This window comes from Alligator mississippiensis, chromosome 2 (assembly GCF_030867095.1).
Source record: "Alligator mississippiensis isolate rAllMis1 chromosome 2, rAllMis1, whole genome shotgun sequence".
Lineage (NCBI taxonomy): Eukaryota > Metazoa > Chordata > Crocodylia > Alligatoridae > Alligator > Alligator mississippiensis.
This window is the reverse complement of record NC_081825.1, coordinates 206,704,733-206,848,911: the sequence shown is the minus strand read 5'-3', so window position 1 is coordinate 206,848,911 and position 144,179 is coordinate 206,704,733. Positions and strand designations below refer to the sequence as shown.

The 144,179-nt window shown below is 43.5% G+C and overlaps 1 protein-coding gene across 1 annotated transcript; it reads right to left on the bottom strand.

Annotated features, from left to right (window-relative positions):
* Positions 1-28,794: 28,794 nt before the first annotated feature.
* LOC102561513 (doublecortin domain-containing protein 1) lies at positions 28,795-125,523 on the bottom strand. The gene is made up of 19 exons (XM_019476789.2): positions 125,404-125,523; positions 119,668-119,849; positions 108,851-108,961; positions 108,511-108,610; positions 105,122-105,257; positions 100,840-100,996; positions 91,642-91,800; positions 88,862-89,062; positions 85,560-85,674; positions 70,488-70,658; positions 69,737-69,916; positions 68,818-69,021; positions 65,501-65,669; positions 58,773-58,925; positions 53,094-53,195; positions 50,973-51,109; positions 49,557-49,736; positions 47,193-47,343; positions 28,795-39,435 (listed from the first exon to the last, which is right to left on the bottom strand). The coding sequence occupies exons 1-19, from the start codon at positions 125,437-125,439 to the stop codon at positions 39,260-39,262; spliced, it is 2,820 nt and encodes a 939-aa protein (XP_019332334.2). The 5' UTR covers positions 125,440-125,523; the 3' UTR covers positions 28,795-39,259.
* Between the last annotated feature and the right edge of the window lie 18,656 nt (positions 125,524-144,179).

Genomic DNA, 144,179 nt, shown 5'->3' with positions numbered 1-144,179 from the left:
TTAATTGGTCAGGGAGCCGGTGAGTGAAGCAACCCATCCACAGTAGGCTTAATGAGATATGGGATCACGATGGACTCACCTATTGATGAAATATAAATAAGGGTGGATGAATGAAGGGTAAATCAATTAATGAAATATAAAAGAATGGATTAATTGAATGCCAATAAACTAGTTAATTGATAGAATGTAAGTAAGGATTAATTAAGTGACGATGTGTAATGTGCACGAATTGATGAAATATAAATAAGGACCAATTAAATGAAAATAAACTCATTAATTGATAAGGAAAAAATGAAGATCAATTGAATGATGATAAACACCTCCAGTGGCACAGTATAAATAAGGGCCAAGTCATGATTCTAGTGGCAACGAACTTACTAACAAAGGAATTAAAAGATAACTAATGAGTGGCATGAACTGGCAAGTATTGGATTGCTAACCACTGGTTCCAATGGGCAAGAAACCAGAAAGACTGGTCAGGAGCCAGGCACCACACTGTATGTAATATGAGGACAAGACACCAAAGATGATGATGGGTCTGTGCCTGTATTGGTGTAGTAAGGGCAGGGTGTAGGCGAGGGGGTGGAGGGAGGGAGAAGACCTCATTTTAATTCCTACCACTATTGGTAACAAACACCTCATCTCCATTCTTCTTTTTCTTTCCTTTTGCTGAACATCAAGGTGTGGCAGAAGAGCAACAAGGAAGACCCCAAAGTGTGGGAGTAAGTGAACAAGCAGAGATATTTCCAGGTTACAAATGCCCACAATCAGCCATTCCTCAAATATGTAGGGAAACAAATGCCACTCACACAAATACTGGACCAGGTCTTTATCATCAATGTCTAATGGTCACCTAGTGCTCCAAGATGAAGACCATGCTTAACAGTTCATAGAACTTTCTACCTAAGGCAAAACTTCTCTGTGCCAGAAAGAGAGCTTTCTCAGGGGCTGTTTGTCTCAGAACAAAATCCCATAAGAACTAGGGAACATTGCACTTGGACTGGAAAGTGGAGAGACTGAAAGGCAAAATACTTTGACCTTGTCTCTCTACCAAACACATATCACTGGGTACACTTAAAAACTGACTGCTAAAATACCCTCTGCCAAACAAGCACGTATAACTGTTGGTTCTCTGTTGCAAGCACAGTTCTCCCCATGGGGCCAATTGAATGAGACAATGAACTTCATGTATGTTAGCCACAACATGTTAGTTGTATGACTTAATGTTAATCACATGACTGCAAAAAACTCTGATGCCAGTTATGATGTGGTATTAGAAAGAACTTGCCTAGGGAACAGATCATATCAGGGGCCTGTGAGCCAGATGTGGCCCACCAACTGATTGGATCTGGCCCACGGGTGGGTGCCCACTAACTGACGGTATCTGGCCCATGGCACTCAGCATGGGGCTGAGCCCCACCTGCTCCTGTCTAGGACAGCACAAACCAGTCTCTCACCCACACCCACCAATGGTTCCAGTCCCAACCAGTGCACACAGCTTCCTGGTGGGGCTGGTCCCGGTGCAGCTGCAATTGCCTCATCTCCAGCAGCTCTGCCTCCTTCTCCTGCCCCTGCTGTGCCACTTGGCATCAGGTAGTACAGGAAGCGATAGCAGCTATGGAGATGCATGCTGAGCACCTGTGGCAGGGCACTCTGTGTGCCTGCCACTTTAAGGGCCTGGAGCTGGCAGCCACCAGGTGCCTGATGAGGGCAGCCATTTTGGGAGTTAAGGGCTGCCTATATAAACAGGGCAGTTTGGCTGCTGGAGGCCAGACAGCAACATCGCCTGGTCGGAGGCTGCTGAGAACAATCTGGAGATAAGGGAGGAGTTGTAGGGGATGGTAAGGAGGCTCCTGGTCCTGGGCATGACCTAAAACTGCACCCTGCTGGGAGTGGGTGGTCTGGTGGGGCTCTCAGTGGCACGGGAGCCCCCAGGAAATGCCAGGCCAGTTACCACCCCGGTGGAAGGCGGGTTGGGGTGCCTTAACCCCTTGCCCCCACCACCGGGTGGGTAACCCTGTGTTTGTTTGAGGGGCCCAGAGGGCAGACCCTGGGAGAAAGTCAGGGGCTTGAGACCCGACCTGGATGAGAGAGTACCCTTGACTGGCCCATGCTGGGGCCAGGGCCAGGAGGGTCAAAAGGGCCAGGGGCCCACCGCGAGGGACACGCAAGAGCCAGGGACCTGGGTTCCCGACTGGCCTGGAGGTGGGCCAAGGCTAGTAGCCGAAGGTCCCGGGGGGACCACACCCGAGAGGGGAAAATGGTTTTGGGGGGCTAGGTAGCCTGGATGAAGGCGGAGAGGCCGCCTGATCAGAGGGATCATGGAGGGGTCCTGTTTGGATGATTCTGGGGCCCAGCGCGGGGGCCGGTGAGGATATGAACATCTAGATGCCATCTGCGAGGCTTGGGCTGCGGTATTGGGGAGGATAGGAGCCGCAGAGAGCGCCCCCTGGCATCAGGGCACTAAAATGGGCAGCCTCCCACTTAATTGACATCAATCAGTGAATCAATTAACATCAAGGCGTAGCGGGCGAGAAGGCGGGCGGTTGGCCCAAGAACAGGTGGGCGGGCCATGGAGATCGGCCCCGAGGAGGCCCCCTGTTACAGCATCGCACAACCAGCCAGGTTGCACACCCAAAATATAAGAGTAAGACTTTATTTTAAACTATTATGCAATCACCTCTATATACACTACTCAAAAAAAAACTGTAAATCGGGACAAAAATTATTTTTTGAAATAAAATTAATATGTTATAGGAGATGTTTGATTTTTAGTATATGATTTGTTTTTATCTATAATTTATTTAAATATCTTCTGAAAGATTTTATGCGTGCAGCCCTCGACAGCTCACCAAAACTCATTACGTAGCCTGCCAACTGAACAAATTTCCAATCCCTGGATTATGTTGAATATATACATTATATTAATAGAATTCACCTAGTACTTGCACAAGTGTACATTTTGGTGAGTAAGGTACTTTCCAGTCCTTTACTTCAAAGCCTGTAGGCAGAATACCATATTTACTCAAATCCAGGATGAGATTTTTTTTCCCCCCGATCAACATGGGATGGTGCCTTGTCTCAGGTTGAGTAACTGGCCCAATGTCGGCATTACTCATGACCCAGTGCTGGGACCAGGGCTGAAGCCAGAGCTGGACTGCTGCCTGTCTCTGGCTTAGGTGGTTTGTATGGTGAGGGACAGAGCAGGTGGTGGGGAAAGTGCAGGATTAAATGCAGAGGGTGAGGGTATATAGAGGATGACCATGTGGTAGGGGGAGTGCATGAAGGAAACCTGTGGTGTGCGGCTTGGGGGAAGCACAGGCAAGACTGTGCAGCCTGTCCCCCCTAACCCCTGTCCCCTCACCCTCCACCCCACTACCTACCTTTAGCTCTGGCTCTGGTTCCAGCTCTGGCTTTACACTTGGAGCTGCTGCTTCTGCCTGACCAAGCTGGACTGGGGCTGAGACCACTGCCACTCACTACCCTAAGCTGGAGCCAGAGATGCTGCAGAAGGTAAGTGGCAGAGCAGCACAACTGGCTGAGGGTGGAGTGGGGCCTGGTGGGTGGGGTCAGTCATAGGCACAGGAGGAGCAAGGGGCAGAAGGGCAGGTAGTGGAGCAGCAGGCACTAGAGACAGACAGGGCAAGAGGCCGGGGGCATGTGGAGGGGAGACAAGTGGCATAGAGGATGGGGAACAAGTGGTAGCGGGGCAGACATGGGGGGGAGGCAAATGGTAGGGGGACAGGCACAAGGAGAACAAAGGGTGAGGGGTAAAGGGCCAGTCTGGCTGGCTGTCCCCCTGACTCTGCTTTCCTCACCACAGTGGTGGGGGAGGGGGAGTAATTAAGGATGACCCTCCAATAGTTAGATTAAATAGATGGAAAATTATAACAAATTTATAATTTTCTGTGCATAGAATCTAATTACTGGGGGTTCATCTTAAATTTTAAGTCATCTTGGATTTGGGTAAATACAGCCCAAAGTAGAGACTGCTTGCCTGTAATTTCACCAAATACATTTTTTCTCAAAGAAGGAAAGTGCATCAGTAACATTCCTCCAAGTCTCTTGTTTCTTGTTGGTAATAATTACTTATTCTGCATCAGTGTTTCATATCTGTAAATAAGCATGTAGAACTACAGCAAAGCTTCAGACTAGCAAAGGATTTGAGCATCATGATCTTTCAAGCATAAAAGCAGTATTCCATGGACTTCTTCATAAGCTGGAAGTTAAGCATGCACCTCTCTGCTTTCTCGATTGGGGAATAGCTGGAAATATTTTTTGTGAACACGTACTTTTGTTCGGTGTGACTGTGACTGATGGAGCAAATTGATTCTGTGGTAGAGTGACAGCTCTTGAAAGGTGCTCGAGCATCCTTAACTCCTACTGAAGCCCAGAGGAAAATCCCCAAACCCTCCAAGAAGGTGGAAAGGGATAGTTACTTCATCCACTACTGAAATACAGTAACTTAGTTGGAATGCAGTAGATGTTTCACAGCACATAATGACACAATACAATGTACAGTACAACAATTTAGCTATTAAAGATGTCTTAAACTCTGTAAAACAATTGCACAAAAGTATAAAAACAACGTAGGAGCTGGGATAACAGATCAGGCAACTTCAGTACCTTCTCAATAGTGATGGCCAATACTAGAAGTTTTAGATGAGTTTGTAACGGGCAGTTACAAAATAACCTAGCTACAGATTTCATCCTGACCCCATCGTTTTGCAGTTGACTTATTCCAGGTTTTAAATGTTATTTTTATTAAAGTAAGGCTAACTCTTTTGTGTCTGCAGAAGCAAAAGGTGCCCCACATTAGTTATGGTAAAGAAACCTCATCAACAGATACAGAGAAAACAATTGTCCTGTGTGTGTGCTGGGGGGAGGCTTTCTGAGAACATTCTTTCAGCATATCTTCCCCAAAGAGAAACAAACATGGTTCTTGCTGCTGCTTACTTATTATCTTGATAACTGGTATTCTCAGTCTGAGATCAAGGATACTTGTTACATGTTCTGTCAACACAGTTAACCATGATTGATTTGACCTGGTGACAGATAATTTATTATGCACTTATACTCCAACCTTACTAAATCAAAGATGGTTTGTCTAGCAGAATGATGTGACACAAAATAGAGGAATTCACCAAGACAAAGTGATGGCTTTGCTTTACTCCAGACTCATCCAAATACAAAGTGAAAGCAAATACACTTTTGGAGAAAACTCTGAAATTCAAGCAAACCTGAGTTCCTTTGGAGAGTTGGGGGGAAGGCAGACTAGAGGAAGCAATTTAAGCAAAGAGTGAAAAAGTTTGAGAGACAGAAAGAGTCTTAAGAGAGTGTCAGAGAGAGAGTTGGGTGAGAGGCTAGGAATAATAAGGACAGGAACAAACGGTGGTAGCAGACATCACCTTTTTTCACCCTTGCACAACCATAATAATTTTTGCGGTGGCACAAAATAAAAGGAAAATAGACAAACATACTAGGCCTGTGCGCAGCTTCGGGTGCTGATTCAATTCAGAGGAGAATATGAATCCAAAGTATATACTAGCCACTTCGCACAGGCCTAATCCATACCTTTGGCACACCACAAATGCCCAAATTTGTGGTCGCAACAAAAATAGTAATAATGTGTGCCACTTAATTACAGTGGATCTCTATTTACTTTATGGTAGGAGAGCATGGGCAGCTGTGCTGGGACACATTCTGGCACAGCTCATCCTCTTCACTTGGTGATGTCTGTTTCTAGCCAAAAGTATCCAGCAGTATTGTAAAAGCTTGAAAATCAGAGCCAAGCAGATTGGTATGTCTACGTACAACCTTGAAACAGAACAGGGAAGCTAAGTACAGACAGTCAAAAAGCCTGAGGATAATCAATTCAATCTTTGCAGGTTAGTCTAAACTGCGTAGATTGAAATGATAAGCAAGTGAACAGATGTTCACTTTTGATTCCAAAAATGCAGCCACATGCCTGCAGTGGCCTAGGCCAGAAGCTCAGGGTGGGGAGGTGGGGCACAAGAGCATACCTCCTGCCTTGGCTGAAGCCAAGGATAGTCTGCGCACCCTGTGAGGGGGAGTTTGTAGGGGAGGTGCAAAGCATCATAGGAAGCTGGGGGACTGTGAATTACCTTGAATCGGGAGGGGATCTGGGACAGAATTTTAGTAAACTGATTTAAGCTAAATCAGTTAAGTCTGATGCTACATCCATCCAGATTTATCTTAAACCAGTTTTAGCCATTTTGAAAGCAGTTTATGTGCACTGAACTTCTGTTGTGTTACAGAATTGAACCAGTTTCTGATTACTTATACTGGTTCATGTGTAATTTCTGTCTATAGCCAGGGTCTCTATCTCTCTCTTGTTTTTCAGTCTTTGCCTCATGTAAAAATGGGCCACTTGCTGTCTTGGAGGACCATTTACCTTCTGCTCAGGGTAGAAAAACAAAATTTATCATGCTTTGTTTTTTGCTTGATGTTGATGCTCCCATTGGAAAGCCCGCGGACAAAAGTTTGAAGGCAGTACCTTCTTGTTACATGTATGTACCATTGGCACATGGTGCAGTATGCTTTATGCCTTTATCTTCCACTGGTTTAAATTAGAATTGAGGATTGCTTTCTAAATATTCATACATTTTCCAGGTACAGTCTGTGTTAATGACAGCAAATGTTCCTGTGAGCCACACGATCCCCCTTTCACCACTGTTCAGGCATCCTTTGTTGACTACAGTCACTAAAAAAACCCTCCTGGTCACATATATAAGAAGGAGCAAGTGGAAACAGGGGAGAGATCTCCAGGATTAAAGAAGTCTCATATAACATGATGTATATTGCTAAACTTAACACATCATTGATATCCACACTGTGACAAGAGTGTTACCAAAAGGATTTTGGGACAGAACCAGCTGCCCAGCGATTGGCAAAAGAAGCTGAGAGACAAAAGACTGTAAACAGATCAGTAGCAAGTGTCGATGGCACGGTTCCAGATATGGAGTGTTGAATAGGCTCTCCATCTTGCTCTCCCTCCCCTAGAACTAAAGGGATGTGCCATTGCTAATCCACCTCTGAGCTGGATTATCTTTTGCAAATCAAACAATACCTTTCACAGCTGCACAAATCCATTTTTGGCTGAACTGAAATAGTTGATTGCTATGCAGGAGTGGAGAGGGTTATTAAATAAAATCTCCCTGGAGGCTCTTGTTTGAAAGGCCTGCATGGCATGGGCCAAAACTAATTTCCCCCACCCAGCCAGGTCTAGCAAGAATAGGTCAGCCAAATGCAGAAGCTGTGGAACATTTGACAAGGACAGAATCCTTGGAGAGCAGTGAAATCTTCGCCTAGAGACTGTTTATCCCCTTCTCCATTTAGTATTAACTCTCTCCACAGGAATGTGGGACAGAAATAAGTGGGTCACCAGCATCAGAGAAAAAATAAATGTCATTTTACATGTTGTGACATGGTCAAACTACAGCACATTTGAATTCAACTCAAAGCTATTTTACTAAATCTGAGCAACCTACAGACATATTTGGGGTTTGGGGTTTTATTTTTACCTTTATTGAAGAATGTGTTTAAAAATACAAAACAGGACTGTGTATAATTTTTATACAGGTTTTGCAAAGTGTCATCAAAAGCAAAAAAAAAACAAACCCCAACCAACCAACCAAACACAAAAAACCCAGAAAGGCAGAGCCTGGTGACCTATTTCACTTATGTGCAGCCAAGAGAATTAAATCTACTTCAGCTTTAAATATATTGGCCATTTGAAAAATTTAACACTGGCTTCTTTTCTGTCTATTAATAGAGGCCATTAATAAGTAACATTTACATGTTCTTTTCAGGCTTTACAGTCCCTGCAAAGTGCAAACTCCAATGTTCCTGTGTAGGATGAACTATAGAAGACCTCACAAAAATATACAAGCTGGATCCTCAGCTTGTGTAAACTGGCATAACTCCACTGACTTTTTGGGAAATAGAGCAATTTATACCACTAGAGGATCAATCTGGCTTGCAGTTTTAAAATGGACTTATTTAAGAGGAATAATAGTGAGCATATAGTAATTCCAATATAAAGATATAGTTGATCGTCCCCATTACTGAATTCACTCCCACAATATCCATGTGAGGTAGGGAAATATTATCCTCATTTTACCAATGGGTTATAAAATAAGTTCTGTCTTACTGCGAGTCACAGAAAAGTGAGTGCCAGAGGAGGGAATAAAAGCATCCTGACTGACTATTCTTTGTCTTCTTAAGGATACATCATAAATGGTTTTCAAACATGCAAAGTCATATCCTCAGCTGGTACAAATCTGCATAGCTACTTTAACATCCATACACGTATGCCCATTTTCACCAGCTGAGAACCCAGTGCAGAGATTTTATTTATGTGAAGAACTATCACACATGAAAAAATATGCAAACTGTACAAATGAGGAAGCTTCCTGTCTCACCAACTAAACTGTGATCTGGAAAAGCTCCTGCCATAGCCACCTTCCTCTAATGATAGAGAATGGGAAAGCCATAACCACGTTTATTACTAATGAATTTATAGTTTTTAAACAGAGCATATCCTACTCAATGGAGGATGTAATAGGATATGAAAAAACCCTAGGGTGAGAGTGAAGAGGGAAGAAAAAGGTGACAGCTCAACTGAAGAAAGGCAGGACAAAACATTTATCCTGGCTATTATACTTCCTGGATAGTGTCTCAACCCATGGGCCCACAGGATATCTTTACGCATGCTCCAGGGGTGGGAGGGAGCACTTTAATTTGAACAGCTCTTCGGAGTTGCTTTAATTAAAGTGCCTGCAGCATCTCATGTATTCAGTCTCCCATGCTTCAAAATGGCAGTGAGGGCGCTTTAACTAAAGCTCGTTCAGTGAGCTCTAGGTAAAGCACCCCTTGCCACTATTCTGAAGCATGGGGATGCTAAATACACAAGACGCTGAGGCTGCCAAAGCATGCTAATTAGCACACATCAGCAGACTCGATTAATTGAGTAATTACACTGCACTGGAGGAGGCATCCTGCATGTTGAGAGGCACCCATAGCGGGTGTCATTTTGTTTTGTTGTTTTGTCCTCAGGTTTCTATTTTTAGTAGCTTGAGGAAAATCTTATATTGCCCCCAAATAGTTTCACAGATACCAAAAGACTTCAAAGTGCACAAGTCACTTGGAAGCTAGCCACTTATTTTGAAATAATAAACATTGGATGTATTAATATGATCAGTTCACAATCTATGCCCCAATCTTTTAGGCTAAAAGCAGACATTGCACTTGAGTCAGTTCTGATTGATCTGAGTCAAAACCTGGGAGCGTACACAGCTTGCCCCTAAAATGAATATCAGTTAACTGGAATGAGTTCTCAGATAACAGGTAAAGCAGGACTATGGGCTTGTGCATGTCAGATACCAGATTAAAAGACTTTTTTTCCTGGGACAAATCTGCTATCTGTTTTTACCCTGAAGCAATTATGTGATATGAGCGCTCTGAGATACAATATGACTGCTGAATGTAAGCAAAAGAATTAATGTAAGCAAGGGAATTAAAAAAGTCATATAGAAAACAAATCCAAGTCATAGAGATTTCATGGTAATGCGAGTAAGTATATTGCCCTCTTTTTGTTACAATGAAAGGACAACAGCAGAAGTGTTAAACCATAAAATCTTTACTTTATTAGCTGTCCAGTGGAGTAACTGCTTACCTGCTCACCTATACTGCAACACTTTGCCCTCTGCACTTTCACAGCCCATTGGCAGTGCTAGTTAAACTCTCAAGTGAATTATATAGTTCACTGGACTGGACTCAGGCTAAAGAACATATTTTAGCTGTGTGGCCAGATGAACTACTAAAAGAGCTGCATTCATGCATCTGAGAACAATTAAGATATATCTGACAGGGACTTCCAAACTTAACTACTAAGTCAGGAAAAGGCTACAGACAAAGCAACTGGAAACTCATATACTTTAAAGGCTGAGTGGTCAGCCTAACAACACAGAGATTTCAGCAAGCTGCTGTGGGCAGCACTCTTTTTAGAGCAACCCAGTACATCTTTGTCATAATAACCTGCATTCCCGTTCAGCTACACCACTCTGCGTAAGGGACACAATATTGGTAGGGGCTTGCACAGAAGTGAGCAAGCAGCTTGGGCACATGACTTAGGGTGCCTGGGAACTCTCCAATCAGGGAAACCTGGAAATCTTCCCCCAGCAACACTCATGGGGTCGTGGCAGTGGTGGGTGAGAAGTTACTGCTTTGCAGATCCTAGCAGGGCAAGCTTCTGTCCAAGTGAGATGACCAATGTAAGAGACTGGGGCACAGAATCAGCCTTAGGGGTGGGTAGCCTGGGTGATAACCCAGGATGCTATGGTTGGGGGTGCCCCGCATACACATGGGAAGTACTTGGGTGGCAATTAATCCTGGTGACTGGGCCCACCGTCCTCAACTGCGCCTGGTGATGATTGGAATGGCTGGCTGGAGAAGCAGGATAAAAAGCCCCCAAGCAGCAGTGGTGAGGAGGGGCTGCTGCTGGCACTCATCCTGCTCAGCCTGCTGGGACTGTACCTGAACCAAGACCCCCATCTCCTGCTGCTGCCAGCCCACTTGCACATGGGGCAGCTCCTACTGGGCTCTGCCCAGAGGTGGATTACGGTGTACTAGGGCCCTGGGCAAACACAAAATTGGAGGCCCCCTCTCCCCATGAGAGCTGGGCTGCAGGGAGGGAGGGGCCCCTTCCCTTCCTGGTGCTGGCAGAGGAGGCTGGGTGGACCCTGCCAGGCTGGGGGTGGAGGGGTATATGCCCCACTCTTCTCCCTGCTCCCCACACATGCAAGGGGCCAGGCCGGATGAAGCCAGGAGTGTCGTGCCGTGCCGTGCTTCTGCAGGTGGATTGCAGAACTGGGAGGGATGGCTACAGGAGACTAAGGTGAATTTTGAGGGGCTATAGCCTCCCCCCCATGGCCAAATACACACACACACACACACGTGTGTACACAGACAGGTGTGCACTCTACTTTCACTCACTCTCTGCACATAGATACACAGACACAACCACACTCTTCCTGCAATAAACAGATACGCGTGTGTGCCCAAGGACCCCCTGTGCTGCCACCGACCTGCAAAGGCGTGGCACGGCATGGTGCAACACAGTACTCCCAGCCTGGCCCCTCTTCCCCAGGCGCAGAGCTGCGCAGCACTCCTGGTCAGCCCGGCCCCAGCTTGCCTCCCCAGCCTCATTAAGGGAGGGGCTCCACTCTTGGCTGTGCGAAATAAATGTGAAAGCCAGGGTTTTAAAATCCCTCTTTCACTTCCCTGATGATGGGGATCCTGAGGCCCTGAATTGGTAGGGGCCCCTGGGCTTGTGCCCAGCTGGCCCGTGCATTAATCCACCTATGGCTCTGCCTAGGCTTCAGAGCACCCCAAGTGCCTGGGGCCGCTGGCCTGGGACTTGCTGGCCCCACCCATGTCTGAGCATGGACTGGGATGCTGTGGAGCCTGTGCCCTTCTTGGTCACTGGTGGCAACAGCAAGGTTGGCAGTGGCAGCAGTCACAGCCAGGAAGTGCCCAGCCACCCTCGCTCACAGCAGAAGCCCAAGCCCAGCAGAGCTTTGGTGGCGGTGGTGGCTGCCAGTCATCGTGATGGCCCAGGAACACAGTGTCAAAGGTTGGGCCAAGGGCAAGGCAGCAGTGCCCAGTGAGAAGGCAGTGTGGCTGGGAAGCCCTGGCTTGTGCACCAAAGGCTTCACCATCACCAACTTGCTGGGACTAGAGGCTGAGCTATAGGCCCCCTGGCCACCACAACCACTGCTAAGAGCAAGGGTATGGGCAGCCCTGAATGCTGCCGTCCCACCTGCCCTTCTTTCTAACCTGCATTGAGTCCTTGTGGCCCTGCAACCCCACTGCCCAGCACCAGGCCACCATCTCAGTGAGTGGACATGTGCTGTCTTGAAACAGTTCAGGGGGTCTCCTGCCATGCTCAGCTGCTAGGGCACGTGTACCCCCTCATGCCTACGTATCCCCCCCCATGCATACTCCTCCCCCCAAGACACCCTTCCACTCACAGACAGGACCTGTGGGGCCACTTTGGTGGCAATTAATCCTGGGGATGGGGCAGCGGGGCCTGCCTCCACTCCCCAGCTGCACCTGGAGCTAATTGGAGCCAGCTGGCTGGGGCAGTAGGCTAAAGAGCCCCTGGGCAGTGATGACAAGGAAGGGCTGCTCCTGGCATTCATTCTACTCAGCTGCACCCAGACACCCACCATAGTTCCTGTAGGTTCAAGTCAAATACTTCCATAATTTATCAGTGAGCTTATGGAAGGGAAAATAATGATCATCAGAGAAAGGAGAGGTTACCTTTCTAAACAAAAAGTTTAAAATTAGTTATATGCTGGTGGTTTTTCTGTAGTTTTGCTATTTTAAAATGGGGGGGGGTGGGTCTGGACCCAGCCCCCACCTCCACACCCCTCCACCCTGCACACAGCATCAGTGACTTGCAGTGGGGGGGGAGATGCCAGGGAGGAGAGGCACCGGGGCCAAGAGGTGAGGCACCGTGGGGGCGGGGAAGGGGGCAGAAACCAAAATACAAGTTTATCCAGGGCACCATTTTCCCTAAGGCTGGCTCTGCTGGGGTGTGAGTCAGACACTAGCCTGAACTTGGTTTCTAGTTTCCCAAGCATCTGGTTTGATTCCAGGAGCCTGGCAGTAAACCAGAAACAAGCTACTGTCTCCCATGGGCTGCCCATCCCCATCCAGTGGGAGCAAAGGAGCTCCCTCTGAAATGGGGAAGGGAGAAGCAGGCAGGCTTTTCCCAGGGCAGAACATTTGTTCCCATGAATGCACTGTGTTTAGTGATCCTTCCGGCCTGCAAGGCCCATTATGTCATCACCAGGGATCCAGGTTTTCCATTTTCCACAGAAAAACAGAGTAAAAGGTAGATTTCCTCCTTTATCAGAGGAAAATGTGGATTTCTCATTTTAGCAGAGAAACCCATGGATTTTGCTGTTTTGCAAAGAGCTCTCTTCAGTTGGGCAGAGTTCCAGCCTGCAAGGGACTGGAGGGAGCAGGAGGTGGGCTGTCAGGCAGGGGGCACCATGTGCATGTATATGTACATGGCCACCAGGCTGCCTGGACAGCAGCTCCCACAGGTAAGGGTGGGGGAGGAATTGATACCTCCCATAGGGAGGGAGGGATGGAGTTGGACAGGGTTGAGGCTGGGGGGCTGCTGCCCAGCCAGGCGGTACGTGGGGCTTGGGGACTGAGGCTGTAATGTGCAGCTTCAGGTCCCTAGCAAGGATCGGGGTGGACCCATTGGGCAGCTCATGCAGGGGAGGGGCTGGAGGGGCTGACTCCCCACTGCTGCACACACTCCCAGGGGGACAGAGGGGACCCATGTCCCCTAGATCTATGCGCAGAGTAGGGGTGGGTGCAGGCTTCCCCATGTGGACTCAGGCTCTCACTCTGCTGCCCTCCCCCAGAGCCTCTACAGCTTGGCGGGTGTGACCTGGCACTGCAGGGCAGGATGGGGCTGCGCAGGAAAGTTGCTTGCTCCTGTGAGCTCTGCACTGCCCTGGCAAGGCATCCCCTGTGCATGCAGGGCCAGTGGCACAGGGTTGTGCCCCTCATTGCTGCCATGTGCACAAAAGATGCCTCACCAGGGTTGCGCGGAGCTGGCAGCTTTCCTACGTGGCCCCACTCTGCCCTGCAACACCTGATCACACCCGCAGGGCTGTGGAGGCCCCAGGGAGGGCAGTAGGGTGGGGAGCCTGAGTGAATAGCCCACTGCTGCCCCACACACAGATCTGAGGAGCACATGCCCCCTGGGAGTGTGCCATGGTGGTGACCCAGCCCCACCCTGCCCGAGCCTGCAGTAGGCAGGCAGCTGGGGGGAGGAGAGCTGGGCTCCACTCTGCTGCAGCAGCTGCCACCTCCTGCCAGGGGACAGGCAACTGCAAACCTGGGTCCCTGGCCTTATAGCCCTGGCACCTGGGGGGGCAGAGGCTGTGAGTGGGGGGGCAAGGGGCATCATCAGGGTTGGGAGGGGGCTGTGGGAGGGGAGTGAGGGGCAGCAGCAGGACTGGGTTGGGGACCATTGGAGAGCTTTCATTTTAATCATGGATTTTGCGGGTTTTATCAGAGAATTTGAGATTTTTTATCAGAGAAAGCCAGGATCCCTAATCATCACAGGCAGGCCAGACACATGGGCTATGCCAGTTTTTCCAAGGGCCAGAAGAGCAAGCTCCTGTCCAGCTGAACTCAGGCAGGTGGATCCTCTGCCAATGAAGCCATGGGGAGGAGATCTTCAACGTGCAAGGCACCATTCCCCACAAAAGCGTAAAGCCCCCCAGCCCAATGCACCTCGCCAGCCTGTAGCTCCCCAGCACCCCTTCCTCACAGTCCCTCCTCCCACTAGCTCTGGTCTCTTCACACACCTGAACCTCCTGTGGGAGCAGCTTCTCCATTTCTGGAGCACACCAGCCTGAGCCCTCCAGCTCTGCATTCAGGACCTGGGGCTGCGACTCTAGAGAGCAGTGCCCTACAGGTTCAGTGGGCAACAGGGTGCCCCAAGTAGTGCAGGATTGGTACTGCAGCATTCTCACCACAGCTGAGCTGATCAGCAACATATAAGCAGGGGGAGAGGCAGGGAGATCTTAACTGCTCTATAGCAGTGGTAGTCTGCTGTCCTCTGCCAGCTTGTCCCCATTTTTCCTTGTCTTCCAATAGGAAGTTGAATGTTTGGGGAAGAGATGTTGTCCCTCTGGATTGCAATGTGGAGAGGAGCTGTCCTCTTCTTCCCAGTATGTCTGTGGATGTTTTCAAGTTGCATAGTTCTGATGAGGCTCCAAACCCCCATAACCTTATCCTTGGCCCAAAGTTTGGAGTGGGATGGCTCTGTTTTGAATTGTGAAGTGAGACCAGTCTGAACATTGGGGAATTTCAGATCCAAAGATGTAATTATAGTCTGACTCTTGACTCAGAAGGACCTACTTATTCCTCCTACACTTTTGTAGAGCTGAATTCAAACAACGTTTAGGAGGTTAGCCAATGATTCTTTCAAGTAACAGAAGTGAGTAAGATGTTGAGCATGGCATTTACGTGAGCTAAGGCTCCACCTAGCGGTACAAATGACATTTTAAATAAATCAATCCCAATTTAAGATATGATGGAATCCTTTTGGCAAGTGAGAGAGACAAAGGTTTGAAATGATACTTCTTCTTTAACTCAAACCATTAGATGGAGGAAAATAGAACAGTTCACTTGTTTCAACTAAGATTAGTGCGTCAGTTATAACCTCACCTCAGTTATAACTTTGATTTTTCTGGGGTGTACTCTTTCAGCAGTTTAACATTATTATATTTTTATGCATTTTTTTAATTGTAACACAAGATCTTCCTGGAAAGCTATGAAGTTTGCAGATTTACTTTGCAGACTGAAACAGTTTCAAAGCTACCTTGCAGACGTACTGAGTTGTATCCTTTCTTTGACGTAGGCGATTCCCTGAACTTTCCCCACTGGCATTCTAGTTCTGCAAAACTAGGTTAAGTTCATGAACCTCTTCCCTCATAGTTTAACCTTCCAATTTTTAAAGGGATTCTGTTTGAGAAAATAAAATATATTTTCTTATCTAAAGGAAAATCTGTGATATGTACTGAAGGATATTGATGCCTTCCAGAGTACAGTACCTTTTATTCATTTTGTGCATTTAAACACACTGGGGCCCTGATATCTACAGATTGGGAACTATAGATGTTAAAACAATAACAATAAACAGATAATTAAGTCTGAAGGGTCACTGAAGTGCCACTTCAGCTTTGTGAAGGGTGGAGGTAAAGCAAGGCACAGACTCAGTATTTACTGAATACCAATAATAATATTCAGAATGGCTCCTCATTTTTTTCTTGAAGCAGAAGTCTGATTTCTTAGTGCCACCCATTATAGGCTAGCCTGGCATGTTTTCCATGGTGACTCTTAGATCTCTGCATAAAGCAAAAATCCATAATGACCATGTATCTAAAAGACTCTGAAGGAAAGACTGGTGTCACATCACTGAACTCTGGGCTCTATGTGCTATCCATGTACTGATATAAAAAAAGCATTACAAAAGCACATGCTATTCACTAACACTAGTGAACAACACTACATAGCTATTTCCATAGCTAGAGAACTACAGATGGGTCAGCCTCATCTCAGTCCCTGGAAAAATCATGGAGTTGGTCCTCAAGGAATCCATTTCTAAACCCTTATAGGAGAAGAAGGTGATTAGGAACAGTCAGCATGGATTCACCAAGGCAGGTCATGCCTGACCAACCTGATCATCTTCTATGGTGAGATGAGTGTGCAGATGTGGAGAAAGTAGTGGATGTGTTATAACTTGACTTCAGCAAGGTTTTTGATGTGGTCTCCCACACTATCCTTACAAGCAAGATAAGGAAGTCCAGGTTGGATGGATAGACTGTAAGGTAGATAAAAAAGAGCTGGCTTGTCAGGCTCAGAGGGTAGTCATCAGTGGTCCAATGTTGGGCTCAAAGGGTAGTCATCAATGGCAGCAGTATCAAGTGGAGTGCCCTAGGGTTTGGTCTTGGGCCTGGTTTTGTTCAATACCTTTATCAAAAACCTGGGGGATGGGATGGAGTGCACCCTCAGCAAGTTTTCAGATGACTGAAAGGGTGGGGGGGATAGTAGATAATGCTGGAGGGTAGGGTTAGGATTCAGAGAGACCTAGATAAATTGGAAGATTGGAACAAAATAAATCTCATGAGGTTCAGTAAAGACAAGTGTAAAGTCCTGCACTTAGGTTGGAAAAAAACCATTCACTTCTACAGGCTGGGAACTGATTGACTAAGCAGCAGCTCTGCAGGAAAGGACTTGGGGGTTACAGTGGACAATAACCTGAATATGAGCCAGCAGTGTGCCCTTGTTGCAAAGGCGGCTAGCAGAATACTGGGCTGCATCTGTGGGAGCACTGCCAGCAAATTGAGGGAAATGATTATTCCCCTCTGTTTGACACTGCTGAAATCACATCTGGAGTATCGTGTCTGATTTTGGGACCCCCACTATGAAAAGGATGAAGACAAATTGGAGAGAATCCAGTGGAGGGCAACAGAAATGGTTAGGGGGCTGGGGCACATGACTTATTAGGACAGGCTGAGAGAACTGGGCTTAGTTAGTCTGGAGAAGAGAAGTTTGAGAAATGATTTAATAGCAGCCTTCAACTACCTGAAGATAATTCTAAGGAGGATGGAGTTAAATTATTCTCAGTGGTAGCAGATGACAGAACAAGGAGCAATGGTCTCAGGTTGCAGCAAGGGAAGTTTAGGTTAGATATTAGGAACTGTCTCACTAGGAGGGTAGTAAAGCACTATAATAGGTTATCCAGAGAGGTTGTGAAGTCTCCATCCTTGAAGGTTTTTAAGACCTGGCTAGACAAAGGCTTGGCTGGGATGATATAGGTGAGGATGGTCCTGTTGCAAGCTGGGGGTGGACTAGATGAGTCCCTTCCAACCCTAATTTTCTACGATACCACATTTTAAAATATTTACACATAGCATATGTATGTTTTATTCTTCCTTGATTTCTTAGATGCCTTTCAGTATTGCACCCAGTACATTTTCCATTTTTCCTAATTACAGTAGTTATTCTCAATCCAGTGTAAAGGGGGAATCTTACCTAACGTGCACTGTGATAAAAGTGAAAGAAGCTTGAGTTCCATCAGGTTTCCCCCATATGTGTCTAACATAGGCTTAATCTTGAAAGATGCAAAGTACATTTTAGGACTGGGTCTAAAATGAGTTAAATAAGGTATCTATCTCTAATAATGCAACACCATTACTCATGTCTCCATCTAAAGAAACAAAAGATTAAGGAAGTGGAGCAGGCTACCAGGGTTTAGGACTCAGGACTAGAAACCAAGATATTGTTTCTCTTTTCTTTTCTGAAAAAGACCCACTTCTGATTGAAAGTAAGATTTCAACTACAGCACAAAATTAAATGTCACTCTACAGGCAGAATAGAACGAGAAATGTGTAGCATAACTTGTAGTTATAGATGTATTAAACAATATGGGCCATAATGTTAAGAATTTCACACATACCATAGAAGAGAGCACTTCACAATGAGACACTAAATCCGAGTAGAATGGATTATGAAGAAAGGTTCAATCTCTAGTTGAAACTCATGACTGAGTCTTTTATGTGTAAAGCAGGAGAAAAGGCACAGGAAGTCAAGACCTATTTTGAGAGTGCTGGACCTTTTCTTGCATTTAATATTTTAAGTGATTTTTCATGATTTCAAATGGACATGCTTAGGCCAAATTCAGTGCGAGCAAGAGTAGTTCAAGATCCTCCACATATTTCTGTCTAATCTGTTTCTCCTAACTCCCCAATCATTCTGTTTGAGCAGTGCTGGTCCTCCAGCAGGAGTTGCTAATTATGCAAAGTAACTTGAAAACATCTACAGACATACTGGGAGGAAGAGTACTTAAAATATCCTTACTAAGCTTCACTTCAAGCAAGCACTTAAGCCTCATAGATTCAATAGGATTTAATTTTTTTTACAGTAATACTTCCTTTTATCAGGGTGTATGGCATGGAAGATCACAGTAGTAGACCAAATAATTGAGACTCAGACGACCAGGGGTGCCCCCAGCATCATGTCCTCCAGCCCAGGGGACTCCCCAGAGGTAAAAAAAATTGTCAGTAGGGATGTAGTGCCTTGCCGCCAGATTTCTGGACCCATGAAGAGCCCTATGCCCCCTCCATGCTAGATCACACATGGAGATTGGCCCTGTGCCTGGAGTCAAACAGGGGTGGCACAGGTACCAGGGTCCAATAACAACACATGGGACCCTATCCTAGCATGCGGGACCCAGTGGAGGTGGCAAGAGACCCCAGTGCCCAATCTTAGTGTGTAAGGCCAGTGCAGGGCCTGATCCCAGACAATGGGGGCCAACTGAGGCCATGTAGGGACTGATTCAGCTGTGTGAGCCAGAAAGAGGCAGTGTGGGATCTACTCTTTGTGCATGCAGCCTGATTTGACCCGCAGACTGGCCCTGTGCCACTCATCTGGTCCATGGAGCCAAAGGATTGAGCACCACTGATTTAGAACTGACACTACCCAACTGATTTCACTCTTTCTTGGGTCTTCAGGGTCTAGATATTGCTCACTCTGCCATTTCCCTTTATTTTTATTTTATAAATATGATACCCTTTGCATTTAGGACCTGTAGTGAATGGAAATGTTTCCGTTTGCATTAAGAGAAGTTAGATTGGGACCTGCTGTTAAAATGAACCTTTCTTATTTAGAGATCTCAAAGTACTTAAAATTAACCAGAAACAACTCTGTCTTAAAAAGAAAATTGGATGTTTAAATAATAAAGGCTACCTCTATTGACAACAATAACAATAAAATAATTATTCCATTTTAATCATCACCAGAGAGAAGAATCAATATATTCCAAAAACAAAATTCAATTTTGCAGCAAAATTACTACATTTTAAAATTTCATTTAAATGGTCCATCTTAGACAATGTTTGCAACAATAGAGACAGTAATCAATTTTTAGTGTTTGTAATAAAGAAAGGTGGCATCTAACAGTCATGTGTAAACAATTCATCCCAAGGTATAAAAATATTTCCTCACTATAAAAATGATCATTTGTTCATTGATAATACTGAAATCTCTGCTGAGGGGAAAAGGGTCTATTCATGTGACCATTTCTACTGATTTCAGTGTAGCTGAAGACAGTAATAAAGACTATTTGTGTGATAAAGAATCGAAGGATATGATTCATAATCATAGAATCATAAACAAGAAGTGCTGGAGGGGACCTCTAGAGGTCATCTAGTCCAACTCTGTACCTGAGGCCGGATCATTCCTATCCCAACCATCCCAAGCAAATCCTTGTCTAACCTATTAATAAAACTACACAGACAATCTTGCCACACAACCACAAAGCATCGTGTTCCGACCTGTCACAGGTAAAGCAGGGGGACAACGGTGGCCAATGTCCTGCTTTTGCAAATTTGTTAAAATATAATCATGAGATCCAAGGAAAAGGGCCATGTTCCCTGCTATGGTTGAAGGCAAAAGCCCCCAAAATCCATACCAATTTGACCATGGGGTAAAATTCCTCCCTTGCCCCAAATGCAGCAACCTCTCTGAACCTGAGCAGAAAACCCTCTAGCCAGAGCATTGACATACTTAAGTCAAAATCCTCAGTGAACACCCAATGCTTCTAAGGAAGGAGGAATCCCCATTGTAGAACACAGGCATAACTATTCTTGATCATCCCTGATCAATGCATATCCAACCTCTTCTTGAATACCTCCAAAGGAGGAGATTCCACAATTTCCCTAGGTAGTCTATTCCATTGCCTCCCTGTTCTAACACTGAAGATTTTTTTCCTGATATCTAAACTTTCTTTTCTGCAATTTCAAGTCATTAGTGAGCATCCTGCTCCCTGCAGCTAGAAAAAAAGGCATTCTCCCTCATCTTTATGCAAGCCCTTCTAATATTTTAACTGTTATTATGTGCCTTCCTAAGCTGAACATGTGTATTTCCTTTAACCTCTCCTCATATTGCGCACCTTCTCCTTTATCATCTTTGAGGCCCACCTCGGGACCCTAACTTATCCATATCCTTTTTAAAATGCGGAGCCCAAAACAGTACACAATATTCTTGATGAGGCCTAAATAATATCTTCAATATCTTTATCAATGACCTGGAAGATGGGATGGAGTGCACCCTCAGCAAGTTTGCCAAGCTGGGGGGGACTAGTAGATATGCTGGAGGGTAGGGATAGGATTCAGAAAGACCTAGACAAACTGGAGGACTGGACCAAAAGAAATCTCATGAGGTTCGATAAGGATAAGTGCAAAGTCCTGCACTTAGGACGGAACAATCCCATGCACTGGTAGAAGATAGGATGCAACCAGATAAGTAGAAGCCCTGCAGAAACGGACCTGGGGGTTACAGTGGACAATAAGTTGAATATAAGCCAACAGTATGCCCTTGTTGTGAAGGTGGCTAACAACATACTGGGATGCATTAGCAGAAGCATTGTCAGCATATCGAGGGAAGTGACTATTCCCCTGTATTTGGCATTAGTGAAGCCACGTCTGGAATACTTTGTCCGATTTTAGGACCTCACTACATAGAGGATGTGGACAATTGGAGATTAGTAAAGTATTGTAATAGGTTACCAAGAGAGGTTGTGGAATCTCCATTCTTGGAGGTTTTTAAGACCCAGCTAGACAAAGCTTTGGCTGGGTGGAGGTAGCTGAGGATGGTTCTACTTCGAGTAGGGGGTTGGATGAGATGAGCTCCTGAGGTCTCTTCCAACCTGAATTTTCTGATTCTATGAAACAATGTTGAGGCACTAGCACCTGTCATGTCTTGTATCTAATGCTCATATTGATGCAGTCCAAAGCTGCATTTACCTTTTAGGTGGTTGCATCACACTGCAGGCTCATATTGAGTCTATGATCCACAAAGACTCCTAGATCCTTTTCCATAGTGTTGCTATCCAGCCACATTATCACTCATCTTGTATTTGTGTTTTTGATCGTTCCCTAAATCTTGCATTTGTCAGCCTTGAACTTCATCCTGTTGACTCCAGCCCAAATCAGGATCTTTCTGAATTACACTCCTGTCCTTCAGTGTGTTTGCAATAATTTCCAATTTTTTGTTGTCTGCAAATTTGCTCAGGAAGAAGTGTTTTTTTTTTCCCAGCATCCAAATCATTAATAAACATGTTGAACAGCACTGAGTCCAGGACAGACTCCACTGAAAACTCCAGTCATTCCAACATGAATCAATTTATAATTACTTTTTGCTCATGGCTATTGAGCCAGTTTTGTATCCCATCTTATTTTGTCTAGCCCACATTTCTCCCATTTGTTTATGAGAAGTCATATGGGATTTTGGCAAAAGCCTGGCTGAAACCCAGATACATTATATCCACAGCATTTTCTTCATCTTCCCAACCTAATAATCTCTGTGGAAGAAAGAGATCCAATTTGTTTGGCACAATTTGTTTGTGATAAATCCATGCTGGCTATTCATAATCAGCCTTTCATTCACCAGATGCCTGTAAATGAACTTCTTTATGATATGCTCCAGTAAATTCCTGGGTATCAAGGGTAGGCCAAACGGTCTTCCTAGATCCTCCTTTTTATAGAGAGGCGTTATGTCCATTGTTTCCCAGTCCTCGGATACTTTGTCCCTCTCCCATGTCTTTGCAAATATTATTCCCAAGGGCTGCGTCTATACAAGACACTGACTGCGCAGTTGTTACCGTGCAGTCATTTAGTACTTGCATACACAAGTACTAAAAGACTGTGCAGTAACTGGCATTACTGTGCAGTAGCATCCCAGAATAGCTTTTTGGTGATGCTGACTGTGCAATTGCTTGTAACTATTGCTCAGTACCATTGCATCACTGTGTCATGCAATGCTACTGTGTAGTAGTAATGAGCTACTGCTTAGTCAGTGTCTTGGCTCCAAAATCTCCTCTTCCACTTCCTTCAATACCCTGGGATGAAATTCATTATACCTTGTTGATTTGAATTCATTCAGACTTATCCAAAGCTCTCTGGCTGTTTCTTGTGTTATCTAATGCCTCATCTTATTCACTTCCTTATCCAAATAATCCTTGTTAACTGTGGCCTAATTTGGTTTTTTTTGTGTCTGAAAGATAAGTAGTTCTGCCTCTGCATCTTCTGTTAAGAGTTCACCTTGGCTATTTAATAGTAGACCCACAGCTTCTTTGGTCTTTCTTTTTCAACATATTTATTGAACTTCTTCTTGTCTTTAACTTCTCTCACTGGGTAAAGTTCATTTTTTACTATTACCTTCCTGATATTGTCCCTGAAAGTTCTTGCTATTTCCTAGTATTCTTCCTTGGTGATCTATCTTTCCATTGCCTGAATACTTTCCTTTTGCATTTGAGACATCCTAGAAGCATCTTGTGCAGCCACTTTGGTCTCACCATTTTTTTTTACACTCCCATTCAAACAGATGGAGCAGATTCTTGTTGGGCTTCCAATATATACCCTTTACAAGTTTCCAGCCCTCCTATGTGCCTTTTCATCAGTTTGTCCTCCCATGACACCGTACCTACTATCTCCTTAAGTCAGCTAAAATCCTCCTTTTGGAAATCCAGTATAGGAGTTCTGCTGACCTCATGATCACTCCCCCCCCACCCTATCATCTTCACATCCTCACCCAGTTCTTGTCTATTGGTCAGCACAAGATCCAAGAAAGATGTAGTTTCTAGTTGTATCCTCAACTTCCTAGAACAGAGAGTTGACCTACACACGTTAGGAACTATTTTATGTTTGGCTGTATGATTCTTCCAGCAGTTATCTAGAAAACTGAAGTCTCCCATCAGCACCATCTCATCATTTTTGGATAATACTGTCACCTCATTGAAGAGTTTATCATCCACCTCTTCTTCCTAACTTGGTGGTCTATAATAAATCTCCACTCCCCTCCATTATAGCAGGCCTGTATCTTTCACTTTTTATCTTCAAACCAAATACCTTCTGATCTGCTACCTTCTTCCTCGTGAACCAGGGAACAAAATATATGTATTGACATGCAAGACAACAGCATCAGTTTTTCTCTGTGCCCTTCTAAAAAATGAGGGCAGCCCTCAATGTCCCACCAAGTCTCTGTGATGCTAATCAGATCAGTTCCTCTCACAGGTTGTGACTTCCAGATCATCTTGTTCATCCCCCATACTTCTTGCACTTGTGTGTGTGTGTGTGTGTGTGTGTGTGTGTGTGTACAAATCAGTAATATTTTGTATCCTGACCTATTTGTTTCTCTTTTGCATTATTTGTTGCTGTTTTATGGTTCTCTGGCCCTTTTCCACAGTTGAGCTGCTTCTTCTGATCTTTATTCCTCTGGATTGTTTGCTCTGTTGCTGGAGGATTTTGTTCACCATCCCCTGTGGTATCTAATTTAAAGTCTCCCTTACTAGGTTGGCCAGACCACTCAAAGATGCTCTTTCCTATTTTGGTATAATGGATCCTGTCTCTTGATAGCAATCCTCCACCCCAGAGCATCTGCCCATTGTCAAAGAATCCAAAGCATTCATGTCGACACCAAAGTGCAGACATACATTTGCTGCCATGATACAGCTTATTAGGATCCTTACCTTCCATGGTTAGGATTGATAAGAACACCACATGTGCTCCAAGCTCCTTAATCAGACTGCCCAGAGCCTTGTAATCTCCTCTGATCTGTTTAGTGTCATTTTCTGGCAGTATTGTTGGTGCCTACTTGGACAAGCAGGAAAGGGTAGTGGTCTGAGGAATGGATGAGCTCTGGCAGTCTTTCTGTGATATCCTGAATATGGGCTCCAGGAGACAGTACACCTCCCAGGACTCTAATTCTGGACAGCAAATTGGTGGTTCTGTCCTCCACAAGAAAGTCACCAACCACCACCACTCTCTTCTTCCTTCTTGGTGCAGTAAACTTAGAGCCCCATCCATGGGGCCCTTTGCTTCCTACTCTCTAGACTGCCAGGTCTTCTAAGTCTTGCCTGCTGATGTCCTTATAATCCTTCCTTCATTCACCAAGAAGCTAGTTATGTATGGTTAATAAAAAAAGATCAGTATAAAACTGAATCTTGAAATCAAGAATGGTGAAAATGGCATGAGGAGTGCATAACAAATATAGAACATATACCTTTCCCAACGCAAAAGCTATATCCCTTCCCATCCTCCACATACAGTACAGTACTCAATTTTAAGCTTAGGTGTTTTGTAAAAGACAAATGTCTCAGGTAATAATTTTCCTATCAAATTGACTATTCCTTTGGATAATTAATGTTATATATAATTGCATAAAGTCATCTTATCAAAACCATCTGCTTTCATTGAATTTTTTTTAGCAGTTTAAAATATTAGATCAGATCCTGATCTTAGTTACATTAGAATGATTCCATCAGGTTCAATTAGTTCAATTATATTACAGGGGTGTATGGGAGACCAGAATCTCACTCAGTGTCCACTTGCTGCTGTTTTCTCCACAGAACATTGTGGGCATTTACCATTTTTCTGCAGAAAATCATTTATCTGTTAACACCTCAATAATAAACACTACAAATAAGAAGTGTTATTTGTTCCCCTTTGCTTGATTCTGCTAGTACATCCTCCAAATTTTAACCAAAATCTAAACTAATAAGAAAGATCAAAATTATTTTAATGAAAACATGACATTTTAGTCTGTTGATTTACATCTGTTTAAACCATACTAAATAATAGACCCACACAAGAACTGTTAGTTGCCAGCCACATCTTTTGTGAATTCAGAAAAGGTATATCAAATCTATCCTAAAATGCATTTTTTTTTAGCATGTAAATACAGTTAAATTATTCTCTATTATAAATTCACTATTATTACTCATTATTATAGTGTGTAATGTTGAAGGTAGTGAAACACATCAAAATAAGTAGGTCCTAATTCTGTAACTCACAAGAAGGGAGAATTAAGTCCTTATTGCTTTTATATGGGAAATGTACAGAGGAAGATTTTTTAAAATAACTTTAATGCTCTGTGAAATTAGGAGACTATTGATAATAACCAGAATTTAGTGGGGGCTGGTGATCAGTATATGATATTTGACAAGATGCCGTATTTATCTTGCTAATATACTCTCTAAATTTTAACTATAATCTAAGCTAATTAGATCAAAATATTTTAATGAAAATATGACATGTTTAGTCAAACTTGAGGGAATTTTTCCTAGCATTTTCTAAAGCAAAGACTGTTATTCATGCAGTTTCACCAAACCACATATTGGTTCTGTGATAGGTAAGAACGTCTCACTGACTGAGATGAAATCAACAGGTTCATTTGTGTTTGCAGTCTTTGCTGATGTTTTAACTCAGTTCTCCTGGGTTAAAAATCTCATGCTCTATCCTCCCCACCAACACTATTGTGTCTCTCAGTTTAATCATATTCTAAATTACAGAGGTGTGTTGAAGGTGTATGGGTTAGAACCTAAACTAGATAAATATCTGGGGTAAAGCCTGGGCTCCTTTGCAGAGGTGGATCCAGAGTGGGGTACAGTGGCACAATTACATCCTCCTTTCACACCACACCTTGGGAGCAGCAGCTGGAGACTTTTATTATGTCCTCAAATCAGGCAACAATTTTCCCCCTTCATTCCCCTCTGCTCTCAGCAGAACCTCCCCTCCTTTTCCCCTCCATTCACCCCCTCACCTGCCCTCCATCGTCACTGTCCCCAGCTGACCCAGAAACAGGGGAGTGGTAGCATTAGCAGTACTTGGGTCCCCTTCATTGCCCGATGCCCCCACATGTTCCTCACCACCCCAGGCTTGGTGAACCTGCTCACCATCACCATTGCCAACATCTACAGCTCAGCTCCACTCTCCGTGCAGCCCAGTTGGAATGTGGCAGGAGCAGATCTGGAGCTCCACCTGCCCCCGAGTACCTGGGGGCAGTGGCAGAGATGGGTGGAGGAGATGGGGATAGTAGGAGAGGACAAGTGCCTCTGAAAATGGAGAGGAAAGGTGGGGAGAGAGGGGATGCCAAGAATTGAGAGGCGGGGAAGAAAATTTTTACTTGATTTGAGGACTTAAAGTCCATGGCTGCTACTCTTGTGGTGTGGTTTACCCACTGTGGTGGTGATGGGAGAAGCTGGGAGCAGGGGTACAACCAATACTGCAGCACTGGTTACTGATCCCACACCCCACTTCACAAAATCCTGGATCAGCCCAGGATTCTTTAAAATCAACACCAAAACTCCCACAGATTTCAGTGAAGAGAGATTTCACTCTTAATGCAGTTCAAGGTTTTGATTCAAGCCTGGGGGCTAGGTACGGGGGCATAAACACTCTAAAACCTCTTCTCTCATAACTACTGTGAAATTGAAATTTCCACAAGAGGATGACATTTCATCACGCCCATTTCTGCGAAGTTGCAGTTAGTTCAGAACTGGAACAGAAAAATAAATTGTTACCTGGAACTTAAGACAAATGGGATTCACCTGAATGCCCAGAATTTGGCTTCTGGCTTCACCTTGTTTTGGAAACATAACTTTGGCATGGAAATGCGACCAAGAGAAATTTGGAAGAGATGAAAGGGGCTGGGAAAAATCAAACAATATGAGAATGAATTTGATAGAGATGTTTGAAGGGCAGAGATGATCCAGAGATAGTCAAGTATTAAGTGGAATTTGAGAAATCGATCCTTGAATTAAAAAATGGAAAGAGAAAGCCTGATTCTGGAAATCCAGCTAGTCACAGAGTTTTTATAACAAGGTTTATAGTAATATATTCAAGTATATATTTCACTTCAATTAAATATAGTAGTTCTTGACATCACTGGAGCTTTTACAATTTATATCAGCTGAAGATCTGTAATTAGAAACACATTTTTTTATACGATGCTAGACATTTTCCCATAAGACTAATGAATTTTATTTTGTAGCTTTCCAAGCAAGAATACTCTTAAATCTTTACCACAGAACCCTCATTAATTTTAACCTTGGATAAATTAACCGGGAAAGACAATAATGTATTTAAATAATAACATGAGCAAACACTCTACTGCCCATTCTTACCATATTTTCACATATGATAACTATTGGACAATATCTTGACACTTACAGCACATACTTCACCTAGGTTTAATTTCTACCTTGCTAATCTTATAATAACCAATACATCTGTCTTTGTCTTCTCCAATTCTATAGTCAAACAAAAAGGACCAAAGCAAACTGTTGTTACTTTTGACTGAAAAAGACTGTGTGAAGCTACATCAATGGATTTTAGTAATCTCTGCATTAATTTAGGGTATTAGCCACTGTCCACCAAAATCAATAGAAAAGCTACCGTGGAGTTCATCAAGTGCTAGATCAAATTCTTAATTAGCCTCTTTCTTTGGTTTAGAACAATTTTCCACTAGTTCTCTTTAGTATATTGTATCAGGTTATGGTGAAGGCTGTTTTTCTGTATATGTTCAAAATTAGCTCATTTATCACCTAAAAAGATTTCTTTTCCTATGACAATAAGAGTCTTTTACAGATTAAAATAGGTGACCAGCTGCAGATGTGTACAAGAAAAAATGATTATATGGATCATGTGGTAGCAGCTTGAAGAACTTGGGGCACCTGTAATGACTTGTGGTCTGAAACACTTTGCTCTCTAAAATCCCAGAATTTATTTCTGTTTTTGTTCCTGTCTAGGGAGTCACTGCAGAAGCCTAAAAAGCTAATGGTTTCTTTGTACAACTTTCCTGCTGAAAAGTTGGCGAACATCAAAACCATGGGTATCTTGAAAAAAAAGTTTAAATGAAAGAGTTTTAATCATTACCATGTCAACTACTTTAATTATGTTTCTATTGATTGCTTGTTCTCCAAAATGTCCATATATATTTTAGAATAGACCATTAAAACCATTCTCTTCAAACACAGAAACACTGCAGAGAATATTTGCAAGAATGGATTCTGAAAATTAAATTAATTTTGATATTCCATTCTCAATACTATGGATTCATTTTTAAAAACTACAGAATTCATATAAAAGACAACCCCAATTTAGAATGCATTTAATTCTCAATTATTTCCTTAAATAAATAGCACACATTGCCATGTATTGCTACTGCACATGTATGTTCAAGTACAGAAACTGATCTCCAGAGCCTTAAGTAGTGTATACAGGAGTTAAGAATGTAGTTATAGGAATGTAGTGTTTCTAACTTAATTTCTGTATCATCCAGATTAAGAGTCCAGTAGAATATCCCAGTAAATACCAGTCAATTTGAAGCATCGAGTAATTATAATCTACGAATGACTTCTTCCACTGTTCTTTTGCAGACATTTGTTTATTGATGGATAAAGAAATCCCTACCTATTCAGGTAAAGGAAAAACATTTCAGTAAAAGATACAATCAACTTTTCAAAATATTGACCTCCCCAATTTATCAGAATAAATGCGTGAAGTTATATAATGTTTTAAACATTTATAGCAGCAGTTCTCTCAAAGTCTGATGTGAGTTATGAAATCTAATTTTGTTTTCATAACTCTGTGATAAAATTTTATCAATGTTATAAAAAGGGTCTTTACTAAGAATGACCGGAAATCTGAACTATCTGGTCAGGCAATAAAAACACATTCCATTGCTATGAAGTGTCAGACAAGCAAGGTTTAGCTGAAAATTGATCGATAAGTCTTCCTTTTACACTTGAGTGCATTCACTTTTTCTTCATAGGATAATAGGGTTTTTTTAATGGTTTTTCCATTAACATCAAACTTTACTGCTAGCAAGAAAAAAAGCAGACAGAAAAAACAGACAGAAAAAGTCAAGAAAAAGTTTAGTGGTCTTTAATGATATGAACTTACAACTTAGATATATGTTTTTTTGTTCTTGTTAAAAATAATACATAAGTGACAACTTAAAAATCCTGGGCTAGCTCCAGCAAAGGGACTGTAAAATGAGTTTCACTTGTCTTACGCTGAGGAAATTCCAGGGTAGCATAAAGTCTGTGTTAGGTGACATGAGCTGTGTCTGTGTATTATGTGGTGCATAAAAAATGAAAGGACTCTGTGTCTCTTAAAATAAATAGGCCTTTTACAAAGAGAATTTATTTGCAGAGAGATTGCAACTATACCTAGCATGTTAGCTATGTGTACACAGACTGATTTCCTGATGCCTCTTCTAAACTCTTATGTCCTGAAGTCTTGGCTATAAATTCCAAGTTCCACAGGTTTTTAATAATGAGGTTCGTTTGTTTTTTAAATTGTGATCTGTATACAGAAAGGTCAAAATATTTGTTAAGTGTTTCTCAACATTTTGCTGACCAAACTTCCTGATTTTGAGATCTCCTCACTAATTTTCAGTAATAATTCTAATATTATAAAAGCCTTAGTCTATCTCTGTCTGTCTGTCCATAACGCTTCATTCACGCTCTGATTGGCTGTCTTGGCAGAGTGCTCTAAATGGACAGGACAGACGGTGGAGAGCCACCATGACAGTGGTGACTGAGGGGCAGCTCCTTGGAGGCAGAGGGGGATGGATGGGATGGAACTCCACCATAACAGTGGGGACGGAGCTGGCCTCACCCCCCCCATCTGCTCCTTGGAGTCAGGGGCGAGAGCACTCCCCCTCATCCCCCAACAAGAGCCAGCAGGGAGGAGCACAGCGGCAGCTGCAGCTGCAGGGGGAAGCAGGCTGGGACCCAAAGCTACTGGGGCTGGCGGGGGGGGAAGAAAACAAGCCCGGGCCCAAAGCAGTGGGCAGGGGGGACAGACACAGGCCCAGTCCTGGAGTGGGGGGAAGAGACCGGTGGGGGAACAGCCGAAGCAGTGGGTGCAAGGGTTGGAAGAGTGGACCTGGCCCCAAAGCGGGGGCAGGGCCACCATGGCAAGTGGGGGGCAATGGGGTTGGGCCCATGGCAGAGTGGGGGGAAGGAGGGGGTGCAGCCCTGACCCTGAACCCAAACTTCCGGGGGGGGACAGGGGGGCCTGAAGGGGGCGGGGCTAGATTAACATGGAAGGGGAACGGGGGCACAGAGCCAAACACTGGGCTCCATCCCTGCCTCCCACCCCTCTCTGTAATTTTTGATGGGCAATTTGCTAGTACAGCAAAAGCTTTGTTATCCGGCACCCATGGGAAATTGGGGGTGCTGGACAACTAAATATGCTTGTTACCTGAGAGGCCCAAACAGGCATCTTTGCCTGTTTGGGCCACTGTCCCTCTCACTGCGTCAGTGTGCCGCAGGACAGGGACAGGGCCCCCAGGCACACTGGGGAAAGGCTGCTATGCCACGGGCCATGGGGGCTTGGCAGCACAGGCTGCTTTACCCAGGCCGCGGAGGCTTGTTGAAACCACAAATGCCACGGTGGGCACTTCCAGTTTCGCTTTGCTACATCGACTGGCATGCCAGTTAGTAGAGCATGCCAGTTTGTAAGCTGCCAGATAATGTGGCTTTTACTGTATTATTATAATTTTCTAACATCTCAGAAATTTCTTTTTATGTATCCTAAATTCTGCTTCTTCTTATGATTAATATCCAAAACTATGCAAAATGTGCAAAACTACAAATTACTTCACTCTCATGGAAAAACAATGACGAACTGACAGATGTGATGGGTTTGATCTACATACATAGCTCTGTCTGTGTGGAAAACTTCTCTCTATTTCACCGTTACACTGGGTACTACTGTTGTGGGGTATAAGAAGGGGTTAAAAAGGTCTTTTGAAGATAAGAGCTTTATTGGTTTCCTAGCTTAAATATATGAAACTTCAACCAAGACAGCAAAAGACCAGTGCTACATGAATTGTAACTGTGGCGCAGTTTACTTTAATCCCAATTTAGGAAGCAGGAAAGTATATTAGGGACAGATTTGTGATTTTGAAATATTCAAACCATCATCCTGGGCAGCGCCTACACTTTTTTCTTATATTTGGGATAAGCAAAAGTGACTTTTTTTCCCCTGTCAAAAATAATTCTTCCCTCAGCCACTCCAAAGTGGCTTATAAAAAGCATCTCTTTTTGCTATATCCTTCTACAGTAGGCCTACCTTTCCTTTGAATTGGTCATGATTCAGCTAGTTATATTTGGACTTTAGGGAAGTACTTGAATACAAAAAATAAAAGTCTCACTGGAGTCAAAAAAAGACTGCAGACATGCTTAAAGAGAAGCATGCACTTAGGTGTTTTGCTGGATTGACCTAGACCGAGTTCCAACTGCCACCAGTATAAAAAGAATGTATTGGTATCCAGGAGTTTGTAAAGCTGAATAACCACTGAAAAATTTGTGCTGGATTTGGCCTATATATTTAAGATTATGACACTATTCATATTGGTCAGATGAAATTATATTAATTTTGGAAGAACTTCTGAAACAATGTAAAATTACCATTCTATTAAAACGTCAATAAAAATAGTGTATTAACATTCTTAATATTTTGTTCACATTGATGAGCTATAATAAAAAGTGCACCATCTTTTTGCCTAAACAGTATCTTCCATATCAATTTAAGAACACTTAGGGTGCATCCAAATATGTGTGGACATTTGGTTCCCCAGGGAATGCCCATGCCATGTACGCTTTGGCGCACAGCAAGTTACCCCAGGGGCACATTTCATTGAAAAAAATTAGTCTCCGCCCCATATCATTATATTGAATGCAAATTCAAGTTGAATTCAACATGCTACAGAAGCTATGCAGTTTACATGACCTCTTGAAAAAGGCAGATCTTATCACCAGCTGAAGGCAGTTCAATTAAAATTGGAAGCTTAACTAGTCAAAACCTGCTGGCACTGTACTGATGTGCTTTAATCCTAATTGCAAATTCTGTGCAGTTAACACAAAACAAAGACATATAACTACTTCTTCGCTGCTGCTCATGTTATCTGCAGAAGGTAATCGGACAGCACATTCATATGGGGATTATATGCATTTGAAGTGCTCCACATTTGAGAAATAGATTAAGGCTAAATGAGGCCTGGATCTACCAAAACTATAGAGATGCTTCGTCCTCCCTTCCTCAGTCTCCTTGATCATCTTTCTTCAGCAGCCCTCAAGGGGCTTTTTCTTTCTCCTCAGTATTGTTCCTTCCTATGTTTCCTTTTCCAACAATATGCAGAAAATTGCCCTTGGTTTAATCCAAGATGATAAATTACATAGATTAGGGTTACTATACAAATGCCAAGGAAAAGTTGTTTATATCTGGTGTTTATAGAATAGTCCATGGCATTCTAATATTAATAAGTACCCAAAAGAAACCCCACTGATAGTGAACACATGCGAAAGTTGTTATACTGAGGTTCTGACACTAAATCTTGTTTCACTAGGTTATCAAAATTTATCTTAGATAGAATAGAAATATTCTTCTTAATAAGAACATAAACAAAATTTCACTGAAAATTCAATACAAGTGTGAATTTTTCTGAGATTCTAAAAATTCTGTTAAAATAGTCCCAATCTTGTGTCTCTCCATTCCATTGCATGGTCAAGGTTAAAATTTATTTTGTACATCTAAAAAAAGGCCCAGTGAGATTGGCAAGAGGACCAATATTTACCAGTAGGTGATTGATTCAAAAGAGATTGAAGTCAAAGTCATAGCTTTTATGATACAAAAATTAAATAATAACCACCATCAGATGGCTATTTTATAGCCAAAGTTAAATGAGTTCTTTGTCTCAGTTCAGTTACTGGATAATAGTAATAGTCTGTCTATAAAATAATTATCACTAAATACCACTCCTGTTTGTCTTACCAAAGGTTTGATGAATTGAACTGTTATGTAGGCCCAACTCCTCTTTCTTTCTCTTTTCTGGCCCTCTCTTCCATATCTATTAACTAAAAAGCCCCTTAAAGACAATGGCAAAGACCCATGAGCCCTTAAGATCTTCAGACCAGTAACTGTTCTCTTATTGTAAGCAGACAGTGCCTAGCACAATGGAGTGTTCATTTCACCAGCATCCTTATTGTAATCAGTTCACTAATAATGATATTTTAAGATTGAGTATGGGAACACACGGCATTTTTATTTCACTCTATATTATTTTTGAGAGTTTGTATTGAACTGTATGGTATTCTTTGCAATACTATTTTGTGACAAAAAGCTGTAATGCAATATCAAACTTAACAGAGCTGCTAAAATATTCTAAACTTAAAATTGTAATGAAGCAAACCTAAGGCAGGATCCAGGAGGGTACAGTGGTATGGACACATCCCCCTTTCAGTGGACCAAGCCACAGGAGAAGTAGCCAAGGATTTTTTTTTCCAGGCCTCTGAAGAAAATAAGAATTCCTCCATTCCTTTCCTGTGCCTTCAGCAGCACACTCCCTCCCTCATGAAGCCAAGTGCAGCTGGGAACAGCAGCAACAGTGGGCAGATCCCTCCTTCATACTTGGTCCCCTGGTGTCCCCTGTCAACCTGCGAGCAGATGCAGAGGAAGGGAACCCACCCACTGCCACCACCGTCTCTAGCCAAGCCTGGGGATAGTGGCAGTGGTAGGTTGGAGAGAGGATAAATGAGAGGGGAAGGGAGGGAACATGCAGCTGAGCACAGAAAGGAAAGGAGGAAGGAGGGAAGATCCTTACCTGCTTGAGGAACTTATAAAAAAGCCCCCTGTTGTTGCTCCTGTAGTGCTCTGCCTACCCTGGGAGGGAGGGAGGGAGAGGATGGAAGCTGGGGTGCAGCCACCCCTGCAGCACAGGTTGCTACTACTATACCCCCCTTTCTGAAATCCTGGATCTGCCCATGAACAACCCTACAATTTTTCTAAATATTTTTATTATATGTATGCTTTTTGATACATTTCAATATCTAATTTTCACATTAGCATTGACTGACACCCTTTTTTCTTTGTTAGCATTTTCTTCTAGTCTTCCACTAGTGTTGCCATCATTTCCAAGTCTAGTAATCCCCTGCTCAGTTGATTTAGCATTTCTGCAAGCTGCACCTCCTCATCCTTACTGTTCAAAACTGTTGACTCGGCCCAGAAGGAAAGAAGTGGGACCATTAGCATTTTAAATAAGATGTTGGAAAGGACCAAGGGCAAGAGAAAGGCTAACCAGTCATAGCAACAAAGAGGAGGAGAGGGGAGGTGTGAAGAGAAAGCTGTTCAAATAAAAGGTGTATGTATACGCTCCATTTCTATAGCTGTAGCTATGATTCTGTCCCTTAAAAATGATATTTCACTGTATCACACTGACCCTATCAAATCGACTACTTTCTGTAGGTACCTGGGACATATGGCAGCAGTTGAAAGGTTAAGTCTTATCCTATATTTATATGATTTAAGTACATTTAAATCTACTGTCATTTTTCAAGGAAGAAAAATAAATACAAATCCTAGCTGCTAACTTTTTAGTGTCGGTGTGACACTTTTAACCTTTTTTCTTGTCAGTGTGATCACTCTAACTTTGCCACTTGGATCTTTGAAGGAGAGTCTACAGATGCCTTTCAAATCTTTTCAAGTCATGTAATTCAGTACTTTTACCTTTTACAGGTCTTAATAATGAATAAAAGTAAGATTATCATTTAAAGGAAGAATGATAAATCTTTTCTTTCAGCGTGGATATTGGAGCCCATTTGCTTTTTTACATAAAATTAAAAAATTTTTTACATTAATAAGACTTAAAATTAGCATTACTTGCACTGTAGCAAGATCAATGATGCTGGTGATAATACACAGCACTTCTGCAGTATCTTTTATTGGATAATCACACTAAGCCTCACATAACTAATTTAACCTTCCCGCAATGTACATTATAAACCAATTACCTACAGTACATTTTATACATTACAAAACTACTGTCATCTATGGATTGAAAAGGGGAAACAATCTTTAAAAAGACGAGCAGTGACATCACATACACTTTAGGACAGGAAGTGCATACTACAGACATAGCAGAGGCAACAAGATTTTTCCATGTACATTGTATATGAAAACCTTCCAGAATTTAGAAAGTAACAGCTAGTGGCAAATAGCTAAAAAGGTACATAACTTTCATCAGTGGCTTGGCCATTTACACACAGGATGATCTATCCACAGAGATGCAGGTAAACTTTGTTGGCTTCAGTTCAAAATTCTACATACCTTTACTTTCAGCAGATACTTACCTAGTTGTTATAAGCACTGCTACTAAGAGCCAGAAGCGAACTGGGTGTTTTGGACTAAATAAGAAAGTTTTAGTTATTATTACATTTTAAAGCTTGTACATGCTTTTATATTGTCAATTAAGGTATTGTTTACAACATCTAAAATAGCTATAATATGTTAATCGTTAATATTTACAATAAACAAAACCTTTAGAACTTGATATATGAAAATTTTCTTAACAAAATGTTATTCCGTTACTGTAGCTCTATATATTGGTTTACTATTATCAGAAGAGTACTGAAAAACTTGTTATATTTAAGGTATAGAACAACCCCTGTACTTCTATTAAATATTAGCATGGAATTCATACAGAGATACAGAGCACATCTACACATGCAATTAATTCGAAGCAATAAACTTTGACGCTTATTGCAAGGGAGTTTGAATATGTGCCTGAAACCACAACATGTTGAGACAGGTCAGAGCACTCCCAGCTGGCAGGAGGCCCAGGGAGTCAGCCTGCCAGCCCAGGGCTGCTCTGACCCAGCTCAATGTACTGCGGAGGAGCTGGCTGGGGCATAAGGGTTCTCCAGTGCAGGGTTGGTGGCAGGCAGCCCCCACACTAAAGCACCCTCGTGCTCCAGCCACCCATGTCAGCATCTACACGTGTACTACTGTGGAGTAAAAAACTCCGCAGCAGGATAGTTCTTCTATTTACAAATACTATCCTGCTGCAGAGTTAATGAGTTTCTTGCAGCCTAATAGGAGCTAATTAATCTACTTACATGAAACATCTTGTGTAGACACATCCAATGTTTGAAAAACAGGTCACAAGACAAATTCTCACAATGTTCCTATAAAATTGTGAGCAAACTTCATTCCCACTTAATATTTAGAATAAATAAGAACTCCATTGATATCAGTGAACATAAAATGATGTGAAATTAGTAGATGTAAGGCATATGTGGATTAACGCATGGGCCAGGAGCTTTCCCCAAGAGGGCCCCCAATCCCCTTCCTACCCAGGGCTCCAAAATATCTTAATCTGCCTCTGATGTACGATGAGGATTAAACCCTAAAAAATTGTCTGTAAGTATTTACACCTCTTTTATAAGTCATTAAAAACTTTTATTTTTAAGTTGACATAAGTATATGCAGTATGTTAGCATGTTAGAGACTTTAATTTATAGACTACTCTGTTTCAAATGTTTGGCTGGCTTCAGAAGAGCAGGCAGTCACAAAACGGGCTGTTTTTATTTTTCTTGAACATACCTTACAAGTAAACACTTTGCAGATATAAAATCCTCATGTATAAACAGTTTTCTTATCCATAATTAAAAAGAGAAGCATGAGATATTCAGAGAAACAGGGTTCTCTTGAGGACAATGAGCGTAGGCTATGGGCACTGGCCTGTCATTGCTGATTTACATTTGGATCACCTTAATGTTTCTTTAGCAGCAGGAAATATATTTTTCAGAGAAAGCTGTCAAGTTCAGAGATGTTGTTACCATTCTAGGTTAAAAATAAAATGATTCCTTCTTCATATAAAAATATTGAAATCTGATTTGTGGCTTATGTAGAACTGATTCAAATTGATTAAAAAAAAACCCGGAAATTACCAGGTTTATTAAAAATCTAGGGTGCTCGAATTCATCTGACATAATCATGTACTCTAGCAAGTACACTGAAACCAACTGCTAGGAGAAGGACCATGTGCGCTTCAACCAGAGGGAATATTTCCACTAAACAAAGAAGCATTTGGATGAACAAAAACCTGAATTTACTTGACAAGCATCCACACAACAGTGAATAAAAATAAATATGACTAACTTTAAGTTGGCCTGTTATTCAGTTTATAAAGTCTCTTATTCACACTGAATCACTATATCTGTCTTGTTAAGTGTTGTACTATGAGACTAAGCTTTTGCACCTGAAAATCCACTTAGCTAGTGATCAAAGAAAATTTACATTCTGCTATTTGATGCTGAGGATACTGCAAGCAATTCCCTCTCCTTTCCCAAAACTGACAATTGATACAAAGCAGAAAACTCTTTGTGGAGAACCATCAGCCTTTTGAGCTAAGTACAGACAGTCAAAAAGCCCAGGGCTGAATCGATTCAATCTTCACAGGCTAGTCTAAGCTACATAGATTGAACTAATAAGCAAGTGAACAGACATTCACTTTTGATTCTGGAAATGCAGCCACATGACTATGGTGGCTCAGGGCAGAAGCCAGGGTGTGCTAGAGCATACCTCCCTGCATCATTAAAGCAGACAGCTTGGACCAAGGCTAGCCTGCCCATCCTGTGAGGGGGGAGTGGGGATTTGCAGGGGAGGGACAAAGCATACTAGGAAGCTGGGGGACTGTGAGTTAACCTGAATCTGGAGGGGATCTGGGCCAGAATTTCAATAAAGCTGGTCTTCAATTTAATCCCATGTGACCAGAAAATGAAGAAGATGAATGAAGAAATATTGATTTTTTTTTATTACTCACAGAGCACTTAACCTAATTCATTATGATTCCACATTTGCACAACTTAGTACAACTCCCTGCACCCCCCTTTTAGACAAATTAGTACAATATAACATAAATTGTATATATTTTCAGTATTTTAGGAAGTTCTGAGAAGTTAGCTGCCATACCCCTTTCCCATTTATTTTAAATGGTAATTTTGTTTTTTGTTTTTGTTTTGTTTTTTAATTAAATTAAAATTAAAATAATAAAAGCTGCTATGGATGGACAGTTACTACCTAATAATCATTTCTAGGACCTCTCAATCATACTTGGTGGAGTCAGCTTTGTGAAGTCACTACTCAAATTCATATGCTATATATGAGCAGTTAGGTCACAAGCATGAAGCAGAGAGTTAATATTTCATTTAGTGGAAATTTACTTTTCCACTTCCTCAGAACTGAACCAGAGTTTCTGAGCTTAGTCACATAGGGTGTTTATATATGTACTCCGGAAGGCCTGGAGGGAGGAGGGGCTTTAATTAGAGTGGCTCCAAGAATTGCTCTAATTAAAGAGCCCAGAGTATCACGTGCATCAGCATCACCCCACAAACCCCTGAAGAGGAATTACCATGTTGTCCAATAAGTGAACAGAAATCCTCCCTTATAAGGGTTCGCAAACTGTGACTAGGTTTGGTGATACAAACATTTTTGGGTAATTGGAACATGACAAAGGGCAGGAGCATATGTTCACTCATGACTAATGCCAACATAAAAGAAGTTATGATGGTACAAGAGTCAATATTTCTTTGCACCCAAGGAAATGATATGGCAATCAATTAGTGGTACTAGGTTTGGATTGACAAATCCTTTTAAGAAATTATAAGCCTTAGCACACTTGGTATCACACTTATCACAATAAAATATTGTACTGTGACCTAAAATCTGCCCACAGTTTTTCCAGAACTGGACAACACTTTTAACTACAGTGAGGATTAGCTCAGTATCAGGTACAATATTGGGTCATTTTCTCAGGAAAAATGGTTGGAAAGTAGAAAGTTTCACTTTTATCACTGAATTCTTCAGAAATAAGAATTTTTAGGAACCAGTTACCTATTTCTATTCGCAGTTGGTTGATACAGTAATTGATCTGTATATGATTACATGCAATATCCATAATAAGGAAAAATTTTTTTTTTCCTTAAATAGTAATAGTAACTGCACAGTATTTATAGCCTTGGTATAAAGGAGAAAGAAAGGACTACATAGATGACTACATGTTTGTATAATACAACCTGGCTTTTAGAAATTTTTGAAGGAGAAACAACAATATTAGTGGCATCTGGACCTTGCTGCTTTTGGATTCTGGCATAAATGGCTCTAACTTCCACTTGCTGCTTGATGGCTATAAAAGCATTTCAGAAAAGCAATTATTAATATAGACATTTTAAAATAAAATGTATTATCATGAAATTGTAGAAAACATACAGTGGATACACATAACACTTATGAGCTTGAATAAGAATAGGGAGATGTCTTTCTGTCTTTGGAGGGAAAAACGATTCCTAAAATGAGACCACTTATGTATCCAGAGGCCATGTCTAGATGAGTGAGCCCATGCCTGTTGCGGTGCTTCAAAGCAGTTTGAGATGCCACAAGAGGCATGCTAAGAATGAAAAAATGCTCCCTGCACTGCATATTTGCAGCATGGACTCTAAATTCGATACCGGGAAATCCCAGTATAAAAAAAAAATAGCATGTTGGGGAAAAGCAGCACAACGAAGCAATCAGAAGCAGGGTCCTCCAGAGAAATGCTTTAGCATGTGGCCAGAATGTCTCTATAGCTCTGGTGTGCCCCTGCTAGTCCAGCATGCTGCCTCAGCAAGGCTGGTACCAGTGGCTTGGACCCAGTCTCTGTCCCCCATAAGTAGAGACATGGGGGTGAGAGGACTCTGGAGGTGGGGGGGACTGTGGGTGGAGGGACTGTGTGGGAGTGGGGGGAACTATGGAAACCCCCCCCCCCACATGGTGCAAAGCCCTCCCTGCATGGTGCACAGCCTCTCCCCCCCCCCCCCCCCAGCAGCAGCAGTCACCATCAGAGCACTCATGGCCTTCCCCTGGCAGAGACTCCTGGTGGCACAGTGCCACCTCAGACCTGGGGGCTGCACATGGTGCACAGTGCCGGCCTAGCCCTCTGACATGCACCTTCTCCCAGTACCAGACCAGCTCTTGCTGTTACCTGGGGCTCCCAACACCTCAGGCAGAAGCTGCACACTATTGGGCTGGGCCAGGTCCTGCCTTCATGGAGCCAGCCCAGCCCACTGGTACACACGGAACATGAAGACAGGAGCTGGCCCAGCCCAATAGCGTGCAGCTTCTGCCTGTAGTGCCAGGAGCGCCATGTGACAGCAAAAGCTGGACCAGTTCTGCCCAAGGTTGCACACCAACAGATTGGGCCAATCAAGGATGCACACCAGCAGACTGGGCTGGTGCCAGGTGCCATGTTTAGTCCCCGGTTCTGAGGCAGTGCCATGCCACCAGGGATCTCTGCCAAGAATGGGCCATGAGTGCCCTGATGGGCACCATTGATGCTGCTGCTCCTGCTGCTGCTGTGGGGGGGATGGGATGGTGAGCCATGCGGAGGGGGAGGCAGGAAACCCACCTCTCCAGAGAAGTCCCCGCCACCTCCACTGTGCACCCCACCCCCACACAGTTCCCCCACACCCACAAACCCCAAACCCCCAAACCACCCCCAAAAACCCCCTCCTACATACCCACCCACAAACACCACACCACGAGTCAGCCTATGGTCAGTTCTGAAATAGTTAAGGAGCTCCTGGAGGAGCTGGATGGGTATAAGTTAGCAGGTCCGGATGACCTCCATCCATGGCTGCTAAAAGAATTGGCCAGTGTCATAGCTGAGACACTGGCACAGCTGTTCGAGCACTTGTGGTGCTTTGGCCAGGTCCCTAAGGACTGGAGAAGGGCCAATGTGGTGCCCATTTTCAAGAAAGGGAGAAGGGATGAGCTGGGTAACTTTAGACCAGTCAGTCTTACCTCTATTCCTGGGAAAATGCTAGAGAAAATAATCAAAGAACACATTTGTGCAGGCCCAGCAGGGGAAATGATGCTGAAGGGAAACCAGCACAGGTTTGTCACAGGTAGATCCTGCCTGACAAACCTTGTAGCCTTCTATGACCAGGTCACACACTGCCTGGATGCGGGAGCCGAGGCTGATGTCATCTTCCTGGACTTTAGGAAGGCCTTCAACACAGTTTTGCACCCTATCCTCATTGGGAAGCTAGCAGACCACGGAGTGGACACCTACACGGTCAGGTGGATGGCCAACTGATTTAGGGACTGCACCCAGAGAGTGGTGGTGGATGGTTCCTTCTCGGCCTGAAGGGACGTGGGCAGTGGGGTCCCACAGGGTTCGGTCCTTGGACCGATATTATTCAATATCTTCATCAACGATTTGGACGAGGGCGTGGAGAGCACCCTCTCCAAGTTCACTGATGATACCAAGTTATGGGGCAAAGTTAGTACACTGGAGGGCAGGGAGCAGATTCAGGCTGACCTAGACAGGTTGGATTAATGGGCAGAGAGAAATAGGATGCAATTTAATAAAGATAAATGTAAGGTACTCCACCTGGGAAGGAGGAACCCACAGCACACCTATAGGCTAGGGAGTGTCCTTCTCAGCAGCTCAGAGGCAGAGAGGGAACTTGGAGTCATAATTGACTCCAAGATGAACATGAGCCGGCAGTGTAACAAGGCCATCAACAAGGGCAATCACACCTTGTCGTGCATTAGCAGGTGCCTGACTAATAGAACAAAGGAGGTGATGCTCCCCCTCTATGCGGCACTGGTCCGGCCTCAGTTGGAGTACTGTGTCCAGTTTTGGGTGCTGCACTTCAAAAGGGATGCAGGGAATTTTGAGAGGGTCCAGAGGAGGGCCACTCACATGATTAGTGGCCTTCATGATAGACCCTACGGGGGAAGGTTGAGAGAGCTGAATCTCTTCAGCTTTCACAAGAGACGGGTGAGGGGAGATCTTCTGGCCGCCTATAACTTTATTAGGAGAAGTCAACGGGGAATAGGGGAAGCGCTGTTTACTAAGGCGCCCCAGGGAGTGACTAGGAATAATGGGTGTAAACTAGTTGAGAGTGGATTTAGGTTAGATATTAGGAAGAAATTTTTCACAGTAAGGGTGGCCAGGATCTGGAATGGGCTTCCAAGAGAGGTGGTGCTATCACCTAGCTTGGAGGTCTTCAAGAGGAGGCTAGATAGTCACCTGGCTGGGGTCATCTGACCTCAGTTCTCTTTCCTGCCAGGGGCGGGGGGTCAGACACGATGATCCACTGTGGTCCCTTCCGACTCTACAATCTATGAATCTAAACCACCTGAAGCCCCTGCACAAGCCCCACACTGCCCCCAGAAACTTCACCCCCAGAAACCCTACACCCACCCACAACCCCTCCCAAACTCCCCACAAACCCCATATCCATCCCCCCACAACCCATCCCCACAACCTCACACCCTGTATGCCCAGCTGCCAGAAGGGACAGGACAGGACCTGATGGCAGGAGCTGTGGCTGCAGGGTCAACTGCCACACTGCAGCCCTGCCCCATGCCCCCACCAGTGCTAGTACATGTAGCTCCAGCCTGGGGGGCCTCCTGGTACTCAGAACCACTTGGGGGGGGGTGTGATGAGCTGCAGGAAAGGTTAGAGATGGCAGCAGAGGTGTGTGTGAGAGAGAGAGATGGAGGTCAGGGATGGGGGTAGCCTCTCCAGGTAGGAGAGGCTGCCAGAGCCAGGCTTAGAGCCTCCCTGCCCCCCTAGAACAGCCTGTGCAGGGGGAGGCTGGCCTGGAAGGGAAGGAGCTTGCCTATCCCAGTCCCTCAGCCCCAATCCAGGGCTTCCCAGGAATGGCATGGGGATTACTGAAGCCTGGGCACAGGCGCAGGGAGCAAAACAGCAAGGGCTGGCACTGCTCAAAGCCACAAAGCAGTGGGTAGGACAGCTGCAGCTGGACTCATGTCCTGGTGCTGGGATGGAGTTACTTCCAGGAGGGAGCTAGTGGGGGCAGGCAGGGGCTGTGGATCAGGAGTGAGGAGCACTGGTGGAGCTGTGGGTTGGGAGTGATGAGCAAGGGCAGAGGCAGGGCACCGTTATATCAGTGCTGCTTAGCATCCCACATCCTGCTAAGTGAAGGAGACAGGGGCAGGTCTAATTTTTCTATGATAAAAAAAATGAAAAGCAAATGCCAAAGTGTATAGATATTTAGAAGTCATTTTATTATGATGATAGAAGCACCGGTAGGCTTCCAAATTGCTTTAAAATTGTAAATATATCAATAAAACATTGCACAACTGATCTCTCTCTATATTGTGGCATTTCAATATATTTGTGGAAGAAAATGGATTTTGGGTATTTTAATAAGAGAATTTGGGTTTTGTAATCAGAGAATTTGCAATTTTTAAACAGGGAACACCAGGATCTCTGCTAGTGAGGCAAGTGGTAGGACCCTGGCAGAGGAGCCTGCCCAGGGCCAGTACCGGGGACCCAGCTGGAGGGCAGACAAGGTGGCTGACCTTCTGGCCATTTGGGGCCAGGAGGACATGCTTTGACAGATCAAAGTGGGCCATTGCAAGAAGCATATCTTCTGGGCTATAGTTGCCCAGACGGCAGAGCGGGGACACCAGAAGACATGACAGCAGTGCTGTCCAAAGGCCAACTGTACAGACACAGCCCACTGGCAGCTAGCCCAGAGATGCAGATGGCTCTGCTGCAATGCTTGTACCACAGCCCAGGTGGCTGTGCGGTCCCTGTCTGGGTCTGGCAGGCACGCAGCCATGGAGCCTCATGCTGTCACAGGTAGCAGCAGGTCATAGCCAGATAGCAGCCCCCACTGCCTGACTGCTGCAGCAGGAAGAAGGTGCAAGGGCCACTGTAGGTTAGGGCTGCTTCAGCAGTCCAGCTGGCACAAGGGGTAGTGTCCCTAGATGCCAACTGGCTGAGCCTCAGAAGCTCCTGAGGACAAGTTGCCCTGAACTGCTGGCCAGGGCAGCTTCTTATACTGCTCTACTTATGGGCTCTAGCTCCCTTGGCTGAAGATCTGGGAGGAGCTTGGCAAGGTCTGTTTGTCCCAAGTGGCACAATTTGCCCCACACCAAAGTGCATGTTCAGGCATGTGTGCTGAGGCACAAATCTCCAGCACAAAATTTGTGCCACTGCTATTTGAGCTGCTGCAAGTGCACATGCCTGCATGTGTGGATGTGCCCAGAGGGAGTATTAGAATAATTCCTACACTTTGGTCAGGTAACTCAGAACCAATCTCAACCTGCACTTTGGCCATGCACGATGCGAAACACAATTCTACCCTAGAAGTCTCATGGATGGGCAGGAAAGAAAGTAGAAGTTACAAAACTGCATATGGCTGATCTGGTGGAATTTCTAAACCGTGTCCTTTCACATGTGTGGGCTTGGAAAAAAAGGGTGCCTAATCACAATGATGCTGGAGATCTATGAAAAAGATGTATTTCTAGAAACAGAGACATGTAAATGCAGCTCTTGCCCTTCCAAACTGCTCTTCCTTCACATAAGGATATTGGTATCATTTTCCAGTCTCAGGAGGGAGTAAGTGTTATAAACAATATGCAATGCTAATTGAACAGCTCCTGGTATATTTGAAGTACTATATTTGAATAAGCAATTCTGTAATCTGTATTAAACTCAGAAGTTTAGCTGTTCCAAAATCTTATGGAGCTCTGACCCCACAAAGCTCTGGTGGGATCCAAAAAAAGGTTGGGCTATTTTCTGTCACTCCCTTTACCATTTCGCAAAAGAGATTTGGTGGATCATCCTATTGTCTGCTTGAGGAAGTAAAGGGATATAGTATAGGTTTTAGAATTCAAGCATCACTGGGATATTAAGTTGATTTACCTTGGCATGAGGGAGATTAAAATATTTTAAGATGGAGAAATAGAAAAAGCATAGGGATTACAGCCTGATTGACGTCCAGTGCAGTATGTCCCGTGCAATGAATTTCCGTGTGGCCAGTCATAATGTACCAGGAATGTCAATGATTTCAGTGACAATTAAGGACTAGTATTGATGGACTTAATTTAGGCTGGATAAATGTTTTAAAATTGGGATTGAAGAAATTGTGATCTATAACATACACACCAGTACCTTTTCAGTTCTGGAAGATTAGTGTTGTGGATTTGCTTTTAAATTACTCTTTAATTTCAAATGTAAAATAAGACCATAATCTTTTATTATAAATAAACTACTTTTAAAATAAAATGTTACAATTCAATACATTTAATATAAATAAATTTTGAATCTATCCAAGTATATAATTTGGTTCTTAATTACCACATTCCAAATCCTTTTATATAACAGTAGTTCAAAGGACAAACAGTTTATTAGGCATGTTCAAGCTTAGAGTGATTACTCTGACTACCTTCTTTCCTTCCTACATTCAGTAGCCTGCATGTCACAGGAGAGCAGAAAGTAAAAAGCCAAATACACGTATGGTATTAAAAACATGCTGCATTTCCCCAGTTATGAATAATACCAAAAAAATTACAGTCCCAAAACAAAAATATAGCCTTCACTTGGGATTTTTTGGTCACCACATTAAATCAATACTGCTGAAAATGTTATGCCAAGCAGTTTATTTTTCCTAACACTTTATGGTATAATCCAGATTAAAAATGTCTGAAAAAAATTAATCTGTTCAGGAGATAATAGTTCCAACCCATAAGAACATACATAAATCAGAATATGCCAGCTATACCAGTTTTACCAGATTAATATGTTCAATAGTGAATAAATGAAAGTAAGATGTGGTTTGTAGTTTTGGTATGTGGCCACTTAATATGCCATTTTTTTTCTTTCTTTTTTTGTAACAATGCTAATACATGGTCTATTGGAATATGACTGATAATACTGAAGATAAACACTGATTACCACTTGCATTTCAACTGCACAGAAGATGTTTCGGTGTTAGAGGTTCAGGTATTTGTGAAAGCTATTGCTATATATATATTTTACTTACTATTGACTACCTGATTTTAATTCCATAGAGCTTGAATGTGCAGTCCTTACACTAAGTAGTACCTTATTAATCAACTAATCCTATTTGTCCAATAGGCCTATTTGAACAGTAAATAATTACCTAACATTAGTCAGGTAATTAGTCCACAGATATTATTACCCACCTAAACCTGAAAAAGGAAGGGCAAACTGCTTTCCCTAACAGCAATGTTTGTTTCTCTTAATGGTAAATCTAAGTGAGAATGAGACAATAATTTAAATAACTAGTGATTAAGCCAACAGCTGGATGGACAGAAAAAGATCACAGGTTGCTAATTTACTATTTGGGGATTTTATCACACAATAATTTCAAGAATTATCATGAATGGAAAATAGAAAAATTAAGTAAAGGGCTTGAATGGCAAAATTCAAATATAAGGTAAAAATAAAGCTGTAAAAAGAGAATCAGTATATTAAAAAAGATTGGTTTTAATGACAAATAATTAATTTATACAGTTTCTTATTAAAATCATTAGGAGAAATCCTGGCCTTTCTAGCCACGTCCAGACAAGCACAGACATTTGGTTCTCCAAGGAATGTCCATGCCATGTGTGCTTTAGCACACAGCAAGTTACCCCAGGGGCAGTATGGGAAACTGGGGCCAACAGTGCTGGCCCTAGCAGCCTTATCTGGGATCCTGGAGGCCTCCCAGGGTTACAGCAGCAGTGATCCAGCTCTGGGCGGCCTGGCTCCGCTTTTCAGCGGTGTGCGCTGCCTGTGCATGCAACGCTTTGGGTTTTTTTTCTGCAGGTTTTTTTGATCCCTGGATATCCCGGGGTCAAAAAAAGTGTGTGGGGGGGAAAAAAACAGAGCAGCACATGCACAGGCAGCGTGCATAACACCTGACTGAGCAGTACATGGCACCGTGTTTTCGGCACCACATACTGCATAGCTGGGCTCATCTGGACGTGCCCTCTGAGGTCAGTGGGAGTTTGATTCATTGTGTATAGTCAGATCATATTTCTATGTAGCTTCTTTCCAGCTGCACACACATTAGTTATTTGGCGAAACTTGGCACCTGTTTTGATTTTGGAAAAGGATAAGGCTGAATAAATTACCTTCTCTAGTCATAAAAGGTTTTCCGGCAGACACACACAGAACCATGTCTCTGTCTATTTCATCCCATGTCTGGAGCAGCTCACCATCTGGGGTATACAAAGCCTTGGCAGGCTGTTGCATATTCAGCCGCATGGTACAGTTATCTAGCAGCTGAAATGGAAAAAGTGCAGATGATGATAACTTGTGCTGCACAGAGGATGCACAGACATAGTAACATTTAAAAAAACCATGGATGTACATTATATAAAAGAAATTTACAGTACCTTCTGTTGATGAATATCCTCTGGGCCCCAAAAGCTAATGTCTTTACAAATGGTAATGAGACTTTGGCCCCCAAATAAGGAAGTTAGGATTTGGCCCATACAAGGTAGGGTTAGCAGAGGTAGAAACAACATTGACAAGAGAATTATTGAAAGCATTGGAAATATTCTGTTATAGTTATCACTGCAGAGAAAGACATATAAAAAATAACCAACTTCCTTCCCCCAAAATAAATGAACTTTCAAAATTACATATATTTGTCTGAATGTGATTGTTTAATGTAATTATATTGGCTTCCACCTGTTGCCTTCCCCTCTGTCTATATTTATAGTGCTCTAGCTTCCTATTTGGTCAGTTTTAAGAACAGTCCCTCTGGTTTATGAAATCTCACAATACCCAAAATACCCATGAGAGCAATTCAGAAATTTCAGAGAGAGAGAAAGACAGTCCTTAAAGTATCTGTATGTGTGTGGGGGGAGTGGAGCATATATACTCACTGGGCATATCTACAAGAGATGTTTTACTACAAACTAGCATAGTTTACTGCATAGTAGACATGTGCATCTACAAGTGGTTTATTGCACAGTAGCACTTGTGTAGATGCCTGACCAGGAGCAAATCTGCTTCCAGGCAGCCAGCCATCACGGGGCAGGAGATTGCTCCCTTCCCACAGGAGCTGCCTGCTCCCAGGGTTGGTTCCGCCACTGGAGCCCAGACAGGGACTATGTGCCCCTGCCCCAGCAGCAGGGAGCTCCAAGCCCCTCCCTGCTCTGAGATCACAATTGGGGAGTGGGAACTGGGAGATCTTTATCTCCCAGCCCCCATTTTGCTATCATGACTGGGGAGAGCAGGGGACTAGGAGATCCTTATCTGGCAGCGCCAGCTCTGTGACAGCAGGGCCAGTGCTGGGAGATCCTTATCTCCCAGAGCTAGGGCTCGGAGATAAGGATCTCCCAGCACCAGCCCCATGACTGTGGAGCTGACACTGGAAGATAAGTTTACTTGCAAGTAAACTGATTTTGGATCAAATGCATGTGTAGACATGCCCACTGAATATTATTATTAAAACAATGAAAATTAATACATATGTTTTTATGGATTGGATTACACCTCATTGAAACTGGGGAGAAGTGTTATAACCATTGCCATTTATTTAAGGTAGTTCTAAGAAACTACTAATCCTTTATTGAGTCAGACATCTGAAACAAATAGGGGACTCCAATTAAAATACAAGCATGTCACCACCCAAAATGAATGTGAAGCCTCTGAAGAATCTGGACTATGAGGGGAGAGGGGGTTCACTGGATACTATTTTAGTAGAAGATGAGTGTATATTATAATAGTATGTATATAGTATATTTTGTAATCACTGGGCATTTACATGAGCCCTTATGGCGCAGTAACAGCTCATGCTGCACCGCCTGCAAGGCGCACAGGTATTTTTAGCCACTACATCACCGTAACGATGTGCTATATCAAGCAACTGCACCGCTGTGGCGATGTAGCTGTGGTGTCATGGTTTTTGTCTGCCAATGCTATGTCACTGTAGTGTGTTGCTACGGCGATGCAGCATCACGTGTAGACACACCCAGTGTATATGTATATTGATAATAATTACATTTTGCCCATATAAACATTGAAAGAAAGCTGAGAAATATCCTGGAAGTCTGACAATGCACAATACAAGTTGTTGCCTTAAGGGAACAGTACATCAAACCTTTTTGCACATCATTGAGGGTTTCTGCAGATTTTTCCATTTTAGGGATTTTTTTTTGGTAGCTACATTAATTTTTTGTTTAGAGTGATGTCATGTTACACATATTAAAAATATCAAATGAATTGAAGTGTGCTATAATGTGAAAAGCATGTTTTATCTTTTTCTACATTAAGTATATAATAAATATGCTAAACAGTTATAAACTATGAATCTTAAGGCCAGATTTTCTGCCCACAATTCTACTAGGGGAGTCAAAAGAATTATGTAAGCAGAGAGATTGAGCCTTGAAACTCCATGTTTTCCCCATAGGCTTCAAAAGACTCAGCCTTTCTGTAAGCACTTGGCAGCAATTTTGAAAGACATATTCCTTCTCCTGTACCTTTACCTCTGCAATTGTTTTCCCCCAGGCATAAACTCCTTGCTTGGGTTTATAACCATTCAAGTAAGCCCATACTCTTTTTGCAGCTGGTTGATTGTACAGACATCTGCGGTTGCCTGACAGCAGTTTAGGTGAAAACGGAGAACTTCTTTTGAACTGCAATGCTTGAACTTCTGAGAACTGTGTCTGTAATGAAAACATTTCAGAGCCTGAGAAATTAACACAATATACAATACCTTCAGAACTTTTTAAGTATAGGAAATTAGAACATACAGCCATGCAGTTGGTCCAATAAAAGGCATCAGCCACAAAAATCCTTGCAGAATTGCTATCTAATTCAGTGTAAATCTGCAAGTGGGTTGTGACTAATGTGTGGTCCCCAAAATACTTATTGGTAATTGGAATAGTCTATCTTTTAGGAAGTAAAAACATGCTGCATTGTATATATATATGTATATTGTATGTATGTATATTTTGTGATTAATTTTTCCACATATCTAATATTGGGGGACAATAGCTATCCTTCCACAGAGCCATAATGCTCACTGAATATTGGCTTATTTCTCATGTTCAAGTATATAGGACAGTACAATCTGTACTATGTAGACTAGTGGTTCTCAACATTTTTGACTCAAGGTATTCCCCCTTCTATAACTTTTGTGAATTGAGTGGGACCTCATTTTGAAAAACTAACTTATTTATCATATATAAATATATAATAAGTGTACCTTGCAGAGGGGCTAGGTAGTGGGGAAATGAAATGTCCAGGCAAGGACTGAGCCTGAGCTTATGCTTATCTGCTTATTTCTCTCACCTTTGGGCACCTTTCAAGAGATCTCATGGCACCTCTATTGTATATATAGAGTGCATGTTCTTACGTGCAATAATTTATTCAACTTGATCTTGAAACACTTATTGAATTGTGCATTATCTTATGATTACAACACCTTTAACACATCAACAGAATACATAATATTAAGGTTACTTTACAAAGCCCATGACAGCTTTTATGAAGCATTTTCCTAAGCAAAAAAAGTGGAAGTTATCTGCATTGACTAGAAATTACTTTTTTTTAAAAATTATCAATCCCTCTATTACAATCAATATTTGATCCTTTATTCTTTTACACATTGAGACATAGCCTTAGGAGTGATTAGTATTGAAACACTAGGGTCCATTTTACTGCTATATATCTAATTGCTCATGCATGTATCTACAAGGCCCTTTTTACCTTCTTCATTAGGGTCAATAATTCTTGGGCTCCATCCATTCAAAAAGATAGGTGCGTGTAAATTTTTTTTCAAATACTGGTATACAGACACACGGCTACAACCAAAAACCCAGTTACCTTGTGATAAAATTCTGAACACGAACTGCTGTTTTTAATTTTGAAACGTTCATATAAACTGTGTTTTCTATTACCTCTGTATGTTGAATATTTTCCAGGAGTTTCATCTCTTCTTGGTTTTTTTCAGTCCAGCCTCCTTCTACTACTATAGGCTGAATTGCGCTTTTTGTGGGTACTAGCACAGCTGGTTTAGAGGCTGTTATTCGTCGCCCTTTAGAGACACAAGGATTTTGAACAGGTAACTTTATTTAAACTGGGCTTTTTTTTTCCTGATGAACTTATTCTTTTGTTGCCATCCTTTTTAGGTACTTTTAAGTCCTAAATACTAAAAGATAATTTATAAAACAAATACTAAGTATAAATTGCAATAAAGATCAGGGGCTGACAAATATGGATGCATCACCATTCAGACTAATAAAAGAAACAAATATGTTATCTACTAGAGCTGTCCAGATTTTCTTTTTAAATAGCCTAAAGCCCAATGTGAACAAAACAGTTAATTTAAATGCTGGCCAAAAATTCCATCCTGTAGTACTAATGTCATCTTTTTGGAGTCTGTAAAACATTTTGTTCAGCAATAGAATTATTTCTTCACTTAACAAAACTATTTATGGCCCAGAGATTATACATTTCTAAAATAATCCCAACTAAGGGAACTGGAATACTTGCTGAAGTTTAACACCCGCCTAAAACAATGATCGTCACTTGATAACCAGGCCAGGTACTTGGTTTCCTAAGTGAAGCTATAGTAAAACATAGCAGCTTTTGATATACATGCCCAGATTCTTTTTTCAAACAAATTATGTTAACATGATTTCTAATAGTGGATTCTTTCAGCACAGACAATGCGCCTCACTGTTCAAATACCCACTGACAAGGGAATAGCATGCACCCAGGGCAGTCCTCTCACCCTTTCTCCACCATCTGCCTCATACCTTCTGGCTTGTAGGACTCAAGATCAGCAGCAAGCAGAAGCTGGGCAGTGTCAGAGTACAGCATAGTTTGGGAGTCTCTAAAGTAGCAGTGGACTTTGCTACTGTCAGAGGGGAAATTTTCATCCCATTTGTTTGCCATTGAAACCCATACCCGGAGTGCAAAAAAAATGCTGATGTTGGCAGCAAGAACAAGGTCAATTCTCCACTGCTGCTCTATAAAACTGTGATTCCAAGAATGCCTTGAATCCCTTTTAGGGTTACCATACTTCCGGGTTTTCCCAGACATGTCCTCTTATTTGGACCTCTGTGCTGCATCCAGATGGGTTTTTAAAAATAAAAGCAAATGTCCGGGTTTTCTGCTGTCCTGGACTGGATGCTTGGAGCTGGGAGCAGCAGGCAAGGTGACTGGCTGTTCGGGGTCACGTGTTCCCCACGTGGGTTCCAGCAAGAGACGGGGGGGGGGGGGGGGGAAGAGAGAGATGCAGGAGCTGCTTCAGCTGGGGCTGGGGCAGGGGGCTGTGGATCAGGAGTGAGGGGCATGGGGGACAGGATGGGTTACTGTGGTTTGGGTCTTCAGGGTACTGGCAGCACCAGGGGGCTGCAGGTTGGGAGTGAGGGGCACCAGCAAGAGGTGGGAGGCAGGGTACTGCTGTTTGGGAGTGAGGGGCACTGGCAGAGAAGGGGTCAGTGGGTCCAAGGTGAGGGGCAGCAGCAGGGCTGGGTGGGGGTGTGGCTTGTCAGTGAGGGGCAACAGAATGGGCAGGGGCAGGGCATGTCACTGCCTCCCCACCATCATATTCTGCCCTCCCCCCTCCCTGACAGGTGTCCTTTTTTTTGGACCTAGAAATATGATAATCCTACTTTATGACACATGTTGCTGTCCCAGAAGCTTCCTGTACCCAGAAAGTGCAGGCAGGGTGAGATGGGCCCACCCCCCACCCTTCTAGTGCCCCTCTCTGTAGGTGGCACCCACAGCATGTGCCCCATTTGCCCACCCTGTTATGCTACTGCACACCAACACATCATTTTTGGCATCAAAATCTATGTAGATGGACCCACACCTAGATGGAACTACACTGAAGTAAATGTAGCTTTGCACATGCACAGTTTAAACAAGTCTGCCTGGATGGATTTTACTCTAAAGTATGTCCCAATAACAGTTTACTTGCATAAATTTGGAAGAAGCACGCTCATATTTGAAAATTAGATCTATTCATCATAAATAAAATAGCACCTAAGTGAATGAATAATGATACCAACCTTGCAGTTGTCGCATTTTGTGTTTCATGGTATTTAGCTCAGCCAAAATTCTGTCCTTCTCAAACCAATTTTGTTTTTCTTGCTTCTCTACCTTTTGCAAAGCTGCAACAACAGAAAATTAATATTTCTATTTGCTATTTTTCATATAGTGATTGAATGCATAATTGGTTTGTATAACTGGATCTATTTCAGCAAATAGTTTTTTATAAACTTAAGAGCATTAGTGAGTTACAGATCTAATATTACTCAGTTAGAAGGGACAGGGGCTAGGTACAGACATTACACCTACCATGCATTAATTGCCCAGAAAGTACTCTAAAGCTGTAACTAAACAGACATTCATGGCTTTTAGAACATTTTAAAAATAGTGGATTGTGCTCTAAGTTAAGCCTTGATGGATGAGGTATTAGACAAGAAATGTGTACAGAAGTTGCTTTTTTTGCCTTCTAAGGCATTTTATTCCAGTGCCTACAGAAGTGCAAGGCCTTATATCACTTTAAAAAAAATTTACAGCACATTAAATTAACCCTTGTTAACTGAGATATTAAATTTGAAGTGCTGTATTTTACAGCACTTCAGCAGCCTACAGGGCACTTCTACATGAGATGCTTTACTGCGCAGAAGAAAAAATTACTGCACAGTAAGAATCACTGTCTACATAAGCAAATGTTTACCGCACAGTAAACTGCTTTACTCAGGAGTTAATTTGCTACCTGAAGTCTGTAATGCACATGTAGATGCTATTTGCTCCCAGTCAGGCCCACCACCAGGGGGCCACCTGCAGGATAGCCCCAGAGCCATGGGGCTGGGAGATTCTCCAGCCCCAGGGCTGGGGTGCCTCTTTGCCTGCCCAAGACCCTGACCCTTAAAACTCTGCAGGGACACCGGGGTCCTGGGCCACCTGCAGCCAGCCTCTGGCCAATGGGTTGTACCACAGGGCCCAAGGCCAGCTTTAGCAGCCTGCCCAGACGCTGGTACTGGTCCCTGCCACTGTGTTGCTGCACAGCTGTGTCCCAGATTCACGAAGTTTAAGCTGGGAAGGACCTCATGAGATCATCGGGTCCAGCCCTCCCGCTATGGGCAGGAAAGACTGCTGGGGTCAAATAACCTCAGCAAAGTCCACTCTCCTTTTGAAGATCTCTAGGGTAGATGCCTGCATCACCCCCACTGGAAGTCTACTCCATAGTCTAGCTACACAAACTGTGAAGTTTTTCCTTATATGCAATCTGAAGTCTTCTTCTAGGCATTTATGACTGATGCTCTTGGTTTTCCCCTGGGGCACACAACATTGCCACACGCAGGTTCCACCTCAGCTGGTGCTCCCTCCCCTTGCAACACTGAGGCCACCACTCAGATGGAACCAGCAACTGGGAATGGGACGACGTGCGGTGTATGTTCCTTAGTGAGGTCCCTGGAGTCCCAGCTGACTGAGCTCCAGGCCCAGGTAGGCAAGCTTCATGCCATCAGGGCCCACGTGCAGGAGATTGATCACTGCTACAGTCAGGCTCTTCTCCTGAAAAATGAAGAGAGAAAGTACCCGACTACATGAAGATGGACAACAGGAAGACTGACTCAGAGCCCCACCCAGGGGCTGCTTGGAAGATGGTCATCTCAGGCCCCAAGACACACAGTACCAGGGTCACTCCTCCCTTGGAACTGAACAACAAGTACTCACTTCTCACACCACCAGCAAAGACATAAGCAGAATCACTGCCCCACCTGAGCCCAACCCCACCATTCATCCTGGTTCCATGCAGCCCCGGGAGCATGAGCTGCCTGCAGTGGGACCAATACCACACAGCACAGAGTGGGGCTCTCTTTTAAAGATGGCTGCCAGCTAGGGATGCACCAATAGAGATTTTTGGGGCTGATACTGATAGCCAATATTTAAAGAGGCATATCAGCCGATACTGATCCAATTTCTGATACAGCTGCCTCCAGCTAGTAAATCTGTTGGGGTAGAAGGGGAGGGGGGGAGGAAGGAAGGGGCATGGGGGTGCAGATCAATGCCTTTTACAGTGAGGGAGACGGCAGGGGCAGGGACAGGCACTGCCCAGGTGGGATGGGGGCGTGGAGCCTCAGCCCATGGGCGGGGTGGGGAAGGCAGCTCCTGTTGCTGCTGCTACTTGAACTTTGGGACAGCACAGGGGGGCATGTGCCCCCGAGGTTTCTGTGTAGGGTGGGGTGGGTTGCAGCCAGGACTGCACAGGGCTCTTCTCAGTGGGGACTGGGCTGGGAGCAGGCACCAATGGCACTGGGAGGATGCTATATCCACCGCAAATTTTGCCACTATTCTTCTCACAGTGCAGCCACTGCCAGCCACCCGGTGCAGCCCCAGCTCAGTGCCTCATGCACTGGGAAGAGATGGGGCTGCGCCGGGCAGCTGGCGCTGGTGCCTGCTCTGAGAGGGTGGGAGCAGACTGCTGCCAGAAACAGCAAATCTGCTCCCAAATGCCCACACGTGTAGATGCCTACCCAAGGTGGGTTTACTCTGGAGTAAATTCATTCAGCAGCATTTGCACATGTAGATGTGCCTAGTGTGCTTTAAATAACTTCTGTACACTGGTCAAATTTCTGAGCAAGCCCCAGGAGGTTGCAGAGTGCCCCCTGCCTCGTAGCCTGGAAAATGCAGGGAGGTTCAATGCACCCCTCTCCACCAAACACTTCATTTTTGTCAGGTCTGGAAACACCGTAATTTTATAGTGCTATAACAGGTGCTCTAAATTACAGCACTGTAAAACATGCATGAAGAACTTCTGTACACACTTTAATGAACTTTCTGTTACTGATTTATCAAATGTCTGTGCCAGATCCCATTGAGGGTTAACTTAGAGCACGATTACCACCACCCGTGTGCAAGGTCTGTGGACAGAGCAAATTTGCTCTGCCTGAACACTAGGATGGCCCCGCCCACCCCAGCTCTCGCTGATCTGAGTCAGTGTCAGCCCCTGATCCCAGCCCTTCTTCCTCCCTGAAGCCAGCTGTGAGCCACAGCCTGGCCACAGGGGGTTGGGGAAAAGAAAAGGGGGTCTCTACCTGTAGCTGCTCCATGACACACTGTTGTCTGGCCAGAAGAGCATTGGGGAAAAGGGGTCTGGGTTCCTTCTCCCCACAGAAGCTCTGGCCAGGCAGCAGTGCACCATGGAGCCAGGGCTACTGTGGAGACACTGAGCCCAACCCTCTTCAGCCCCCCACCCCCAGGCAGGCTGCAGTAAGCCCTAGGGTCAGGGCTGCTGAGGGGAGACTGAGCCCAGATCCCTTTTCCCCCAAAGCACCCCAGCCCCAGAGTGTGCTGCTGCCCACCTGAGGAGGCTGCAGGGGATGGGTCTGGGCTCTGTGTCCCTGCAGCAGCCCTGGCTCCACAGTATGCCACAGCTCAGCTGGGGGTGGCTCCTTCATCCCAGCTGCAACCAGGAGCTGCAGTTCAGTGCCACTTTTTGCTGTGCCAGGAACTTTGGCAGGAGGGATTGGTAAAGGAGCCCCCTGCCAGATGCCACCCCCCCAGCTCCAGTCTTGGTGAGGACAGGGTTGCCTGCCACCCCCACCCCCTGACAGCAGGGTGCTGTGCTGTAGCTCCTGGTTGCAGTTGGGGGGAAGAAGCCTCCCTGCTGGGCAGGTCCCCTGCAAATTCCCAGTTCAGGTCTTAGTGAGGGCTGGGCTAAGCCCTGCTTCCTTCTCCCCACCCCCAGATGCAGACAGGAGCAGCAATGAAGCACTGCTTTTTTCTGCACTGGGAACTCTGGCAGGGGAGGGGTGGGAAATGAGTATCCCTGCTATAGGAGGGGCCCGGCCCTGTCTCCCACCAAGACCCAAGCTGGGAAGCTGTGGGGGGCAACCCTGCAGGGGATCCTATTTTCCACCCCCATGCTAGAGTTTCCAGCACTGCATTGCAACCCCTGCTGGCTCTCTGCAGGGAGCAGAGCTTGGGAGTGTGCATATGTCCATGTCTGTCTCCAGCCTGGCCCCAAGCAATCATGCTCTGGAACCCTTCCTCCCTCCAATCTGTGGCAAATCCAAATGGGACAGTTACTCTCAGCTCCCATCACAGCTCCAGTACCCCTCCAGCCTGCCACTACTGGCACTTGGCAGATGGGCTCCCCAACCTGGATCCAGACCTCTGCATCCTAACCCAGCATGGAGGTCCCTTCCAGCCCTGCTTCTCTGTGATTCTCTGATTCCTGACACTGATAGAGCAGTGGCAGGGTGGAACACTCATCTTCCACACCAGGCAGCCAGTCAGGGATGGCTTGCTCATTTGGCTGCACTCAGGAGCTTCCAAGTCCATAGGGCATGCTGGGAAATATGGGGGAGTTCCTCTGGGACAGTCTCACTCTGCCCTGGGCAGAGTGAGACTGAATGGCAAATGTCTGTTTGGTTCAAATGCACTCCAAATTATGGCACTTTAAGTGAAGTTCAAGAGTTAAAGCACTTTCACCATGGGTTTTTTGAACATCTGTACTTAGACAGGGACTTTGGAAGGGTCCTCAAAAGAAACTATGGGAGAATGTAAAGCTTATGAAATATCTTAGCAGAACAAGACACAAAAACTTGTATTAATTGAATAAATATAGTACTTCATTTACTCTTCCAGCATTGATAGAGTAAGACTATTTTAGACCATCTTGTTTTAACATGCACCTATGAATAGAGGGATTTGCATTATCAGAATGATAATGTTCAATTAATTCTCAAGGTATCAGTAAATACCTAGTATCATGCTTGAATAAACTTTCAACAGTTCACTTTATTGTCAATGTGGAATTCCATTGATTTTGTAAGTTTAAATTGAAATTTAAATATTAGCCAAAGGGTTAAAATGATCTCAATTATGGTTAACTGGCCATATCAGTCCCTTTAAGAACCCTAACTTAAAGCATATAATTAATTTTAATCATGTGAGTCATGCAAATGACATAAATATGTGTTATGTCATCATATCAGCATAACATTTGTCAGAAAAAGTGTGTTTAAATACTTTCCTCACTAAACTAAAACATTTTGGATTGGAAAAAAATTTAGAATCTGCTTCAGTCTCTTTTCCAAAAGTGTCCATAAAAAGTACTTTGCTACTTCCTGTGTATGGTAGTAGCCACATTAAGAAACCAGTAACGCTCACTATAGATTTAGGATATTTAGTTTAAAAAAAAAACCCAAAAAAACAGTTTCACAGGAAAAGAGTAGGAGAGACCTCAGACCATCAACAGTCCCTGAAATAACAGGGACTTCATAAGATAAAATATGCCCTGATGATCCTATGACCACAACCCACATTACAAAGGCAAGTCAAACAAACAGTCTACTCATTCTTGCCCTTTGAATGTGGAGGAAAATTCCTTCCTAATCCCCTGGAAATCAGTTTAAATATGAAGAATGAGCAAGACCCAATAACCAACCACTTGAGTGGTATACCACTAGAATAGGAACACCACTACACCCCAGACAATCTCCCATTTTCAGCTGTAGCCAACATCTGATTATTCCAAGGAACTTAAAAACCCTCAGAAGTCATGTTATGCATTGAAGAAGAGCAGAGGGAAGAGCAATGGAATTATTTCTTAGCCCCTAAAAGTAAAAAGCAGAAACCCTGAAATATGGGTTCTTTCTGAGCTTGGCTTAAGGAAACTGTTTGTTTCTACGTAACTCTATCCTTGTAAAGAGGTAGAAAAAAGGAACTCATACCATTCAAAGGCAAAAAAGGCTCTCCACAGGAAACCCAGATCTCAAAAGGCTTTCTGAGAATGTTGGTAAGCAGAGAATCATCAATCATGTTCAAACTTTCTGGAGTTGCCAGGCATAAAGCCAATTTTATCTTCTCTTTCTCCATTTGCTTATCTTTGTATTTTGAGAAAAATATCAACAGTTTCTCTTTATATCACTTCAGGATAAAATGTTTATGCCATCTTATTAGTTTAATTAAGATTACAATTTATGTTTATACACTGGCTATGAAGCAATAAAAACTCAATTAGCTAGAGTTACAAAAGCTTAAAGATACCATTTTTGGAGCAGCATTAATTGGTAATGTGACATGATGGAAGAGACAAGGGGATGGGGGTGTGGCCTTTGTTAGTGACTATATACTGACTATATATTTGAATGTTTGTAATAGTTGCCTATTCGCCAGTTTAGGAAGAAGACAAGATTCATCTTCTTATCTAGGCCATTGTTTTGGCCTACGTGTGGAAGGTCCTGACTTTGCTCAAAGTTTTAACTCTTGAATTTTATCTTTAGAGGCCTTTAACAAAGTTAACCTAAAAATGACCCTTAAGTAAACATCCCACATTCCAAGAAATCACACCCTAGGAGCCTTTGAAAAGATTGGAAAGAAAGGAAATTCCCCAAAGTAATTAAAATAGTCAACAAAAGAAACTGATTACCAAGCAAAAGAATCTGTTGAGTAAGATCTGAGCCCAAATTCGGGAGTAGTGACAGGTTTGGGTAGGAGGGGTCCAAGACGGCAACTCACTCAATAAAAACTGTAACCTACTGTCCCAATTTGGAGGTAACCTCACTTGCAGAACATCAAAAGAAGAATCACAAGTGTAGGCCGGATCAGACCGATCACCTGAACCACCCTCTCCGTGAACACGAATCTCTTAGTTCACGCTGAAGCTGCAGAGCACCCGAAAGGGACTGAAGGAAGGGGACTTAGTCCTATCAGTATTGAGGCCAGACCATTGAAACGTATTGCTGAGGCGAGCCTGTTGAGCCGTACTACTGAGGCCAACCCATTAAATTGTACTACTGAGGAATGAAACCATATTTAGGTGTTTGGCTTCTTGGAATTCTAGGATTGTAAGTATATTATAAAAATAATAGTATTGATTCAAATTTAACTTTTAGTTGTAATTGTAGTTGTTTTTGTAATACTAATTCTTATAACATTGTTGATAAGGAAGTGCATTCGGAGCATTGTTTCTGATATATGTAGTTATTGTGTTCTTAATGTTTGTGGTATTTCTTAAAGCTAAGCAGTGTTAGATGTGTAGCAAAGAATTTTAAAATAAAATTGTGTTGTATGAATTAAGAGTGTAATCATTGTGAAATCGTGCAAGTAGCTAAAAATTTCCCCAGCCAGTGCATCAAACGACTCAGTAAATTGTGTGGGATTTTCTCTATTCCATAACCCACTAGAGACATATACATTACAAAGCCATTTTGTGTGTAGGAAAGGGAATGATGTGCGTAAAACCAGGATGAATCTCAAGCATTAATCTTTGAGGATAAAGGAAGTGTACAAGTGAAAATCACAGGGGCTAGAGATAGAAATTACATAAACTGGTATAAATGATCAAGTTCAAATCTGTAACACAGCAGAAATTCAGTGAACATAAACCACTTTCAAAATGTCCAAAACTGGTTAGGATAAATCTGGATGGATGTATTATCAGACTTAGCTGATTTAGGTTAAATCGGTTATTGAACTTCTGTCCCAGATCCCCTCCAGCTTCAAGCCATCTTCTCCAGCTGAGCAGAGATCCATGCTCTTGCCCCACCCCCTTCCCCAGCTTCTGTCCTGGGCCACTGAAGGCATGTGGCTGCATTTCTGGAATCAAATGTGAATGTCTGTTCACTTGCTTATTGGTTCAATCTACACAGCTTAGACTAAGCTGAAACGATTGAATTGATTCCACCTTGGGCTTTTGGACTGTTGTATTTAGCCAAGAAGGTTAGAAAAGAAAATATGGATAAGGACTTTTTGTGAGAGTTCTCTATCTTTTGGAAGAAAACTCTCATAAACCCACTCTATTTAACTATTATATTAGTTATTGTATAGTATAATATAGTAGTGAACTCCTATTTACCTACTGTAATGGAAAGAGCAAGATGCTGTAATTAAGAATGTGTCCTGTTTTACACTGAAACCAGGAGCTCAGTCAGTTTGCCTGATAGAGAAAATATATTTTCTCTAATTTTAATCATATCCTCTCTGAATAAAACTGGAATATTCTGAGCAGTTTCAGCAAAGTCAGTTAATAGGGTACACACAAGCAGCATTTCTTAGGAACACTGATCTTGAGTATTCCCTCCCTATCTTGCCATGCTCATACTATTTCACATCAACCTCTAGTTGAATTTCAGCTTTTTGCAATGTTTTGATGTAATAACATTAAATAAAAGGTTTTAAAATGTTGGCTTTTTAAACAGAATTAAAAACCATGGTTTATTTGTTGACCAGCGAAAGCAGTCGTTATAGCATGAAAATGACATATATTAATGTTCATATAGCCCTTCGGCTTCTATCACTCAGGGTTATGATATGGCTAAATTGTATGGCTCACAAAATAAAATGTTAAAACACAAAAGCATCCAATATTACATTTCATATTCCCCTGCCCTAATCAGAATCTGACCTAAATATCTCTAAAGTTTTTGGTTACAAGGCTTTATACTAGTGATTTTATTTGCAAATTTATGTTCAGTAGAGGCACAATGAATAACTACAGGCAACCCTCACTCAAGACTGTTTCACTTAGCGCTATTTCTCTATAATGCTCATTTTAAATTGATACCTGATTCCACTTAGCTCTCAGTGAGTTTCATTATAACACTGCAGTCACCGTCTTGGGCTATTAAAAGCACTTGCGGTTGCCATTTTGGGTCATCAAATACTTTTGGTTTCATTTAATGTTCGTTTCGCTTAACGCTCGGTTTTTCAAGAACCAATTAAGAGGGCTAAGCAGGAGTTGCCTATATAGTATTTTGAACTAAGTGTAGATGTTTTCCTATTTTTTCAAACTTTCTTCGTGTATTCTATTTTTATTTGGTTCAACTTTCCCTTCTCCAGCTTTACCCTCTTTCATGTATTTATTTTTAATATCTGATTTTAACCTACTAACTTTGTGAGAGGGACTTATCTCTTCTGCATTTTCTCCTTTCTCATTTATTAGTTCTCCAGGCAGCATGCTATCTTACATGAAGCCTCTCATTAGAATTGGTTCACTTTGTATTAGACATGATTCTATTTCTCATCAAGTTTATAAATTGTTAATTCATGAAATCAGTTTTATCAAGGCAGATTAAGATGATCTAGGCAGCCTTGAAAAGAATCACTGAATAACTGGTACCCTTCCTGCATGCCCCCTTCCTAGTACATCATTGACTAGACCACCTGTTTTTTCATCTTAGTAATGTGAAGGGATATCTAGCATATAATCAACTCTCTATTATCAGCTTTCATTGAACTTTAATATGTTTTAAGAGGAAGTGGAAGACAGTATTGATTATCTGAGGGAGAGAGGACGTAGTAGCAGTCACAGGATCAGATGAGGAATGCATGAGTATGGAGAGAGAGAAAAAATATTAAAGGCTACAAATTAAAGTAAGAAATTAGGAAAGGGTAAAAAATGGTAAACTAGCAGAAGTTGGGGACAGAGCTAAGGAATTAACCCTCAGGGGGCTATTTTCAAAGGCACAAAGGGATGCCCAACTGTCACTGAACTTCAAAAGTAATTGGGTGTTTAGCTCCCCTTTGTGCATTTGCAAATCTCCTCCTTACTTCTCAAGCTGAATTTCTCTCCCACACCTCCTTCTGTTTGTACCTTTAAGGCCCACACCATTTTGTCTTCCTGGAGCTCTCAACAGAATTAGGACACATTGAGGCAGAGCTCTACTATTGCATATAACTAGAAGATGACCAGTAACTTTGTAGGGTTTTTCTTTCCGAAGATCCTTAGCAATTTAGGAACACTTTTGTAAATAGTGATCATGGACACTATACATGCTATAACTATATAATAAAGAGCATTGGTAATATTACCATGCAAAACAAAATTGGATTTCAAATGGAATACATGGCAGCATCACAAAAGGGGTAGTTTTATATCATCCAAGTAAACTCGATAACATGTAGTGTATTACACCTGCAAGTGCTCCTTATCCCATGAAGGAATATTGCTGTAGTGTTACATGAGACACTTGATCATCTTCAGTCACAAAAAAAGAAAAGTGATTCTGACTTACAGACCTAAAGTGCACGAGCTCTAATACATTATTTGTCATACATAATAAAGCAACCTACATATATTAATTTTAATAGCCCCAAAGGTAACTGCAGATTTTCTGCATAGAAAATGATTTGAAAATCTTTTTTCCCTTATAAGCCATATACTCCTTGATTCAGGTGTTGATCCAGAGGTTGCACTCCCCACCTTTCAGACAATGATGTGGAAGCAGCAGTCAGGGGCTTTAAGTCCCCCAAAAAGACAAGGATTCTCCCTTCCCTCCCCTGCCCCCACCTTCACTGCTGTCTTGCCTCCCACCCTTCAATGTCATACCTGTCATTGCTGCTGCCCTCAACTAATCCAGGAGCAGCTCCAAAACTGCCCCTAGCTTGCTCCATCCAGGCTGTACAAGGAGCAGATTCTCCCTCCTTGCATTTGTTCCTGGGCTGGTGGGGAACACAATAGAAAGGGAAACCTGCCTACCATCACTGCTATCTCCAGCTGAGCCCAACTCTCCAAGCAGCTGGTACCTGCAGTCCTAGCTGGAGCCAGGCAGAAATGGCAAGGACTGTAGTATCTCCACTCCTCCCACACTCCAGAAGAGTAGAGAGGGAGTAAGGGGAATGGGAAGGAGGGAAGGTGCTGCTGAGCACACAGGGGAAGTAAGCAGGGTGCAGCTACCTCTGCAGACCATTTTTTTTTAAAGTTCACATCCCCTTTTAAAACTCTTGCATCTAGCTCTGCCCCTGCCCTGATTCAATAAAGCATTTAAGCACATTTACTTAAAACTCACTGAAAAACCTGGGTTTTAAGCTTGTGCTTACATTCATTATTGAATTGGGTCCTTGATTCTTGTAATTAAGTAATAAACAATATGCAGTAATTATTAGCAATAAGCTCAAACAAAAGGTGAGGAACTAAATGCTTCCAAACTTTGGGATAGTCATAATCCTGAACTATATCTGAATTTCAGGGCTGAGGTTCTGTAACAAATAGTAAATTCATTTATTGCTAAAATGGGGTTTGTTAGATCTTTACTAATATTCTACCTCTCTCAATATATTAATAGATAAAAATGGAGTTGCCACTTCAATTCTTCTTTTTTACCTGCTTACTCAAACATATAGATTGTTGCATATTTACATATAAACCTATCAAAAAGATAAAATGTGATTGGCATTGAGCAATTATGTTGAAAAGCCTATAAAACCCTCATCTGGAATATGTGTCACCTTGTATACAAGTAGTACCATATTTACTCTCTTACCACATGCCCCCCCCCCAAGAAGATATGCTCCTGTTTTCAGAAGGGAGAGTGAAGGAAAGAAAAACATTATTTTTGCCAGCAGCATAAATATATGCAGCTGTAGTAGGAGGAAGCAACAAATGACTGCTTTGTTGACCCCTACCTGCAGGCTGGTCATGGACAATTTTTCCCTCAACAGCAGCATTTGCAACAGTAGGTTCTGCCCCAGTAGCAACTCAAAGGTGGCCTTTTAACAAAGTGAAATGGTTGTTGGGGAACGGGGAGAAAAGGGAAAAGCGATGCTGCACAAGCTCAAGGGATAGCCTTAAGCTGCTGCTAAGACAAACCCCACTGCTGAGGGAGGACCTGTCTACAGCCAGCCAGCAGCTAGGGAGTTAAAGCAGCTACAGCTGTCCTATTGCAGCTGGCAAGAAAGGAAATACAGTGAAGCCCAAGCTAGGGTGCCAGAAAAATCACCTCCTGAATCAGCAGGAGCTTCTGTAGTATGACCTCTGCTGAGGGAAAGAAAGTAATGCTCAATGTGCTACACAGGGACCACAGAATGAGCATGCAGGGCTCCCTCACTGCTGGCTGTAAAGCCCTATGTGCTCACTGCACTGCCCATGTGTGGTGCGCTCCTTTCTTGTTCCTGTTCCCCTTGCATAATCTTATACTGCAAAAGCTGCTATTATCCTATTTCCTCATTTAACATGCTCACCCCAATTTCCACCAAATGGCTATTGGAAAAAAGGGATGTGCATGGTATGTGAGAAAATACGGTAGCCTTCAATTGGTTTCATAATAACCTGACATTTATTTAATGGAAGCTTACCATTATGGGTCTGATTTACAAATCAGGGTCACATGCAAAAAAAATATACTACCAAATTAGCCTACACAATTAGGTATCTAAATTAAAAATGTATACAAGTAAACAAGCAGCTAGGCAGTAGCTAGTATGATTTGTACATACAATAACAATAGTTATATTCTTAAATTAAGCACCTGATAGGTATAGGACTCTATAGAAATCAGTTCAAGTTTCTGCACTTTAACATTTTCCAAAATTGATATTTATATATAACTAATTTTTGTTCAAATGAAATATATCAAAAGGAGCACAATACAAACAAAATACACATGCAACTTCACTACAAATTTAAGAATTTTTTTAGATTGACTTTTTACCTTCCACAGGCAGAATAACCAAGACATACCTTCCATTGCAGTTGTCTCTTCACATTTGTCTGAGACACTTTGCCTAAAACATTTGCTTACAGCCCATGCAACTAAATCTGGTAGAGGAAGGATTAGGGTTCCATCACTGGTGTATAGTTTGCAGGCTTTCCTGGTAAGGTCAAGTTGTCTTGTACATATGGTAAGTAGCTAAATAACACAGGAAATAATAAATGATCACACAAATAAGGTAAAATTGCTTCCTGCAGCAAACCTTAAATAGTGCATGAGCCTATGCTGCCCCTTTGCCTAAGGTAAAGTTTATCAATAGTGCCTACCCATCTCCATTTTTATTAGTTATAGTCTAATTAATTTGAAAATTTTACAAATGAATAGTCTGGTCCTATCATGAAAAAAACTTAAAGTATATTTTAGCTTGCCTTGAGAGAAGATAGGAGGATGTACACCTTATATAATACACCATGGGCATATCTACATGTGCAACAAGTGCATGTGAATAAATTCCAGAGCTTATTGCTCCAGAGCATTTTGCTCCCAGGCACACCCTTTGACCATGTGTCCAAAAGCAACTAATTCCAAAGCAATCAGGTCCAGAGTTTATTCATTTGTGGCACATGGAGCCTGATCAGAGCGGCCCCGGCTTCCAGGCTCAGGGGTCAGTCTGCCAGCTCAGGGCTGCTCTGACCAAGTTCAATGTGCTGCAGAGGGACTGACTGGGACATGAGGGTGCTCTAGTGTGGGGCTAGCTAGCAGGCAGCCCCTGCATTAAAGCACCCTCCTGCCCCAGCCAGTTAGTCTGCATCTACATGTGCATTGCTGCACATGAAAAATCTCGGCAACAGGGTAGTGCTCATATTTACAAGATAGGAGTATGTATCTACAAGTACTACCCTGCTGTGGAATTCATTAGTTTCATGCACCCTAACAGTGACACACATGGAGATGCTGAGAAGTTTGCTGCACAGTTAATTAGTCAAATGAGTAGTAAATTTTCATGTAGACGTGCCTAGTATATAGTACTTTGATAGCACAAGCCACTACTGCAGCTAGAGAATGAGGGTAAGAATATACAGCACAATGGAAAACACAATGTCCTTGGGCAACTTGAGTCCCATTTATAGTCCATGCTTAGTGGCCTATGTCTACACAAGATGCTGACTGCACAGTAGCCCACGACTACTGCACAGTAGCATTGCATGGCAGCAAGCATGACGTGGTGCTACTGCGTAGTCTTGGGCTACTGCACAGCCAGCATCACAAAAAAAAGCCATTCAGTGATGCTACTAACAGTAACTGTAGTTACTGCACTGCCATTTAGTCTTGTTTATACATCTAAAGTATATACAAGTGTATCTCAAGTTTATACATCTCAAGTTTATGCCAGTACTAAATGGCTATGCGGTAATGACTGCGCAGTCAGCATCTCATGTAGATGCAGCCAGTATGGACTAAAACATTTTTTCAGGTTACTACTTCTCAAGTTAGCTCAAGTGGCATGTCTCTCATTCATGCTGATTGAGCACAATTAGGACAAGCTTATTTTGGATTCACTGGCGGACCTTTTTGAGATGTTTGCAACCAGGGCCAGAGAAGAGTCAGAAGGATTTATTTACTACCTTGAACAAAGCAAGATTTTTTGCCACATTGCAAATGATTATTTATGAAGAACACTACAATAATATGGAATTCCATACACTTTCATTCATTGGCTGCAAACCATGTATTTGAACTCAGCTCATGTTTCTCTGGTCAATCAAAAACAGGCGTCAAGGCCAGTTACTCTAAATTAAGAGGTGAAACAAAGGTGCCTGCAGAAGCTGCTGGTGTACATCTTTGCCACAGAGCCTTTGACTACTGGCAGAAAGGGTATAGGTAAAAATAAGGCTGAGAGAAGACAGTCACCTTCAGGACACAAGAAACAGGGATCCTTTCCTCTGTGTTGTGGCAGTTGCTGATAATATTTCAGTAATGGCCATGACTTCAGAAGCCATGAGAAACTCTTGTTCTGACTACAAGGTTATGAGAGTAACTTAGGGGACTGACTATGCCTTTCACAAAAGCAAAATTGTGGCTCAGTGGCAATGCAGAATGACCTTTTCCTGCTTAAACAGTCTAAAGAACATGCAGGAGGAGGAAGGAAGCTTGAAATATTACAGCTTTACTTCCATGAAGAAGGCAGAAGAGTGGCTAACTGTGAGAAGGCCCTTGAGGAGAAAGAAAAGGTTGTGGCTAGAGTGGTGGGCTCCCACCATCTTGCAAAATTGGTCTCTGTTCCTACTCTTATTGCTCTACGAATCGGCATATCTTCTGCCCAAGGAGCAACTTATGGGGAAGCTGGTGGGGTTATTTTTCTGAGTATGGGAGAGATAGAGATGCAACTAATTATCCTATGGTGAAAAGAGCCATAATCTCTAGATAAAAGGCGCGTGATGGGCTGGCTCACACACCCAGAGGTGTTTATGGTGTCTATTTACTCATTTTCACTATCAATAGGTACAAAAGCTTTGGGAACTCTCGATACAGTCAACAAAAGTCATTGTCACAGTTCATGTGTCTTACGTTCTTGAGGAGGGAGCTGTGATAGAATAGACTGGGTCAGGCTATTGAGCAGGAAGAGCACCATCCTGATGTAGGTGATGTGTATTTCTCAGACATGTCAAAATTTGAATCTTAGCCTAAACCAGAGTTAACATAACATACAACTGAGCAAAATCATAATGTATGGCCAACCAAAATTTCTTTAAAATGTTCTAAATTTATAAGCCTATATGGTAGAAATATCACAATTTAAAGTATTATTACGTGACTGGTACTATAAGAATGGTTTAATGCAGTGGAGCTCATCCTGTGCCACCAAATTTCTAGACTCATGGGGAGCCCTGTGGACAAGCTGACATAGCTCTATGCACCAGATTACGCTTGCACATGGGGATGGCCCATGGCCAGATCTTGTGTGGGGTCAGGCCACAGCCAGATTTGTCATGTGGGTCCAGGATAGCAGGCCAGATTGCACCCATGGACCACATGCTGACTCCACACTGGTTGCCGTTTGCAGACAGATCCTGCCCATGGGATCCAGTCTGCAGACTGGAAGGTTGAGCACCGTTGGTTTAACGTCATGGGTCATGTCCACTATGGCTCCTCTAGGCTTTGAATATGATTGGGAAAACTTGTGGTAGGGATGAGACCTATATATATTTGAAACCCCAGAAGTTCATCATGTTAAAAATTTTAGGTTTGAGATTCTGATTGGGGTTCATCTAAGTCACTGACATGGTGTTTGTCCTTTCCAGTACTACAGCCATTATGCTTATCTCTGGGGATGACTGCTACTTACCATAGGAAATGTACTAGCAATGATTAACTGCCCATTTCGGTAGCCAGCTCCATTTCTGTATGCAATTATTTTTACTGCTTTCTGGTTCATAACTGCAGAGATCTTTTCTGAGATAGTTTGTACAGAGACTTCAGTGTGCAGAGATGCTAGAACTTCTTTTAAGTGACTCAGGGTGATTTCAGCTTCCAAGGTGGATAAATCAGTCTTTTGGAGATATATATATAAAAAGAGATCAGATTCAAATCATGCTATTGCTTCTATTAAATCAATATAGAAATAAATTTCTTTTTAATGAAGCCCAGGAATTTGATTTAAAATGAATTCAGTCAACTATATAACTTAGTGAAATATGGGACATGTTAACATCTACTGTGCATATACCTTTGATGATCATATTGAATTTCCAGGTATTTTTGGTAGCTTTGACTTAGCCATTATTTGTCAAATTTGACAAGAGAGAGCTATTACAAATTTTTGTAGCACAGCCAAAACGTTTATTTTAAAGATCAGTGAATATACATGTGCATATATGTGTTTAGATAAAGATGAATCAGTTTTCAAAGATATCTCCACTTACTGCATAAAGACCTCCTACTAATGATCTACTACCAATAATATTTACTATACTGTATATGCAAAATTTCTGAAGACAAAATGATTCCCCATAACATAGGGGATGCTTCAGATCCATGATAAAGAGGAGGAGTGTGTGCTGATCATCCCTGCCCCTCTGCCCCCAATTTCCAGCAGGATCTCCAGATCCTCCCATATCTGCTCATTAGCAAACAATGAAACTGAATCTATATGCAGGTTTGAAGTTTGTCCAAATACAAATTACAACAGTCTATGTAAATTTTCATTTTATGTTATAATCTTGGGTCTACTGTACAGCTAGTAAAACAAAATAAAAAATACTAACCTTTGTCACTTTAACATACTTAAAAGGCCCCAAAGAGGAACAACTTGTTTCTCCAGAGGCACAGAAGAACATGCTACCTGGGGGTAATTTTTTCAGTTCTGTCTTTCCTCTTATAGTCCTTGCACAAGCCAAACATATCATCACTTTCTGCTTTTTACTGGGTGAAAGAAAATAGTAGCCCTAAAAATAAGTGGAAACAATAATTTCAAGGCTTTAAAAATAACCAAATTGTTGCACAGCTGAATGTTTTATTCAGGATTTCCTTAATATGTAACCATACTAACCTCAGCAAACTTTTTTGATGATGCCAGTTTTGATACCTAAATAACAGTTGTTCATTAGAAACGGGACAAGGACACAAATTCCTTTGTATGTTCAATGCTTCCAACTTCTCATACCATGACATGGATCTGATGTTGGAAAAAGCAGTGGTGGAATAGTTTCATTGTAGGAAAAAGACTGGTAATGTATTTTACTTACTACAAGTCTCCTGATTAAAAAGGTATTTGATGGCAGATTTTCTCATTTTCTTATGATGTCAGACTTGAAACAACACAGCTTTCTACAGATAAAACTGTCCAATACATTGCTTTGCAAAGTGCTATTTTTCAGTAAGTGAAATGTTTGACATACACGCACATACATGCACACGCACATGCATACACCTATGTACTCTGTACAGCAAGTTGCATTCATTGAGAGTTAAACTTCCTTATATATACTTACATGACTGAAAAAATATATTACTTACAGGCTGGTCTATTTTCTCTTTATTAGTCGCAGAGAATGTGCAAACAGAAGCATGATTTGCTGCTGTGATTTCCTGGCCTAGCACTGTGCTGTAAAAGGCACTAAATACTCCGGTATTTCCTGTATAATGCCACTTCTGATTGGCAGCTCCATTGCTGTGTTCTTTATATTTCTGTCAGAACATAAAAGATAAATTCTTTTGCTATGTTTTACTGTCAGGATGTTCAGTACTTGGCAGGAATATCTTGTGTTGTTTAAGAAAGAACCCTGTTTTACAGATGAGACTTCAAAATCTTAGGTTGTGTGTGTTCTTTGGGTGACTGTTAACTATCCCACAGCACTTTAAGTAAGTTTACATATATGCTACAGTATCTCTGGAAAAAAAATTCCCTCCATTCACTGTTCTATGGTGTGTTGTATATAACCATAATCTTTCACCATGGAGGTGGCTGTATTTTAATAGTAGTATACATGTTAAGGACCTGGAGGACAAACCTTATGAGGAAAGACTAAGGGATCTGGGACTCTTCAGTCTGGAGAAGAGAAGACTGAAGGGGCACTTGGTGGTCATCTATAAGTATGTATGGGGTGAATATAGGGAGCTGGGAGATAAAACTGTTCACTAGGGCACCCCAGGGGAGGACAAGGAGCAATGGCCATAAACTGTTAGAAAATGGTTTCAGGTTGGATGCAAGAAAGAAGTTCTTTCCAGTAAGGGTGACCAGAATCTGGAATACAGGTTCCCCTTGATTTATGCAGGTTCTTTATATGTGAATTTGCTCGTATGCAATAAGCATATTTAGACCCATAATTCATTATATGCGAGGTCAATTCACTCTTATGTGATCAGCATAGATGTCCCCCCCTACCCAAAAAGGTAAGTCTGTGCCGGGAGAGGAAAGGGCCATGGCCCCACTCACCCAAGCCTCAGCTCCAGTGGCCCCAGGAGCTGCTGGCACCAGCTGCCGGCAGCCACTGGGCTGCACCGTGCCCCGAACTCCCCAGGGCTCTGCCTGTCCCCACTCACCCCAGCTCCTGCTGCAGTAGTCCCAGGAGCAGCCAGTGCCAGCTCCCTGTAGCCACTGGACTATATCTCCTCAATGAAAAAATGAATAACTTGTGTAGGAGTCCTTGCTATCTACATATTGTTCCAAGAAGAAAGGTTAAAATTAAAAATTGGCCCTGTTTCGTGACCGCATAATAGTAAAAGAATTAATTAACCCAATGGGATTGTAAGGCGAAGAGACAGAAAATGGTCAAGCAGTTAGGCTAAGTACAGACAGTCAAAAAGCCTGAGGTATAATCAATTCAATCTAGGCAGCTTCCTCTAAGCTGTGTAGGTTGACCTATCCTGGTTTTCCATGACAAAAAAAATGCAAAGTCTCTGATAAAACCCCCAAAATCTGTGATTCAAATTAAAGGCCCCCCACAGGCCCCTCTGGCACTGATGGTGCCCCTCTTTGCCCCCACAACAGCCCCCCAGCCCTGCTTATGCCCCTTGCTCCCCACACACAGCCCCTGCCCCCTCGCCTTGCTGGAAGGGGACCCCAGCTGTCAGAGCTATGGGACAGGGGACCCAGGTCCACAGCTCCCTGCCCCCAACAGAAGGCAGCTGCAGCAGGAGCCTGCAGCCAGCTCCCCCTGCTGCTGCTGTCTGCTGCTGACTTGGGCAGGGACAGGGCTGGCTCCCGGCAGCCACGCGCACTCCTGGGGAGCAAGGGGGACCTGTGCCTCCAGATCAGTATGGGAGGCAGGCTGTGGGTTTGAGCTCCCTCCCTGCTTCCCTCCTGTGCGGCCGCTGTAGCCCAGCAGGCAAGACCCAGCATGGCTGGGAACAGTGGGGCCGTGCCGGGAACTCCTTGCCCCCCCCGCCACGCCTTCTGCGCCTGCCACTGCTATCAGTGGTGGAGCCCCACACCGCTTTGCTCAGTGCAGGAGGTGTATCACTGGGGCAGTGCAGAGTGAGCATCTGCTAGGAAAGCCCCGCACACCTCCTCTGTCTCCAGTGGCTCCTCTGTCCCCAGCTGCACTGGGTCATGGGGAGGGGAGCAGGGTGGCAGGGACCTGCTGCCCTGCTCCCCTCCCCATGACCCAGTGTGGCTGGAGACAGAGGAGCTGCACAGGGATCTCCTAGTGGCTGCTCGCTCTGCACTGCCCCAGTGATGCACCTCCTGCACGTGGGGCTCCACCACTCAGAGCAGCAGCAGGTGCAGGAGGCATGGCGGTGGGGGGGCAAGAAGATCCCAGCACGGCTCCGCTGTTCCCAGCCATACCAGGTCTTGCCTGCAAGGCTACAGCAGCCCCGCAGGAGGGACGCAGGGAGGGAGCTCAAGCCGACAGCCTGCCCCCCCCATACAGATCTGGGAGCATGGGTCCCCCTTGCCTCCTTAGAGTGAACAACACTGAGTGCCTGGCTGGCTCCACACTTCCCCGCTCATGGCTGGAGTGCCTGGCCGGGGGCACATGAAACCTAAGTGGGTCTAGCAGCCCTTAATAGAAGCACATGGAGGCGCCGGCCAGGCACTCTGTGTATTTCCCCAACACCTCTCTACTCCTCAGCCCACAGCCAGCTTCCACCCCAGCCCCGCAACCCCCAGCCTCCTGAAAGCCCCCCTTAGCAGTTCACAGGCTCCAGGTGAGCCTGATCAAGGCCTTGCAACTGACTAGAAGCTGCAGGCTCTGCCTTCCCCCTCTGCCTCCCCCTCTCTCTGCCTTTCCAGGCAGGGTTGGGGCTTTCCCACCCTATTTGCAAATAGCTCTTGCAGGCTGGAACTTAGCCAGCCTGCAGAGCTCTTTGCAAAAGTGGGAAATTCATGAGTTTCTCTGCTAAAAGAGAAAATCTGCATTTTTCTCTGATAAAACCAGGAAATCCGTGGTTTTCTCTGTTTTTCCATGAGAAATGGAAAACCCAGATCCCTGCTGATAACCAACTGAATGCCAATTAGGAAAGGCCTGCACTGACCCAGGCCAGTATGCTGGGGGTGCTAAAGCACATCTCCCAGCCTGCTGGCCATTTCCAGCCTAGCCAACTGTCCCCAATTGGCACCCCAGTACATGCTCCCAACCCCCTGTTGTTCCAGTGTGCTCCCAACCCACACTGCTGTTCCCCAACAGGGGGTTAAGGAGGCCCCTGTCTGGGTACTGGCCTACATTGAAGGAGCCTCACCTTCAGGAGGTTTCCCCCAGCCTGGGGTCCCCAGCCCAGGCAGCCCTGGAGAGCTGAAGGGAATTTCCACCCCCCGCCTCCCCCCTTCCCAACTGCTGCTTGCTTTGGCAGCTGTCCCAGGAGGGAAGGAGAAGAAGTCCTCCTTGCCGAGTGCCTACTCATGCAGCCTGGCATGGGGGCACTGGGAAGCCCCCACCTTCCCCCAACCCCAGCCCAGGGTTTCCCAGGAAGCTGAAGGGAATTCTTCCCCTCCCAAACCCCACCACTGCTTGCCTTAGCACCTGTAAGTCTCAGGGACAGCCTGAGGCAGCCTCAGGGAGCAGAGGGAAATTCTTTCACTCCCCTGAAAAATGTTTTGCCTCAGACTCACAGCAACTCAGGCAAAACTGGCTGCAGAGGAGCAAGAGAATGTCCCTCCACTCCTTAAGGCTACCCTGGGCTATCCCTGAGACTCACATCAGCTAAAGCAAGTATCCCTGGGGTTCAGGAATGGAAGAATTCCCCTCAGCTCCCTGGGGCTGCCCTGGGCTACGGGACACTGGGCTGAGGAGCTCCCCAAGGCAGAGTCTCCCCAGTGCACCCATGCTGGGCTGCACAAGCTGCCACCCAGCAGGGAAGACTTCTTCTCCCTCCCTCCTGTGACAGCAGCTGAAGCAATCAGCAGCTGGGAAGGGGGAGGGGGAAGGGGAAAGGGCTGCCAAGGGTCAAAAAGCTCTTTTCACAGGGGCTTACCCCCACCACACACTTTGTTAACTCTGGATAGAGGGGTCTGAGTTTCTGTTCCCCCGCCTTCCCTATGGGCTGACAGATGCAGGCAGGAAGCAGACTAAGGAACAGAGGGATGAGCAGTCCCTGCTCCACTGGAGTAGACAGCATAGCCTAGGACTGCAAAGCATCCTGGGATGCTGGGGGACTGTGGGTTAACTTGAACCAGGAAGGGATCTGGCACAGAAGTTCCATAAATCAGTTTGACCTAAATCAGTTAAGTTGGATACTACATCCAACCAGGTTTATTTTCAACCAGTGTGGGCCATTTTGAAAGGAGTGCGTGTGAATGGAGCTTCTGTTCTGTTACAAGTTTAAATCAGTTTCTGATCATTTAAACTAGTTTATGTGTAACTTCTGTCCCTAGCCTTAGGGCTCCTACATACATGCAGAGAGCCTGCTCCAACACACTGGAAATCCAGCACAGACTTGATTAATCAAGTCTGCTGAAGCACAGAAATTGACATGCTCTGGCAGCCTTCCACATCACATGTATCAGTGTCCCAGGGTGTCCCTGTGCTGAAAAAATGGTGGTGGGGTGCTTTGAAATAAAACACTTCTGATGAGCTTTAGTTCAAAGTGTGCCATCAACATTTTTCCAGCATGGGGAAGCATAGGGGTGCTGATATATGTGATACACAGGTGCTTTTAAGTAGTGTGGCTTGCTAATTAAAGCGCCCAGCACTGCATCATGTAAAAATGCCCTTAGAATACTAGTTTACGATCTGGGGGACTCATTTAATTCTTTCCTCTATCACAGATTTCCTGAGACCTTGAGTAGGTGAGATCTTACTTCACTTAGATCTCAAAGGCACTTTTCCATTTTTAGGCTGTAAGTCACTTAACTTTATTTTAGCTCATCCTATGCAACAGGATGAATTTTGCTAAGATTCCTAAATTCTTTTCTGTATCTAAGTGTGGCCTGCTTCACTTCCTGAGAAGTGATCCAAGACAGCTACATAAGTATCTAACTCCAGTTACAATCAGTTATCATCCAGTGTTGCCATGGAAAAACATTCATTTATGGAAGTCCCTTGAATCTGTAGTTGACAAAAACCATGGTACCCACTTTTTGCCTAGGGTTAAGGTAACTGATTGGGATATAGGAGACCTTGGCTGTATGACCACTGCACCCTGAGGGAATTTAAACTTCTCATATCAAAGATAAGGCTCAAAGCACCAAACCACTGGCTAGATCACCTTCCACCACTCTAGATGGAGAGTACTATGGGCAGACCAGTTGGAAAGTCTCTTTTTACTTGCACTGATGTAACTCCATTGGGCCAGATTCTGCCCTCTGTTAAAAACTGCAATCCAGAATCATGCCATTTCTTTCAATAGCATTATTTTAGATATATATCAATATTAATTACATATTTTGCATTAAATGGCACTGGATACAATTCATAAGCAATAGGGGCCAGAACACAGTACTCCCTCCCTGGACAATACCATCTTACTGGCCCTTAAAGTTAGGATCCCTCTTGTTTGCTTTCCTTCTGGCCCTGTGAATCTTTCCTTCTTAGAGGCCTAGTAGGTCAGCTTCAACAGAAGGGCGTAGAGGGTGCTCTCTGTAGAGTTTAGCCCATAGTTAGGGCTCATTTGAGATATAGGAAATGTGGGTTCAAACCCTCTGAAGCAGAAGGAGTAACTCAGGTTTCCAATGTCTAGGAAAACTAGTCTATTTGAAGATGAGCGTTTACTTTACACCCATGGTTTCATCGGCTGGCTGGATGAATGGCACAGGGCTGGTCTGCAAGTCAGATCCCATGATGGGGGGGGGGGGGGTCTGTCTAGGGGCCTAATCCAGCATGGTGTAGCACACAGGTTCAGTCTGCACATGCAATATGGAGTGCTGGCCTGGATCCATGTGCTGGATCCAGCTGTAGAGCAACTCCGTGCATTGGCCTGGTCCTATGTGCCCAATCTGCCTGTGGAGCAACCATGTATGGGCTTGATCCTGCATACCAGATCTAGCTGTGGCCCAATCTGGCATGCATGGCCATGTTACCCAGTCTTCCCAAGGGTCCAGAAGTTTGGTGACGGGGAAGCAAAGGCACCATTAATTGCCATGGCTTCAAAATTTGGCTATGGGGAAGTGGTGGCATAATTTACTGCTGTGGCTATGGAAGCCATGACAAATAAACACTGCCACTGTTCACACTTGCCAAATTTCTGGACCTGTGGGGAGCCCCATGGTCCAGATGATGTATCTCTCCAGGCCTAATTCACCCTGCAGACCAGAAGTGGAGCACCACTGTTTTATGCTGAAGTCAATGCTGCTATATGTTAGGTAGATACTTGTTCAAGTAAATGTTTCCCTACTTAGGTGCTGAATCTTCCTACCACACATTGCTTTCATGTCTTCAGAATCAAGAATCATGCCTAGATGGAAGCATCTTCCCATAAGCAAAGGCTCCCTATTGACAGAAGAGAGAGCTTTATAACCTTAAGGTGAAATAGGTTCTATCCTTGGAGACAATGTTGCCCATTGAAAAGAATGGAGAAAATTACTTTTCTGCATAGCAAATTAGTGTACCTTCAGAAATGCAAGAGGCCACCAACAGAATTAATAGGGGAACTATGCCTCTTCACAGGTGGAAAACAATCTCCACCCCACCCCGCAATATGGATGTGTTAGTTTGGAATAAGCAGAAACCATACCAGAGATTCCTTAGCATCAAGAAATCTATGATCTGGGCCTTAATCTCTCCATATCTCAGTACTTCTGTAAAGTGCACATATTAACATTGCCCTACCTCAAAGGAGTGTTATAAGGATATAATACAAAAAAGATAAAATCTTGAGGCACGCTAACGCTATGACAATAGGGACCATATAAATTAAATAGCTAAGGTAGGGTTCTAGGAAAAGAAGTTCTGGAAAACCTTTAGATGCACTGCTTCCTTTTGCCCGTTCCTGCTCCCCCCAAATTAAGACTATCTGTATTTCCCACAGAAGATAATTGCTGAGCAAGGAGAGATGAGAAAAAAGGGGAAAAAACCCACATCAACCAGCTAAGAGAATTGAGAGGGAATTCCAACTTGCAGCTGGAATTATCTAAAGGGGCGGAAGTAACTTTGCCTAAATGAAGAAGTCCTTGTGTTTCTTTCTTACATGGTCAGAGCTTTATATTGTGTCCTGAGATTTCATGCAATTCTCAGCTGCAAATGGGCATCTGCACTGACAATACTTGAAGGAAAAGGAAATATTCATCCACAGAGTCAGTTTTAATTAATTCCCCCCTGGCTGTTCCCTGTATAATTATGTTGTGTATCATTAATTATAGTCCTATCGATATTTTTTAAATATATCACATAGATATTTTTCCCAATCTGCTCCTTGGTCGATAGCACTATCCCAAGGGGATATTTTTAAAGACACAATATTTTATATTATAGTAGAGGAGACTGTTTCTGCTGCTGTAGCAGGCATTCTTTAAGTACTATACAGTAAAAGAAATTAAATGAAATACTAAGAATCACTTCCAGCATATAAAATGATTTAGTTCACATTTCAAAATAACATAGAAACCTCAAGGGAAAATAAGCCATTTGAACAACAACTTCATCTTGCCTGGCAGCTTGTCATATAAAATATGAATAGCAACCATATGGAATTTAAGAGTTTGCAAAACTCTCACACTATTGTTTTGGGTTCATAAAAACCACTGGAGTTCATGAATCTTTTCCCATGTAATTTAAACATCCTGGTGCAAATTCAGAGGTGAATCTAAGCAAGTCCTCAGGGAATCAAACTGGATTAGTTTTTACTTCTTTCTGCAGCTCATCCACAACATGTTTCTCACAAGAAAACAGGTTCTCCTTTAGAGACACACTCCTTTTGTCTTTTTTAGAGACATAGTCAACTAAATCTGGCCTAGTGGTCCAAGGGTAAGTGAAGCCAAACTGGTGCAACATGTATTAAGGAACTAGAACTGAAGAGGACATTGAGGCCAGGACCTCACAGGAAGATGTAAGAAGATTTAAGCTAAAGCAGGCCACTGTTTCCTTCTTGTACTTTCTTTTGGAATTCTAATATGTACAATTAGTCATTTACACTTCATAGGTTTAAGTAGATTGAAGGGAAACTAATGCCATGCAAGAAAATCTAAGTGTAAGGAAGTTCAATTTATACCATATATGGGTCACTTCAGAATGCAAGCAACTGTTTTCAAGTTCTTACATTAAAAGAAAGAATTTCCTAGAATTTCTTGGTCTGGGTCTTAGGAATATTAAAAATTCAAAAAGCAGAGCTAATGTAAGTGGCTACTTAATACATGGTGGCATATATTCTGGATTTATTTCTGAATCCCTTTCTCTGCTGCCTTTTTCACCATCTTCATATTTGTTTTTTGCTCCTCCAGCTCTCTGTTGCAATTCAAAATATTGTTTCACTGGAAATGGTCGTCTATATACAGAATGATGAAAAGCATTTAGAATTAAGTAAAACAAATTCACATGGTCCTAATGCCAAGACATTGCAAGGACACCCATAAAAGGTTTATCATGATTCATGATGTTTCTGCTAATGGACAATGGCAAAAGGGAACATGAGTGACTCTTCCCATTTGATTTGAGGAATGAAAGAATGGCAGCATCCCTGAGAACCACTGCAACACAGAGAAAACTTAGTGTGCTAAGCAGGGACAATCACAGGAACAGTGTTGCATCATTTGTTTTAAAATATTTAAAATCACAAATAAAGTATGGATTTGTAAATCCTTGCACATATGAATTAGTTCCTTTGAGGTAAATAGGACTGCTCGCATCAAGAAGCATTACTCATGTGAGTAGGCAACAGTTTGTATTGCTGCAAAAATGAGAGAAAAACAGTTATGAAAAAAATGGAATTGTGTACAGAACACTTGAAATACAAAGTTTCTAATAAAATTAAATTGGGAAAACTGCACTGGATATGTTATATTAAATTACTAGTTATCAGAAGAGCACTGGTAAAGATAAGTAGAACATTTTAATATTAGAGCAAGGGTGGGAAAAGTATGGCCCACAGGCTGAATCTGGCCCACCAGGCAACTCCATCTGGCCTGCCTTCATCTACCAATTAATTGTACCCCATCCAGCCCATGCACCTCACTCCCACCCTGGTGTGTGGAAAGGCCCAGCCCAGCCAGCATGCAGCTTCTGGGTAGGGCTGCTGCTGCCACTGCTGAAGCCACTGAGGGACCTGCTCAGCTTCCCAGGCTTCCATCAGCTCTTCCTCATCTTCCTGCTGCAGCACTCACTCCAGACAGAAGCAGTGGTGGCAAAGGGAGCTGCAGCAGGGGCAAAGAGCATGGAGCTGGGGCTGGTGGGAGTGCAAGACCTGTGCCCAGTGGCAGCAGCAGGCAGGGGCCCTTGGGGCACTTGTGGTGCTGCTGCCAGGGCACACAGCATTGGCCTACGCTGCACATGGTAGCAAGAAGCGCAGCTCAGCCGGCCTGCTTCTATTGCACAGGGTTCTGCACGGCACACATGCAGGTCCCAGCACTCGCACACCACTGGGGGAAGCCCTGCATGATGGAGCCAGCTGCTTTCCCTTGTTGCCCTGGGGGGTCAGGCCAACACCCAGGATCTCAATATTGCATTGTTAGACAGGAAGGTGCGACAGTTGCACATATACAAACACACAAATCAATTAGGTGCACACACACACACACACACACACACACACACACACACACACTACCAGCTCAGGCACATACACATCCAAACGAGCCTAGGCACATGCATACCTATCACCAATTCAAGCACGTACACACTAAAAATTAGACAAAAATCAATTGTCAATACCTGCACATTCAGTATACATACACAGATCACTAATTCATATATCATGCACACAATGATATATTCCTAGTCAGTTGTGTTTGGCTACATGGGATACTTGGGGGAAGGTTAAGGTGAGAGAAAGAGTTGAAGTGTAGGGAGTGAAAGTTGCCAGAACTGGGATTAAAACCAGTGGGCTAGAGAGAAGCTGACTGAGGAACTGAGGTTTGGGTTTACTTAAGATCAAGTGGCCCTAGGGTTACTTGAGATCACTGGTGCATGGGAAGGGAGGGAAAAAAAAAAAAAAAAAGAAGCCTGGTGGCAAGGAGGAGACAGCCAGGAAAGAGAGAGAGACAGAAACCTGGGAGCTTGAGGCTGGAATCTGAGGCAGACAGCTGAGATATTGGAGGAGGCAGATAAGTGGTGGAAAGGAGAAGACAGCCAGGAAAGAAACTGAGGCAGAAACCTGGTTGCTCAGGGGAAAGGCAGTGGGGATAAGACAGTGGCAAAGAAACGGAGGGTTTGGAGGCAGAGAGGAGCTCAGGACAGGTGCTGGAGGTGGCAGTGAGCCAGAAGAAGGAGAGGGAGAAATGAAATAGAGGGGCAAGTTAGAGGGGCGAGGAGCAGAGATTGGAGCAGGGCTGAACCATAGTAAAGCAAAACCCAACTCAGGGGTCCAAATAACAGGTTAATTAAACAGACAACACACCACACAGCCCCATGAAGTTATTGGTTCACACATGCACACACACCAGTGCTTACAATGGCAGCAGGAGAAAGAGACTCAGGAGAAGGGCTGGAGTCCAGGTAGGGAAGAGAAACAGAGTCCAAGTGCTTGGTTGAAGGTGGGGGGGTGATAGCTACCTACCCAGGCTGGAAAGAGGTCTTTGTCCAGTAGGTGTTGTCCAGAGGGGAGTCAATGGCAGGGCCTCTGGGTGGATAGGTGGTGTGGCATGGTGCTGGTCCAGATGGAGAGGGCACCCCAAGGAGCCTGTCTTCACTACCCCTTTTTATGGGGCAGACTATCTCTGATCTCCTATGGGGAGGGCCTGTCCAGGCAGTGTCAGTCCTGTCTCAGAGGGTTCCAGGTGTTCTTACTGTGCATGTGCAGCCTTGGCACAATGGTGGGTTGCCTCATCTTTTGTTTCTTGAATGCTGAGGGTGGTTCCAATGGCTAGGTTGTTGGTCCAGGTATTGGTGTTGATGGTTTGGTCATTCAGAGGGAGCTATTTTTAGACCTACTGCCATTGTCTCTCAAGTACCCTCATTCATCCCCATTCATTCAGGAACCAAGTTACATAGGAGGGGTAGGTGCGAGTCATGGGTTACACAACCGGGCATGGGGATAAGATGGAGGCTTGACATTACAAGATGGAAATTTGACATGACTAACTTACATATATAGGCCTAAAACAATAATCACACAATATAAAAGCAGTAAAAAAAGTCAATACAAATATAACAATTATCAGTTATAAAACAGTGGATATCTATATCAAAATAGCAGGGCACTTATTTGTAAAGAGGGGAGAGAAAAATAAAACTTACTACCTAAAATAAAATGTTAAAGCTTATCCTACATCTTAGCTTACTTATACTTATCTATAGGGAATAGAGGGGGAAAGAAAAAAAAGTCAGAAATGGTTGGGGAAGGGGATGGAATGTATTTTAAAAATGAATTAAAAAAAGAAAAAAATGGGGGTTTTGCTACACCCTACTACATGCAGCTGCCATGATTCCATGAGAAGTCCCCTGCTTGTGTTTCATAGATTCACAGATTGTAGTCAGAAGGGACCACAAAGGATCATTTCCTGGCAGGAAAGAGGACCAAGGTCAGATGACCCCAGCCAGGTGTCTATCAAGCCTCCTCTTGAAGACCTCCAAGTTAGGTGAAGGTTTGGTAATTTGGTGTTGTGGCAGCCAGCTCCATTGCACAGGGCTTCCTCCAGAGGTGCATGAGTGCTGAGAGCTGCATGTGTGCCGTGTGGAGCACTGTGCGATACAGGTGTGCCAGCTGGGCTGCACTCCTTGCTGCCATGTGCAGTGCTGGCCGGAGCAGCGAGCTGAAGGGCAGCAGCACCATGAGTGCCCCAAGGGCACTTCTGCTTCTGCCACCAGCAGCAGGGGCTGTGTGCCATAGCGGGGAATGTATAGAGGGTCCCCACACACCCTCCCTCACACCTCACAAATGCCACACTCAAACCCTGCCCCAAGAGCCCCCCCACATATACATCCACCCACACACACCCCACCATACACACACCCTCAACTGCACCCCACAAACAATATACAAGAGCAAGACTTTATTTTTGACCTATTATGAGTCACCTCTATATATACTACATAAACACAAATCATAACAAAAATATTTTTTGCAATAAAATTAAAATGTTATAGTAGATGTTTGACTTTTAGTATATAATTTGGTTTTTTTCTGGTTCAGATGGCAACCCCCCTTCCCAAAAGGAGTACGTCTAGATGCAAGGGGAGGGACTTCCAGTGGTAAAAGTCAAGGGTAGAGAGGCAGCACTTCCATTCTCCGGATGGCGACCAGGGAGCAGGGCACATGTCAAGGGACAGAGTTAGCCTTGTGGCCTTCAACAGCTCACCAAAACTCTTTAAGCAGCCCTCCAGCTGAAATAATTGCCCACACCTGTATTAGAGCATGAATCTGCAGTTCATATTTATCAACTGAATTAAAGATTTAGGGTCTGATCCCAATATACTTAATATTTCAAAATGCAAACTTTACATATTGTTTTAGAACTACTACATATGAAACCTTACTTTAGCATTTCCAAATTTTAGCATGTTTCATAGTATCATAGTAGCTAGGGTCAGGAGAGACCCAAACAGATCATCTAGCCTGACCCCCTGCCACAGGCAGGAATGAATGCTGGGTTCACAAGACCCCAGACAGATGATCTTCTAACCTCCTCTTGAATTTGCCCAAGATAGGGGGGAAGACCACTTCCCTGGGAAGTTGGTTCCAGATTCTGGCCACCCTAACTGTAAAATATTGCCTTCTGATCTCTAACCTAAACCTATTCTCCATCAGCTTATTACCATTGTTCCTTTTCACCCCAGGTGGTGCTGGGGAGAAAAGGGCTCCACCTATTTGCTGTTGATCTCCCCTGATGGGTTTATAGGCAGCCACCAGATCCCCCCTCAGCCTCCTCTTGCCAAGGCTGAACAGGTTCAGGTCCCTCAGCCTTTCCTCATAGGTCCTGTCCCGCTGCCCTCTCACCAAGCGGATGGCCCTCCTCTGAACCCTCTCCAGGCTGGCCACATCCCTTTTGAAGTGCGGCACCCTCTACTGGATGCAGTACTACAACTGCTGCCTGACCGAAGTCGCATAGAGGGGGAGTAGCACCTCTCTGGACTGGCTTGAGATGCGCCTTTGGATGCATGACAAGGTATGGCTGGCCTTGCTGGTTGCGGTCTGGCACTGGTGGCTCATGTTCATCTTGGAGTCAATAATGACTCCAAGATCCCTTTCTGCCTCTGTGCTTTCAAGAAGGGAACTCCCCAGCCTGTATGTATACTGTGGATTCCTTCTCCCAAGGTGCAACACCCTGCATTTGTCTACGTTGAACCCCATCCTATTCTTGTCTGCCCACTTTTGTAGTCTGTCTAAATCTAGTTGCAGCCTCTCTCTCCCTTCAAGTGCATCCACCTCACCCCACATCTTAGTGTCATCAGCAAACTTGGACAGCATGCTTTCCACCCCCTCGTCCAAATTGCCGATGAAGATGTTAAACAGTGCGGGTCCGAGGACCGAGCCCTGGGGTACCCCACTGCTCACATCTCGCCAGGTTGAGTACAACCCATCCACCACTACTCTCTGGGTGCGCCTCATCAGCCAATTTTTTACCCATCCAACTGTGTAGGCATCAATGCCGCAGTCACTTAATTTATTGATGAGGATGGGGTGAGAGACAGTGTCAAAGGCCTTCTTAAAGTCTAGAAAAACTATGTCCACAGCGTTACCATCATCCAAGTATTTACTTACTTGGTCATAAAAGGCAATCAGGTTGGTCAGGCAGGACCTGCCTTTGATGAACCCATGCTGATTGTCCCTGAGCATGATCTCCTCTGCAGGCCCTGCACAGATGTGCTCCTTGATGATTCTCTCCAAGATCTTCCCGAGCACCGAGGTGAGGCTTACAGGCCTATAGATACTTGGGTCCTCCTTCCTCCCTTTCTTGAAAATTGGGACCACATTAGCCAGTATCCAGTCCCCCAGTACCTGGCCAGATGACCACAAATGCTCATACAGCCAGGCCAAGGGCTTCGCGATGACCCCTGTCAGTTCCCTCAACACCCTTGGGTGGAGGGCACCTGGACCTGCAGATTTAAAAATGTCTAGCCCTTCCAGAAGATCCCTAACTACATCTGCACTGACTGAAGGCTTGATAGAGCTATCCCCAAGATTGTCCCTACCTCTGGTAGGTGGGATATCCCGGTCCCTGTTCAAGAAAACAGAGGCAAAGAAACTGTTAAAAATATCAGCTTTCTTGTCTGGCATAGCCACAAGATTACCGTTTGCTTCTTCCAGGGGCCCTACATTGCCGGATGCCCTCTTCTTGCCCCCAATGTATTTGAAAAAGGACTCCTTGATGTCTTTAATCCTAGCCTGAGCTCCATCTCTGCCTTGGCCTTTCTAATAGCCCTCCTAGATTCACGGGCTGAGGAGGAGTACTCCTCCTTGGTGATAGCTCTTCCCTTCCACTGGTTGTATGCCTCCCTTTTAGTCCTCAGGCATTCCTGAATGCCTTTGCCGTGTCAAGGGGGTTTCTGAGCACTCTTAACCCCCTTGCTTCTCTCAGGGACTGTTACCCTTTGGGCCCGGAGGATCGTCCCCTTAAGGTACGACCATCCCTCGTGGACTCCCACCTCCTCTACCTTCTGGGCCCTCAGTGCCTCCCCCACTAGTCTCCTAAGCTCATTGAAGTTGGCCCTTCTGAAGTCAAGGGCTTTAGCCTTGGTGTAAGCCCTTGACGCCCTGCGTTGGATAGTGAAATCCAGCAGGTGATGATCGCTATTGCCCAGGTGGTCAAGGACCTGCAGTTCCCTCACCAGGTCATCCCCCGTGGCCAGGATCAGGTCCAGCAAGGTGTTACCCCTTTAGTGTAACTTTAGTGTTCTCTTACTGACCTTTTATCACATACTTACAGTTATTTAAATCTCTCCTATGGAAGCTTCCCTTCTACTTCAGGTGCTGTCTGTAACATACTCATCTCCACTCAAAGAACATGTCAAATTAAACCTGATCCTGATTACACAGAACTCAAAGGGAATATGGGACTTTGGGTCAGATCTGGATGCACAGCACAGAAGTTTCTTTGTAGTCTATTATTCATAAATCTCTTACCTGAAGAACAACAGCACACCCTTTCATTTCCACTGCACTTTTTGAATATGTAGGCTGAGTGCTGGGCATTGACACTGCCAGGACTAGAGTTGGATCACGCATCAAATGAAATGTCCTAAAGTACAAAAAGTGATAGTGACTTCAATGTTAAATTGCAAATATATTTATGGCAGTCTAATGAATTTATGCCTTTTTCCTAAATGGATGTTACAGTTGGAGGGTCTGAACAATGACTCGGTGGGCACATCTATATGTTTCCCTAAGGTGCCGTTGTTACTGTGGCATTATTTATTACTTCCTTTTGGAAAGTACTAAATGATGGTGCAGTAACAGCCCATACTGTGCCATGCTGGCAGTATACGGTTATTTTTAGCCCCTATATCACCACAGCAATACACTATAATGAGGGAGCACATTGCTGTGGCGATGTAGCTGCAGAGTCATGGTTTGTGTCCACAGACACTACGTTGCTGTAGTGCATTGCTACAGCAACTTAGCATCACATGTAGACATGCCCGGTAGTGTTTACTTCTATAAAGAAGTCTCAACAGAAGAATTATTAGTACAAACCTAAATGCTGAAAGAAACTTGGTGAGCTCAGTATACTGGGATCCATTTCCCTACTACATTCATTTAGAGTTTCAAATTCACTCTAAACTCAGAATACTTTGCATGAACCACTTACAAGCTTAGTAAGCTTCTCCTACAAAATCCATATTCACAAAGGCCCTGGTATTATAACGGGCTCTTCTTTTCTAAGTACAGTCTGCCTTGCTTCTTCCCCCATTCCCAGAGAACCATTCTTTTCCCCTCTCATCCTTCAAAATGCCCTAGATACCAAAAGTTATGCATGTGCATCCCTCCATACTCCTTACACACAAAATGGCTTGTTTGACTAGTAATATCCCAGTGATATTTTACATCCCCCCTGACACCCTCAGGCGGTTCCTACTCATTCCTTATCTTCTCTGGCCTCCTCAGGTATTTCTTGCTAGCACATAGTTCAGTCTGAAATAACTTCTTACAGGCTTTTACATGAGCAGTGGACTGCACAGTTGCGACTGCACAGCGTTACTGTGCAGTACTGTCACCGCAGTTTTTTCTGATGCTACTGCACAGTATCTCATTACTATTGCACAGTAGTGTCGCATCACGGTTCGTGCCCAGCAATGCTACTGTGTGGCAGCAACAAGCTACTGCGCAGTAGCATCTCATGTAGATGTGCCCACAGACAAAGTGACGTAGAACCCACAAAGCATGGTAACATCATCTATATGGGGAACATGTGATGTTCCTCCCATTAATATGAGAAAAAAATTTGTCTAAAACAAAAATAAATTCTTGTCCCTAACTGGACTTCCACTTGGCAGTCTGAACAAAGCTGCAGAAGAACTCTCTATATTATTAGCATTCAGAGGCCTGCATTTTTTATGTGAAAAGCAGCTTTGAGACTTCCAGCAACTTCCAGGCCCCTTCTGTAACAGCAGTAGCTCCAAACACAATATTTTGCTGGTTCTATATCTGCAAACCAAGAGGGGAAGAACCCATGCTAAATCCAGGATATATTTATACTGAAGTTAAAACATAATTGCAGCTCAGGTTTTCCTACTGAGCTGACTTTAAATGAGCGAACTTAGTATTGATAGTAATGCAGGCATCACAGACCAAGCTCAGCATGAATTAAACACCTGAGTTCAGGTTCCTAGAAGAGAGTTGTCTGTGCTGAATCCTGTGCTGTTTTATTTGGCTCCACTGTTATTAGTACCAAACCAGCTAGTTCAAAGCTAGCTCAGGGATGTCTATATCAGCTCCAGTCACATAGGTTTCCCCTTGAAGGCTGACAGAGTTCCAGCCTGCAAGGAGCTGGGGAAGAAGGGGAGTGTAATCAGAGGCAGGGGGCACCATGTGCAGATGTACATGCATGTGACAGCTAGGCGCATCTAGGGGAGTCTGGGACTGCAGGTTGGGAGTGAGGGGCACCAGCAGGACCAGGGAGCTGTGGGTTGTGAGTGAGGGGTCATGCTGAGGAAACGGGGTCATAAATGGGGTCATGCTGAGGAAACGTTTGGAAAGCACTGCCCTAGAGATGGTCGCTGGGACAGCAGGAAAACTGGGAAGGGCCAAATGATTAATTTGTCATCTCTAAATATAGGAAAAGTTAAAAGGAGGAGGAAAAAGGATGTGTGGCCTAGCAGGAAGACAACCAAAACTGGGGACATAGGTCCTTTTAGTAGGAAGCTGAAAAGAGGGGACTGGAAAGTTGTGAGTCCAGCCCAAACCTTCTCTGTTCAGATCCAAATAGAAAACCAGGTAAGTTTTCATTAGCTTTAGCCTTTGCTAAGAAATGGTTGCCTATATTCCCCCAAATCCAGTCAATCCTTTTAATTCATAGGATGCAATAGAAAGATTAGAAAAAGGAGAGAGTCCTGTGTTCCTGGAATCCAGAGCTGTATGCTTTGTCTAAGCTTGGATGCTTGAATTATGGGATGAAAAGGGGATGGTGCAAATGGAGACTGACATTTTTCTCTGCACTCGGCGCTTCTGCTTTGATTTGACACTGTTAGCTATGGAAAGGTACAGTTTCTCTCTTCATGGGTCCACTGATTTGTTTAATGTAACTTCTGTCATGCTGCTGCAGTGGATTTTCTCTCTCAGGGGAAAGAAGCAAAAGAGAAGAGGTGAGTAGTATACTGCACAGCAACCTTTAAAGCTATTGGTGTTTTAATCATGTTCAGGATGTCACTGTGATTAAAGGCAAATGACACATGCATGCTGATGTTTTCCCTTTCTGTTTTTGAAGGACATCTGCACTAGTCTAACTCTCTAGCAGTGCAACATTACCACCACAGAGGACCTATATTTTGATGCTGAGATCATTCATTTCTCCTTGGGTTGATAAGATTGTGAGGAAGAAAAGACCTTACAAAGCTTTCCATCTATCCCCTGTGGACAGGTTAAGGAGAAATCATTGGGGGAGAGTGAGATTCTGTCAGAGGAAGGAATGTTCCCTTGATATGGGTCATTTAAGCAATTAGGCTTTTATTTTCTACACCAGATATTTACTTGTGAGATTCTTTACAAAATTGATGATTAGTAAGATTAAAAAGACCAATGAAGAAATAGAAGCATTAAGACATGCAAAACCTAGTTCTTGCTGATTAAGCCCATTAAAGAATGCCTTGAACAACTAAATAACAGTCCATAGAGCTGGAACTGTATTTTAAGGAATCTTAAAGAAAGGTGTCTCTTCATAACATTTAGTTTTTAAAATAATGATATATCAGGAAAAGTAATGGTTTTACCTGTCATATTCTCTCCATATCCAGCGCTGATTGGTATCATCAGGTTTCTTTTCCACCAACACAACTTTAGTCCCAGCATGTATGTCACTATCATTGACCCCCAAAACAAGATCTGGTAGTATGGCTATAGTTTGTTGGTCTCTAAACTCAAATTTCTGGCGGTGACCTTTCTGAAACTCTGTTATCAGTTTTGGTTGAGGTCTGGAAAAAAATTGCATTTAAGGATAGATAATACTCTGCAAATTTCACACATCAATGAATTTAATTACTCACAAAATAGTAGTGTGAGAAAGACAAATAGAAACTGTAGAATCTTGGTCAATGTATTGACCTGTGCTCTTACATTTAAAATAAATGATCAGGAGTACATAAACTAAGAAGAAAATTCAAGAAGCAAAAAAATGTTTTGGCAATATCTTTTATTGGATCAGCTGTATACTTGAAAGAGATGTTAGACAAGCTTTTGGGCCCCAAATGCCCTTCCTTAGGTGTGGAAAAAACCTGACCATCACAGTTACAACACTTCAATCCTACTATGAAGAAAAAAACATGCATTTGTGGACAGAGAGAAGAATAGGGAGGAAGGAAATAAGAAGCAGCAAAAGAAAAGGACCAACAGATGGAAAAATATTTTGAAGACAGTTCTCTAATGGTACAGTTCTCCTATGGCTCTCCAACTTTCAAGAGGAGCACAAAGAGTTAAAGACCACCTTTATTTTGGCTAGGTTTTGCCTCAATCTACTTTGAAAGCAAGAATCTCAAGGTTTGAGAGATTGGAAGTCCCAATTTATATGTAGTTCTGCATGTCTCTTCACCCCATGTTTTTCAATAAGTTATTCCAGTAAAATTTAGTTATTTAGATAATATGATAGACAACTCGGAACTCCAAGGAAATGAATGACTGCATCCTGCAAATATAGTGTGGACAAAATCTAGTAGGGCTATATTATTGTATCTCAATAAATTTTCATATGACAGTTTGATTGTTTTGCATTTGATAACTTAGTATTTTATTTCCTTTCTACCCCTTTTTTCTGTTCTTCTCTTTCCACTTTTGGTCATCTACCAATATCTATCATCCTGCCCTCACATTTCTCTCTGTTTTCCTTTCTCAAGTATTCTGTTTTTCTTTGGCTAAGAAATACCTCTAAATAACTCTCAATTGTCCTTAACATCAAAGGCCTGAATTTTAAAGCCCAGGCTCACACCTACAATTTGCTGTGGTATATAATGGGCACAATAAACTGTCCACAAAAGTCTTCATTTACACTTCAAAATAATCATGCCTGCAACACTGCTCCTGCAAAAGGATGACAGGGTTAAGGATCCTTTAAAATTAAGTAGAAATAATTAATTTTTCAGTTTATTTAGCAGGAAACAAGATGTTAATGGAAGTTGTACATCTAACTCCTTGTACTTAGTTCTAAAAACTACTGTGTAGGGAAATGGTACTGTAAGAGTGACATTCTAGCTATGACTATCCAGAAATTATGCAAGAGGCAAGGGTTTATTAGGGTGATATCTTTTATTAGATCAACTCCATAGCTGCGATAAAGTTAGACAAACTTTCAAATGCAAGACATAATTCCATAGGTCTCTCTGATCATGGGGAGCCAGGCACAACATAGTGAAAAACAGCAGAGGGGAGGGAGTAAAAGCAATTCTCAGGGGTAGCAGACAATTAGCAAAAGAAAAGAAGCTGATTACTGGAAGATCAAGGCCTATCAAAAGGAAGGCGGTCATTCTCACCTTCCCTGTGGGGAAAGAATTTAGGAGTTGGGTAAAATATAATATGCCATAAACCAATATCAATGTTTAGTCATTGGTTCTTAGTGTCCAGTCAGCTTATGAATTTGTGTTCCCAAGTTTGCCATTAAAACATGTTAGGGTAGCTTTATCCTGAGCATGAGAATAGTAATGGATTAACAAACTTTAAAAATGGATTCTCCTTTAAAGGAGAAAAATGTGGGAGACAGTGGTTTTCCCTTGCAGGCTGGCAGTGTTCCAGCCTGCAAGGGGCTGCTCAGGGCCCCTCATGCCCTCCCATACACACCCTGCCCCACAAACTGGGGGACTGTGGCCTGGGAGCGGGGGTCAGCAGGTCAGGAGTGAGGGGCACTATGTTGGGACTGGCCATCAATGTTTACAAATGGGTTGGCTACACAAAATGTTGAGAACCACTGCTTTAGGGTGTGTTGGTTGTAGCCATGTTGGTCTAAGGTTATAGGCAGACAAGGTTCTTTGGGTAAATGTGATATCTTTTTATTTTGTGCACAAACACCCTTCTTCAGGCATAGGGGCTCCTCTCTGCTCTCTATGCCTGAAGAAGGGTGTTTGTGCCCAAAAGCTTGCAAACAACCATTTTTCCAACTATTTTGTTGGTCTAGTAAAAGATATCACATTTACCCAAAGAACTTTGTCTACTTGTTCTTTATATTTTTTTCTGTGGGACTTCATTCTGGTCTGTGGTTACTGTTTAGCTTCACCTACATAGTTGTCATAAAGCACTTGATGCATTGGATTAGGTATATCATATTTTACAAAAGTCACCCATGGATCCTGATGGGGATTTTTGTAGGGAAATAATTCAGCTGTTCTTAGAATAGCACAAGCTTGGTTAATATATAAAATTTAGCTAAGTAAGAAATTGCAGGAGATGAGTAAACACAAGAGAACAAGGTTTAGTATGATATGTGGATCTAACACAACTGCTTTGTCATCTTTTGTGCTACATTGTCCAAATGTTCAGCAAACATTCTATAAAAGTATAACTGTTTTACCTGCACTTCTGGAATAATTCTACATCTTCAAATAATTCTTGATCTGTGGCCTTTAAAGAATTATCATACTCATCAAAATTGGGAGAATTCTCTTGCCATTTATATTTGTATTTCATGTACCAAGCATCTGTTTTAAGATGTGATTTTGAATGCGAATCACTGAAAAACATGTAAAAAACAACATGATAATTTGGAGGAAAACACCTGACAGCTCTTTATGGGTCAGAATTTTGTATGGAAAAATTACATTTTTTTTTAATATTCAGTTTTATTAAGGATATACTTCAGAAGGACTAGTAGCTAGAGTTATAGGTTACCATTCTTTATCAAAGGATTTCTTTTTCAGAGTAAAAACTGAAGAACTTGGATCAAAGTATAATATGGTCCACATATACAACAATATCTTATAAAACAAATGGTGAAACTTTGAATCCACTGAAATGAATACCAAACATCCCATTGACTACAGTGCAGCCAGGATTTTGTCTCAGGACTCACCATTAAGTGACTAAGATTTTTAGTTGCCATCATATTAGAAATTCATTAATCATAGAGCCTCCTATATACAGCTGACACTACAGTGAATGAAAGCTAATATTATCAAAGAGAATTCAGCTCCCATTGACATAACCATATTTACCCAAATCCAAGACAACTTTGAAGTTAAGATGACCCCCCCCAATAATTAGGTTCCATATAGAGAACATTTATGAATTTGATATAATTTTCCATGTATAGAATCTAATTATTGGAGGGTAATCTTAAATCTGACCCAGGTTTGGGACCAGAGTCAGAACCACAGCAGCTGCCTTGCCCCCCTCTGCCTCCAAGATGAGAGGCTTCCTTCTCAAGGCTCTCCAGTTCCCCCTTCTCTTCCTCTACTCCCCCACTCCTCTTTGAAAGCAGGAATTGGCATAAATGGTTTTTTTCCTCCATGTTGAATGGAGAAAAAAAATCTCATCTTGCATTCTAGTAAATATAGGAAATCGAATCCCATTCACTTCAACCAGATCTGGCTCAGACCCTAGCTGAATAACCCCTCCAAGGTCTCCTTTTACAATTGCATTTGAAGAATAGTATTTAAAACGCCTATACAACACTGACTATCTGCTTTGCATGCAGACTATGAATTTAAAGAGTGTGCCTTCTTAAAATAAAGAGATGCCTTTGAGGTACCTAAAGAGGGTGGCTTTCAGCTTAAAAAATTGTGCCTCAGTCCTACAAGGTGCCAAGTCCTCTTGGCACAGATCCATACAAGCACTTAACTCTCCTACTTTTCCTTCCTGTACCCACCACCAACCACTACATAAGTTGTTCTAGTGGCTTAAGTTAAGCAGGAGATTGTAGGATCAAACCCACAGGTATTCAGCATTCATAATATGGATGGTTACAGAAAAGCAACAGAAGATTATATAGTAAGTCTTGATTATTTAATTAGATAAAGGACTTTATTTCCCTAGTTCATGGACAGCAAGAAAAACTAAAAGGTAACAAACACCTGGATTTCAACAAATTATTTTTCAGAGGGCCATGCCTCCATAAATCTTGAAAATATATTGCAAACCACATATTTAATTTATATTGACAGATAAAGTCAGACAGTGCCAGGCCATGGCAGTGGGCAAGGTGTCTCCTCTTTGCATTCGTATCCCAGTAACTGCAGTGGAAATTATCTTCGGCCAGTACTCTAAGCATGGCTTACTTCTCTCAGTTTGGCTTTTCTCTCACCTTCCTCAGACCTGAAGAGACCTGCAGGGTGTCACATTGCCTCTTTCTCAGGAGGGTGCAATGCTCTGTAGTCACATTGTCCCCGGAAGAGTTTATGACTAGCTAGAGCAATTCATACAGTAGGCTCTGAGACAATGCAATAATCAAGCCCATAGACCAGACTTATTTGGACATGTTCTGGGATGATTTTTATGCAAGATACCACATATTTTGTTAATTTTAGAAATAGGTAATATTGTACAATACAGTTTATTTGTATCCGTGGTGACTTATGCACTGGTTTAATCTAAATGACTACTGCCAGACAGGACCACAAATAATCAGTGTGTCTTTTATAATTGATTCTTTACCAAATGCAGCACTTTCAGCCTCCACTCTAACCTTTAAGAAAACAGTGCCATCTATTGCCATAATCAGTAAGTACAACCCCTGTCTGGAGTGTTACTGTTAACTGAATGTTCTTCCAGCTTTCTCTAGATCTCTTCTGTTTTTGTAACTCATTTCTTTCATTGTTTCCAGAAGCATCTGAATTATTCCTGTGTCACACCAGGGTAATTCCACTGATTTCAATGGAATTAAACCACTTCTAAACTGGAGCACTGCCTTGTAACTGGCCCAATATTTTTTAATAATTTCCATTGTTAAGGATGTAATGGGCTTATGTAGCAGAACAAATGGTCTTTTTTAACTTGCTATAGAGGTCAAAACAAGCCTCTGTATTTATTACGGGTACTGAGAAAGATGGAATACTTTATTTGCTCTTGTCATTTTAGAAATCCTTCACTCTTGCACTCGCACAAAAATGAGAAATAGGTCTAATGAAACAGAAATTCCTTAAAGTCCACAACTAAAGAAATATTGGAGAGAAATAAGCTTACTGTTACTGGGTTTTTGCTTGACTTTCAATAACTATAAACATTATTCAAGTTTAATATTATATAAAGGTAACAAAGTTTTCCTGCCCTTTTTCTTTTCTTTAGCATTCACAATGAGATAATATTAGTGATTGCTATATAATCTTTTCATTGCTAGAAAAAAATTAATTGACATTTGTGGACCCAGGCATCCTTCCTATTCCTTTATTCATAAATTGGTTTGGATATACTGAAACACGAAGGTTTGTTCATCAGTTTTTTCTCCTTCAAATATAGCTTGTATATTGTATGAGCTATCGAAATTATATAAATAGTATTAATATTAAAATTGCTGTAGAAATTGCTCTGCCTTTCAGTCAACTACTTCTCTCTCCTTCTTGATAATGATGATCATGACAATGGGTACAAACAAACGTTGCCCTTGGGCTGCCATAAATACATTTACACTTTACAAATTATTTATAGTGGCACGTGTTGTGAGCAAATAAATGTTCCTGCCCTTTGTAACACTCCAATTTCCCAAAAAATGTTTGAGCATCCAAACCTAGTCACAGTTTGTGATGCCATAAAGGAGACAGCTGTGTGCCCCAGGAATTCCCCTGCAGGGCACCCAGGGCTGTTGCCCTTCAGAATCAGGCCCCTGAAACCTGGAGTCCAAACCTGCAGGACAATGGTTCTAGTGACATCCATTTCTGCTGATCAACTGGAATAGCTGTGTGAGGTCACTTCCTGGCACAGCTGATCCTGCAACAAAAGTGATGGCTGTTTCTATCCAACAGCAACAACAACTAAAGCATTGTTCATTAGCATGTAATATATTATGTAGTGAGACTACCTATAAATAATACTTTTTATAGTTCATCCAGCTGAGGGTACTGAACAACTTGAAGGCAAACATCTCTTCATTGTCGTTAGTCTGAGTCTGATGAGTTACAGTTCTAAGAGGGCCTGATCCAGTGCCCATTAAATATAACAGAAAGATTTATATGGACGTCGGTGACTGGGGAGCCAACTTACAGGGATCTATTTTTTCAGGTGCTAGCTGCCTAGTACACTGAAAGTTTGTTTCTTGGCAATTCAATATTGCACCTATTTGGTTAAATTTTCAAATTGAAAATGAATGATTTTTAAAGCAGTTGCTTTCATTGTGGAGATGTGCAAAATTTCAAAGTTGCACAACAAAATGATTTGGCAAAATTTCATGAAAACAAGAAGCATGAGGCAAAAAGCAATTGTGAAAGTGGTTTAAAAACACCTTGTATCTTCTAGTTACTGGTATTATTAATCCCTAGAGTTTGAAATAGAAATGGCTAACACAAAATGGATGCCATGAAGCAAAGATGCAGGAAGCAACACTGACATCAAAGGAAGTGACACTACTCAGAGGTGTGACTAAACAGCCAGGTACCAGGGACAGCAGAATGCATGGGGGCAGCAGTGACTTCTAGTTGTCACTGTGCTGCTGGTGTGATTATGCTGCTGCAGGAGCAGCTGATATTTTTTTGTTCCCACCTGTCCCTATATCAGTGCCTGGGGCAGCTGCCCCGGTCACCCCACCATAGTTATGCTACTGATACTACTTATGTTGGGAGAAATATAGCTATTACCAAAATGCTTTGAGAATAGCAGACTGAGAGCATATTATTTCTAATGTGAACCTTCAAACTAGATCTAACTTGTAAACCTTGCTCCTGGGTTGCAAGCATTAAACATAGAGGGGTGTAGCCACTCCAAGCCCACATAAATCAGTCTCAAGGAGTTGAGCTGAACTTTGGCTATCAGCCTGCATAGGGCAGGCAGTTGCCACAAACCAGTAGGAAAGGGAATGGGCAGGGCTACAAAAAGTCTGCAAAAATGAAAAAAAAATGGACAATGGGTTGAACTATAGCCCCCAGGCTGCTTTGGGGGCTAGCAGGAGGGGAAGTGGGAAAAAGGAGCTGCAATGTGGGAGCTGTTTCACCCAAAGCCCTAAGTCAATTCTTGGGGCAGCTGTCCCAGACACCCTGGGGTGACAGGACCTCTCCCCTGCTCTCTCTGGCCTCTCTTCAGAGCTGGGGTAGATGGAATAGGGGAGAGGCCTTGTTCCTTGATAGGCTCCTGAAACCACTGATGGAAGCCCTAGGGAGATTGTAGAGGAGGAGCCTGGTCTTGACTGCAGCTGGGAGGAAGATCAACTTCCCTACTGAGGAGACACAACAGAGAATTTGACTGTGACTACAGAGCAGGTCCCAATTGAGTTGTACTTATAAAGGCTGAAGAAGTTAATATGGGCAGTGTGACTCTGGGGCATCTTAGGCTGTGCACAATGCAAAGATTCTCACCCTGAAGGGTTCCTGTCGGACTGCTGGAATTGGGATTTTAAGATGCACCAGGGTAATTGTGTTATCAGGTTTCCACGCAGTATTTCATGGGTTACACTGCAGATCGTTGTTCTAATGGGTGTAAATAAATCAGATTTGTTTGTACCCTACTGTTAAACTGTTGTACTGTTGGGGAACCCAAGTCACCACTGTCACATACCCACACCCCTCCTGAGAGGGGTTACAAACTTATAGCTTGTGTTTGCATGAGTGATGATGCAGTAGCTGTAACACCCTTCACTTCTGTGCATGTCGTGATTAAGAAGAAGAAAAAAAAAAAAAAAAAAAAAAAAATCACCAAACTGGCTGTGTAGAAGCCCAGTTTAAAGGCTGCAGTATATAACATTGCATTAAAATCAGTTATTCCCATCTCCAAGGAAGTGTCAAAAGGTCCTCATTTTTCTCTTTCACTTACTTCCTGCTCTAAATATTAAAATGCCTCAAATTCAACTAGCATTAGCTTTTAACAGTTCCCTGTAATAAAAACCATAAATGCCTTCTCAAATTATGAACCACAACATTTTCATTCTGATCATTTCAGCTATATTTCTCACTTTAAACCAAGGTGTCATTCAAGTTTATAATAGATTACAAACAAACAAACTGAACAGAAACTTAACTCAATCCAATTTAATCTTTTTGAAGATTTATACAATTTCTGCCCACGTTTTTCAGTGTTCATAGTTGTGCACATATACATTTTCTTACAGCCAAAACAGGAAGCAGGAACAGCAAACTATGACTGAAAAGGATAATGTATCAGCATTCGTAGTAGGCAACCATTGATCCTTTGGATCATGGTGTGTGTGTGACAGGTCACCAGGACCTTTGACGCATACACCTATGCAGGAGTATGGAGTGGAAGCTGCCTAGACCTTTCATTCTGCCTTTAGACCATTGAGACAGAATCCAAAGGACAAACTGAGTCTGGGCATTCAGTGCCTTGACAGCTGTAATTATGTGCACATCCGGGGAATGAACCCAGGTCTCCCACGTGGCAGACAAGGATTCTACCACTCTAAACTGCCAAAATGAGGATATAATTTAAATACGGTAAGAAAGCCTGTTCTGATGAGGCTTAAATATTTATTTCCAGATTTGAATGATTTACATTAGGGGAGTCAAGCATACAGCTCATAGGCTGGATAGGCCACAGAGCCATTCCATCTGGCCTGACAGCCACTAACTAACAGGCTACTGGGAGTTCCATTCTGGCCTGCCACAGAATTAGGGGTCCCCATGCTCCATTACACATGGCATTGTGGCAGGGTTGAGCAAAGGTTGTGCTTTCACAGTATCGCTTGCCTTGCTGCCACTAAACCCTGCTGTCACTATTAGACCTCTGTTGCCATTACCAGACTCCCCCTGGCACCTCTATCAGAATCCCTCCCACCTCCACCCCCAAAACCACCAGAACCACTGGCCATTGCTGCTGTTGGGTCCACATATCCAGCTTCGGAAGTGCCCTGTGTTCCAGACTGGGCCTAGGGCCCAAGGTGATTTTGGTGCCCCTGCAAACTCAGCAAACCTTAATCACAATATTTGAGGTTCACTGTTCTACTGAAATGTATTCTTTAAGATGCAGGAGCTAATTTCTCAAACTTGGGTACCAAAATTTAGGTAGTTAAATCTGTATTTAAGCAGCTCAATACCATATTTACTCAATCCAAAACATATTTTTCTTCCCTGTTCAATATGGGGAAAGCTAAGCCTCTTCTTAGAATCAAGTATCAGACTGCTCCAGCTGGGAGCTGTGGGGAACAGCTGTGCATAGAGGCCAGCTTGACTGGGGACAACATCAGCAGAGCACAGGTTCCTCCTTCCAGCTTCTGCTTCCAGTCAGGTCACCCTCCTTCTACCTCTCTTGCTGGCAGAGTACAGACGTTGGAAGCAGAAATCTGTACACAGGTGCTACAGTCCCTAGCTGAGCTGCTCTTCAGAATTCCCAGCTGGAGTGATTTGACTCCCAACTGATATGGGCACAGGAAGAGCCTTATTGCTGCTCCCAACTTGCTTCTGCCCAGTGCTACAAGGTGCATAGGTTCCTCCTTCCAGCTTGCTCCTGGGAGCCAGCTCCCTGCACAGCTGCTTCCTGAACCATGGGTCAGTAGCAGTTCTGTGGCTCTCTCCATGCCTGTATCAGCTGGGTGCAGCAGTAGTTTCATGTATGTTCCTCTTTTCAGACCCTGCTCTCAGCCAGCAGAGAGCGACAGGAGGCAAGAAGAGCCAGGCATGGAGCAGGAGCTGGAAGCAGGAAACTTGTGTCACCCTCGCTGTCCTCAGCCGAGATGGGTTCCTGCACAACTGCTCCCTTCAGCATGGAGCAGGTGCAAGCCAGGAACAGCTCTGGGGACCTCGCTGTGCCCAGATCAGTGGGGGACAGAAGTGGAAGAGGGGCAGGCAGGGACAAGTGGTACAGAGGCAGGCACCAGGGAGTGTAAGCACCAGGGGGGCAAGGTGCATGAAGAGGCATGGGAAAGGCTCAGGTTGCTTGCTCCCCATACCACTTGCCTGCCTGCTCCCAACCCCTCTGCCACTTGCACCCTCCACCCCTGCTTTCCCCACTGCTAGCCCCCACCCCTGCTGGGCTCAGCTGCAAACAAGAGCATCAGACATGATAGGCAGGGGGGTGGGTTCCCCCCACCCTGCTCAGTCCCCCAGGAGCAGGTACAGGGCAGGCCCCCTCTGCCCATTGCTGCTGCCATTGTAGCTGTTCCAAGCTGGAGCAGGCAAGAGCAGTTGGAAGCTTCCCCCACCCCCAGACCAGCAGAGGAAGCAGCAGTGGTAGGCAGGGGATGTGGGAAAGGGAAGGGGATGGAGCATGCTTTAGAAAAGTTCTTGGAGTGTTCCTGTGGCACAGCCTCCCTACACCAGCAAGTGTGGGTGAGGAAGAGGTTGGGAGTGGAGGGGGCAGCCGCTCCTGCAGCACAAGTGGTTACTCCCACACACCACCCCTCTTTGCCAAATCCTAGAACAAGTCCTGCTCAACACTCACAAAGGTCAATATTCAAACACACCTGAAGACTAGGTCACTTATTTAGGTGCCTATGTAAGTACAATACACAGAGAACTTGAAACCGTCCTGAGGTACTTTTCCCCTTCAGTGGCCTGATCTGGCCAATAGGGTTCCACCCAAGTCTGCAAATTTGGCAGCAAGATGAGTGGCAGCAGCATTAACTAGAAGATAAATTAATACTATCACCACTTACCACACAGTCAAATTTCTGGACCTCTGGAGAGCCCCAAGAGCTCAGCTCCATGGGCCAGGTCTTGCCCATATCTTGACACTCCTGCTCTAGAAGGTCACAATCCAGGGAATGCAGAACCAAACAAGGTCCATGAAACCCAAAACACAGCAAAGAAGCATCTGTCCTGTTAAGGAGCCTGCTGGGTGCTGAAAAAGCTGCTGTTTATAAGCAAGCAGCCACCTATCCAGGTAACTGGAGCCAGCTGGGGGCAATTTAGTCTGCCTGCTGTCCTGAGTTTTGACACTCAGGATTGCTGACCAGGGGCCAACAAAGGCTGAGGATCACTGCTCTAGAGCCTAAACTCAGGCACTTATATTTGAAATGTTGCCTTTGAATCCTTACATACATACACACAGACAGAGGCATGCATAGAGACACACACACACACACGCACATACATGCGTAGCTTAACAGGATATTTTTCAAATAGGACTGCAGAGGGTGACAGAGCTTCTGCAGTAAAAATGTGGGTATGCAGTGAAAATTTTCTCCATCCCCTCACCAGCACTGTTTACTGTATTTATCTATGTTCCTACTACTATTTGTCTTCCATTCTGCTCTTTAATATATATTTTACCACCCATTAGCTTTTTGTTCTGGCTCCAAGTCATACCTTATTTCATTCTTCTCAGTTTCTGTCTATAACCTCAAGTGTCTAACAAAGGCACTCAGCATGTGAAACTGATAGAAGGCATACAACGGTTACAAACACTGCCAATATTTTTGCAAGTCTGCACCTGTTCTTTTTTTGTTGATTACATGTTATTCAGAAATCACTTGCTAAATGTTGCAACCTGGACATTCAACAAAAGTACTTTTTTCTAGAATGCTCATCACTTAGAAACCTGAATAGCATAACAGAATAGTTTTTCATTACAATGCTAGGGAGTTTATAAATGCTTTCTAGTAATGCATTTTATGTATCTAGCTCTGCTTATACTAAAATTTATGTACTGTAGATGTTAATGATCATTTTGGATAACTTACGGATATTGATCTGAATAATCTTTATTGCCATCATTTTCTTCTGTTTGGTTTTCCTCCAGATCCTCAGTTAATTTTTCTTCTTCTAAAGCAGTAACAAATCTATCCACAGACAGCTTGGCTCCAAGAACAATGTTGCTTCTTACTTCTAATACTAGACCTAAATGCAAAGACATATTAAGGTATTTGTTGCCAGATATGTACTGTGTGTTTAGGCTACTGTCATATGGGTTAGTCATATAGGATTTTTGGCATAAGTAAAATGAACTGAGCTTTTATGATTGTACTTTTGTTGTATAAAGAAATATTTCAAACAAAAAGCGTAAATACTGACAAACAGTCAAATATGTTATAAAAATGTGGATGATCATACTCCATTTTCTACATTTTCTAAACTTGTTTTTATATTTTTCTTTTTTGGCCAGAGTCTGAAATGCATATCCTCTGCTAGTGAAAACCCAGAGTAACACTTTTCATATCAGTGAAATGATTCCAGATTTACACCAGAACAAATGAGACCTGAATCTGGCTCTTAATAATTCATAATAATTTTATAGTTGTAGCCTTTGTAAAGCATGCACCTGTTGTTCTCTTTGTGAAAATTTCCTAAAGAAAATGAGGTATCCATCAAAAGTACAATATTTCAATGGGCCCTTCCACCCAAAAATCTTATCTGTAAGTTTGAAACACTATTCAGTTTATGAGGCAGATAAGTGATTTGTCCAAGTTTACACAATCAGTTTGCAGCACAGCTGAGAATTGAAATATGACTTGTAGCTCTCAATCCTCTTGTTTAAGTACGGTTTATGCATGCTCTCTCTCCCTCTCTCAGTGTATCACTGTTGACTATTTTGATGGTTCATAGGTATTTGGATAAATAGACATTATATTTCTTCCTTAGGTTATACATTGTGAAACAAGGATTTACCCTTATTCACACAATGAAAAGCCTATTCTCCCTAGATGATAGTTATTTTTATATAGGCAAATAATCACATTCATTAGAACAGAGTTCAAGAATTCCCATGGCAACAATATAATTGTACCATGGAGAATATCTGTATACCCCACAAATTGTGCCAGATGTTTGCAGGCATGCCCCTTTCAGCCTAAAAATTATTTCATCATTAAGAAGTAAAGATTTGGAAATTACTATGTACTTGTTTATTGACAAACTATTTTTCTTTATAAACAACATGATCCTAATTATACAATAGCATAGCGGCTAGAGGATTGACCCATGAAGTGGAAGGACTGCTCTTTCTTCTGCTTGGAAGGCTTAAAAAAACGTCCAGGTACTGGCTCTTGTGCTGTGGAGTCACTGGGTCAGCAAAAATGTACAAGAGGAAGCGTAATTTTTTGCCTAGTACTGTAGTTTGGGCACTACCCTGGGAATAGGAAGTCCGGGGTTTTCATCCTAGCTTCCAAGACTATTTATGTATTTCATCTAATGACTGTTTCACATCAAGTATATTAACAGTCTTGGGACCAGGGATTGGAGACAAAGTCTTACCTATTCTTGAGAAAGAGCCTTGTTTGGTCCTTTAAGGAAGGTATAGGAACCTATCTACACTCAGGGGAGGCTTCTGGCCTCCAAATAGACAGAGGTGCCTTGAACCAGCTTTGAGCATGGGTTTATTATATTTATTTTTATATATAATAAATATATTATATTTATTATTATATTTGACATACACCTCTTTGTATCCCATTGGCTAGCTCTGCTTAGAGTGCTGGCTATTTAGGGTCCCATTCAGAAGTGCCTAACAATCTCCATCCAGGAAGAGCACACACCGACTGCAGAAACTTCCTTAGCCTGACGAAGTGTTTTTGAACCCGAAAGCTTGCTTAATAATTATTTTCCAACTATTTCGGTTGGTCTAATAAAAAGATATCAGAGTCACCCAAAGAACCTTGTCTAACAATCTCCTGGCACCATATAAGAAGCCTAAGCAGTTTCACAAAAGATCCTAGATTCCACTATAGAGCCTAAGGGCGCATCCAGATGAGCATGGATCCTGTCTGCAGCACCACACACTGCACATGCTGGCATTCCCCGCACTGCTACTTTGCAGGGCAGGGAGGAGGGTTGACCCTGGGAGATTCCAGGGTCAAAAAAACCCATGCCAAAAAAAGCAGGGAGGTCCATGTGGAGGCAGTGTGCACCACCCAAAACTGAAGCCTGGCTGGCTGAAGCTACACGCCAGTTGCCCACGCTTCCTACTGCAGGAGCACCACAGCTGCAGCTCCTGGAGGTCCACAGGGCCCCAAATAAGGCTGCTGGGGACTCAGTCGCTGGCTCCAGCCTCTCCTACCCCACCTGGAGTAACCTGTCACGCATCAGAGTGTATGTGGCATGGGCATTCCTGGGGGACAAGTTGCAGTGGCACGAAGTGTGCTGCTGCTACTTATCCACAGGGAAACGCACGTTCCCACTAATCTGCATGCACCCCAGGTGCCTAAAAGTTAGGAGTTGCAATGTTTAACTTCTACATACTTATGTCCTTTTTTATCTGGTTCTAAATTGTTAAGTATAAACATTTTAGGGTGGCTTATACATGTACGGAAAGATCAATCACCTCTGTAGCATGATGGACCTGTATTTAGGGAAAAGGTCAGTCAGGCATTAATTCTCCCCAGCCTTGTCAAGGAATACTTGACAAAGTTAAATTTAGGCATAAGACTAAATTTCTGCATTGGTATTTTGAGACACAAGACATTATAATTATTTTCTTTGCAGATATGAAGTTAGCAAATTATTTCAGTATACTTTTTTGATAAATTAGTATAATCCTGTATGTAAGTATGCTTAGTTTTCCGCGTAATTTATATTTCTTAAAGTAAGACAGTTCTTGGATATTAATTAGATCCCAATTGATTACTAAAACCTAGTTAGCAATGTTTGGAGTCTGATCCTGCAAACTCTTAATTACGTAAGACATAAGCAGGACTGCCTAAACAAGAACCTTCATATGGATAAGGATTGGCATGCTATAGTCATTGTTAATTATGTACCTCTATATTTCTATTATATTATGCTAATCTCATGTGTTTTATGTGCTTAATCATACATTCATATTTATCTGCTTGTATATGTTAAATACTTACTGGCAGAGCCAGACACCCATGAAAATGGATTTCTTTTAGTATTTAAGGTGGCTGAGAAAATAGTAACTTTATTACTAAAAAAACCATGATGATCCTAAAGACCCTTCTAATCTCTGGCATAAAAAGAACAGCCAAGCCTGGTCTGACAGGGACTGTATTCCTGTGCAAGTAGTCTATGAAATACATCCAAATTCTGTGCAGATATAGGGAGTTCCTTTAGAAGATGAGCATGCTGCCCAAGCTCCCCATGGCTGGTAGTGAACCACTGCCTCCTTTAAGGTAACTCTGATAGTGCTCATCTAGTTCTTGTGCCTTTTTGTTAAAGAAAAATAAACTACTCAGACAATCAGAACCACACAGTGGCTCATTCCAACAACTGTATATTCTCACAAATCCCCACAAATTGGACACCCTGCATAGACCCTGGCAATCAAGAGAAATGAAAAGAGCAAGTACACATGCCACATGTGGAGATTACTGCACAAAACAGTGGTTTGTGTAACAGATAATTACACAAGAAAGATTAAACCAGTGATGGGTAGGTGGCAGGACAACATCAATGTCTGGTAGATGAAGTAAAAAAAAGGCTACTTTCATTCATGAACTGCTTGGCAGCTAATCCTCTAGTTCCATTATTAAAGAAGCTAGATTGGACAGTACGCAAATTTACACAATTAGTTTTGGAGGTTTTCTTTGGTATTGAATTTATAGAGTCATGAGTACTATGTTGATTTTCCACTATTCTGAAATGCATTGTCCACAAACTTCTATGAACAACTATAAAATTATCCTTTTCTGTTTGCTTCCTGTAGGTGGTTATTCCGGTACTGTAATATTTGTAACAATACAGGACTAAGACTGGATTCCAATTTAGCTGCACTAGTGACTTGATTTGTGACCCTGGCAAATCATTTCACTTCATTCTACCTTCTTTACCTATTTCTAAAATGGGCATAATTCCACTTACTCACATGTCATAGGAGTCTTAATGTTTCTAAATTGCTGTGAGGCTGTCACACATGCAAAGCAAGTGCAAATTATTATTCTCACTTTCTTTCCATCTGGGAGACTGAATTTAACACTCCTACCATTTCACACAAAAGCACATATTTCTCCAAAAACACTGAGACATGATAACTCTGAATGAAATAATACACTAAAATAAGTACAAGCTTACTTTCAGGGCTACGCATGATACAATAAGCGTGGATTGCTGATATATCCACTGCTAAATTATTAAGTAGGAGACGTTTCTTGTGCTGAGCCATAGTCAAGTGAGGATCAGTCCACTGTTCTCCACCTGAAACGTATACCTATCACAAAGGTGTAAAAGTTATTTGCTTCACATACTTATGAGGTGTCAAATACTATGTTCAACATGTAATACAATTCTGAATATGTGAAAAAGAAAAAAAAACACACCAGCTTCCATAGCACCTGGTCCACACAGAAAACTGAAATAATATTAAGCATACAAATATATTTAGAAAAAATTATGAAATCTAAAGGTACATTGAACATCCAAGTCAATGAACTCTCTTTTGGCACAACAGTCATAAAGGAAACTACTGGTCAATAATTTTTTATCCTTTGTCACATGCACAAACAAACAGGCTAAGAAAAGAAAAATTCAAAAAAGTATTATTTTTTATTCCCCATCAACATTTCAGAATCTCCCTTCACTATTTAATTTTTTTATGTAGGGAGATCCTTCAGAAGATGAGCATGCTGCCCAAGCTCCATGGAAGCTACCATTTTACTGGTATATCATCACCAGTGGCCCTATTTTAAGAAGCAAATTATGGTCCCAGTTTTTCAAAATGGCCTATTAATGTTACTACTTGTGTCTGTGAAACACTCTATAGGTACAAGGTTCATATTCAGAGATCCCAATGCATGTTTAAGGCTTAAGATGAAATCCTGCTCCTATATGAGTTAATGAGAGTTTTATCACTGACTTCAGCAGCACAAAGATTTTACTCAATTATAACATATATATGCTAAATTAGGGCTCTCCAACTGGTGGCTCACAGACCACAAGAGGCCAACAAGGGGTTAACATTTAGCCCTTGGGCTTGTGGCTTCCCCAGGGTTGTCAGCTGTCTGCTTATTTATGGACAGTCTCTAAAAATGGCTGTCCATAAAGTCCATCCATTAAAATCCAAGCAGCTGTGAGCTTGACTGAAAAACCTGTGTCAGAAAGAGTCTGGAGGCATACGTTGATGGCCAGACAACAGAGCAGTGACACCTGATGCCTGAACAGGAGTGCAGCACCCTTCAAAGAGCATTCAGAGGGGGAAGTGGGGCCATCAGGGTTCAGGTTGGGAACTGACTGGGGGGGCAGCATGGTGCGGGGTGCAATTGGGGGTATTGGGGTGTAGGGTTGAGTAGGGAATCCTTGGAGTGAAGGCAGTATGGTGGAAAACCATTGCTGTAATCAAGAAGGTTTGCCAACCTAAAACCATTTTGTTACAGACAAACTGTAACACTTTTGCTGACAACCAAATGTTTTTACTATGGTTAGTGTTAAACCCCTATATTTGAACCTGGCCTTTGTCCAGGGCCTAGCAGAAGAGTTCCATTTACATTAGGTAAAATAAGTCAGTAAAAAGTATATCACTAAAAAAGTTTGGTTGTCAGTAAAAAGTCTGCATATTATCAATAAAAAAAATTGTTTTGTGCTGGCAGCCCTGGGCTCTCTCTCCCTCCCCTGGCTTCTGCTCCATGACCCAGCCCACGCAAGTGGGGAGGTAAGGCTCAGTGCAGTGCATGGTTCTGGGGAAGTCAGCAGCCCCAAGTACATGTCCAGTGCACTGCTACAGGAAGTTGTAGATAAGGTCCAGATGAGTGGAGAAGCACCCACTTGCCTGTGCTCAATGCAGAGGGATATGAAGGAGCCTGCCTACTTGTGTGTATGGTACATTGGAGTGGAGAAATGCCTGCCCACACATGTCCTGGGGAGCCCATGGTCCCTGCTGATGCGGCCATTGGGCATGTGGCCCATAGTCACTGACAAGTTGAACAGCCCTGTTTTAAACTATAGAAGAGATTCTGAATATTATATCTACGTAAAATGAAAAGCTAATCTGTAAAAAATTTCTAATTTTTAAAACAATAATCCACTAGGAAACCAGTATCAAATAATCAAGTAGGGTAGAAAGTCACTATCTAGACAATTTAATAATGCAAATAAATATAGCTTCCTGCAAGATAATCCTTTTTCTTGTATGATACATCCTAGCTCCAGTAAAAATGGCAAAGCACTAGGAAGTACTTTGAAATTGAAAATATTGCAAGTTGTGGTTTCACTGCTGCAATTGCTTCTTTTATTTAACAGGGCCCTTTTCACTATTTCATTGTTAAGTTTCTTCATGTTTTATGAGACAGTTAATGGAACAGCCTTCATAATAAATGGGTATAAGAGTAACCCTTTTGGAGTAGCAGTTAATGTAGTGTGGGGAATTGAAAAGAATGCATTTCTCATGCAAAATCCAGTATTTTGGCTTGCAGCACTAGACTCAGTATGAACAGATGTTGATTAGAATGGCAATACTTTTATAAAGTATAACAAAAGTGTGTTTTGATGAGTTTGGGATGCGGTTTATGTATTTGACTGTATGGGTTACTTTAACTTTTTTGAAAACTGAGTTGTTGTATTATTATTCATTAATCTGTAAGAAGTAATGATCCCACATTGAAGAAAAGGTGTGTAAGAAATTGGTGGTGTTGATTCCGATGCTTTTACTCCAGGTCTGCAGTGTATAGGCCTGCAAAAAGTTAAAGTTACAAAGTTCATGTCTATATGGTGCAAAGTAGTGCTATGCAGAGATACCCCAAGTAAGCTCTGTACATACAGGCTCTTGGACCAGACTCAGAGTATTTATATTATTAGGACTTTATGCCCAGGGTAATTTGCCACCAGTAATACCACTAGGGTGGGGCAAATGGGGCAGCAGCCCCAAGCACTAACTTGAGGGGGCCATGCAAAAATATTAGCTGCCACCACAGCTGCACAATTGCCCCGGTTGGCATGGTGGCTGCTGGAAGTCACCATGCCCCCATGCATCTCAGTACCCTGAATGCCCAGGTGCTTTATTACATCTGCTTGCCCCACCAATTAGTTTATACACAATGCTATGCTAACATGACTACTCTGCTTCTCATCCTAGAACTAGTATGCACAGGGATAGTTTGGATATCCGTGCATGGCTCTGTCATGCACTGTACAGACATACTCTCAATCCATTTGAGCTTCTCTTCCTGTCTATGCCTTGTAGCCCTCACCAAAATTTTCACATTGTGCCACTTACTTAAGCACCCAGCATCAAGATGCATCTCAGAATCCCTTACACGGCCCTTCTAAAATCAGTCACAGATTTCCTGTTTTTCCTTCTGCATTTGACTTTCAGCGTAGATAGTCACCAGGTACAGGCTTTAGGAAGGCCTTTAATAGGTCAACCCTATTTATCACTGTAGACAAAGGTACAGTGTTCCAATTGTATGGGAACAAAACATTCTGAAGTAATGTTATTACCTTGAGTTTCTTCCTTATAAATTTTTTCTTACCAGTTGATCTCTTTCAAGGTCTTTCAAAATAAAGATTTCCATCCCCTTTTCAGTGAATAATCTTCGAGCAGCAGTGCATAAATTCAACATTGTGGTACACCTTTAATAATAAAAAATAGACATACATACTCCATTTTTCATCAAGTTCACCTATGCTGGGAGCACTATTTTACTGACGCTGTAAACTATTAAAGCCCAGAATTTTTTGATTAAGTTACAAAGAATATTTTCAAAGCTAAACTAATGTAACATCAGACTGTTAAGTGATGTCATTTATAGATATACAGTATGTCTGGATAAATTTATGATTGGAAAACAAAAACTGCATTTGAATTTTTACCTTTCTAAGAAATGCTGGAATTCTATTCTATATATATCCATTCCAGAGTCTTCATCAGGGTGCATTTTCTGGTTCTCCTTTGTTTTCTGTCTCTTCTTTGCATTAATATTTCTAAAGCAAATAAATACAATTTTGATTGATACAGTGCATAAACTATCAGTTAAATAAGTGCAGTCTCAAAATTATCCAGTCATCCACTTACGCATTTTTCATGCAACAAACAAAACAAAACAAAAATCCTCTCAATATATAATTTAGCAAAATTTAAGGGATTTTCAATCATACACTTGTGAAAAGTTGATTTTTATCCATGGCTGTCAATCAAATACAAAGCTTTTTACCTAATGGAATCTGGGGACATTTGAGACTTACAATCACATACAAGGAAACCTCATTAAATACACTGTTTATCATTAAACTGCTGACAAAAGCAGCATGTGCTCAGTAATGGAAACCAAGTATGAAGATGATTAAATGAAGCCAACACTGAGCATGACTATAAAACACATGGCTCATACTGGGCAAACATACTGATATGAACCTTTTTATTATTTTTATGATGAAAGTATCAAAAACTTAAAAACCTGCATCTGCTTATATTGCAATATAAAAGAAAAGTTCATCAACTACAGGCCAACAAAACAAGAAGATGTCAAAACTTAGAAACCTGCTTCTATCACTTCCAAAACTTCCGACAAATAAATCCAATCAAAAACACAAAACATTTATACAGGGCGTGTCTACATGAGATGCTTAATGAGAAGTAGCCTAATAACACTGCACAGTCACATGCTGAGCAAAAACTATGCTAATACACTACTGCTCAGTAATATTAGGTTACTGTGTAGTAAGTGTCACAAAAAAACATGCACCAGCACTACTGCACAGTTGGGCTAGTGATAGACATTCAAAAAGCCAGAGCCTGAATTGATTTAATCTTTGCAGGCTAGTCTAACCTGGCTAGATTGAACCAATTTGCAAGTGAATAGGAATTCACAAAATGCAGACACATGCCTGCAGTGGCTCAGGCCAGGCACTGGGGGGTGCTAGAGCAGCCCTTGGCTGCAGGGAAGCTGTGATGGGGAGGCATGGCCAGCCCTGGCAGTAGCCTGGAGTGAACTGGCCTGGGAAGGGGTTTAATTTCCCCCCTCCCTGTCCCCACCAGCATGGACCTGAGCCAGGGTCTGCCAGGCACTCCCCACTTTGTTGCTGCTGTGGTGGGGCTGGGGTGTGGCCAAACACCAGTCAGCATGGCCCCCTGAGGCAGAGGAGGCAGGGAGAAGGGTTACCCCTCTACCCCTACTGCCCCTGGGGGACTCCAACTGGAGTCTGTCCACCCCAACTGCTGCTGCTGCCACTCACTTCCTGCATGAGGCGAGCGACACAATAAGCCCACTCCTTCCCCTTTTGCCAGATGCCAGAGGGAGTAGGGAATAACACCCCTCCCTGCCCCATTGCCTAAGGGGCCCTGCTGGCCGGTCTCTGCCCAGGCCTCTAACCCTGCTGCTGGAGCAGCAAGGGGGCAGTGTCCTGACGGGGCAGCAGCCCCCGTGCTGGTGTCTGGGGAGCATGAGCCTCTTCCTGGCAGGGGGGCTGCAAGCAGGGGGTCAGAGCTGCTACAGACTATGTGGGACAAGCAGTGGCACCAGGGCTTAGAGGGGGCATAACCCCCACAAGTCCCCCCAGTGCCACCACCGCTGCTCACCCTGCGAAGTCTGCAGCAGCTCTGCCTGCCCCACAGAGCGGCCCCTCTACCTGCAGCATGTCCTCCCACCCTACCGGAAAGAGTCTTGTGCTCCTCAGACACCAGGACAGGGGCTGCTGCCCCATCAGGACCCTGACCCCTCACTGTGGGAGCACCTGGCAGACTTTGGCTTGGGTCTGTGCCAGTAGGACAGGGAGAGAGTAAATCCCCTCCCCGGTCAGTTCACTCCAAGCTACGCTGGGGCTGGTCAGGCCCCCCAGTATCTGGCCAGGCCCCCGCCCCTGCCTGTCCCTGCTTAGGCTAGAGAGCAGAGGGGTGGGGCCAGCCCTGCTCCACTGGAACAGAGAGCACAGTCCAGAGAGCATGCTGGGATGCTGGGGGACTCTGGTTTATCTTAAGCCAGGAAGGGGTCTGGGACAGAAGTTGCATAAACCAGTTTGAGCTCAATCAGTTAAGTCTGATACCACATTCGACCAAGTTTATCTCAAACTGGTTTCAGTCATTTTGAAACTGGCTTATGTGCACTGAATTTATATTCTGTTACAGGTTTAAACCAGTTTCTGATCACTTAAACCAGTTTATGTGTAACTTCTGTCCCTAGCCTAACTGGTGTTACTGTACATTTAGTTAGTACTTCATTAAGCAAGTACTAAACCAAATGTGCAGTAACTAATGCACATAAATGAATATGTCACTGTGCCCACATTGTCCAATGAGTCCCTCCTTCCCCAAATCCCCATTAATCCAAGGGGCCTGGGTGCTTTTGTTCCTTAATACTGCATTACACCCTGTTAACTTTCAAGCTTGTCTATTAACACCTATCGCCCTTTATCCCATATATGTTTTGTCTTAACCCCTATCATGCCGTTTCCTAGCCAATCCATGGCCTGTGGCTACAGCTTCACCACCTTCCAGGCCTCATCGTCTTTTCACCCTCCTCGATGTACTAGGTATCTCCATTTTTCTCTTTTCCATAAATCCATTACCTGCTCCTTACCTAGTTCTCTTGTGTCTTGCCAGCAATACCACCCCAGTTTACTCAAGTCCAAACACAAGGTTTCTTCTGCTGAGAGTTCCAGTTGTTGCAAGACTAGTAAGTTTCTTGCCTTCTACAATGCTGCATGAAAGCTCACTACAGCTTTCCAGACTTTTCCTCCACCCTTCCTCTGGGTCCTGGCCTATACTCGGCAAAGAACCGCTTCTAGTGTGAGCTGGCTTTTAGCACCCAGCTGGTATAGGAGTTTCTCTGCCTTCCCACAGACTGTTCTGGTAAACTGATTCTCCCACCTCATCTGCCATTTGTTTTCTTACTTGCAACATGTTTATTTGGAGCATTCACCTGCTCTACACAGTCCCCAGCTGTAATGGAGCACACATACCAGAATGTGCTAGCAGCCAACTGAAGTCCTGGTGCTGCTTTTGTTAGCTTTTTTTCAAACACCCTCTTCCCAATTATCCATGCTTTTTCCCTATAAACCTCCCCACTAAGGATACAGTCTCTTTTCCCTGATTCAGGCCTTAATTTTTTTTATGGTTCACCAACTCTGTTTTGGCTATTGTCTGCATCCTGTACCAATTCACAAATTTTACAGTCTTTTCTTACATTGGCAGTATTCTCTCTGCTATTTGAACATTTCAGTCTACAGATCCAAAAATTAAGTCTATGCAGAATCATGAATGGACTACTACATCCACTCTAGTAAACTTCCTCTCAACTCCAGGCACTGCCTTTTGGGTGTCCTATAGTTTATGCTCTGCTAGCATCCTTGCCAGTATCCATGAGAACTTATCTAATCTCGAGGCATCACTTCCCATCCTATCCCTTTCCTCCAATATACAATTAAAATCTCAAACCAGTATTAGGGGCACTGTTTCTGCAAGGATGAAGGTTAGTTCCATTAAGAACTGTGTGTAAATGTTAAGTATTCTAACCTTTCCCCTCTCTTCCCCCCCAATCACCTACAGCCCTCTTTTCTCAGTTATTTCCTGATAGTTTATTAGCTGCAGCCGCAGATCTTTAATTAGTACCGCCATATCCACCTCCCTGTTCTCGTTACTGCCCAACTACATGGATAGGCCATGCTTCCATCTTCATGGGCATGTCTACATGTGCATTTACACCAGCTTAAATTTACTACACAGTAAATTACTGCATAGTAAGCAGCAATAGGCTGGTGCCTACACATGCAGATCAGAACAGCTTGCCATGTGCCCTTGTGGCCACTGGGGGCACCTCCAGCCTCTGGCCACATGGACCACTTCCACACAAGCATGGACGTTTGGCTCCCTAGGGACAAGTAGCAGTGGCACACCTCATGCCACCACTTCTTGTCCTCGGGGAATGCCTGTGCCACATGCACTTTGGTACATGGCAAGTTGCCCCGGCTGGCATAGGGGAGGCTGGGGCCAGCACAGTACTAGCCCCAGCACTCTTATCTGAGGTCCTGGGGGCCTCCTGGAGCTGCAGCCGTAGCAATCCTGCTGGGCAGAGCCTGACCGGCAGCCGCAGCACAGCTCCAAACAACCCAGCTCTGCTTTTTAGCAGTGCATGCTGCCCGAGCATGTGCTGCTCTGGGTTTTCTGCATTTTTTTGGAAACACAGGAAAAAAAACCAGAGCAGCACATGCCCGGGCAGCAGGCCTTTGTATGGGTACACAGGTGCGTGGGTGCAGTTTTTTAACGGGAACGGTTTTATCCTTTTGTGGTGTAATAGTTAGAGTGTAGATATATATAACTTTATGTATATAGAGAGACATATATTTAAAAAAAACCCCAAAAGAATCTCCTCCCATTTGAATTTAGCATCCATGTTTGAAAAGTTGGGTAGGAGAGGCTGGGTCCAGCAACTGTGCTGGCCCCAACAGCCTTACCTGCAGTCCTGGGGGCCTCCGGGAGCTGCAGCCACAGAACTCCTGCAGCAGGAAGCCTGGCCGGCAGCTGGAATGTGGCTCTAGCCAGCCAGGCTCTGGTTTTGGGTGGTGTACACTGCCGTCATGTGCACTGCCCCACTTTTTTTGGTGTGGGTTTTTTTGACTGTGGAATCTCCCAGGGTCAGAAAACCCACATGCACTACAAAGTAGCAGCGTGGGAAATGCTTGCATGTGTGGTGTGCGGCACCACAGACGGGTCTGCAGTGCTACATACGCATATCCATGCTCATCTGGATATGCCCAGAAAGTTCAAGAAGAATATCTATGAGAATTTCTGATAAACTCTACAGCATATAGGACCAACAGCTATCATAATTAAAATACGAACATTTACCAAATTACCACACCATGAAAACCAAAGCCATGAATTACTATTTCCTATTCTAAATGTAGGAAATTCCTGCAGTGTCCCTAAAGAAACACTGGTGTGGTTGGTACTGGTAAGTGATGAAATACGCAACACAGGATATTCATTTTCTTGTTGCCAAACAACATGGCTAAACAAACAAATAAATAATGTGGTCCACATTATTTCTGTGTGTACATGAATGCTGTAAGCTAAGCTATGGCAAATAAAGTAGCAGACAATAAAAGTAATTCTGGACATTTCCCCATAAATGGAGGCTCCTTTGAAGGAGAGCAACACAGATCACATATCACTCATAAGACAGTCAGATATATTTGCTAAACCAACAATAATACATGTAAGTAATACTGTGCTTGATTCATAATGAAAGCATAACAGTAATGAAATTCTGTGTTAAGCCTCAAATATTCAGTAACCTTATTACTTGTAAATTATCACAACTGAACACAGGCTTTAACCAAAATGTAAGAAGACAAGTCCCTATTCTGAAAAGTTAATTCCTTTGCTTCCATCCATTGCTTATATACTGTATTTGTAACCCTCACATCCTGAATCACCTATCTGAAATTCCCAGAGTTGATGTAAGTCAATGACCATACCAGTAAACCGTGAGTTTTCACTTCCTTGTCTTGTGAGATATTAACTTTTAAAGCCTACGACATTAATCAATTCCTGTAAGTTTAGATTTCCAGAGCCCTGGCAGCTCATGAATTGGTTAGAAAGAGCTATGTGGAGGGAGAGACACGGTTTTTAGCTGTTGGCAGGCAAGGGGAGAATCTCAGAAAGAGCTTATCCCGATTTGTTTCCTCACACTGGAAAGTGTACCCTTCTTCAGTTTGTCACTCACAACGTTTTTATTTAAATATGCATTACATGTAAATGTTTGAGAAAGCCTTTTCAAAATATTTATGAGGTGTTATCTAATATCGATGATCCTCCGGGGTCCCTTCCAGCCCAAATGTCTATGAAAATTGTCTCAGGGAAGGAGGGACAATACACCAAGTTTCAGAATGGTGTAATATATTATGACAAGTATGGCCCCAGTCTTACAAATAATTCTGTGCATTCTTTATCCTGAATTTGTGAATAATCTCAGTGATTTACATAACTGTGAGAGCAACAGAAAACAGAAAAAAGGCTTCCTATTCTAAATGACCTTGTTGAGAAGGAAATTTAACAATGTTTAAAAAAAGTAAGCACTGTAATTTCAGAGCAGATAGAAATAAAAAAGGGTGGGAAAGTTAGGACTAGTCATTAACTCTCTATGTAAAAAGATCTGAATTATTTTAAGAGCACTATACTCACATTTTAGATCTAGCAGAATGAACTAATTATGAAATGTATGCGTCAAAGATTTCAATTTCAGGCTTGACTTTACTTTGAAAATTAATTTTTTACTTTATCATTTTTGCAGGCATCTCAGTGGACAGCCTATCTGAATGCTACTCATTGTTCAATGATGTATGAAGTATATTTAATCAATGTGAAGAAAGTAATATTAAACTATTATCAGAAGCATCAAATGTTCTAAAAACCTCAAAAGAAAGGTCAAAAGGTAACATCTCTACTAACAATATGAAAAACAATGTATTTAACTTATTCTTTACACCAAAACTTTACAATGATATATGAATTATTATCTTTTTGTCACATGAAATGACAAATGTTCCCTTTGTTTTAAATACAGAATATTTTAAATAATAGAAATGATTCATGTACATATAAATAAGCAAGATTTTTTTCAATATTTTGCTTGAGAGTATTTTGAATAATCATTTCAGTGGTAAACAATATTTTGAATAGCCAATTGCAGATTTCATTGATATGATCTATGATCATTATTCAACCATTTACTGTGTTAGAGAGCTAACTGTAGTAAATGCCAACAGGAGCAATTATCCCACAACTAAATAGCTATATATTTTAAAGTCAGGTACAGGCAATCCTCGACTTACAATGTTTCAAGTTACAACATTTTGCACTTACAACCTTTATAAATTGACACCCTGTTTCAACTTTCTGGGTGCATCCACACATGCAAGCACGTGCACTTGCAGCAGCTCAAATAGAAGTGGTACAAATTTGATCCGGGGCTTTTTGCCTCAGCACATGTGTTCAGACATGCACTTTGTTGTGGAGCAAATTGTGCCACTTGGGGCAAAATAACACTGCCTGGCTCCTCCCAGATCTGCAGCCAGGGGGAGCTACAGCCCAGGGCCAGCACCTGTGCTGTCCCCAGCAAGATAAAAAGCTGCTCTGTCTTGGCCCCAGCAGTACAAAAACCTGCCCTGGCCAGCAGCTCAGAGTTACTTGACCTCAGGAGCTTCTGGAGCCCAGGCAATTGGTATCTGGGGACACTACCCCTTGTGTCAGCTAGACTGCGGAAGCAGCATCCCAAATTCACTTTTTAAAGTACCCCAAAATCCACATTCTTCCACAATTAGAACAAAAGGGAGAGGGAAAGGGGGATTGATCAGATGGGCAATGTTTTATTGTTATATTTACAATGTTAAAGAAATTTGAAAGCCTATCAGTGTCTCTAGTATCATAATAAATAAATCCTAAATATCTATATGTTTTAATGTTTGCTTTGGGTTTCCTTATCACATGGTGGGTGGTGGGTGTGTGATGGGGGGATGTGGGGTTTGCAGGAGGGGGTAGGAAGGGAGGTGGGGGGATTTGGGTGGGTGTGGAGGGATGTGGGAGGATGTGAGTCACTGTGTGGGTAGGTATGGTGGGACTGTGGGTGTGGAGGCTGTTTAGGAGGGGTGGGTCCCCTGCATGAATGCTGCATGCCCCCGGTGGCTGGTGGGGCACAGCAGCACTGGTAGCAGTGGGAGCATGGTGGCAGTGGTAAGCAGGGAGCTCCTGCAGATGCCGCTGGCACTGTCGGCAGCAGGGGGAGGGGTGGTGAGCAGCGAGCACCCACAGACACCACTGGCAGCAACAGCGGTGGCCAGCAGTTGACTGCAACAGCTGACTGCCCACAGACACCACTGGTGGCACGGGGGGGAGGGGGCAGCAAGTGGCAACCACATACAGGCTGGAGACTGGAGATGAGCAGGAGAAGAAGCAGGAGGCTGGAGAGAATAGGAGACTGAACAGGAGGCTCATTCCCCCCACCCCTGTTGGTTCCCCTGCTCCCCATTCATTCCCCTCATCCACTGTTCATCCCCCCAGCCCCCTGTTCATTTCCCCTGCTCCCCATTTATTCCCCTGCTCCCCACTCATTCCCCCTTCCCCCTATTCATTTCCCCCCTCTGGTTCATTCCCCCCACCCTCTGTTCATTCCCCCAGCTCCCCGCTTGCTCTCCCAGCCCCCCACACTCACCGGCAGTAGCAGAGAATGAGCAGGAGACTGGAGAGAGCAGGGGAAGTCTCCAGATTATCTCCAAGAGCTTGTCTCCAGCCTCCTGCTCCTTCCCCTGCTTGTCTCCAGCCTCAGGAGGGAGCAGGAGGCTGGAGACTGCCCCTGGAGACATTCCCCTGCTGTCTCCAGCCCCCTGCTCTTTCCCCTGCTCTCCAGAGGCTGGAGACAAGCAGGGGAAGAAGCAGGGGGCTGAAGAAGTCAGTTTAAACTTTACAACGCTTGATCTGATGTGATGCCACACCAGTGAACAAGTTTGTTGCATTGCTCATCTCCCTGGAGAACATCTGTCCAAACTTCCTTGGACATTTTCTTTAAGAAAGCAGACAAGACTTCAGAAAAACCTGCAGCCAAGACTCCTGAGAAGACTCCAGCCACAAACCCTTCAAAAAGTCCAAACAAGAGCCTTTCAAAAAGTCCAGCAAAGTCACCTCAAAGAAGTCCTTCCCAATCAATATGATTGCTAATTACAATATAAATACATTAATGTAGCTATATTACTCATCTATATAATTGATTAAATACAAAATTCTGGGTTATTTTTGGTGAAAATAGGGTATTGGGCCTTGGTTTAGGAACAAATCCCACATTTATAATATTGTTTCTTATGAGAAAATTGGTTCTGAGTTACAATGTTTTGACTTAAGACATGGTTTTCAGGAACCAATTGTGTCGTAAATCCAAGGACTTCCTGTATTTTAATCAATACTCACAAGCATTCAAATCTTTTCCACGTTGAGTTCAATTCAAACATGATCATGACAAAACCCTTAATTACACACCTCTGTTAACTCCTTAAACTTTCTCACTATTACTAATATAGGGTCATTTTCATGTGGTCTTTAAAATACCAAAACATACAGAATGATTTCGCAGAATAGAAGGGGGCAATTTTTTTGGCAGGTGTGCCATAAATTAGCCCCACACCCTCCCCTAATTTCACTCTACTCCTCTTCCACTGCCCAATCCCTGCCCTGTCCTGCTTTCCTGATCTGCTGCTTTGCTTACTGCTTCCTGCCCTGTGCCTCCTGCTCAGTGTGCAGCTCTGTTTCTACTTCCTGCCCTATTTGCCACTGTGCTGCCTATCCCCTCCTTGGTACTCTACATGCCACACCCAGAGGCTGCCCCCCCCACCATTTGTGGCATATGTGCCGCAAGGTAGCCACCCCGTATCATAATATCAGTAGAAAGAAACAGGCATTATTTTAAAGCAAGTTGTTCAAATTCTGTCATTCAATGACTATTTTATTGAAAATTCATTAGAAGTTTTAGTCCATTTCCAAGCTGATCAATGTCAGTGAATTAAAGACATTTTCACAATGGGTCTCTTGGACGACAGTTGCAGCAGACTTGTGGCAGACTGAGATGGAGAACCTTCACTTTCCACTCTATCTTGTCTCTTTGACAAACAGGATTTTAATCTCTGTCTGTATTAGTGCTACTCTGTGGGTGCGCCTATATGAGACGCATAATGGGAAATTAGCACAGTTTACTGTGAAATAATGCTTATCTCCCAGCCTGAGCTCTGAGGCTCTGGCTGGGAGACCTTTATCTCCAAGCAGCAGCTCACTGAGGACAGGACCATCACTGGGAGATGGTTATCTCCCAGCCCAAGCCCTGTGACTGCAGAGCTCAGGCTGGAAGGTAAGCATCTCCCAGTGGCATCCCCTCAGTCATGGAGCCAGTGCTGGGAGCTCCCTGCTGGCAAGGGCTAGGGAGCTGGGTGTGGAACAAGCTCCTCATCCTCTACTCCATGATTACAATTGTGATTGCAGAGCAGGGGCTGGGAGCTCCCTGCATGGGGACAGTTCCTTGCCCAGCCTGGAGCTGACTGGGAGATGCCCTTGACTGGGATAGTTCCCAGCCAGCCCCAGGCTGTTGCAGAGAAGCACATGCAGCCTAAAGATGGCACAGCAAATATAGGCTGGAATAAATGCATGTGTCAATGCGCCCTGTCCATCATAATACAGACCTAAAACAGCATGTTAGTTTTCACCTTGTGTGGTTTTTACCTTGTTTATCAGGAAATATATCAGCTCAGGGTGTACACTAACTTCAAAAGAAAGAAGTGATGTCAAGAAGCTGCCTCTGAATCAGGTTCCTCTGCATAATAACATATTGGACTGCCAGCAACAGACTACAGGCAAGCAAGCTTTTGACAATTTAAGCTCATGCATCATAAATTAATGACCAAAGAATAATTCCCAGCAGCAATTAGAGTAAATTACTTAATAAATAGAGTGTGAATTGTCTGTGTTATTTGAGAATGAGAAAAGTGGTTGCTTTGGGAGACTACTGTGGCTTTTGAGTAGGATCCTGATTAAATTATTCGTAACACATTCAATGCACTATATGCTAACTGAAGGTATACTCAAGTTAAAGTAAAATATAAGTCTTAAGACATTTTTAAGTTTACGACATTATTAAAATTAACTTCTGTTTCCTTACTGTCTACTCAGTACAGTTGTAAGATCAGGTACAATGATGGTGACAGCCCTGCTTTTGTCCATGTCTCCATTGCGTAACACCCGTAGTCTCACAGGCATAAGCCAATCTGATTTCATACCAGCTGGTTTCTTTAGTGAGGGACTATTTGGAATCAGCAATCCTTCAATTGGCCAATCAAAAGCCTTTTAATATAAAAGCAAATGGTTAGTGGATTTTATATACATGGTTCAGGGAATAATCATATGTGCAATAATCATTGCAGTCTACCACATTATATAAACCTTTATAATGCTTTTATAGTTAACCATGATACAAGTAAGCATGTTGCAAGTGTTTGGAAACCACAGTGATAGTTGAGGTACAGGAACCTAGATAGAAGAGAGGTCAACAGAAAAATAGGAAATATTACCACCAACCTTTGTGTAGATCTGCTGTCCAAGGAAAGAACATGACAAAAATCCATACAGTTTTCAGTAAAAAGAAAAAAAGGAAGGACAGTGCAGGAAACAGGCAATATTTTTAGACAGATACCCTTCAGCACTATATAATAAACTTCAGAGATGAGTGAACAAAGATCATCATTCTCTACATCAGGAGTCAGCAACCCCCGGCACACGTGCCAAGCATGGCACTCAAGGCCATTTTGCTCAGCACGCCACTGCCAAGCCAGGCTCTAGGCAGCTGCTGCCAGCCACGGAGCCCAGGCTGCTCCCAGCAGGTAGCTGGGAGGCTGAAAGCCCTGCTGCAAGCAGACTGGGCTCCTTGGGCTGGCTACAGGCCGGAGGCTGCAAACAGCTGCTCTGGGCTCCAGCATGTTGGCACTCCAGCACTTTCCAAGGTAGACATTGTTTTTTTCAGCGCTCTGGCCAAAAAAAGTTGCCTACCCCTGCTCTACATTGTGGGTAGGATCAATACTGTTACAGTGTAGGTTCTTATACTTTTTCCACAGTACGTACCACATTTTAATAATCATGTCCCTGATCTGTAAACATGTATGAACGTGCTTTGCTTTACCTTATTACTGTAAATAGTTCCATTTGGTTCCAGCACTGTTGGGGTTTATATTATGTCAAAGAAAACCTCCCCTTCTAATTTCACAATCACAAAAGTATTTGTTATTGAATGATATCTTTGTAACAAACATATATCAAGGAAGCAGGAAAGCATTAGTGGGAAAGTGTCCAAATATTTTGTCTTGAATGTGACAAGTGTTTTGCTTTTTTCATTAAAAGTACACATCATACTGTCTGCTTTCACTGTTCAATTCTCCCTCTCCTATCCAGTTTACTCTTTTACTTTTGCAAAGTGTACTGCCCAGCTGCTCGATTTCTTCTGTCCTTTTTATGCTTTTCATTTTGTATTGTTGACAGCTGATTACCCATTAATGGGCAGCTTTAACTGTTGCTACCAAGAACAGAGGCCCTTGAGAGATGCTCCTAGTTCCTCTCATTGGCTAGGGACAGAAATGACACATAAATTAGTATAAGTGATCAGAAACCAGTTCAAATCTGTAACACAAAAGAAGTTCAATGCACATAAACCACTTTCAAAGTGGCTGAAACAGGTTTAAGATAAACCTGGATGGATGTAGTATCAGACTGATTTAGGGTAAATCAGTTTATTGAACTTTGGTCCCAGATCCCCTCCACACACAAGTTAATTCATAGAGCCCCAGCATCTCAAGATGGTTTGCACCACCCCATAAGTGTAGTGTGTGATTGAATGAAGTTTTAGCAAGATGTAATGTAAGGCCAGAACATGATAGCTTAAATGGCTTGGCATTTGAATAGGTTATGTTTAGATTAAGTAATAAGGGTATTATATTGATAGTAATAAGTTTAGTGGAGATATAATATAATATATATATTATGTGTAATCATTTATATATGTAATTAAGCCATGCATGAACTTTTTATATAATGTGTTAAGGATAGTAGTGTGATTGATTGAATGATTGTAAAGTGTATGGAAAGTTTAGAGTGTGCCTGTGTAAGCATGAGGAGGTTTGCTAAGGAGCTGAATATGCAAGTTACCAGACAATGAACTGATTAATGGATGGCTGAAGAACCAGTCTGTGACCAGGTGCAGAGGAGATAGGCTAAGCAACAGGATAAAGTATGAATTCTGCACGTCTTACAATTTAGCCTAAACAACTTTCAAGGCTGGAAGACTGACTTTTATGACAGGAGTGACCCCGAGCTGAGATAACGAAAAGAATGATAAGAAACAACATCTGGATGAAGACGTACAGATAGAAAAGTACCTCAATTTCAGACAAAGACTTGAAATCTCTATAAAAGTGGGATGCAGTAATGCCAGAGCAGGAAACTTACACTCTGCAACATCAGGGAGCACAGGCATGTCTGTTCACCTCTGCTCCCATTACCCTCAATGAGCCTGGGCTGGCCACCCAGTCCTAATATTGAGCAAGCAAGCTGGTAACTATAACATCTAAATACAGTGTGTGTCTGTTTGTCTGCATGTGTGTGTTTCTGAGTATGGTGTGTTTAGTGTATGTCTTTGTATGTTTTTGTTTTATGTAATTAATAAATGCGGCACTTTGCCTTACCCCCCCCTTATAAGGTCTCGCTCATGATTTGAGCAATTGGAAATTTGTGTAACATAAGCCCCTCCTCACAGGGTGGATGGGCTAGCCTTGGCCCAAGTTGTCTGCTCCAGCTAAGCAGGGAAGCATGCTCTAGCACCTTCTGGCTCGGGATACTGCAGGCATCTGGCTGCATTTCCAGAATCACTTTTGATTATCAGTTCAATCTATGAAGCTTAGACTAACCTGAAAAAGGTTGAATCAATTCAGCCTCAGGGTTTTTGGCTGTCTGTGCTTAGCCATAAGGGACAGCCACACTGTTAGGGGCTAGCTTGTCACACTTCTTTGTTTACAATTATTTCTATGAGTATCCAGGTTCTGTTTTCTAATGTGGAAGAGCCTAGACAGCTAGAAAAGCTGAACTGGAACCAAAAGGGAGAGGAGCCAATACCATGTGACCTGCTTAGAGTCTGCAGATCTCCAGTGCCCCTGCACTGTAATTTGAAAACATCATGTTAATGAATGAATATTAAAGAGGAATGGGATTTTCTTAAACCTCACTGAAATCTGAGCCTCCTTATGTGAAAGGGTAGATTTGAGATCATGGCAGTGAATCACACCAGGTAAAGGAGGTTATCATGGATCAATCAAGAGTTGATAAAATACAGGATTATACGGATTAAATTGAGATTATAGCTAGCAAATGAGGAATTAAGGATATAAAGCAATGAGGGAGAAGCAAGAAGTTAGGTGATTTAAGCAACATAAATGTAATGTAGGCAAGTTAATGTTGGAACAATTAATCAGTTAACTGCCAGAATGTCATGGTTTTTAGTGAATGATCTCACAAAGTTAATGCTGAATAACCTATTTTCAGATATTTAATTTCCCATGTAATTTCTTTTTTAAATACAAAAAAATGAGAGAGAGAAAAATATGAAGATAATTGGCTTGTACAGGTTACAAATTGCCCTGGCTTTATTAGAATAGCTTATAAAATGTTGGACTGACTAATTTTCACAGTGTAGCTGTTTAAGTATACACTTGTTTTGACTAGTGTCCCCAAAACTCTGCTAACATTAACGCCATTTATTCAAACCATTTTGTCCCTCTGAATTCAAGAAAACATTAATCTCTTCCTTCCCCTCAACTTGCCCAATATCAGGTACTACTGAAATAGTAAATTGTAACATTCGTTGTGTGTGAGTGTGTGTGGTGGTGGGAGGGGGGGGTGTCCAAAGGTACCAAATGAATGAGATATACTGGAAGCTAACAGGCCTATGCAGCCTGATCAATAACACTGATTTACAGCAAATGTCAACTTTCAACTCAATTCCTGTTTCATTTCTATTAATAAAAACTAATCTAATCTACTATGTCTAGTTTCTGCTATGGGTTCATCATTAAACAGTTCTATAAACCTAACCTACTTTGAATTTGTGCCTACTCTAATTAGTAACATTGACAGACATGTTGAAGGGGTTAAAAGTAAACCTTTCTTTACTCATCAAAACAAGGAAAAGACCTGCTTTGCTATGATTTGGGTTGACTGAACATGTGTAAAACCAGAGAAAGTTAGAAAAAAAATTACAAGCATATACTTCAAATTTGAAATGTAACCTAAGGAATATGCTCTGTGGGTGAAAATGTAAGCAGACAATATACCTTTTATTGCTAACTAATGTCTGAGTTACAGGAAGACAAGGTTCCTTGGGTGAATTTGATATCTTTTATTAGACCAACCCAAATGGTTGGAGAATAGTTATTAAGCAAGCTTTTGGGTTCAAAAACCTTACAGGAAAGCATTGGTTGCAATAAGTTACAACAATATAATGGCAAAAAAAGAAAATAATAAATTATCTGCACATGAAAAGTAAAACACTGAATGGCATATCGCTCTGGAGAGTTACTCGAATCCAAGACAAAGCTCTTTTCATTTATCTAACATGGGGAGAAAGCACCTCATCATGGTTTCACATACAACTGGGAAGACAGATGGCTGCTAAGGCTCTGACTCTAGGCCTGACCTGGATTTGGGGTTGGAGATGGAACTGCAGCTGCTGAGCATCTCCTGCTGCTTCTGCCCTCTGCAGCCTTTGTCACCCCATCCTCCCTCCCTGTCACTGCCTCTATCCCCTCTGCCTGGCCCCCTGAATGCCTGCACCCCCACCTCCTCTTCACCCCTACTTATCTTCCTGCCACCTCTGGCTCCCTTCCCTTCATGATTGCCACTTACCCTCCCTTTCTAGCCTCCACTCCAGCCTGGGGCATGGTTGCCCCAACCAGGCAAAGCAGCAGTGGTAGGGGTACAGAAGCAGTAGGGGAAGAGGGAGGGGAAAGGTTGGGGAGCAGGCAATGCCAGGGAGAGGCAGCTGGGGGGCAACTGGCAGGTCAGAGGCAGTGGGGAGGTTGGCAGCAGGTGCCAGGTATCAGAGGAACAGTGGGAAGAGGAGGAAAGTATAGGAGGGAACAGGGAGTGGCAGGGGGGGAGGAACTGTGTGGGGGCAGGGACAACAGGGCACAGCAAGTGGGAGGGGAGGCAGGCCCTGGGGCACACAGGCACAGTGGTGGAGGCAGCAGGGCAGACAAGTGCTGGGAGAGACAGGTGGCATTGAGCAAGTTTGCGGGGGGATTCATAGATTGTTAGGGCCTGGATGGGACCTTGCAGATCATCAGGTAACCTTGCATATAATGGGCAGGGGTCAAGCCACTTCACACCTTTACTGCCTTTACTCTTACTGTCTTGCCTACCACCTGTCCCCCCACCATCTTTCCCCTACTTCCTGGCACTGTTTGCCCTACTGCAGCAGTGGAGGGGACAAATTTAATTCAACCCTCTAATATTTAGATTATATACCTGTAAAATTATAACTAATTTATACATTTTACAGGTATAGAATCTAATTATTGAAGGGTTGTCGTAAATTCAGAGTTGTCCTGGATTTGGGTAAATATGGTATTGGTGTTTCAGAGCTAAAGACTAGTAGAGCAAATCTGACAATTCCAGTGAATTTGCAATAATTTATTAAAGCAAGTGATACCCTCTGCACTACTCCCAGCACTATTTACATTTCTGATTTTCCAAGTTGCAAGAATTGAATGACATACTTGCATAGTACGTTACATCTTCTCTGCTTCACTTGAGAAAAAAAACTATTCAATCTGTTATTTCTTTTTTCCACTGAAATTACCTCATTAAGTTCTCCATTTGGAAGGACAGGCCACATGTATGTCAGCTTGTTTCACAAGGGATTCTCCACTTTGGAATGTTTCCATTGGCAAGGTTTAGTTGTTCCTTCATGCTTTATGGCCCACCTGAGAAAAGAAAGTGAAATCATTTTTATAATTATACTTCCATCTGGGAATAATTCTTAAGCAGTTAAATTGCAGCTTCCTGGGTAAAGCAAAATTATGGATCTGGTTTTGAACCTCCTACCTCTATAGCTGGGTAAGCTAAAGTCATGAATCCAGAAAAAAGGATAAACTTGGAAATCTATATTGCATTCAGAGCTTTCCCAAATGTAGAGGTATCTATTTCTTGGCTCACTACAGAGATTGATTCTGAGGTGTGAAACTGGGTGCTGATCCCATGATCAGCTATTTGTTGTTACACTTCTTCTATGATCTAGATTTAGGGTTCACCAACTTTCTTCTACACCTTTCTGGCGTATGGGCAGTCCCAGAAGAGGTGGTCGATTGTTTCTGGCTGCCAGTAGCAGGTCTGTCTCGGGCAGTTCGATGGACCCCTCTGCCCTGCACTGTTTTTCGAAGCCCGCATAGGGAGTGCCTGGTGTGCTGCCTGCCAGTTCAGGTCTCGGTGCTTCTTCTGCAGGTCCTTGTGGAAGATTTGCTCCCACATGGTCTGGCAGCTGTCACCAGGTTGTAAGCCTACAAGGCAATATGGTGTGTCTGCCCTTATTACCTCCCGTATCTTGTGGTGGTTTATCAGGGTCGCTAGGGTTGAATCATGCAGCTTGTATTTCTCTCAAAAGCACTTCAGGATCTCATAAAACCATGGAGAATCCATGGCCACGGGCTCCTATTTGTCACTGTGTGCACTTGCCACTCTCGGAGCAACTGCCTTGCAAAATACTTAACGAAGCTGGCTGTTTTAGATTCCACCCCTGTTTCCAATTTGCAACCCTGTCTCATGTATTTGGCCCAAAGGAAGAGAAGGACATCTGGCATCCCTCCACCTCTGGACTATTTAGTTTTGTACATTTTGGTCTTCGCTACTTTCTCCCATGTAGAGTTCCAAAAGAAAATACAGATGGCTCTCTGGATTCTGCAAAAAACTTGTTCAGTGGGTAGGGAAGAGACTAGGGTGGTGTGTAGCAGTATCAGCAGGAGCACCACGTTCATCAGTGCCACGTGCCCCTCTATTGACAGACAGCGTGATTGTCATAGCCCTGTTCTCTGTCTGGTCTTGGCCTCTACCTTTTCCCATTCCCTCTGCCCCACCAGCTCTGGGTCAAACTCCACCCCAAGGATCCTTAACCGTTCCTGGGGGACAGAAACCCCCAGGAGTGATAGGCCCCTGAACTTAGCCCCTTCTGCTGCTCTGTGTACCTGGGTGTGTTGTAGTGCTCTTTCCACTGACCTTTTGTCCTTGCATATGATGTTTAGATCATCCATGTACATGAGGACTTTTGGTCTCCTCCCCATTCCTCCCAGGAATTTTCATTCCCTTGACCTCCTCCCCTGTCTGAGTTGTTGTGCTCATTGAGTGCCCATTGAGTGCTGTCCTATTCTGACGCACAGTAAATTAGTTTACTCCAGCCTCATAGGGGCACATGTGTAGACACTGAGACATTTACTGCACAGCAAATTAGTCAACTGTGCAGTAAACATCTTGTGTATACATGCCCACTAAGCAGTGCTGAGCTGTGCGGTCACCATGGCTTGAAATGCTATTGACTCTGCTGGGGCCCAGCCCAATGAACTATTTTGTAAATCTTGAGCCTCTTGGTTTTGGACTAATATCATGCATAATTTGTACTATCTATAAGTACATGTTTTTATAAGTGTGTTTCTGGAGTACCTGTGCTAAAACTTGCAGTAAAATAAGTAAAATGTATCAGTCCTACTTGAACTAAATCTATGGATACTATATGCACATAACTTCAGGTATGTTTGTTTCAAGGTTAGTGTTTTCAAATTTGCTTCTCATTTTTGTGTGTTCAGGGAGAGCAGTGTCTGACAATGGTGAGGGCCTACATGGGGAAGAAGTTGGCAGGTAGAGGGCATAGGGACTACTTGACTCCAGATTTACTTTCCCTGCTATAGCAGTAGGAGGGGGACAAATTCAAGATATACCCCAATGATTTGGTTCTATATCTGGAAAACGATAACAAATCTATCCATTTTCCATATATAGAATCTAATTATTGAAGTCAAAGGAGGATGTTTGGCCCTATACCAATGGTCACAGACTACATTGAGGGATTGAGGGGAAATGTGCATTTACTAGGCTTTCACAAGTACCAGTTGGATCCAGTTGCTGCATTTTGCACACTTTCATGTTAAAGAAGTCCTATCAGTTGGAAATGAAACACTGAACAAAGCAGATGTGTATCAGGATCCTGGGTTCTCAGGGATTTTTGAATAGCACACGGTGCCCAAAATAAAATAAGCTAAGAAAATAATGTGACTAGTAGAAAAGAACAGTTAAAAACCTCACTATAGTTGAAACTCTTCAGAAATATGGAGGTCATCTGGAGAACAATGCTTCACTATCTGCAAACAATGGGTGCCAGTCAAAAAAATAGCAATCAGAGGGCAGATTTATTTACGACAATAGCAAGTTTTGAAGCCCTTGATGTTTTTAATACTATTCTGTTAACTCAGGTGGAGGAGCCCAACTATAATACAGGAATCTGAGTACTGAACTCTGTGTAAAAATGAAGCTACAAAACACAGACTACAAAACAGTAGCATAACTAGGGATAAGCAAGCAGGTGCTAATTTAGAGGGGATGCCAGAATGACGTCTACTGAAGAGCTTGCACTGCTGCTGCAGCTACCCATGCCATTGCAATCATGGCCCTGGGCAGTTCCTTCATCTCCCACCTGCCAAGTGCCATCTCTCACCTCAAGTGCCAAAATTCCTAGTTACACCTCTGCTATAAAAAGAAGGTGACCAGACAGAAAAAAAATATAAATGATCTAAAATGAAAGAGTTAGTCTTGCATTTTGGAGGTTTAATTGGGCTCGTCGACACATGCACCTCAAGGCACAGTTGTTAGTGCTGTTGTTTAGTACTTGCTTTAGGAAGTACTAAAGGATGGTGCAGTAACAGCCATTACTGCACTGGCCCAGTGGTGCATGGTTGCTTTTAGATGCTACGTCACCATAGTGGTGCGCTATAGCAAGGTAGCTCATCGCTCGGTGACATAATGTCAGCATCATGGTTTGTGCCCGCCAACACTGTAGCATTATATGCCCACAGTGTTCCTAATAAGAGACCAGATTATACCTGGCATCTGGGACAAAAGATAGAGAGATTATTGAAAGATCCAGAATTAATCTTTGAGGAAGCAATTAGAATTTGCTGAACAAAAAAATGTTACCCAATCTAGGATGAAACTCATGGAATTTTGATAGTATTCTGACATGGATATGATGGAAAATTCAAAATACTATAGGAAATAAAACTGAGGCAGAAAGTCATGCAAGGTCACTTTCCAGAACAAACTACTCATGATGTGGCAAATGATATGTGCCAAGACAGTGTCTGGCTTTTGGAAAAAAAAGCTGAGAGTATTTCATCATTATATCGTTTTGTAAGATTCTGTAAACCCAAATCAGCATGCCCCTAATGCACAGGTATGAAAAATATTAACAGATCAGCATTTTACTACTGATGAGGACAAATTATATTTTTAGATGCTCTACAGTCACATATTAAGGAATGTGCACAGCTTGGGCAAAGTTAGGCACGACAAAGCACCAGCAGCTCAGTGGAATTTAGGGTAGCAATGGACAATGTTGCAGTAGGTGGTGACTGGCCAGCAGCCTGAAAGCAAATATGTCTCACTTAAATGTTCCAGAAACTGTGACATTACTCAGAAGGAAAAGCCAGTCAGTCAAAATTAAATTGGTGAAAATTAGGACTTGCAGTGGCAATCTTATTCCCACTAAAAGAGGATGTGAATTAAATGTATGAATAAACAACAAATTGAAAAGCTATCACTTGTAAGAATTCCGGGGGGGGGGGGGAAGTATCTTTTACCAGATTAAAGCCACATCAAGCCTGTGGTTTCCTCATTTGAGAGACAGAGTACCAACATAATTGAGAAAGAAATGAAGGATACCTTCCAAGATTTAGGGAACCTCTGAAAAGAAATACAATACAGATGAAAGAGTCCAACAGCCCCACAAGTCATGAAGCTAGAAAAGGTTTCCTCATTGTAAGGCAGAGTCTAAAGGAAGAGCAGGGTAATTTCCCTGCTTGGGAAGCAAGAGAGATTTTTTCTGCTGGGCCCACAAGGAAATATATTGTCAGCTAAAAGGAAGAAGTGCTCTGGACAGCACTGAATTGGAATCAGGTTTTAACTGATTTTGAGTAAAGACTTTGTAAATTTTATCCAGGGATTGTGGTAGAAATTTGCATTTATTGGTTGGAAACCACTGGAGTGGAATTATAGTCCACAGTATGGAATTATAGACTTTGCTCTTAGGACTTTTCTCTCAGTTGTGCCTTGACACTAGGTTCCTCCTGATGCAGGGCAATGCTTAAAAGATATCATTCATATATTAATTTTTTTTCCTTTTCTGGGTTGATGTGTCCTTGTTCCTTTTTAAACTTTGTTCCTTTAGTTTTTAATGTTCATACCGGTATTGGAAAAGGAAGGAAAGGAACAAAAACGTGCTACTGACATTCACTTAAGCATCAGACTTTTCTGGATTCAACAGCATATTTTGTGGGACTGTAAAGTTTCTGCCAGGTTTTCCATATTATTGTTAATGAACATTCACAGCATACACCAAAAGGTCTTCACAGAAAGTGCTATTAGGCTGCCAAATTTCAGCACAGTGTGAATTTTTATAGCAAAGTCATAAGCCCCTGAAAATTGTGTTTTATAAATGAAAAGCTGACAGACACTCAACTGTAATGGCATTAATGGGTGCAACTGATGACTGTATATGTGCAAAAAATAAATTATATCCTTACAGCATTTCATGTTTGTAGTATCACTTATCACTGAAGGCTTTGAAGTAATATCATTCTCCCTAATCACCACTAGGTGGAGACGGTGATTCATGCAATGCTGGCACATTATTTCATTTCCCTATTCAGTGTACTACATACTGATACCATCTTTTTAATAGGTACTTCAGAAAGTAAAACAAAATTACTCATGTTTGGTTGGTTATCAAATCTCTCCCTCTCTCTCTCACTCACTCACACACACACACACACACCCCTTGAGGCAAGTTTAAAGATAAGCTCCAAGTTTCACTCCTAATTGTGTGCTATGAATTTTAATTATTACAAACAAAAACAAGGCACCCTATGATTTCTCTACAATTTCATTTGAAACTAAAAGTGACAGCCTGATATGTTTCTAAATCTCCAGGTGCTGACATTTTACCACTTTTGTGGCAAAGGTATATCCAGGCTTGATTAAAACCTCAATCTTTTTTTCTCTTCCAGTAAGTCCTCCACACAAGCCCTGGAAATAAACTTTCCTTACTTGTTACTTCATTTTCTCCTGGTGAGGTCACTAGATTGGGCTGAGTAGTATAGCTGACTTTCCTTATAATAGAACTATACCCTACCCAGCAGTGACAAAGGCAGTCCCCAGGATGTCAGTCATGAGTAATAACTGATATTATAGGCCCTTTTCCAATGGTTCCCCTCAAAACAAGTTGTTTCAAATGGTTTAGATGAATAACATAACATTTAAGATGAAAAGCCAACAGAGAAGCATAATGCAGAGCAACAAAGCAAATGCGGGCACAAAGAGGAGGAGAGGCAAACTTTCAAGTATTTAAGCTTAAATGTTAAAAATGATGAGTGATTAAAAAGGCCACAGCTTTTGAATGCTTATTTGAAATCCCATTTTGCTATCTATTTAGCAGAGTGGTTATGCATCACAGTCTGAAACCTGTTATAACTGAGTGTCCAGATTGTGATAACAGAAAGTTCAAAGCACCCAATAAATAGACATTTTTCTAAAAGTAGACCTTGTTGAGGAGAAAGGAAATTAATAAATAAGGTACTGTTACTAGCCTTTCATTCTGATTCTCTGAAAGTCTTCTCCTGACAGGATTCTCACCCTGGGGTCTCAGCTCCCTACTACACAGCATGTTTGTAGATTCAGTGTAGCTCTCTTCACATTTTGGAAATTTTTTTATTTCTAAAGTTAGTGGTGCCCAACCTTTTTGGGCTGCAGGCTGGATGAGTGGTGTAGGATCAGATCTGGTGCATGGGCTAGTCCATGGGCCCAATCTAGCATGGGATCAGCACGTAGACACTATCCAGCATGAGGTCTACATGCATTAGAGTGGGCCTGCTGCCCTGGGTCTGCCCCTGGTGCAGTGCGTGATCTAGCTCACAGGGCCATGGCCATGTCATCTTGCCAAGGGGCTTGGAAATTTGGTGGCAGGGGAGCAGTGGTATTGTTCATTGCTACCACTACCCTGCCACCCAATTTCTGGACCTGCGGGGAGCCCTGCTAGGCAGATGACATGACTTCATGGACTGTATATAGCCCATGGACCAGGGATTGAGCACCAATATTTGAGGTCATATTTAACAGAATGGGATGGGGAGGAAGCTAGTTTCACTACTGAGAACTGAAAACCATTCTCTTAGTTTAGCTGAAACTTTTAAATGAGTTAACAATTGAGCAAAATCTAAAAGCTCTCCAAAATGAAATAAATAAAATGAATAAACAAAAATGACTGATATACAAAAAAGTTAACAAAACAAAATGTTACACTCATAGCTGCCTCAATAAATTCAGTCCACAGCGGTGGTATGTAGATGGATGGATTTTGATGGAATGAGATCTTGGAGAAGCAACACTACAAAAGGAAGCAAGAAGAAAGTCCACACTGTTCACAAACAGGAGAGGTTTTTTTAGTGACCTAAATGATGAGAAGAATGACGTATTTTATAAAAATCTCAGCTCTTACACAGGCAAGCAAGAGACAAGCAAAGAGCAATATTAAAATCAAGGTGTCTTATTGAAGTAAAGGCAACAACTAAGGATAACAAAGATAAAGTAGATATAGCCTTCCCCTTCCCCATTATGCTGTGGAAGTTATTCAAGTTAAAGATGCTGAAAATATTATCACTGATGCACTGCTGTGAAAGGGTGGGCTCCAATTTCTGTAGAACCTTGGCCAGAGCAATCCCACTCTGTTAATGCTACAGAAAAGGGAGAATTGACAGAATGTGGTATCATTTTGTAATACTTCCACGATCATTGTTGTGCGGGCCGGGCGCAAGGCGCGGCCCGTTTTTGTGCGCGCGGGCTGTGGCCAGCAGCCCGGGCATGCGGGGTCGGAGAAGACCGGAAGCGAGCTAGAATTAGTTACGGACGCGTAGTGGTTGATTTAAAGATTGTTTACTTACACCAAAGATGGTCGTGGTGTAGGCTGGACAGTTTTCCAGGCACAGCTCCACTTAAATCCTCATTTGAGGATTACGACAAGTTCGCTCTCTCCAACGGAGTTGTTGAAGCTCCGTGGGTCCGTCTCTTTTGTTCGCAGGAAGGGATACGTCTAGGAATCTATCGGCGATGGGGAGAGGCCAGAGGCTGTTCAGGCCCCTGTTGCCTTTTAAGAAATGCATTGGGTCCATAAGGATCCGCAGCGCTTAGAGATCTTCACACAGCGTGAAGTCTCCTCCTCCTGGTGTTCGTGGAGTCCTCCCTTGCGGGGGTTCTCCTCGGAGTTCTCCAACTTGGGCGGAAACCACTCAAGTTCTTTATACGGCTAGCAAGCCAATTGCTAGCCGGCACGTATGCATAATTGCATGTGAACCAATAATGTGGCTCGAATTTGAATACAAATGGCGGGAACTCTTTGCACCGAGCATTTCTTAGATGCAAAAAGAAATGCACCATGCAAAGAAAGCTATAAATTGGCGGGAAATTCTCCCTTGCACCGGGGTTCTCTTCTGCAGCAGAAAACTCCACCGTGCAAAGAAGCTGCAATTTAGCGGGAAAATAATTTAGCAGTGCCAAAGCACACACAAAACACAAAATCACAACTTTGGGTTGTGACAATTGTATATGCCTCATTTTCCTTGCCTTGCTCATATACTGTCATACATTTGGAAAGAATAAGTTAGCTTTCTCTCTGGAATAGGAGAGAATTTAATATTAGTTGCTACATGTCTGCCTAGTCTGCTAGAGAATACATGATCAGAAATTCAAGATAAAAATCTACGAAAGGAACACCTTGGGGGAATATAATGGAAGTGCTAAAGACTGGAGATTAATTTCCAAGAGCTGGCATTCAGGAAGGGGATCACCAAAGTCCAGAAAAGGCAAATTGGTTTGAAGAAGGGACACATCATGAACCAGCATGTATCTCAAAGGGACATACCCACTTAGGCCTGTCCCTTTTGCTGACATGGACTCTGCTTAGGCTTGGCTTAGTGATTCTGATCTCTGCTCCTGTGTTCCACCTATTATATACTGTCCTTTTTCAGAAAGACTTCCTTTCTTGATTCAGTTCACTCCTGTTTTGCAATCCTTCCTTGAAAGGGAAAAATCTTAAGCAGTTTTTTACTCACTGAAGTGGTCATGGAGATAGCAAGGTTTGCTGTGGCCTAAAGGCATAGTGTCAGAGTTTTAGGGATGGCTTCAAGGGATAATCAGGCAGACTGTGGAAATGCTGAAGGTCCCAGCAATAACTCCTATACAGAAACAGTGTTGTCCTAGTGTACTGGCATCCAACATAACAAAAAGGTTGAGTGAAGTTTCTCAGAGCTTTAATTTGCACAGTTAGAACTCAAAGGATCTTTTGACATTGAGCATACGTTAAAAGGGCCTCAAAGGGATAGCTATATGGGGATATCCACTCCCACTTGGTGCAGGAAGAACCTGATAAACATCAACAGTGGCCATTGTACAAAGCCAGATGCTTTCCTTTAGCCGTGACTTGATGGCTCCCAAGAGGACCATCTTGAATATTTAGTTAACCAAATACTTATGCACCTCTTCAGAACCAAGAAAGCTGCAGCTCTTGTCATTTTGGGTGCGTACAGACATTTAAAGAGTTTAGGGGGAGGTTAGATCGAGTTAAAAATGGGCACTCAATTTAGGTTAAGTCAGGATGGTGGACTAGTGGTGGAGGCTTTGGGGGACTGGAGGGATAAGCAGGTTGGGCGGGGGTGTTGAGAGGGTCAGGGGGGAAGGCAGGGTCCATGGGAGGGTTGGGGAACTGGGAAGGCAGGCAGAGTCTGCAAGGAGGATTGGGGGGGGTTGGTGGGATTGGGGGGGGTTGGGGTTCAAAGGTATAGGTGGCATCTGTAGGGGCATTGCAGGGGATAGGCAGCATCCATGGGGGGGGGATTCTAGGATCAGGGAGCAGGAGGGGTACACAGGGGGATTGAGGGGTCAGGCAAGGTCCATGGGGGGGAGTTCCTGGGGTACAGAAGGGTTTTGCAGGAATGGGGTGGGGGCTTGTGGGATCCATGGGAGGGCTTGGGAAGGAGGGGGAGCTCTCTCCCTCATCCCCCTAGGACCAGAGGCAATTTTTAGTGCCCCCCCTCCAAGACAAAAAAACCCTCCTCCCAGTAAACCAATCCCCCCATCCCACCTGCCCCTCCCCTACCCCAACTTACTTGTTTGGCTCCCAGCACTGGTGAACACCAGTAAAACAAGCACTGTGAGCATCTTGTGAGATTGGGTGTTTGCTGGACCTGGTTGGTAATCAGGGTGGCCCGCTGCTCATGTGGGGGAGGGTCTGGGAGGCTAAAAATAGCCTGTTGATAGGGCGGGAGCAGCAAAGTGCAGTCCTAGGGCTGGGGCCAGAGGTTGGGCTTTCCTGGTTCTGGGGTTGCACTGGGAACTGTACAGAAGTTCAAGACAGTTAGACCCATCTAAAAATGGCTAACCCAGTCTAAGTTACATATACCTTGGAGGTGGGGTTAATTTTGACTGGGTCAGTCATTTTTAGATTAGCCTAACTGTCCTGAACTTCTGTACAGTTCACACTTAGATCCACCTAACTAGAATCATAGAATCATAGAAATTAAGGGCTGGAAGGGACCTCAAAAGATCATCAAGTCCAGCCCCACCCTGCTTTGGGCACGAATACTGCTGAGATCAAATGATCCCAGCAAGGTGTCTGTCCAGTCTTCTCCTGAAGACTTCCAAGGCTGGAGACTACACTACCTCCTTTGGAAGTCTATTCCAGATTATGGTCACCCTTACTGGAAACAAGTTTTTCCTTACATTAAACCTGAAACCATCCTCTAACAGTTTATTGTCATTGCTCTTTGTCCTCTCCTGGGCTGCCCTAGTGAAAAGTTTTTCTCCCAGCTCCCAATATTCACCCCTTATATACTCATGGATGGCCACCATGTCCCCCCTCAGTCTTCTCTGACCCAGGCTGAACAGTCCCAGATCCTTAGTCTTTCCTCATAAGGTTTGTCCTTCAGGCCCTTAATCATTCTTGTAGCCATTCTATGGACCCTTTCAAGTTTCTCCACATCTTTTTTGAAGTGCAGTGCCCAGAACTAGTGTAAGGTCCACACCTGGATGAACTAAGTTAGATAGGGTGGCCATTTTTAACATGATCAAGTCCCCCCCAACCTCCCTGAATGTCTGTACCGAGCCTCTGACTCCCAGACAGTGTCTGGAAAAAATAACTTCACCCTTTTCAACCATTTCTCTTCTATTTAGGTTCTTAAACCACCCTAATTAGTGTAGTATCTGAGTGTTGTTTAGTAGCGAGTTAAGTGAGTAGGATGGTGTTTTATTTTGGTAGGGTTTTGTCTTCTAAATGCACACATTTTTATGTATTTACAGTACTAAAGGCAATAGTCACTTGCTCTACACTTGCACTCAAAGGGGCAAGGGGGTATGTTTTGTGATGATTCCTTCCTTTGTGTGTGAGTTTGTTTTTGTGATGAGGTTTATAAACCCTATAGACCAGGGGCAGCCAATTATTTGGGCTGGAGGGCCACTTAAGGAGTTTTGGTGAGCTGTTGAGAGCCAGGGAGTAAGCGATGATGACCCAGCCTCAGACCCCTGTCACAGTTTTTTACACAGAGTGGCACAGCAGGGAGGGGGGAGAAATGCCAACGGGTCCTATCCAAGTCAATCTGCCCCACACCCAGCACTGGGGAAGCAGAACCAGTGCTTGTCACTGGGATGTGCAGGGAGCAGATCATATCTCTGCCCCAGGCCCCACATTGTCACCATCCTGTGATTACAGCCCTGGTCCCAGCCCTACCTGCCCGTCCTGTTCCTGGACACTGCTCTGCACCCACCTGTGGACCCATCCGTTCTACCCAGCTGAGCATGTCCAGCTTGCAGCAGTCCCAGGCTGGTGTCCAAGGAGACAACACCTGCCTGCTCCATCCAGCACCCCCAGCAGTGGGTGCAGGCCAGACAGGCTGGGTGCTGGGTCCAGCAGCGGTGACACTGACAGCAGCAGCTGGAAGGAACCACCACCACAGGGGCTGCTGGGAAGCTGAGTCTAGCTGCTGCACTGCCCTGCCCCTCCACTGTGCTGCTCAGCCCCACAGCTTCCAGCCCCACAGCTTCCAGCATGCCCAAGACCAGTATGCAGGGTAGGGTGGGCTGCACTCCACACCAGGTGGCACCTTCATACCTGGGCGCAGCAGAACCAGCCACACACACCATGACCCAGGTTGTCCCTCGTGCTTGGGCCAGGCAAGGCCAAGGGCCCACCATGGGCTAGACAGAATTATTTGGTGGACCAGATTTGGCCTGAGGGCCAGATTTTGCTCACCCCTGCTATAGACCTATGTAACAGCTACAAAGGGTTTTTTTTGGACAGAAAACTACTTCCCATGTATAGCTAATAATAGTCCATCAACAACTGAGATACAGGTGGCTGTCTAAGCCAGGTGGGTTGGCTGCTAGAGAGGCTGAGAAATTATCTCAAGGAGACTCCCTAAGGAACAGCTTAGTAAGAAACTACCTAGACAATAGATTCAAAAACCCTACAAGATGTAGTTTGTAGGGTTTTTGATAAAAGATCTTTAAAAGATAAAACCTTTTAAAGACCCATATTGTCAAACCTTTGGAAAAATGAAAATGTATATAATGTGGGCTACAGGACTATGAGACTGGTATCCTAAAAAGCTGGAGTGACAAATATAAGGGAATTAATCTCCTCACAGTTCCACAATCTTGAACTAACCTCTGAGGATCTTTGTCTTGTGCACAGATAAGCTTCACACTTGGCATGAAAAGTTTTATTGTGCTGAGAAGTATAATAGTTGAGTCCAGTCCCCAGCTTGGAGCTTTAAGTATTTTTCTAGCTATACTAGTGTGGCAGGCTGGCCGGTAGGCTCACCAGTAGCCTGGCTTGTTAGCATGAGCTAGGATGGCTCAGGCTGATTGGTGGAGGCATTTCCCTTCCCCACCAATCAGGAGAAGGCAGGAGGCAGGTTTGCCCTGCCTTGACCCAGGAGCAAGGTTAAGAAGAAGACCTGAGTGGGAACTAACCCCTTGGCCTTCCCCATTGGTCAATTTTCAGTCTGGGGGCAGAGCCTCTGGAAGGGATAAAAGCCTGTTTGCTCAGCACATGGGTGAATTCAACAAGGGATGAGAAAGAAGGGCTGCAGAAGGGCTGATAGAGCTGACCACCAAGGTGGAGCAGTTGCCCCAGAAGCACCCTGAGGACACCTCTACTGAGCAGGAAGCAGCGAGTGGCTGCGTCCCAGCCCCGCTGCTGAGGGAGCAGCAGTGTCGGTGGACAGAACAATGCGGGGGGGCATCTAGAGGAAGCTGAAGTGGCTGAAGCTGTACAAGGCAGCACAGGTTCCCATCCCTGCAAGAGGCAGGAGCCCATTGTTCACAGAGTGGTGCATGGGGCCTGAGAGGAGCCCCACAGCACACAGAGCAGTGCACAGGGCCTGAGAAGAGCTGAAGGGACCCTGCAGCTGCACGAGGCAGTGTGGGTCCCCATCCCTGCAACAGGCAGGAGCCCCACGGTGCACAGAGCAGTGCACAGGGCGTGAGAGGAGTCCCACAGTGCACGAAGAGCACACAGGGCCTGAAAAGAACTGAAAGGACCCTGCGGCTGCAGGTCCCCCACCCCTACAAGAGGCAGGAGCCCCACAGTGCACAGAGCAGTGCACAGGGCCTGAGAGGGCTGACAGGCCCGGGTAGCTGAACGAGGCAGCTCGGGCCTTCCTGCAGCAAGCAGCAGCAGGACAAAACAGCCGTCCCAGTGAGGGTGGAAGTCCTGCAGTCAACCCTGAGAGAGAGAGAGAGAGATGAGCCAAGCCCACATGAACTGCTGGGAGTTATGTCTCTACTACCCCTGACAAAATATCAATAAGCTCTTTTACAAATAATGTATTCTTAGTTCTGTAAACGAGAATATACTGTGATAGCTTTGTCTCTGGTTTCAACTGTAAAATTAACAAATTCAAATGCCCTGAATCTTATATGGATTAGATCAGGGGTAGGCAACCCCCAGCATGCATGCCAGAATGTGGTACGTGAAGGCATTTTGCTTGGCACACGTGCCTTGGAGCAGGCAGCAAGAGAGTTACGAGGGCCATGATCTTTGTTGTGGCAGTGCGGCCTGGCCCCTTCTCCACCATCCACTTGAAGGTGCATATGCACCTGCCGCTGGCAACAAGCCAAGCCAGGGCTCCATGGATCTCGGTGCAGCTGCTTACAGCCTCCCTGCCTCCTGCTGCAAGCAGCCCAGGCTCCACTGCAGGTGTCAAGGACCTACCCAGAGCCCAGGCTGACTATGGTAGGCAGCCAGGAGGCTGAAAGTGGCTGCACCAGGGTCCACAGAGCCCTGGCCCAGCTCATTACTGGCAGGAGCTGCATATGTGATTCGGGGTGGATGGTGGGGAAGGGGCTGGAGCTGCACTGCCACAACAAGGATTGGGCCTCTCCCTTGCCATCCTCCCCGGCATGCCAACATATTACAAATTGAGGTTGCGGGTGATTTGGCACTCTGCCCAAAAACGTTGCGGAACCCTGGACTACATGTTTCCAAAGGTGAAAACCTGCCTTTTAGTCCAATGTGGGTCTGTGACAGTTTTGCTTGAGGAAACAAGAATGCTAAAGAAATGCTGTGAAAGTAAAGGATATCTTACGGTGATATCAGGCATGTCTACATGAGATGCTAGGTCGCCAAACTGCCGAGCTTTGGCAACATAGCTCATTGCTATGGTGACATAGTGTTGGCGGGCATGAACTGTGATGCTGATGCTGATGCTACTGCATAGCAGCAATGAGCTACTAAGATCAAAAGTGACCCGTGCACAACCGGGACTGGGCAGTAACAGCACTTACTGCGCAGTCATTTACTAAATGACTGCACAGTAACAACTGTGTAGTCAGGGGCACATGTAGACACACCTATCTTTTATTGGATCGACTAGTAGTTGGGGTATTTAGACAAGCTTTCAAACACAAGACAGTATTCCTCTGGTCAGAAAAATGCTTGTAGTTTTAAAGTAAATCTAACACTGTTTCACTGTATGTTTCAAAACAGAGTGTAAAAGATGTAAGGGACTCTGCAGATTTCACGATTTGGTACTAAATCAAATAAACTGTCTAAGACAGTTTCTGCAAAAATTGTGAAAAGAACAGATTTTCTTTGGATAGCATGGTACTCCACCACACTGGAAATATATTTTCCATTGGAGAAGTCCTAGCAGATAGACAATAGTTAGAAGCTGTTCTAGTTACATTTGTTGCTCCTTCTCCATGCTCTTTAATGATTACAGCTGAATTCCCTCTGTGTCTGCTGACTTAAGTACTGAAAGGGTTTTTTTTATTTTGGTTTTGTTTTGTTTGTTATTTTTGAGAGGCATTATTTTTATCACAGGGAGATAGTAGCACAGGCTTCTCCTTTTCTTCAGATCTAAAGTGTGCACAGTAGGAGCTGAATCAAACATCATATAGCAAACAGACAGTTAACAAAAAAGCATTTAAAGTTAAAAATGAAGAACAGCTTTCCATCATCCATCAAGAAACAATTATATTGTTTTCAACAATATAATGAAGTAAAATGCAGTACGATATATAATTTGAGTATGATACTGTATGTAATAATTACTTTGAACACCAGCCCAAATCAGCATGCCTTAATAAACAGGTATGAAAAAATTAACAGATTAGCATTCTATTACTGACAAGGACAAATGACATTTTTAGATGCTCTGCATTCACCTACTGAGGACCATTTCCAGTCTGAGAGAAAGGGAAAGAGAGACAGTGTATCTACTGTTCTACTTCCTTAGCTAAATACGGCCTAGAAATACATATTTTTAAATATTAAATGTATTTTGAGGGACTGGATACACTATCTTCATTCCTTATTTTATTCACTGTAGGTAATACACTAGTTTTAGAAATTAAGTATTTATCTGCTTTTGATATCTGGGCATTGTTGTGCTTCCTAAGGTTATAAATTAGTTTCACTGAACTTTTTCTCTTTGTCTATACTACAGAGAAGCTTTAGGAGGAAAATTAAAATAAAGGATTTTCAATGCACACAGAAACTATTTTAATTTTCTCATCTGTTTGGTAAACAATGGCATTCAGTTCCTGTGGTGCCTCCACCTGTTCACTCTCTAGGACCAGGAGCTGGAACTGGAACTCCCGGTCTGCCTGGTTCCTCTCATCCTCACTCCAGTCCCACATGTCCTCCCAGGTAACATCCCCTGCTCGCCACCCACACCCCCACCCTCACCACAAGGATCTTCTCTAGGAAGGCATACCAGGGCCACCCCCGCCCCATGCCACCGCTGTGCCCCAAGTGTGCCCCTGCTGCCTGTGCCCTGGGCAGTGCATGAGAAGCTGCTTGCATGGACCAAGGGGTGCCCAACTCGCTATGCCCTGATGCTGCTGATGGCCATGGTGCCCCAGGTGCACCTGCACCCCTGGCACATGATCCTGAGCTATGATGGCACAGGGGGCAAGCCCAGGCTGCCCCACAACCTCCACCACCACCTGAAAGGCTACCTGTGGCTGTGCTACACACTCCTGCCCCCCACAGCTGAGAAGGACATTGCCACTGGCATATGAAAGGCCCATACCCACCTAACTGTAGGGGCACAGGCTGCTCAATAAAGTTTTACACTGTCTCCTGCCTCCCTGTGTGCTGTGTGGGGGTAACCTGGGGCCAAGGGACTGCAGCAAGGCCAGGCAGGGATGGGGGGCAGGAGCAAGGGCAGGGGCAGGGAGGGCCCTCTCCCCAGTGCGGGGCTTATCACATTGCTGGGGCTGGCATGGCTAGTGGCTCCATATGGTCATGGCTGTCAGCAATGGCATGCACGTCTGGGTGGTGTCCTTGGATGGTGGGACACAGCAGATTGGTGCCCAGTCAGGACTCCCCCCTGGGGTGGAACTGGTACTGCTGGCAGCAGGCTGTGTCTTGGCAGTTACATCTCATGGTGGGAGCTGGGGCTGTGGAGCTGGCATGGCAGGCTCTGGCCTGGGCTCCCAGACCTGCTAGTAGAGGGTGCAGACTGGAAGTTCAGTGGGATGGGCTGCTGGATGCCTGAGGGGCTGGATGCCTGAGGGGCTCTCCCCCAGTGATGTATCAGCATGGGTGCCAGGCCAAGGCAAAGGGCTAGAACAAGCCGACCATGCTGTTGCACACTGCATGGCTGTGGCCTGGGTCCTGGGGCACACAGATGTCCATTAGTTGCCATATAAAAGTCATGGACTTACAGGCATCCCCAACCAATGATTGTGGTGAGTAATGGCAACCCACTGTGTCCACAAGGCCTTGACCTTTATGCAGCACTGCTGTACTGACTGATTGTGCCCATGCTCCTACATTCAGCCTGACAGCCCCTCATAAATATACATGTTGGAGTCCTTGTCCCGCTCAAACTGGCACTGCACCTTTGCCTTGCCCCACAGTGCCACAAGGTCTCCAGTCTCATCTTGCAACCAGTTGGGGCCCTGCATGGTGGACACAGGTGTGGTCATGGGTGTTGGTGATGATAAGGCCATCAAGTGACTTGCGCTGGCTTTCTGGGCCTCTGCACAGCTGTTCCTCTGCTGCCAAGCCTGGGCAGCTCCCTGCAGCACTCAGTGCAGGGGCCCAGCATGGGACTGAGCTCAGGCAGTGCCCCATTGCACTTGCAGACTCATGGCAGGCTGCTGGGGGAGGGCTGCAGGTAGCTGGAGCTGGCCCTGGCAGCCAGAAGCTGCCTGCAGCTGGGCCTGGTGGCTGGCAGGCCTGGCTGGAGCCTCCAGCAGCCTGCAGCACCCCTCAGGCCTGGGCGTCATGGACCTGACTGCCATGTGGCATTGTGGTGCCAGGCAGTGGCATCAGGGTGAAAGCAGGCTGAGGCAGCTGGCCTGTGGCCTGCACAGGGGGACACAGGGGCCTGGAGTGCCCTCAGGCTCCCTGCTGGTGTGCCCCAAGGCTCAAAATGCCTAAAGGCTTGAGGTAGGGGCTGCCATAGAGGCAGCCCACCCCTGGGGCAGAAGAGGATCCCAGCCTGGAGTCCTGGGGCTAGCCTGAGGCCAGCCCATTAGTGGGCAAATTTGCTCCCAGGCTGCATCTACATGTGCATTACTGCACAGTTACTAATCTCGAGTAAATTTGATACCTGCATTTGTGGGTTTTACCACACAGTAAGCATGCTCACATGTGAATGCTACTGCACAGTTAAGCATCTCTTGTAGACATGCCCAATATGTTGGAAAATTTAGGATTTTCCCACTTCATAGACTGCTTCCTGTAGACATCATGTCAGCAGTAACAAAAGTGTCTGAGAGCAACATACAGAAAAAAGACAATGACTGTGTGTTGCTGTAGTAGTGTACTTGCCTGCAGTATAAAAGACCCACTTCATAGTCCTGACTAAGCCCCTTTTTTTAAAGATGAGTGCTGGCCAGGGAGTGGAGCGCCGTTGCGCTCCCAGAAGCAGCCACAGCCACTTCTGGAAGTGGCCACAGCGATTGCCCGCAGCTATCGCCTGGTCAGTGAGATCAGCCAAGGGGGGGACTTCCCCCCAGGTTGGCAGGATCAGAACCCCCCCACCAGGGCAGAAGTGTTACATGTGTCCATACTCAGAAAGGAGTAAATATTGTCACCCTGCAGAGATAGAGCAGTTGGTCAAGGAAAAGACTTTCCAAAACTGCACTCCTTAAAAACTATACAGTAGGAATATTTCAGAATTAAAGCTTTTGGGATTTTTTTTTCAACAAAATTAAAGTTTTCATGAGAACATAACTTCTATAGAAAAGGTTCTGGTGCACAGGATACAGTGTCTGATCAAAAAGAGAAACAGGCATCACAGCCTTCTGGAATTAAAGTAATCTGTGAATGGACTAGAAAGCGGGGAGCTGAACCTGTGCCTCCCATATCCCAGGCAAATACCCTCAATACATGGATATACAGACATTCTTTTTCTGTCTGTGTTGCTCTCAGTCATTTATGTTCATACTGACTATAACACGCTGGGGCCCCAGGGGTGGCTGTGATGCCCCCTGGTGGCTCTGCACCCCATTCTGCCTCAACATGACCCTCCCATCTGCCTTGCCCACTCTGCCTATCTAATTATTGGATTGAAAGGGAGGCTTCCTTGAGAGTCCTAGAGTAAGCCTTATTCTATCCACTAGCTAGCAGGTTCCTCCTGAATACTGCTAGCCTTGACCCTGCTCCTGAGTTGCATGGGTGCTCTCCACCTGTCCATGCCCCAGGGCACCTATAAGCCTTAAGGGCTAATTATGTGGCTCCATCCACACCTATGCCCCATGTCTCACAGGTGCCACTGTGCCATCATTCTTGCCTCTGGGCCCATGTCTCTGCCC

Coding starts and splice junctions, on each gene's coding strand:
- LOC102561513 (XM_019476789.2), bottom strand. CDS start 125,439: ATGTGGCCTGTCCTTCCAAATGGAGAACTTAATGAG. Junction 91,801..100,839: donor GATTATTCAGATCAATATCC/GTAAGTTATCCA, acceptor CATGTTTTTCAG/TGATTCGCATTCAAAATCAC. Junction 65,670..68,817: donor TTGCTAGTACATTTCCTATG/GTAAGTAGCAGT, acceptor TGTGTTATTTAG/CTACTTACCATATGTACAAG.